The 144,179-nt window shown below is 41.3% G+C and overlaps 1 protein-coding gene across 1 annotated transcript; it reads left to right on the top strand.

Annotated features, from left to right (window-relative positions):
• The first annotated feature begins 50,110 nt into the window (after positions 1 to 50,110).
• Positions 50,111 to 108,111, top strand: MMP20 (matrix metallopeptidase 20). The gene is made up of 10 exons (XM_027562126.1): positions 50,111 to 50,236; positions 58,218 to 58,465; positions 62,508 to 62,656; positions 65,000 to 65,125; positions 65,909 to 66,070; positions 68,799 to 68,940; positions 87,933 to 88,069; positions 89,026 to 89,182; positions 106,231 to 106,334; positions 107,358 to 108,111. The coding sequence occupies exons 1-10, from the start codon at positions 50,111 to 50,113 to the stop codon at positions 107,456 to 107,458; spliced, it is 1,452 nt and encodes a 483-aa protein (XP_027417927.1). The 3' UTR covers positions 107,459 to 108,111.
• The last annotated feature ends 36,068 nt before the right edge of the window (positions 108,112 to 144,179 follow it).

The following is a 144,179-nucleotide window of genomic DNA, read 5'->3' as shown; positions in this document are numbered from 1 at the left end:
AAACATAATCTTGTGCCTAAAGCAACTAGAGAAAGAAGAACAAACAAAACCCAAAGTTAGTAGAAGGAAAGAAATCATAAAGCCCAGAGCAGAAATAAATGAAATAGTGACTAAACTATAATAGAAAAGACCAATGAAACTAAGACCTGGTTTTCCAATAAAAGAAAGATAAAAATTGGTAACATTTATCCAGACACAAGAAATGAAGATAAGATCCTCTTGGAATCAAAATTAGCAATGAAAAGGAAGAAATTACAACCAACACCACAGAAATAAGAAGAATCACAAACAATTACTAAGAATAACCATATGCCAATAAAATGGACAAACTAGAAGAAATGGACAAATTCCTAGCAATGTATAATATCCCAAGATTGAACCAGGAAGAAATGGAAAATATAAACAGACCAGTTGCTGCTGCTAAGTCGCTTCAGTCATGTCTGACTCTGTGCTACCCCATAGACGGCAGCCCCCCAGGCTCCCCCTATCCCTGGGATTCTCCAGGTAAGAACACTGGAGTGGATTGCCATTGCCTTCTCCAATGCATGAAAGTGAAGAGTGAAAGTGAAGTCGCTCAGTCATGTCCGACTCTTAGCGACCCCATGGACTGCAGCTTACCAGGCTCCTGCATCCATGGGATTTTCCAGGCAAGAGTACTGGAGTGGGGTGCCATTGCCTTCTCCAGGAAATCTTCCCAACCCAAGGATTGAACCCAGGTCTCCCATACTGTAGGCAGACACTTTACTGTCTGAGCCACCAGGGAAGTCTTGGTTCTTGGTAGGACACAAAGGGGAATATATACCCAATGCAAGAAAATTTATTGAAAATAAGAAAGAACAGAAAGAACACCTCAAGATAGAGGTTGGTCAGGCCAAGTGATGTAATGGCCCAGGAGGGCTGAGGTACAGAGTTTTTAAGGCAAAGTCATTTGCATAATCCAGGGGTTGTTGAATGGCAATCTTCATTGACAGTTGCAGATTATATAAGAAGGTGGTCTACCATGCATATCCTTCCCATAATTCAGTCTGTTATAATTCGATGCATGTATTCATGGAATATTTATAAACAGTTAATGAGCCCAATGGGCTTCCCTTGTGCCTCAGCTGGTAAAGAATCCACCTGCACTGCGGGAGACCTGGGTTTGATCCCTGAGTTAGAAAGATCCCCTGGAGAAGGGAAAGGCTATCCACTCCAGTATTCTGGCCTGGAGTATTAAAAAGAAGAGAGATTACTTTGCCAACAAAGGTCCGTCTAATCAAAGCCGTGGTTTTTTTGAGTAGTTATGTATGGATGTGAGAGTTGGACCATAAAGAAAGCTGAGCGCTGAAGAACTGATGCTTTTGAACTGTGGTGTTGGAGAAGAGTCCCTTGGACTACAAGGAGATCAAACCAGTCCATCCTAAAGGAGATCAGTCCTGAATATTCATTGGAAGGACTGATGCTGAAGCTGAAATTCCAATGCTTTGGCCACCTGATGCAAAGAACTGACTCACTGGAAAAGACCCTGATGCTGGGAAAGATTGAGAGCAGGAGGAGAAGGGGGCGACAGAGGATGAGATGGTTAGATGGCATCACTGACTCAATGGGCATGAGTTTGAGCAAGCTCCAGGAGTTGTTGATGGACAGGGAGGCTGAAGTCCATGGGATCTCAGAGTCGACATGACTGAGCAACTGAACTGAACTGAATGCGTCCGGTGGCACCAAAGGTTATCTGAGTGCCTGATAATGTGAGATGCACGCATGTTCTAGAGTAGGGAAGTCCCACCAGTGGGCCAATGGGGAATGTTTCTAGCCCCCTGACTATTTTGGAGTACTGAGGGGCATATTTGGAGTGGGCCTGGTGAATTGCTTGGTGGGATTAGGCAACCATTGGATGTTTAGCTGAAGGGGCTGCCTCTCATTGCTTTTGGCTGCCTTCCTGTCTAACAAGACCACAGTGATATATCACTGCATCTATTAGGACAGCTAAAATGAAAAACAGTGACAATACCAAATGTTGGCAATATGGAGAAAATGACCTCTTATATATTGCTAGTGGGAATGAAAAATGTACACTTGGGAAATTAATATGGCAGTATTTTTAAACAAAACGTATATTTATACAATGCAGCCATTTCACTTCCAAGCATTTGTATCAGAGAATAAAAACCTAGATTCACATGAAACCAATAAACAATTGTTATAGCACTTTTAAGTATTTTTTAATTGAAGTATAATTGACATAGTTTCAGGCATATAATATAATGATTTGGTATTTGCATATACCGCAAAATGATCACCACAATAAGTCTGATAAAAACCTGTCACTATAGATGGTTACAATTTTCTTATTGTGATGAGAACTTTTAAGATTTACTCTCTTAGCAACTGTAAAATATGTACTACTATAGTATTATTATCTAGAGTTACCATCTGTGCATTATACCCCTAGGACTTACTTATTTTACACCTGGGAGTTTGTACATTTTGACCCTCTTCATTCATTTCATTCACGCCCTACTCCCTTGAGTCTGGTAACTATCCAACTGTTCTCTGTTAGTCAGCTGTATCTATGAGCTCAGTTTTTTTGTTGTTGTTTTAGATTCTACATGAGTACTACAGCAGCTTTATTTGTAATAGGCAGAAACAGAAACAAACAAAATGTATCCTCAATAGGTGAATGGCTAAACAAATTGTAGTACACCTATTTTAGGGGAAGCACACTGACTGAAACCGCCCACCCTGGCCAGGCACCATAGTAACCATTTGCATGAGTTGTTTTACGATAGGGGGTCCTGGTAAGGAACACGGAACTAATAAGCCACCACCAACAGTGAGAGTTCAGGAAAGTCCAAAAAGTGACACCACGTGTCCAACCACCTCCCAGAATCCTCGCTGGCATCCACCTTGTCTGAACAAGGTGTGCATCACCAGGAAGGACTCTGAGTAAGAATGATTGGCTAAAAACAACCCAGAAACTAATCCCATCACCATAAAACCACAGTGCCAGAGCAGTTCTCCTGGGTTCCCTTACCCTACTGCTCTCCATCTGGGCGCCCCTTCCCAATAAAAGCTCTTGCTTTGCCAGCACCTGTGTCTTCTTGAACAATTCATTTCCAAGTGTTAGACAGGAGCCCACTTTCGGGCCCTGGAAGGGGTCCCCCTTCCTGCAGTACGTATATTGTGAAAATAAGAATTAATTAACTCAGCAATTCTGCTTTATTGACTATGCCAAAGCCTTTGACTGTGTGGATCACAATAAACTGTGGAAAATTCTGAAAGAGAAGGGAATACCAGACCACCTGACCTGCCTCTTGAGAAACCTGTATGCAGGTCAGGAAGCAACAGTTAGAACCGGACATGGAACAACAGACTGGTTCCAAATTGGAAAAGGAGTACGTCAAGGCTGTATATTATCACCCTGCTTATTTAACTTCTATGCAGAGTACATCATGAGAAACACTGGACTGGAAGAAACACAAGCTGGAATCAAGATTGCCTGGAGAAATATCAATAACCTCAGATATGCAGATGACACCACTCTTATGGCAGAAAGTGAGGAGGAACTAAAAAGCCTCTTGATGAAAGTGAAAGTGGAGAGTGAAAAAGTTGGCTTAAAGCTCAACATTCAGAAAACGAAGATCATGGCATCCAGTCCCATCACTTCATGGGAAATAGATGGGGAAACAGTGGAAACAGTGTCAGACTTTATTTTTTTGGGCTCCAAAATCGCTGCAGATGGTGACTGCAGCCATGAAATTAAAAGACGCTTATTCCTTGGCAGGAAAGTTATGACCAACCTAGATAGCATATTGAAAAGCAGAGACATTACTTTGCCAACAAAGGTTCGTCTAGTCAAGGCTATGGTTTTTCCTGTGGTCATGTATGGATGTGAGAGTTGGACTGTGAAGAAGGCTGAGCACTGAAGAATTGATGCTTTTGAACTGTGGTGTTGGCGAAGAGTCTTGAGATTCCCTTGGACTGCAAGGAGATCCAACCAGTCCATTCTGAAGGAGATCAGCCCTGGGATTTCTTTGGAAGGAATGATGCTAAAGCTGAAACTCCAGTACTTTGGCCACCTCATGCAAAGAGTTGACTCATTGGAAAAGACTCTGATGCTGGGAGGGATTGGGGGCAGGAGGAGAAGGGGACGACAGAGGATGAGATGGCTGGATGACATCACTGACTCGATGAACGAGAGTCTGAGTGAACTCCGGGAGTTGGTGATGGACAGGGAAGCCTGGCGTGCTGCGATTCATGGGGTCGCAAAGAGTCGGACACGACTGAGCGACTAAACTGAACTGAACTACTACACACAAGAATTTGGATAGATTCAGAAGGACTTTATGCTAACTGAATTCTTCCCTTCATATATACCTCCGCTATACTGGGACAATTCTGTTTCCTTGTTTACTTTGCTTCTTGAATTCCCCCAGCTCCTCAACAATCACTGTGGCAAGTGGCAGCATCTGATGGATTGAAGTTTTCAGTTCAGTCGCTCAGTCGTGTCCGATTCTTTGCGACCCCATGAATCGCAGCACGCCAGGCCTCCCTGGCCGTCACCAACTCCCGGAGTTCACTCAGACTCATGTCCATGGAGTCAGTGATGCCATCCAGCCATCTCATCCTCTGTCGTCCCCTTCTCCTCCTGCCCCCAATCACTCCCAGCATCAGAGACTTTTCCAATGAGTCAACTCTTTGCATGAGGTGGCCAAAGTACTGGAGTTTCAGCTTTAGCATCATTCCTTCCAAAGAAATCCCAGGGCTGATCTCCTTCAGAATGGACTGGTTGGATCTCCTTGCAGTCCAAGGGAATCTCAAGACTCTTCGCCAACACCACAGTTCAAAAGCATTAATTCTTTGGCGCTCAGCCTTCTTCACAGTCCAACTCTCACATCCATACATGACCACAGGAAAAACCATAGCCTTGACTAGACGAACCTTTGTTGGCAAAGTAATGTCTCTGCTTTTCAATATGCTATCTAGGTTGGTCATAACTTTCCTTCCAAGGAGTAAGCGTCTTTTAATTTCATGGCTGCAGTCACCATCTGTAGTGATTTTGGAGCCCCAAAAAATAAAGTCTGACACTGTTTCCACTGTTTCCCCATCTGTTTCCCATGAAGTGATGGGACTGGATGCCATGATCTTCGTTTTCTGAATGTTGAACTTTAAGCCAACTTTTTCACTCTCCACTTTCACTTTCATCAAGAGGCTTTTTAGTTCCTCCTCACTTTCTGCCATAAGATTGGTGTCATCTGCATATCTGAGGTTATTGATATTTCTCCCAGCAATCTTGATTCCAGCTTGTGTTTCTTCCAGTCCAGCGTTTCTCATGATGTACTCTGCATAGAAGTTAAATAAGCAGGGTGATAATATACAGCCTTGACGTACTCCTTTTCCAATTTGGAACCAGTCTGTTGTTCCATGTCCGGTTCTAACTGTTGCTTCCTGACCTACATATAGATTTCTCAGAAGGAAGCCCTCATTCACACCTGGAGAACAAAAATCACTGATGGCTGTGCCATTTCTTACTAATATGGCAGGACATATTTTCATTTCACATTTTAAAATGCCTTTAGCCCCATCAGATATATAATAACACATCTCTTAAAACACTTCTAAATTACTCAGTGATCAACAACCCAAATGCCTAATGGGCCAGGCAGGTAAGATGTTTATTAGGCCATGCGTGGTATTTAGGAAACGGCTGAGACTGTGACAAACTGGAAAGAACTCCAAGACAAAGCACTCAAATGCAGATGTTTATATGACTCAGCCTGGGCCAGACAAAAAACAGCAATGTCCTGCCAGCAGTCACAAGCAACCCATCCTCGTCTGCCTGCTGTGGCATCCTGTTTCACTGCAGACGAGTCTGATTACTAGAAACATCTTTATGCTGAGCTGATATTTATCTGTGGCGATTTCTCCCTATGACCTCTAGTTCTGAGCATTTCCTTCACATGAGAAGTGTGGACCTGATTTCAGAGTACATTAACTGGACTTGTTGGCACGCAGTTAAGAACTAGTTCCTTTATTAAGTGCCCAGAGCTGCCTACATGCAGGCAGTGTTTGTCCTCACACAAACCAGGGTAAATTCAAACTCTGTCATTTAACAGATCTAAGACATTGAAAATGTGATTTAATCTTTAGATATCTTCCTATTCAAAATGAGGATAATAATAATAATGGCCAATCTGCAGAGTTACTGTGAGGATCAAAGATGCAAACATTAAAATGCCAATTAGATGTCAAGGAAAATGCTTTTGTCAGAAAATGATTGTGACAGAGGACACGCTGGGGCTTATTGTTCAACTTTCTTGGATTTTGTGAGTGGAAAATATGCCAATTTTCAGAATAATTTCATAGCCAAGGATCCAAGGTTGAGCTTCCTTTGTTCCCAATCTACCAGGCTCGTTTCCTCATTTTGCCACTAGATGGCAACTGCTCCCCAGAGCATTTGAGCTCCAAGGATGTAAAATCTCCAAAGTTTCTCAGAGGCTTTCTTTGATGTTACAAATCAGGCCTAGAGCTGCACCAAGTAACAGGGAGGCCTTGTAAAGAGAATTTGTTTTACTCAATAATTAAGAAATCCAGGGCCCTTTCCTGAAATTGAACCAGGGAAGGGGTGATGGTCCAGAAGAGCCACCTGTGACTCCCTCACTCCCTCAGCCAGCCTGGGTTTGCTCCTGCCACACACAAGGCCTTTGCACCTGCCGGCCCACCCTCCTGGACCCTCTCTCCGCTGCATTTGGACAGCATGCTCCGTTATCCCTTTACTTACTAGCTCGCAGGCCCCTTACCGTAAGTCCCAGGACTGCTGGGGCTGTGTCCTGTTCCCTAGACCATCCCCAACCTCAATAGATGTGCCCACTACATAATAATAAACATTCGCTCAATAAATATTTGTCAAACGAGAGTTAAAGAGTACCCAAGTTCTCAAACGTTGCTCTTCCACTAGCTGAAACAACACTGTTTCTCTTTTCCTTACAAAAGCAAATCCAGGTGCCAGAGAATGAGAGAGACACTGCAAACAGCCCGGAACTGGGTGTGGCAATGGTCCCCACTCCCCACCGATGGAAATCACATCTCATCTCCGACGTATACCTTGAGTCTCCAGTGACGACAGTAAGGCTAATAAACTAACCTGAGATACTGGAGGAAAGTCGGGAATGATGCATTTCTTTCCTTATCAGTAAACATGGCTCCTAATATAATAGTCATTGTGGAGAAAAAGCTGTTGCCAAAATCCCAGATTCCTTTGTTTGGTACATGCGTCAAACTCAAATTAATTCATCCTCTCCTTCCACAGTCTGTCTCTGACGATGGCGTCACGGCTGCAGGACTTCGGTCATTGCTCTCCTTGGAACCCACAGGTGGTCATCACCTTCTAATGATCCTGCCTAAACCTAGGCAAAATGGCTGTCTGGGGAGGCCTTACAAATAGCTGTGAAAAGAAGAGAAGCAAAAAGCAAAGGAGAAAAGGAAAGATACAAACATCTGAATGCAGAGTTCCAAAGAATAGCAAGAAGAGATAAGAAAGCCTTCTTCAGCGATCAATGTAAAGAAATAGAGGAGAACAACAGAATGGGAAAGACTAGAGATCTCTTCAAGAAAATCAGAGATACCAAAGGAACATTTCATGCAAAGATGGGCTCGATGAAGGACAGAAATGGTATGGACCTAACAGAAGCAGAAGATATTAAGAAGAGATGACAAGAATACACAGAATTGTACAAAAAAGATCTTCACGACCCAGATAATCACGATGGTGTGACCACTGACCTAGAGCCAGGCATCCTGGAATGTGAGGTCAAGTGGGCCTTAGAAAGCATCACTACGAACAAAGCTAGTGAATGTGATGGAATTCCAGTTGAGCTATTCCAAATCCTGAAAGATGATGCTGTGAAAGTGCTGCACTCAATATTATGCCAGCAAATTTGGAAAACTCAGCAGTGGCCACAGGACTGGAAAAGGTCAGTTTTCATTCCAATCCCAAAGAAAGGCAATGCCAAAGAATGCTCAAAACTACTGCACAATTGCACTCATCTCACATGCCAGTAAAGTAATACTCAAAATTCTCCAAGCCAGGCTTCAGCAATATGTGAACCGTGAACTTCCTGATGTTCAAGCTGGTTTTAGAAAAGGCAGAGGAACCAGAGATCAAATTGCCAACATCCTCTGGATCATGGAAAAAGCAAGAGAGTTCCAGAAAAGCATCTATTTCTGCTTTATTGACTATGCCAAAGCCTTTGACTGTGTGGATCACAATAAACTGTGGAAAATTCTGAAAGAGATGGGAATACCAGACCACCTGATCTGCCTCTTGAGAAATCTGTATGCAGGTCAGGAAGCAACAGTTAGAACCGGACATGGAACAACAGACTGGTTCCAAATAGGAAAAGGAGTTCGTCAAGGCTGTATATTGTCACCCTGTTTATTTAATTTACTCTGTAAATATGCATAGTCCATCATGAGAAACGCTGGACTGGAAGAAACACAAGCTGGAATCAAGATTGCTGGGAGAAATATCAATAACCTCAGATATGCAGATGACACTACCCTTATGGCAGAAAGTGAGGAGGAACTAAAAAGCCTCTTGATGAAAGTGAAAGTGGAGAGTGAAAAAGTTGGCTTAAAGCTCAACATTCAGGAAATGAAGATCATGGCATCTGGTCGCATCACTTCATGGGAAATAGATGGGGAAACAGTGGAAACACTGTCAGACTTTATTTTTGGGGGCTCCAAAATCACTGCAGATGGTGACTGCAGCCATGAAATTAAAAGACACTCCTTGGAAGAAAAGTTATGACCAACCTAGATAGCATATTGAAAAGCAGAGACATTACTTTGCCAACAAGGGTCCGTCTAGTCAAGGCTATGGCTTTTCCAGTGGTCATGTATGGATGTGAGAGTTGGACTGTGAAGAAGGCTGAGCACTGAAGAATTGATGCTTTTGAACTGTGGTGTTGCAGAAGACTCTTGAGAGTCCCTTGGACTGCAAGGAGATCCAACCAGTCCTTTCTGAAGGAGATCAGCCCTGGGATTTCTTTGGAAGGAATGATGCTAAAGCTGAAACTCCAGTACTTTGGCCACCTCATGCGAAGAGTTGACTCATTGGAAAAGACTCTGATGCTGGGAGGGATTGGGGGCAGAAGGAGAAGGGGACGACAGAGGATGAGATGGCTGGATGGCATCACTGACTCGATGGACACGGGTTCAGGTGGACTCCGGGAGTTGGTGATGGACAGGGAGGCCTGGCGTGCTGCAATTCGTGGGGTCGCAAAGAGTCAGACACGACTGAGCGACTGAACTGAACTGAACTGAACTCTTTCTAAACCCTTTCAGTCAGCTGCATACCACTTATGAGACTTTTGGCATATGTGAACTATTGTTTGCTAAGTATTCTTTGATTTGGCTCTTTTTCCTATGAATAGAGTGTAAATGTAAACTTCACTTTCACAAATGAGATTGATGTGTTCACCAGTCATCCTAATTCACATTAAAATAAATACTAAATTATTAAATGTTTATCCATCTTTCACTGAAAAATATAAAATATTTCACACTCCTTGGCCAGCACAGTACTGGGCCATGCTGCTTACCCTGTTGGATCTGTATGCCTTTTAGTGTTTGCTTTGGCAGCACATATACTAAAACTGGAACAATATTTGAGTTTTACAAGAATGAAGTAGTTGATCTTCTGTATTACAATGTGCACATATTTAACAATACTTAAATGTTTACACTTAAATGTTTAAGAAGGCAGATTTCATATTGTGAGTTTTTTGCCACAAGTATGAGTGAGAAAGCAAAAAAAAAAAAATTATGAATAAAAATAAAAGAGAGAGAGCCAGAAATGCATAGTTAAAGTAATACAGGACCTCAATTCTAGACTTCAGTCTACTGCTTGATTAGCTTTGATATGTTTGGCAATTCACTCAATAGTTACTTTCTCTTATCTCTTACATACAGATAATGCCACATGCTACAGATCTTTAAGATACTATAGTAAAAATTAAATTAGCAACTTTTGGGGTAATATTGTGAGAAATGTAAAGTACCCCATAAATCAATATTTTAATTATTGTATTAAATAATAACTTTTATTCATACCAGAATCAAATAATAATAATACAGGACCATAATGATAGGCTCTTGTCAATAATTCAGTAGAAATTGTTATTAGATTTCAAACCAATCAAACCTTTCAAGGGAAACTGTGCTTCTCATAAAAATAGAATTTTCTAGACTAAGTTTCTCCAGGAGGCAAAGTTTTCTCTTTATTTTGGGCATATAAATACAGTGAAGATGCAGTTCAAAATTTTTTATTCTGGCAACAAAAGATTGAAAATGACTTGTGTTCAGACCAGAGAAACTGAAAAGTTCAGCATCCACTTGCCAAATACAAAGTCCTATATGCTGAAAATTTTGAACATGTTCTCAAGTCTCATCTTGGTCCTGCACACAAGATGAGACACAAATTAACCTGGATTTTACACACAATCAATGCACTTTCTATACACAAATACAAACAGCTCAATACTGCAGGTGATATTTTCCCATAAATTTAAGTATTTATTTGCATCCATGGAGTCCCTTAGCTAGAGGAAGTTCTGGTGCCATTTTTACTTTACTGCATGTTGCTTTTCACTTTGCTTAACAAACATAATCCAGGGAAGTTCGTAATACACTTAACACACAAATACTGTTGGTTTTACAATTTCTGTCAACATAGGTGAAAAGCACATCAGAATTTTATTTTATTAAAAAAGAATTACTTCTAAATAAAAAAGATCTTGAGGCTATTTATTCTTGGTAGGAGTAAACTTGAATTTATATGCCAATTTTGAGGAACTGGCAATGGCTATCTGGAATGCTGTGTTGTACACGAAGAGAAAACACGCCATAACACTGTCTTAACTGCCAAGGGCCCAGGTGGCCGGGGTGAGGCGACTGGTCACCTACTTGCCATTTTTCATCTAGTTCAATCTTAAACTCTCCAGACATTATTCCCCATCAGTTCTCTTTCTCCCACCACCATTCCCTTATTGAATAAGCAGTAGAGCCAAGTTTTCCCAGAGACAGTAGTAAGTAAGGGAGGAAGGAAAAGTCTGGCAACTCTCCTGACCCCAGAGTGATGATGATGCCTTAGGGGACCCCGAGCCACCAGGAAGGAGCTGAAAGGCTGAGAGATGATGTGCTAGATGGGGTGTTTCAGCAAGGAAGGCAAAGAAAGAAACTCAAGGCACGGAACCAGCCAGACACAAGAGGATCCTGGCAGGTAAACACTGTTTAATGTGATGACTGTGTATTAAACCTGAAATCAGCATGTAGCCCCTGTCAGTGAGCCAGCAGGATGCCTCTAAGTGCTTACTCTGGCTCTTGCATGTGTATATTTTCCTGCTCTAACACATACTTAAGGCAGATGCTGGGTTGTGGTGAGGGATCTCATTTATGGTTATTTACTTGAGCCAAGCTGTGATGCTCGTGTGGACAAGTCTCTACTTATTTTGTCCCTTTTGAAGGATTTAAAAAAAAAATCCTCCTACTGATTCTCCTGCTATAATTCTTCCTGGTTTTTTTTTTTTTTTTTCTGGTTCTTAGGAAAGAAGGAAAGTTTGCAGAGGGGTGATGCTTACTCCAAAACCCTCAAAAGAAAAGCCAGAGGTCCTTCCTTTGCTAGCAAGACTAGAACTCTTTTTCAGAAAATGTTAAAGGACCACTGTGCCTTAGAATTAATTAGCAGGCCTGAGGTGCTGTCCTTAGAAAGCTCCACTTGCAGGGTTGGCCTTTGGATGGCTTTCAGAAACATGATTTGGAAGGGTTCCCACCATTAACAGATTGAGTGGCTTACTGTGCCTAAACTGCTTGTGCAAACAATGTGGTTTATGCGGAACACCTGCTTTCCTTGTGGAAGTCTGGAATTTGGATTCATGCCTGGCAGAGGCTAGAAGCGGGGCCATGTCAACTGCACCCAATAAAAGCCCTGGGCAGTGAGTCTCTAGTGAGCTTCCCTCATTGAAACAACTCACACATCTCGTCACAACTCATTGCTAGGAGATTTAAGAATGTCCCATGTGATTCCATGGGGAAGGAACACTTGCAAACTTGCACCTGGCTTCCCCTAGACTTGGTCCTTCTGCTTTTGCCTTTGTTGACTTTTCTCTGTACCCTTTCACTACAGTAAATCATAGCCATGAATATGACTGTATGCTGAGTCCTGTCCATTCTCCTACAAACTATGCCACAGATTTTATTTTCTTGGGCTCCAAAATCACTTCAGATGGTGACTGCAGTCCTGAAATTAAAAGGCGCCTTCTCCTTGAGAGAAAAGGTATGGCAAACCTAGACAGCATATTAAAAAGCAGAGACATCCCTTTGCCAACAAAGGTCTGTCTAGTCAAAGCTATGGTTTTTCCAGTAGTCATGTATGGATGTGAGAGTTGGACTATAAAGAAGGCTGAGCACTGAAGAATTGACGCTTTTGAACTGTGGTGTTGGAGAAGACTCTTGAGAGTCCCTTGAACAGCAAGGAGATCAAGCCAGTTGATCCTAAAGGAAATCAACCCTGAATATTCATTGGAAGGACAGATGCTGAAGGTGAAGCTCCAATACTTTGACCACCTGATGGGCAGAGCTGATTCATTGGAAAAGATCTTTATGGTGGAAAAGATTGAAGGTGGGAGAAGGGGACGACAGAGGATGAGATGGTTGGATAGCATCACCAACTCAATGGACATGAGTTTTGAGCAAACTCCAAGGAAACAGAGAAGGACAAGGAAATGTGGTGTGCTTCAGTCCATGGGGTCGCAAGGAGTCAGACACAACTTAGCCACTGAACAACAAGGATGAACGTGGGGAATCCTTCAATACAACCATTTTTGCTTTACCATACTCTAGGGATATAAGAAGTGGGATCTGAAACTTAAATATAAGGTGTGAACTCCATAATCATCAACTAGAGAATCAATCTATGTCTTGGACATGTGGGGAAACATGATGAACTTTCTGTGGCAATTGCAGAAAGGATATTTTTCCCTTGAAAAGTATCATTTAATTTGTAACCTGATCCTGTATGGAAGAAAAGAAAGTTGCTGTGTAAGTAAAAGCTAGTTAACAGGAATGATCTTCCTTGCAGTAGATCTCAAAACTAGAAATCTAAGATTCCTCCTTACATTTTTTTAGGCCCTGCCCACTTTTTTAGAGGTATTTAGGAGTTGGTGATAGACAGGGAGGCCTGGCACACTGCAGTCCATGGGGTCGCAGAGTCGGACACGACTGAGCGACTAAACTGAACTGAACTGAGAAGACCTTAAATGTAAGGACCTCAGAGCTCATCACCCCTTCTTCTACGAGAACAGAAATCCTCTTTAGAACATTCCTCTCAGTTACTGCTTGAGCATTTCCCTTACACTTAATGGCTTCTCTAGTCTTTCCTCCAAAGTGCCCTAAGGAAATTCTTTTTGGCAAAGAAGTAGTTACAGATGTAGTGCAAATCAAATTCACATATATACATATCTCTAAGCATGCTTGTTTTCATTTAAAACATCATCTGAATTTTGCTTTCTATTTCATTGTGTGCCTGTGTTTGCTTAACATAAAAATAGTATGGATTTAGGCATAACCTGGCACATGCATGTTTCTACAGAGATTTTATCACCTTTCTAAAAGACACAGTCTGAAATAAAATATATTTTATGTAATATTTTCCTAATTTAAACAATACATAAATGCACAAAGGAAAAAAGACAACAGTCATATATAAACTCCTTCTGGCTTCCCTGGTGGCTCAGAGGTTAAAGCGTCTGCCTGCAATGCGGGAGACCTGGGTTCCATCCCTGGGTCGGGAAGATCCCTGGAGAAGGAAATGGCAACCCACTCCAGTATTCTTGCCTGGAGAATCCCATGGATGGAGGAGCCTGGTGGGCTACAGTCCACGGGGTCGCAAAGAGTCGGACACGACTGAGCGACTTCATTTCACTTCTGTTCTCAAGATAACTACTAATATTTAAGTGCATGTGTCAGAAAGAAACTTTTTTTCAAGGAAAAAACAAGCAACTATAATATATTGTGATAGATTCTACTTACATAAAGTAATAAGAAAGAAAGAAAAAAGAAATTGGGTATTAAAATTTCAATAGAAGGTAGTGACTACAAATCTAATTTTGACTAGAAGATCTAGTAGTGAGAGAGACAGAAAATTAGATATAATAACCGTGTTTCCATTTTAAAACATACCTTTCCAGCAAGGATCTAAATTCTTTAGATCCAATATGGCAAAGACAGAGGCCAGAAACTTGAAGAAAGGCTGTGTACACATTTATTTACCTTGATTCTTTGCTAATGTAAGGTTAGGCATCTGTATACCCTTTAGTTAGATTCACTCAGGTGCTGTCAGCAGAATCATTGCACAGGTTCAGAGCAGTGTTGAGAATGTACTTTCCAGTTATATAGACACATCTTTCTAAGAGGTCGAGATCTTGGTCTCCTAAGAAAAGTGACTGTGTTTGCAAGACAACTCTGTGTTTGGCCAAATAACCTAGCAAGGTTTCAAGGGCCTAAAACAAGTGAATGCTTCATATGTGTGCACATGTATATGCACACACACACTTGCACACACATATGCACACCGGGGAAGACAGAGGGAGAAGTATAGGGAGGGGCAACACTTCTATTGAACAATAGCAACATTCCTTCAGGCATCTGGCTAAAAAGACTGGATTTGCTCCAGTGTTTGGAAACTTGATGTAGCTACAGTGTTTGAAAGAAACTGAGAACTTGCCCTGTAAAAACGTGTCCAACTTCTGGTTCTGCTATTTACCAGTTGGTGGTATGGTGTGTGTGTACCGTCTCTTCAGTTGTGTCCTACTCTTTGCAACCCCATGGACTATAGCCCACCAGGCTCCCACCGTCCATGGAATTTCCCAGGCAAGAATACTGGAGTGAGTTGCCATGCCTTCCTCCAGAGGATCTTCTCAACCCAGGGATCGAACCTGGGTCTCTTACGTCTCCTGCATTGGCAGGCAGTTTCTTTACCACTGAGTCACCTGGGAAGCCAATTGGTGGGTATTGGTGATACAGTAGTGAGCACAACTGCCTTTCAGTTGGGCTCCTGCAAGCCATTTCTCATCTCTGAGCCTGTTTTCCCATCAATAAAATGAGAATCACAATATCCACCTAGAAGGATTCAAAGTTAGTATAGACTGTCTATAATAAACACTTAATACATGAGAGCTCAGATGGTAGTTATTGCTGATAAAATAAAACAATTTACATGAAAGCACTTTGTAATCTATACTGCTATTGAGAGTAAGAGGAAGCCAAACCTTACTGGAATGCTAATATTTAGAACTATGGATTACAATTATTAAGGGCCTCATTGACTAAGGAAAGCAAATAGCTTTCACCTGGAGGGACAGCTCTACTCAAGTATCTGTGGAAAGAAGTGCTGCCTTGTGGAAAAAAAAAAAAAATCCAGAAGCCATATCCAGACTCAGAGTTTTTGAGAAATTAGTTATGTCTTCCATGAATACAGGAAGGAGAACGAATGTCAACACACATGCCTGGCATTGCAGTCTTAGGTCATGGAAAGAACTCTGACTTCAAGCTCACCTCCAGCACTTATGGAAAAGCTCCTGCTTGCATCCTGTCTTCAATCTGCAGCTGCTCCCTTAAGATAAAGATTTCATGAACAGAAAACATCAGTCGTAAACTTCAGACTCGTATGGTGTACACATGGGTGAGACCCACAAATCCCAAACTTTGCAAGTTCATCCAAATACATAATCTCAAATTACTGAGTAACAGCAAAAAAGACCAGGAAATCTTCCCAACCACAATCCAAAGACAAAATTGGACATTGGTTTCCACCAACATGAAGTAGTTATAGTGCTACTTTTCAGGTTTTATGAGGAATAAATTAGATGAATATGTTAAATGCCCAGAATAGGATCTAGAACATGACAATCCTTCAATATTATTTAGCTGTTATGATGATGAACATGATTTATTATCTGTTGTTTCAACAATTTATGGTGATTTGATTTAGGTCATACCTAGATGGTCTGGGGGCTTCCCTGGTGGCTCAGAGGGTAAAGCGTCTGCCTACAGTGTGGGAGACCCAGGTTCGATCCCTGGGTCAGGAAGATCCCCTGGAGAAGGAAATGGCAACCCACTCCAGTACTCTTGCCTGGAAAATCCCATGGACTGAGGAGCCTGGTAGGCTACAGCCCATGGGGTCACAAAGAGTCAGACACGACTGAACGACTTCACATTCACTTTCACTTTAGATGGTCTAATGTTTTCCCCTACTTTCTTCAATTTAAGCCTTAATTTTGCAATAAGGAGTTCATAATCTGAGCCACAGTCAGCTCCTGGTCTTGTTTTTGCTGACCATATAAAGCTTCTCCATCTTTGGCTGCAAAGAATATAATCAATCTGATTTCGGTATTGACCATCTGGTGATGTCCATGTGTAGAATTGTCTCTTGTGTTGTTGGAAGAGGGTGTTTGATCAGTGTGTTGTCTTTGAAAAACTCTGTTAGCCTTTGCTCTGCTTCATTATGTAGTCCAAGGCCAAACTTGCCTGTTAATCCAGGTATCTCTCTTTTCTTAATTTTTTAAAAATGTATTTGTTTTTTAATTGAAGGATAAATGCTTTGCAGAATTGTTTTGGTTTCTGCCAAACATCAATGTGAATCAACCACAGGTAAACATATGTTCCCTCCCTCTTGAACCTCCCTCCCTCCAGGTATTGCTTGACTTCCTATTTTTGCATTCCAATCCCTTATGATAATGTAAAAGGTATCTTAATTGGTGTTAGTTCTAGAAGGTCTTGTAGGTCTTCACAGAACAATTCAACTTCAGCTTCTTCGGCATTAGTGGCTAGGGCATAGACTTGATTTACTGTGATGTTGAATGGTTTGCCTTGGAAACAAACCAAGATCATTCTGTCATTTTTGAGACTGTGCCCAAGTACTGCATTTCAGACTCTTATTTTGACAAATAGATTCAAGGGATTATTTTTGGTAGACAGAGTTCCTGAAGAACTATGAATGGAGGTTCACAACATTGTATAGGAGGTAGTGACCAAAACTATCCCAAAGAAAAAGAAATGCAAGAAGGAAAAATGGTTGCCTGAGGGGGCCTTAAAAATAACTGAGAAAAGAAGAGAAGCAGAAAGCCAAGGAGAAAAGGAAAGATATACCCAACTGAATGCAGAGTTTCAAAGAAAAGCAAGGAGGTATAAGAAAGCCTTCTTAAGTGAACAATGCAAAGAAATAGAGGAAAACAATAGAATGGGAAAGACTAGAGATCTCTTCAAGAAAATTAGAGATACCAGGGGAATATTTCATGCAAAGATGGGCACAATTAAAGGACAGAAATGGTATGGACCTAACAGAAGAAAAAGATACTAAGAAGAGGTAGCAAAAATACACAGAAGACCTGTACAAAAAGGTCTTAATGACCCAGATAACCACAATGGTGTGGTCACTCACCTAGAACCAGACATCCTGGAGTGCAAGTGGGCCTTAGGAAGCATCACTGTGAACAAAGCTAATGGAGGTGATGAAATCCCAGCTGAGCTATTTCAAATCCTAAAAGATGATGCTGTTAAAGTGTTGCACTCAATATGCCAGCAAATCTGGAAAACTCAGCAGTGGCCACAGGACTGGAAAAGGTCAGTTTCCATTCCAGTCCCAAAGAAAGGCAATGACAAAGAATGTTCAGACTACTGCACAATCCCACTTATTTCACATGCTAGCAAGGTAATGCCTAAAATCCTTAAAGCTAGACTTCAGCAGTATATGAAGCAAGAACTTACAGATGTACAAGCTGGATTTGGAAAAGGCAGAGGAACCAGAAATCAAATTGCCAACATCTGTTGGATCATAGAAAAAGCAAGGGAATTGCAGAAAAGCATCTACTTCTGCTTCACTGACTACACTAAAACCTTTGACTATGTGGATCACAATATACTGTGGAAAATTCTTAAAGAGATGGGAATACGAGACCACCTGACCTGCCTCCTCTGTTCAGGTCATAGAAACCTGTAAGCAGGTCAAGAAGCAACAGTTAGAACTGGACATGGAACAACGGACTGGTTGAAAATTGGGAAACATCAAGGTTGTATATTGTCACCCTGCTTATTTAACTTATATACAGAGTACATCATGCAAAATGCCAGGCTGAATGACTCACAAGCTGGAATCAAGATTGCCAGGAGAAATATAAACAACCTCAGCTATGCAGATGATCCCATTCTAATGGCAGAAAGTGAAGAGGAATTAACGAGCCTCTTGATGAGGGTGAACGAGGAGAGAGAAAAAGCTGACTTGAAACTCAACATTTCAGAAAACTAGGATCATGGCATTCAGTTCCATCTCTCTCTCTCTCTTTAGCCAATAAGTCGTGTCTGACTCTTGCGACCCTGGGGACTGCAGCCTGCCAGTCTCCTCTGTCCATGGGATTCTCCAGGCAAGAATACTGGAGTGGGTTGCCATTTCCTTCTGCAGGGGATCTTCCCAACCCAGGAATCAAACCTGGGTCTCCTGCTTGCAGGCAAATTCTTTACCAACTGAGCTATGAGGGAAGCCCAGTGGCAAATAGATGGGGGGAAAGTGAAAGCAGTGACGATTTTTTCTCTTCTTGGGCTCCAAAATCACTGCACATGGTAACAGCAGCCATGAAATTAGACGATGCTTGCTTCTTGGAAGAAAAGCTATGACAAACCTAAACAATGTATTAAAAACCAGAGACATCACTTTGTCAACAAAGGTCCATATAGTCAAAGCTATGGTTTTTCCAGTAGCCATGTACAGATGTTAGAGTTGGACCATAAAGAAGACTGAGAGCTTAAGAATCAATGCTTTTGAACTGTGGTGTTGGAGAACTCTTGAGAGTTCCTTGGACCACAAGGACATCAAACCAGTCAGTCCTAAAGGAAATCAACCCTGAATATTTTTTGGAATGACTGTTGCTTAAGCTGAACCTCCAATATTGTGGCCACCTGATGCCAAGAGCCAACTCATTGGATGAGATCCTGATGCTGAGTAAGATTGAAGGCAAAAAGAGAAGAGGGTGGCAGAGGATGAGTAGGTTAGATACCATCACCAGCTCAGTAGGCATGAATCTGAGCAAACTCTGGGATATAGTGAAGGACAAAGGAGCCTGGCATACTACAGTCCATGGGCACGCAAAGAGTCAGACGTGACTTAGCAACTGAAGAACAACAACAAGAACAACAAATGGAGTTTTACACGAAATGTGTTCATTATAAATTATGGGCTATATTCAGCAGGCCTACAACCAGAACTAATTTAGAGAAATAAAGAAACTGCTGCAGATCTTGCCTGTGATAAGCATGAAACAGGGACTCCATAGAAAGTGAGGTCACTCAGTCGTGTCCGACTCTTTGCAACCCCGTGGACTGTAGCCTGCTAGGCTCCTCTGTCCGTGGGATTCTCCAGGCAAGAACACTGGAGTGGGTTGCCATTTCCTTTTCCAGGGGATAATCCCAACACAGGGATCGAACCCGGGTCTCAGACACTGCAGGCAGATTCTTTACCATCTGAGCCGCCATGGGCTCTCTGGTACTCCACGTTGGTTCTCAAATTGAAGCAGATTTAGAGTCAGGCCTGAGTTCACATCCTGAAGCTACTTAGTGGCTGTGGCAAGTTGCTTAATTTCTCATTTGTTTGCCTGTGTGTAAAATGGGCAACAGTAATGCCTCTCTTTTACAGTTGTTGTGAAGGTGAACCTAAGTGAGACTGTGAACTTTTAATCTGAATACCTACATATATACAGCCCACTAATATCAGTGTACAAATGTTTTAAACCCAGGATTTCAGGAGAACCTCAGCCCCTCCCTCAAAATTCTTGTGAAATTTTTTTCTTTCTGGTTTTCTCAACTCTTGGATTTCCCCTTTCCCCTTTGTAATTAAAAAGTATTTCATTTAAAAAGTACTTTGAGACCATCCAAATATCTCATCATTAAACTATTTTTAATTTACATGTTAATGAATTAACTGAGAACTATTCTATTCAATTATATTATACTTCTATAATTATTTATTTTGATACTCAAAGTGCTCCAGATTTGGTCAACAGGACCCCTTAAAGCTAGTTATTCCATCTTTTTGTCAGTCTCTGTTATTCTTTAAACAATTTCTTACTTTTTAGCCAAACAAGGTATTTCCAGCTTATTTTGTACTTTTCCTTCCCCGCACCAGAAATCAATCATTTCTCCAAGAAGCCCTGGTCGCTTTGAGGAGAGATTGGTGTTTAGAAACCAAGATCTGGGTGCTAGTTGTGTGTAATACTATGGGGGTGCCACAGCTCCAGGACTCCTTCACTGGATAAAGCTAAATGTGATGTATATACAATCAAATGCATGGATATATCAGCCCACATATGTGTATGTATATACACAACTAACCTATTTCTCTATCTATATACATTGAAAACCATAAGTTCACACTAATGTCTCCAATCCCAATCTAACATCTAGCTTTTCATGTTTCCTTATAATGCTATCTTCTGACGTTGAAAAACCTAGCTCCCGTTATCCTTACAATATTTATTGAATTAACTGATCCTCCTGTATGTAACAAACCTCCTTGTATATAAGAGACAAACCTAGACCTCAGGCATATGCCCTTTCACACCTCTCAGGCCCCAACACCCCTCATGGGGTTGCCATCACCCACACACCTGCATGGACATCCTTCTCATCTCCTCACGCTCAGGTATGTTGTGCTGGGCTCCCCCACTGACAGACACCTCCTCATCCCATTTGGGCTTCACATCCTGTTCTGGACCATCATTATTTCCTTAATTTCACCCAATGGCTTCTGGATTAAATTGTTTGAAAAGGAAACTGTGGAAAATTCTTCAAGAGATGGGAATACCAGACCACCTGATCTGCCTCTTGAGAAATTTGTATGCAGGTCAGGAAGCAACAGTTAGAACTGGACGTGGAACAACAGACTGGTTCCAAATAGGAAAAGGAGTTCATCAAGGCTGTATATTGTCACCCTGTTTATTTAACTTATATGCAGAGTACATCATGAGAAACGCTGGACTGGAAGAAACACAAGGTGGAATCAAGATTGCCTGGAGAAATATCAATAACCTCAGATATGCAGATGACACCACCCTTAGGGCAGAAAGTGAAGAGGAACTAAAAAGCCTCTTGATGAAACTGGAAGTGGAGAGTGAAAAAGTTGGCTTAAAGCTCAACATTCAGAAAACGAAGATCATGGCATCCAGTCCCACCACTTCATAGGAAATGGATGGGGAAACAGTGGAAACAGTGTCAGACTGTATTTTTCTGGGCTCCAAAATCACTACAGATGGTGACTGCAGCCATGAAATTAAAAGACGCTTACTCCTTGGAAGAAAAGTTATGACCAACCTAGATAGCATATTCAAAAGCAGAGACATTACTTTGCCAACAAAAGTTCGTCTAGTCAAGGCTATGGTTTTTCCTGTGGTCATATATGGATGTGAGAGTTGGACTGTGAAGAAGGCTGAGTGCTGAAGAATTGATGCTTTTGAACTGTGGTGTTGGAGAAGACTCTTGAGAGTCCCTTGGACTGCAAGGAGATCCAACCAGTCCATTCTGAAGGAGATCAGCCCTGGGATTTCTTTGGAAGGAATGATGCTAAAGCTGAAACTCCAGTACTTTGGCCACCTCATGTGAAGAGTTGACTCACTGGAAAAGACTCTGATGCTGGGAGGGATTGGGGGCAGGAGGAGAAGGGGACGACAGAGGATGAGATGGCTGGATGGCATCACTGACTCGATGGACGTGAGTCTGAGTAAACTCCAGGAGTTGGTGATGGACAGGGATGCCTGGCGTGCTGCGATTCATGGGGTCACAAAGAGTCGGACATGACTGAGCGACTGATCTGATCTGAAAGAGGAAAAATGAGGAATTTAATCTTGGTGATTGTTTTTTGATAAGAAACATAAGCAAGTAGATACTAAAAAATCAAAATTTTTGCTAAAAGGTGGACAAGATGTTTAGATATTACGTCTCCCAACTGCCAGTGAGGTGGCCTATATAAGTGGTTGTTGTTACTGTTTAGTCACTAAGTTGTGTCCAACTCTTTGTGGCCCCATGAACTGTACCAGGCTCCTTTGTCCATGGGATTCCCCAGCAGGAATACTGGAGTGGGTTGCCATTTCCTTCTCCAATGGATCTTCCCAACCCAGGAATCAAACTCACATCTCCTGCATTGGCAGGAAAGATTCTTTACCACTGAGCCACCAGGGAAGCCGTAGATAAGTGGACTGTAACATAAATTTTTTTATGAGCCCACTCTCAACCATCCCCCTGCTTTCTCCATCATGATTACCCTCACTCCTATACCCACGGTCACTTTCAGTGCTTCTGGCAAAGAAGGATACAAATAGGAAACTTAGGACTTAAGTACAGACAAAATCATGACTGATTTTCAGTGAATCCTCATTCTAAGATAGGCTTATAAAGATCCACCCAAAAAAAAAGGATGTGGTGACAACTCAGGCACTAATACAGGAAGTGTCGTTGGCATTCATCACATATTTATTACTCACTTGCTATGCTTAGTGTAAGTGGCAAGGTATCTCCTACTCTGCTCTGTGCAAGGCCTGTCAGCGGAAGGAAGAAGAGAAGTATTTTCAAAACTAAGTGACTCGGATCTGGAAGGTACTTTTGAGGTCACAGCCTGGTCTGCTGAATATTCACACTGGGAGCGAGCACACTGTCTCCACTTTTCAGTCAACTCCAAAATTTGGATGTCAGGGTGAGAGTCTATTCTCTACCTTCTGGGAACTCCTGTCTTTCCGTAGACCCCAGATCACCCCTCTGAGGTCACACAGAACAAGTTTAAGAACCCTATAGGTATTCAAAGAGAGCTGTTGTGTGCCTCCTGTCTTTAATATGTTTGCTTTCTTGACCTATTCCTTATATGATGTGTTTGAGGGCCTCTTATCTTTTGATTCCTCTCTGTAGAGGTTCCAGTTAGGACCACTTTCAAATGCAGGCTTTAGAACCTATACAGTGATGCAGGTGTGTTCCGATCAGGGCTGAGATCAGTGAACCATCTCAGCCAGCACATCATTCCCGGCATCCAGTCCTGAAATACATGCATGACAGCAATCTGATGCCTGTAAGGTCGGTCACTCTACTTCGAGACAGTGCTATTGAAGCAAGCTGTCATCAAAGAAAACCAGGGAACTCCTGTTCCTCAGTGCCTTGTTTCAAGAGCTTACTATAGCCCCTGCTGAGTCACTTCAGTCGTGTCCGACTCTGTGCGACCCCATAGACGGCAGCCCACCAGGCTCCCCCGTCCCTGGGATTCTCCAGGCAAGAACACTGGAGTGGGTTGCCATTTCCTTCTCCAACTATAGCTCCTAATCCCATGGATTACAGTTAAATCTTGTGTAATTTTAATGGCAAATATGATAGGAGTGGCAGGGTGTTTCATCTCATTTTCCAATTTTACCATATTTATATTTTTCAAATTCATCTAATTTTTCCCTCCTCAGTTGTAGCCTCCATCCTGTCTCTATTGCTATGTCCAGCTATTGGGATCAAATGGCCTCCAATTTTACATACCAAGGCCAGAGTAAGCCCTCTGAAATTACTAATATCATCTTCTTTCTTAAGACCCTTAAGTGGTTTTCCATCACTCTTAGCTTTCTTAACATGACTCACAAGGCCTGGCATGACAGAAGGCTCTACCACGCTTTATTATCACCTGTTACCCACCCAGCCTTGTGTCTAATGCTAAAGCCATGCTGAACTTGCATGTGTTTGCTTAAACATGGCCATGTTCTTTTTCACCTTCAGGCCTTTTTACCTGCTGTTTTATTTTCCTGGAACTCTCTCCCACTACTATTCCATCCTCTTCACCTGGCCCTCTCCTTCTCAGGCTTTAGGACACCAGATAAAGTTTCCCTCTCATGGAGACTCTTCCCTGATAGCCAGTGGTTTCCCTCCCATGCTATTCCCTTAGCACACTGCATGGGGTGTCTATCATCACATTTATCAGAAGTCTTTCTCAAGACAGCAGGCCAGGAAGCCCACAACTTAATGATCAGAGTCGGTACAATCTATGTGTGTTGAACTGATCAAAGAAAAATAGCCAGAAAAGCAGCATATACACTATTTGAATCCTTAGAATCCTTTGGCCCTGAAGAGTAGGAAAAAAGTAACAACTTTACTAAATCTAGAACAAAATGAGTAGAGTAGAAAACCCAGAAGTCTGATGGAAAACAAATGAAGATTTAAAAATAATAGTGCTAAAATATAGTTTGACTTGCAAATGGTGGTATTTGGCGAATCCCAGGAACTGAGTCATCAGCACTTTCAACCACCCATGAATGCTACAATCTGGAGTGGTCTGGCCTTTTTTAGAAACTGTAATCAGCTCTGGGTCTAAACCTAGATGATGGGTGTTGACCGGAGCAGAGCACCAAAAAAAGAGGAAACAAAGTTGTAATATCTTTCTGGAAAGGAAGCACTGTGTTGAAAGAATGATGGGATGGAGTCATTTATTTAGAAGAAGAGTACATGAAAATGTAACGAGATGAAAAATCTCAGTCACCAAAATCTCTGATAGAAATCTCTCTCGTCTTGTAGCAACTGTCTCAATTAACCATTACTAGAAGTTAGCATCCGGAGAAGGCAATGGCGCCCCACTCCAGTACTCTTGCCTGGAAAATCCCATGGACGGAGGAGCCTGGTAGGCTGCAGTCCATGGGGTCGCTAAGAGGCTAAGAGTCGGACACGACTGAGCGACTTCGCTTTCACTTTTCACTTTCATGCATCGGAGAAGGAAATGGCAGCCCACTCCAGTGTTCTTGCCTGGAGAATCCCAGGGACGGGGGAGCCTGGTGGGCTGCCGTCTATGGGGTCGCACAGAGTCGGACACGACTGAAGCAACTTAGCAGCAGCAGCAGCAGCAGAAGTTAGCATCACCTACAGGGTGTAGATGCATGCTCAAGAAACAGAAATTGCTTGCTAAATTTCTCTGTACAGCAGGTAAGTGAGGGATTTAAAATTCTGTTTGAAAAGAGGAGAAAGAGATCAGAGAAAGGAAAATCCCAGAAGTGGCAAGAAAAGGAAGAACTGAGAACCAATGTATTAGATGTAACAGATGTATTAGATTAACCAAAAAGGCTTGAGTAAAACATTATTTATTCAAACAAATCTTTGGGCCTCTGGGTCCTTCTTTTCCTGGTTATTTTAAAAGAAAACTATAGGGTAAGTATATGTTTGCAGAAGTTTAAACTCGCATTTCTTTAAAAGACAGAGACTAAAGACCTTTTGAGCCCTCCGTCCTGTGATTCCATGACATTTCACAGAATCAAGAGCATGATTAAACCTGAAGAACTATAATAAAAACAATCCTTAGGTGTAATTATAATATCCAAAAGTGCCTGCTTCGTCTCTTTTGCTGCTGCTTCTTGTATTTTCAACAGTTTCAAACTGCAAATTAGCATTTTAAAAAAGATCCTGGTTTCTCAGGGAGAAAAAGGTAAATACTTCTGAATTTGGACCATGATTCTGGTTCCAAGTCAATATCTTTGTTGCTGCTATAGTTTATTTTGTACAGTGTATACTTTCTAAACTGCTCTCTGCCATTTATATTAGATAGGAAGTCAAAGATGCGTGAAATACTGATTTTGGCTTTTAGAGACCTCCTAATATTACATAATGTGGGAATCAGAATACAGTAAATAGCATAAATAAAAGGAGATAAGTACAGAAATGGAGTTCTATGAAAATGCTATCTAATAAAACTTAAGACACTAAAATGCAGCTGCTGCAAATCTTAAGCATTGTTCTTTGTCGTGCTAGCATATCTCATTATCCTGAGGGAAACACGACAATGGCCACTATATCAAAGCCTGATAGAGACGAAAAGCAAAACTACAGCAGGGACAATAATGCCAAATAAAGCCAAGGAGGCTCTGAACCCAAAGTTACAGCATAAGCCTCACAAGGGCTGCCAGCCTGGTGGTCAGATGATTGTGCATAGAAGCCAAAGTGTGGCCTCACTGTTCAAGAAATCAGAGTTGGAAGACACAGAATACCCCAGGAAGAGCCAGCCTGTAGGAAGTAGGCTCATCACCACCACCGCCGTTTCATGCGGATGGAATCAGGGTAAGGTGAACGTCAAGGAGAGGGAAAGAGGACAGCTTGCCACTTTCTCAGGCTGGTGTACAGAAGTACAGACTGACTTCGACTTGATGATGATGGTCTTGGGGAACAATAAATGCAAATTCATCAGGTCATTTTAGTCCTACTGCTAAGTCACGGTGTCATGCCCACCACTGCCAGCTTGACCTCTAGTCCTGGATGCCACAAGGTGGCCACTCTTACCTGCCACTGCCTGTCAATGATTCTAACCTCTGCTCCTCTCACCGAAAGACTCTAAAACCAAATAATCATTTGCAGATGAAGAAATTACACCCCTTGATTTAAAATCAGTGGTTAACATTTGAAAGGCTTTCTGAGAAAAAAACTAATGTTACTCAGTGGTGTAAAGAACTCACCTGCCGATGCAGGAGGTGTAAGAGACGCAGATTCAGTCCCTGGGTCAGGTAGATCTCCTGGAGGAGGGCATGGCAACCCTCTTCAGTTCATGCCTGGAGAATCCCATGGACAGAAGGCCTGGGAGCCTGGCGGACTACAGTCCTTATGGTCTCAAAGTCAGACATGACTGAAGCAACTTAGCAGGAACGAAATAATATGAAAACACAGCTGAGTTTGCTTTCCTGATTAAAACCATGCATTATAGTTAATGTGTGAAACAACATTATTGGTACCTTTCTTGTTCATTTCACTTTTTACTTACTCCTCTTTAATAAAAATTGGGAGTTGGGGAGGGGACATAGTTAATTTCAAATGACATGTATTAGAATTTTTAAAGATTCAATGCTCCAGGAAAAAAAAGAAACAGATGAAATGATTAATTACAGACAAATCCTGTACACCTAAATATATGACAATGGAGCAATAAGTTTTGAGGAAAACAGAGCCAACTGCAATGACAAAATGAAAAACAGAAGCATTAACTAATATTAAATTTCCCTTGAATTTGATCTTCAAGAAGAATGAAAGGAAAGAATCATTTGAATGAGTGATGAATGTTTATGACTTCAGCTAAAGTCCAAGCCATCACTGATTTTGCAGTGGCTGTTAAAAAGAAGACCTACCTTACAATAAGCACACTTATTTTGAGTAACTGTTTTTCTCATTATAATAATAGAATAATCAGACTTAAAAGTCAGAAATTTTCTTTTGAAACAGCAACTGGGAAATGAGACGTGAGAATAAAATCTAGACACTTCTCACTTGAGCAGGGAAAAAAAAAAAAAATGACATAGTTCAAAAAAGAAAAAATACAGCCTGATGACCCAAAAGAAATCAGTGCCTGCCTTGGGAGAAACCAGGAGCATGCTATAGACTCAGCCCAGTGGCAGGTGATGATAAGAATGTGCCAGAAGCTTCTTTTTGTTGCCCTGGGACTCCAACTTCTCAAGAATGCACATTTTCAGCCAGAGCCACAATTCTGTTCTTGATGCTAGGATCAATAGAAGAAGGTACACAGAAAACCTCAGGAAAAAGCAGGAAGTTAAAACCGCAAGTACAGGCAGGGTTAAAATCTCACTTGCACCAGGTAAATTCCAAGTCTGTGACTGGGCCCCAGCTTCTTCTGCCTTGAATCTTGGGACTCTGCACAAACCAGGACATCTCAGACATCCCACTTTCTAAAGGGACACCTGTTTTTCTCTTTTCGCCTAGTTCACTGTTGCCTATACCACCACGCCCAGGAAGCTTTCCCTGACCTCTGCAAGAACCCCATAAAAATGACAACCTGTATCTGCCCTTGGCCCTGTTTTACAATTGCTCTTTTAAATGCCTGTGTCTTAAACCAGCTAGTGAGCTCCCCGAGGGTAGAGCTGGGTCACGTTTACTACAATACCACTCGTGGCAGGGCTGTGGCCATATGTTTTGTGAATGAGTCACTGGGATAGTCGTAAATCTTAATCAGCTCTTCTTTCAAACTTTGTTGGCAAAAACTTCCTAAGCAGTGTTCTAGGGGCTTTGTGGGGGCGACCGGCATGGAAGGGGTGGAGGTGGGGAGGAAGGGCACAGTGAGCCCTGGGTCCTTGACAAAGAGGTACTTTTTACTTTTTAATTGTGGAGTAGTTGGGCAGGGGTAGGGTAGATAGGTTTAGGATATGTTTAGAAGATTGGGAAAAAGAAAAGTATGAGAGAAAAGAAAACCAGAGGCTACTTATAACCATTTATTAAGCTGCACACATTTGCACAGCTGTTCTAAGCATGCTTGAAGGGATTCAGGTCAAAAGGGAGTGATATTAAGAGGCTTTGAAGATAAATTATATCTTAGGATTATAATAATTATGTTAAATTATAATTGGATTATATATATGACATAATATATAATAATAGCAAACATTTATTCATCACTTTCTACATTTCAGGTATTATACGAAGCCTTTATACACACTGTCACATCTAATTCACATAACTCAGTGAAGTAAGTTTTAAAATCCTCATTCCTTAATTGAAGAAACTAAACCTTAGAAAGAACTTCCCTGGTGGCTCAGATGGTAAGGAGTCTGCTTGCAATGTGGGAGACCTGGGTTCGATTCCTGTGTCGGGAAGATCCCCTGGAGAAGGAAATGGCAACCCACTCAGTATTCTTGCCTCGAAAATCCCTTGGACGGAGGAGCCTGGCAGGCTGCAGTCCATGGGGTCACACACAACTGAGCTTTATCATCTTCAAACCTTAGACTTACTTCATCTTCAAACCTTAGAAAGTAAACTACCTCGCGGAAGATCAGACAACTGTAAGTGCCTACTTATCTTGCATATATGTAAGTTATTAAAGAAATCAGTAACAATTCATTACAATTTAGCATCATTTGCATAAACAGACTTGTCCAAATGATTTGTTGTTGTTTAGTGGCTAAGTCATGTCCGACTCTTTTGCGATCCCATGGACTGTAGCCCTCCAGGCTCCTCTGTCCATAGGATTTCAAAGGCCAGAACATTGCAGTGAGTTGCTAGTTCCTTCTCTCGGGGATCTTCCTGACCCAGGGATTGAACTGCGACTCTGCTTGACAGGCGGATTCTTTACCACTGAGCCACTTGGAAAGCAAAGTTTCAGGACTGTTGCTACCAAAACATCACCTATGTCTCAAGTGGACCAATAATTTCTTTCCAAAATGGAATGTTGTCCTTGTTTACATTCTGATTAATAATTAGTGTATTGTGTCCTTTGGATTTGCCCCAGATTATTAGAGGAAGATTTATAAACCAAAATTAAGGTTTTATTTAACCATCATTCTGGTCTTGAGAAAACATTTATTGACATAAATACTTCAGGATTATAGGATGGAGGGATCAGTATTTCTGCCTTCATAGACATTAAAATAAAATTCCTTGAGAAGTTTGATATATGCAATATACATTTTTAATTACTGGGAACACTGAACAGGAAACTGTGGTTGTTTTATTGTGTGCTCATGAATTACTGTGATTACGTGGTTTAAGACAACTAGCCTCTATTTATATACACTTCCTTTAAATCACTGCTACCCACATTGCACTTTATTCACAATTTTTCCTTATCTAAAAATGTAAATCTTTATGTTTAGGTGACTTCCTTATTCTAGAATCCTCACTGAAGATTTTGAAATTAACACATTTTCAGAATTTCAGTATGTAAAATCTGTTTTTCTTCTTAGACAGAAACATTAAACCTAATAAAAGACTAAAATCAAATGATTTTAAGTCATTATTATCAAATTTATTTTATTTTATTTTTTTATTTTATTTTATTTTTAAACTTTACATAATTGTATTAGTTTTGCCAAATATCAAAATGAATCCACCACAGGTGTACATGTGTTCCCCATCCTGAACCCTCCTCCCTCCTCCCTCCCCATACCATCCCTCTGGGTCGTCCCAGTGCTCTAGCCCCAAGCATCCAATATCGTGCATCGAACCTGGACTGGCATCTCGTTTCATACATGATATTTTACATGGTTCAATGCCATTCTCCCAAATCTTCCCACCCTCACCCTCTCCCACAGAGTCTATAAGACTGTTCTATACATCAGTGTCTCTTTTGCTGTCTCGTACACAGGGTTATTGTTACCATCTTTCTAAATTCCATATATATGCGTTAGTATACTGTATTGGTGTTTTTCCTTCTGGCTTACTTCACTCTGTATAATAGGCTCCAGTTTCATCCACCTCATTAGAACTGATTCAAATGTATTCTTTTTAATGGCTGAGTAATACTCCATTGTGTATATGTACCACGGCTTTCTTATCCATTCATCTGCTGATGGACATCTAGGTTGCTTCCATGTCCTGGCTATTATAAACAGTGCTGCGATGAACATTGGGGTACACGTGTCTCTTTCCCTTCTGCTTTCCTCAGTGTGTATGCCCAGCAGTGGGATTGCTGGATCATAAGGCAGTTCTATTTCCAGTTTTTTAAGGAATCTCCACACTGTTCTCACAGTGTAAGTTTTATTGAGCTCTGTTTTCCCTCACAGAAATCATGGCCAGTGGTTCTAGAGCCCTGGAAGAAACACACCTCCCTAACCCCACCTCCGTCCACACACAATTACACTCAGGTCAATGGAATCCAAGCCATCTCGAGCGTCGTGTTTGTGGATGTACCGGGTGCTGTGCAGCATGTCAAGATCCTCCTCTGGACTAAAAGGATCCCCCCAGCTCTTGGCAGCACTGCAGCAGACAGCCCTCAGTTCTTAGCCCTTTTCTGCATTGCTTCAACTGGAGGGATCTTGCCTCTTCCAAGACAGCGCTCAGTCACTCAGTTATGTCCGACTCTTTGCGACCCTATGGACCATAGCTCGCCAAGCTCCTCTACCCATGGGATTTTCCAGGCAAGAATACTGGAGTGGGTTGCCATTTCCTCCTCCCTTCCAAGGCAGACCACATCCTTATTACATGTATGGGTTATAAGGCAAGTCAATCACAGTTCAACTCAGGACAACTCTGAAGGACCCTGTCAGCTCCTGACACCATTCGGGATGCTGACACCATCCTGAAACTATATCACAGCTGAGATTCTCCATCTGCTTAATCCTGCTTCCTCCTTTCCCCTCCCCTCCCCTCTCCTTCCCTCCCCTTCTCTTCCCTCCCCTTCCCCTTCTCTCTTCTCCCCTCCCCTTCTCTCCCTTACCCTTCCCTTCCTTTTCCTTCCCTTCCCATTCTTTCAGTTCCTTTCCCATCCTTTCCACAACTGGCAGTGCTGAGACCACTTCCCAATAACTTCCTACACTCTTGTGTCCACTGCAGAGTGTGCCACCAGGAGAACCCAATCTTTGTTATATGTATCACAAAAATGTATGTGTTACATATGTCAATTACATATGATTATTTTTAAACTTTTCCTGAAGTCTAAAGAAAATACTATGTAGTACTATTCTAGAACATCCAAAGTTCATTCTAATCCCATTTTTATCAAGTAATTTTGTTAATTCATTCAAGAAAATCTTAATTTGTTCAACAAATATAGTTTGTTAATTTTTTCAACATCTTATATCCAATAACCATATTTACTGGATATCAAGTTTCTTTCCTTAAGGAGCTCAAAGCATAATTAAAGGAGAGACATACACTCGCTCAACAGCATGAGAAATGATAAATGATAAATAGATGATCTTTGAGCTGAGTCTAAAGGGACAGGCAATTCGGCATTCACACCCTCTGAGGCAAGGGAGAGGGAAACACACGCAAAGAGAACAGAGCCAGCTCTGGGTTGTGCTCCAGCAACTTGGAATCAGGCCCTCCCCTCAGTAGGGTGAGAGCAGCCACTAAGCAGAGGGGGACGTCCCCATCCCACCCAGCTCCAGCTCTAGCCACATCCCCTACCAAGGGGTCAGCTGCCAGCACAGCCTGAGGAAAGACGTGATTTGTCTCCAAGGCAAACCCAACTCTCCCACCCAAGGCACTGGGCACACAGTCTGCACAGGGATGTTCCCACGAAGATTACCCCTGTAAGACCACAATAGGTAACTGTTTCTTCTAGAGTAATAGGGGCAGAGAAAGTAAAGCAAAATGAAAGGAGAGAGAAACTGCTCTCAACTGAAAGAGCAAGAGAAGACCCCTGAAAAACCACATAATGAAAGAGAAATAAGCGATTTACCAGATAAAGAATTCAAAGCATCAATAATAAAAATGTTAACTGAACTAGGGAAAAGAACCGATGCACACACTTCAACAAGGACATAGAAAATGCAAAAAAAAAAAGAATCTGAAATGAAGACTTCCACATTGTACAGCAGAAACCAACACAACATTGTAAAACAAATATCCTCCAATTAAAAATAAATTTAAAAAAAGAAATGAAGAATTCAATAGCTGAAAATAAAAACACACTAGAAGGACTGAATAGCAGACTAAGTGATACAGAAAAATGCATAGGTAATCTGGATATTAGCTAACTTCCCTGGTAGCTCAGAGGTTAAAGTATTTGCCTGCAATGCGGGAGACCAGGGTTCGATCCCTGGGTTGGGAAGATCCTCTGGAGAAGGAAATGACAACTCACTCCAGTACTCTTGCCTGGAAAATTCCGTGGACGGAGGAGCCTGGTAGGCTACAGTCCATGGGGTCGCAAAGAGTCAGACACGACTGAGCGAGTTCACTTCACTTAATCTGGCTATAGTATAATGGGAATCACCCAATCAGAACAGCAAAAAGAAATACAATTTTATTAAATAAAAACAATTTAATAGATGTCTGGAATAACATTAAACATGTATACATTAATATTATAGGGGTCCCAGAAAAAGAGAGAGAAAAAGGCATCAAAAATGTATCTGATGGAATTATGGCTGAAAGCATCCAAAGTCTGAAGAAAAAAACATATCCATGTACAGGAAGCACGAGGGATCCTAAATAAGATGAACCCAAACAGACCCAACCAAGACAGATCATAAATAAGATGGCAAAGAATAAAAATAGAGAATCCTAAAGGCAGCAAGAGAAAAACAAAGAGTCACATACAAGGGAATCCCTATCAGCTGATTTATTTATAGAAAACTTGTAGGCCAGAAGGGACTGTCATGATATATTCAAAATGCCGAAAGGAAAAAGCCTGCAACCTAGGGTACCTCAGTCCATAATGAATCTGTCTACAATGCAGGAGATGCAAGTTTGATCCCTGGGTCAGGAAGGTCCCCTGGAGAAGGAAATGACAACGCACTCCAGTATTCTTGCCTGGGAAATCAAATGGACAAAGGGACCTGGCGGGCAATAGTCCGTGGGGTTGCAAAGAGTCAGACATGACTGAGCATAGTACTAACACCTTACCTTATTTTAGGATACTCTACCTAGTTCAATACTAAAGCTACCTTTTAAAGGAAATGTTCAAGGATCTTCTCTAAGTGGAAAAGAAGTAATAATCTTTTACTTATTAGAATGGGAAAATTCTACTAGGAAAGACAAATATATAGTTAAGGACTGAAAATCAACCTCTTAAATAAGCCAGTATATAGGTTAAAAGACAAAAAAAAAAGTAAAAGCAAATATAATTACAATAAAGAGTTAAGGGATAAGCATGAAGATGTAAATTATAACATCAAAACACAAAATGTGGAGGGAGTAAGAAATATAGATCTTTTAGAATGTGTTTGCACTTAAATGACTACCAGTTCAAAACACGTAGATACAGTTGTAGGTCAAGATAAATGAACCCCATGGTAACCACAAATTAAAAAAAGAAAAAAAACAAACCTAAAAGAGATACCAAAAAAAAACCCAAAAAGAAAGAAACACAGCATACTACTAAAGAAAATCCACAAACCATAAGAGAAGAAACAAACAAAAAAAGAACAGAGAAGATATACAAAAACAACCAGAAAACAAGTAATAAAATGACAACAAATGCAAATCTGCCAGTAATTACTTTAAATAACAGTTTGATAAATGCTCCCAAAAAAGGACATAGAGTGGCTGATTAGATTTTAAAAAAGAAAAAACACAAGAGCCACCCATATTCTATCTATAAGAGACTCAATTCAGAGCTAAAGACACAGACTGAAAGTGAAAGGATTGAAAAAGGCATTTCATACAAACGGAAACTATCAGCAAGGTGAAAAGACAGCCTTCAGAATGGGAGAAAATAATAGCAAATGAAGCAACTGACAAACAACTAATCTCAAAAATATACAAGCAACTCCTCCAGCTCAATTCCAGAAAAATAAATGACCCAATCAAAAAATAGGCCAAAGAACTAAATAGACATTTCTCCAAAGAAGACATACAGATGGCTAACAAACACATGAAAAGATGCTCAACATCACTCATTATCAGAGAAATGCAAATCAAGACCACTATGAGGTACCATTTCACACCAGTCAGAATGGCTGCGATCCAAAAGTCTACAAATAATAAATGTTGGAGAGGGTGTGGAGGAAAGGGAACCCTCTTACACTGTTGGTGGGAATGCAAACTAGTACAGCCACTATGGAGAACAGTGTGGAGATTCCTTAAAAAACTGGAAATAGAACTGCCTTATGATCCAGCAATCCCACTGCTGGGCATACACACTGAGGAAACCAGAAGGGAAAGAGACACGTGTACCCCAATGTTCATCGCAGCACTGTTTATAATAGCCAGGACATGGAAGCAACCTAGATGTCCATCAGCAGATGAATGGATAAGAAAGCCGTGGTACATATACACAATGGAGTATTACTCAGCCATTAAAAAGAATACATTTGAATCAGTTCTAATGAGGTGGATGAAACTGGAGCCTATTATACAGAGTGAAGTAAGCCAGAAGGAAAAACACCAATACAGTATACTAACGCATATATATGGAATTTAGAAAGATGGTAACAATAACCCTGTGTACAAGACAGCAAAAGAGACATTGATGTATAGAACAGTCTTATGGACTCTGTGGGAGAGGGAGAGGGTGGGGAGATTTGGGAGAATGGCATTGAAACATGTAAAATATCATGTATGAAACGAGATGCCAGTCCAGGCTCAATGCACAATACTGGATGCTTGGGGGTAGTGCACTGGGACGACCCAGAGGTATGGTATGGGGAGGGAGGAGGGAGGAGGGTTCAGGATGGGGAGCACATGTATACCTGTGATGGATTCATTTTGATATTTGGCAAAACTAATACAATTATGTAAAGTTTAAAAATAAAATAAAATTAAAAAAAAAAAGAAATTGCAAGAAAGCAGGGGTAGCTATACTCATATCAAGTAAAATAGATTTTAAAAGAAAGGCTATATAACAAAACAGCAATATAATGGGATCAATATAAGAAGATATGCTTGTTAACATATATGCACCCAATAATAATAATAATAATGCTAATTATTAGAGAAATGCAAATGAAAACAACAATGAAATACCACCTCACACCTGTCAGAATGGCTATCATCAAAATGTCTACAAATAATAAATGCCAGTGAGGATGTAGAGAAAAGGAAATCTTTGTACATTGTTGATGGGAATGTACATTCAGTTCAGTTCAGTTCAGTGGCTCAGTCGTGTCCAACTCTTTGTGACCCCATGAATCGCAAGACGCCAGGCCTCCCTGTCCATCACCAACTCCCGGAGTTCACGCAAACTCACGTCCATTGAGTCGGTGATGCCATCCAGCCATCTCATCCTCTGTCGTCCCCTTCTCCTCCTGCCCCCAATCCCTCCCAGCATCAGAGTCTTTTCCAATGAGTCAACTCTTCGCATGAGGTGGCCAAAGTACTGGAGTTTCAGCTTTGGCATCAGTCCTTCCAAAGAACACCCAGGACTGATCTCCTTTAGAATGGACTGGTTGGATCTCCTTGCAGTCCAAGGGACTCTCAAGAGTCTTCTCCAACACCACAGCTCAAAAGCATCAATTCTTCAGCGCTCAGCTTTCTTCACGGTCCGACTTTCACATCCATACATGACGCCTTGACTAGACGGACCTTTGTTGGCAAAGCAATTTCTCTGCTTTTGAATATGCTATCTAGGTTGGTCATAACCTTCCTTCCAAGGAGTAAGTGTCTTTTAATTTCATGGCTGCAATCACCATCTGCAGTGATACTGATGCAGCCACTATGGAAAACCATATGGAGATTCCTCAAAAAACCAAAAATAGAACTACCACGTGACCCAGCATTTCCACTTCTGGGTATATATCCAGAATAAATGAAAACACTAATTTGAAAAGATCCAGGAGCCCAAATGTTCACAGTGACACTATTTACAACACCCCAAATATGAAAGCAATCCATATGTCCATTTATTTAAAGGCCTAGATAAGGAAAAGAAGGGCTTCCCTGCTGGATGGGAGGGTAAAGAGTCTGCCTGCAATGCAGGAGACCAGGGTTCGATCTCCAGGTTGGGAAGATCCCCTAGAGAATGAAATGGCAACCCACACCAATATTCTTGCCTGGAAAATCCCATGGACAGAGGAGCCAGGCAGATTACAGTCCATGGAGTTGTAAGGAATTGGACAAGACTGAGCGATTAACACACTTGAAGGAAAAGAAAGTAAACTAAGGAGATGAGAGAGGAGCCCAAGGACATGGGTATAAGCTGGTATAATGTGGCTAAGAGGTTAGGGTTGGGGTACATGAACTGAGTTTGATAATGCTAAATCTCTCTATTCAAATATTCATAACTTTTTTATTTTGATTACCTAGCTTGACAAAATTTTTTAGATATTGATGAATTCAGAGAACAAATAAATTTATAAATTTATTATTTAATGTTCCTAATTTAGGATGACTTGTTCCATGTATATTTAAATTTTATCGCATTTCTGACCATTGTAATTATTTTCTGGGAATTTAAGAGGTCATATTACTCTCCTTCCTTAATCAAGACTAGACCAAAGCTAAAGCCTAATATTCAGCCTGATAATTTGGCACCTTTCAAATCTATAATCTTAGAAGACTTATTCAATGCTTAGTTAAAAAAGATGAGGGAAAAAATCTTTTCTGGTAACAAAGTTCATGTGTGTGTTAGTCACTCAGTTGTGTTCAACTCTTTGCGACTCCATGGACTGTAGCTCGACAGGCTCTTCTGTCCATGGATTTTCTGGGCAAGAATACTGGAGTGGGTTGCATTCCCTTCTCCAAACAAAGATCATATCTTCTGTATATAAAATGAGATTTATCACAGGCACTTAATGGATCATAAACTTTTAACTTATTTGGATTTATCTTTTATTTCAATTTTTCCCTTAAATATTTAGGCAAAGCTAATGAGTTATTTTGTGTGGGTATGGTTTTACAGATTGTTTATAATAATTTTTTTCTGGCTTGAGTGTTCTCAAGATCGCTAGCATTTACTCTTCTCCTCATGAATATGTGCATGAAAATTATTGCCTGCCGTATAGTAAACAAGGGATGTTGCAGCTATCAAGGCATCACATCATAACCATCCCGAGGGATCTCAGGGTGGAGGCAGGATGCCCCATCTAGCAGTCCGCTGCTGCAGCTACCCCTCACCCCCAACCCTACCCCCCGCCCCCGGGTTGCATCCTGAGGAGACACAGGGTGAGAAGCACAGGATGCTGGTCCTAGATCGCTGAGGCGCATATCAAAGGGATTATTTCCATAAACTCAGATTATGTATACACAGAAGCACTAAATTCCTTAACTTGAGATATCTGGGTTTCCTTAATTAGGAATAATCTTGGGACTTCCCTGGTGGTCCAGTGGTTAAGAATCTGCCTGCCAATGCAGGGGACACGGGTTTGAACTCTGGTCTGGGAACTAAGATCCCACATGCCGAGAGGCAACCAAGCCACAACTACTAAGCTCAAGTACCGCAACTACTGAAGCCTGCACGCTCTAGAGCCTGTGCGCGAGCCACAGCTACCGAGCCCAAGTGCTCGAGAGCCCATGCTCCAAAACAAGAGAAGCCAGCACCGTGAGAAGCCTGCACATCGCAACCAGAGAGAACACACACACCACTCACCCCAGCCAGGGAGAGCCCCCACTCACCCCAGCCAGGGAGAGCCCCACTCCCCACAGCCAGGGAGAGCCCCACTCCCCACAGCCAGGGAGAGCCCCACTCCCCACAGCCAGGGAGAGCCCCACTCCCCACAGCCAGGGAGAGCCCCACTCCCCACAGCCAGAGACAGCCACTGCTTAGCGACAAAGTCTGGGGCACTGCAGAGAAGACCCAGCCCAGCCAAAACAAACAAAGAAACAAACAAAAAGCAATAACCTTCTGATGCTCTGCCTGCATGGTTTCTGTTGTAAAAACCTCTGTATATCTGGAGGCCCCTGCATTGCTGCCTCTTGTAGCAGTCTCCCCGAGTTACATATCTGAGATGCTGTGTCCCAGGCTTAAGTCGTTAGTGTCGTCCACCAGATAAAATGTTACTCTCAACCATTAAGCTGTGCATTTTTTTCAGTCGACAGATACAGCAATTGAAATTCGCTTTCACACTCTTTCACTAGCTCCTCGGAAAAACACTTCGAAGGAGTTCCTACTACATGGGCCTGAGTCCTATTTTTCTGCATCTAAGCCTGAATGATTTAAATGATCATTTTTTAAATGTTTATTTAAATTTTTCTTTTCCATTTTGAAGCAGCTTTAAGCTTACAGAAAAGTCGCAAGAAGAGTATCAAGGACGCTCACCCAGAGACGTCATCCGAGACCTGCTTTATGCTGGACACATCCTTTGCAGCAGAGGATCCCAAAGGCACCTGGTCATCGCTCTAGGTTCCTTCCACCTGGAACAGCTCCTCAGGCTCTCCTTGCCTGTTGTCAACTGCAAAGAAAATCACGTGACACATCCAACCCAGAACTCTTGAGTTCCCTTGCTCCCAAATTCACCCCCCTAGTCTTTATCTCATTAAAAGAAAAAAAAAAAAAAGATGTCCGCTGAGTGCTAACGTGTGCTAAGATGTCTGACACAGTTCCGATAGCATTAAATGTCCTAACATTTAATCCTCAGAGCATTTCTAGCAGGGATGTATAATTACCACCATTTCTACTTTCCAGATGAGAAAAGTGAGGCACGGGGTCTGAGCACAAGCTGCAGACCCCGTCAGTAACCTTCTCCCAGCCCCTTAGCTAAGGTCAGAGGCTGAGTGCTGTATGCGGTAGTGTCCGACTCTTTGCGACTCCATGGACGGTAGCCCGCCAGGCTCCTCTGTCCATGGGATTCTCCAGGCAAGAACACTGGAGTGGGTTGCCATTTCCTTCTCCAGGAGATCTTCCCGACCCAGGGATCAAATGCGGGTGTCCCGCATTGTAGGCAGACGCTTTACCATCTGAGCCACCAGGGAAGTGTCAGAGCTTATCTACAGCCAATTCCTATCTCTTTATGGGGACATTTACTGTCTGGATGCTCCTGAAAAGGAATGTCCCAAGAGTAACTTCAACCAGTGAAGACAGGAGTTACTAGATAAATATCCCAGTTTCCTCCCACTTCCTGGGGAGTTCTGAAGTATGCTCCACATAGGATCTCAGGGGTCCTCGGTGGGGCTGAACCTTCTGTGGGTACACAGTGGTAACTTTCCTGTTATTATACCCTTTATTGGCTTCCTTCCCATCCCTGGGAAATGACACAGGATGCCCCTCTTGGCACTTCTGAGGATCACTGCACCTAAGTCATTCTTTCAGTGTCTACTTCTGCAGGAGACCTTAATTCCCCAAAGTCACACAGATACTTAGTGATGGAGTTAGGATTGAAACCCAGACAGACTGTCTCAAACTAATGTTCAAAATTGCCATGCCTCACTGCATTCCCTCACCACTTGCTCAGATGTAACAAGATTCATTCTGGATTCTTGTCTGATCCATACCGGATCCATGCCATCAGCAAGCCCCAGAAGCTCTCTCTGGGTATATCCCAGATCTGACATGTTCTTCCCACCAGTGCCCCGGACAGGAAGCATATATCAGAGTCTCCTAGCAGGCCGGTTAGAATACCGCTTGCTGGACCCCTAGCCCAGAGTTTCTGATTCAGTAGGCCTTGAGGGGGCCAGAAATTTTAAAACCCCGCAGTGATGCTGATATGGCTGGTCCAGGGACCAACTTGGAGAACCCTTCTCTAACCACCACCACTTTTTGCCTGGACACCAGGCAAAGTCCCTGCTCGGACTCACATGTCTCCAGAGCGGTCAGTCACCTCTATAGATGCGCTGGCTGCACGGCGAGGCATCTGCTCAACCCATCCTCCAGGCCTCCCCTTCCCGTGGAGAGCCAGATGTGGGACCCAAGTTTGCCGCGCTTGCCCCGCAGCCACCCTGCCCCTTCTGCCACACAGCCCTCACCCGCTCTGCTCTGGCCTCCGACTCTTCCTGGCTCTACCTGAGCCGACCGTTCCCTCTACCTGAAATGTTCCTCCCCCTCCACGCAGAAGAGACTCACTCCGTCCTTACATTTAAATCTCTACTTAAATGTCTCCTTCTCACTTCTGCATTCCCTGCATCCAGAACAGTATCTGAGACAAGTAGAGGATACTCAAAGAAACATTTTTGAACACATATTGAAGAGGGGGGCTTCCCTGGTGGCTGAGAGGGTAAAGCGTCTGCCTGCAATGCGGGAGATTCAGGTTTGATCCCTGGGTTGGGAAGATCCCCTGGAGAAGGAAATGGCAACCCACTCCAGTATTCTTGCCTGGAAAATCCCATGGGTGGAGGAGCCTGGTGGGCTACAGTCCACAGGATTGCAAAGAGTCTGACATGACTGAGCGACTTCCCTTCCTTCCTCCCTTCCTCCCTTCCTTCCTCCCTTCCTCCCTTCCTTTCTTCCCTTCCTTCTTTCTTTCTTTCAGAGGGGATGGTGGGAGATATGTGTGGTAGATCCCTCAAAGTGATTGAATTTATTTTGCATGCAGATAAAACTCTAAAGGAAAACGAAAATGGAGATTTCAAAAGAAACTTCTGGGCCAGCTATCGACTTCCAGAAATTGCTGATTCCTCCACTGAAATAGATCTGTAATTTAGAGAACTGACTGCTAAAATGATTGGGCACATGGTATGTGGTCTCATGGAACTTTTGACATCCCACCCCTCACACAGGCCACAGTAAACACACTGAATATCCGACCTCAAACGCTGATATTAGTGGTCCTTGCATTACAGGCCCGGGATTTTACAGAATAAACAGAACGCTAACCATACTGACATGCGTGTCTCCACCGTACTTGATCTAAGATAAACACAGCTGCTGGCACTCTGCCCGGGCTTCCTACAACCCGCCCCTCAGTGACCCCTTCCTGCCGTCCTCAGTCCCCTCCAGTTTGCGCCGTGCGCTTCAGAACAGTCTTTTCTGGAAATGCAAACCCCGTCATGTCATTCCCGGGGCAGAAATGCTCCCGTGGCTTCCCATCACAAACCCTTAATGTCTAGATGCCTTAGCCTGGCACACAGGGCTCCATGACGTTGCCCAGTCCACCCCTCTCTGCCCTTTAAATAAACCGAGCAAGCTCTCCAAAGCTGTCCAAAGATCCAAAGCTCTCCAGGCTCTGCTGTAGCGGCCCCAGGTGGTGCTGGGCATTCTGTTCACCTTCTGCCTTCTGGGTTTTGTCCACACGTGGCAGATCTGTGCCTGCACAGATCAGTCCTGCCTTCGGACCTCAGCGTGGGGCAGAGCTCGCTCTCCGGGCTTGCTTCGTGGCTCCCCCGGCAAACGGCCCCTGGCCTGCCTGGCTGATGCAGTCATCGGAACTGCGGGTCAGAGGCATCCTCCAGCAGACAGGTCTCTGCTACCTTTTCCGCTGCGTCTCCTGATGCTGCCCCCAGACAGACTCGGTCACAGAAATGCCTCCAGTCTCCTGAAGGAAACATGCCTTTTAATAGCTCCTCGCCCCCAATTCCTTCCCCTCAGAATTTCCCCTTCCCGCTTCCCTGGCTCAGTCCTCACCTCACCTGTCTTGCGGGTGGACTCAGCTGAAGCTCCACTCTGCAGGGAGCCCACTCTGACCCCCTCCTCCCGTCCCACCTCCATTCTCAGGAGTGCTCTTCCACCCTCATCCGGACGCCAGATACCTCTATTTCCAATTAATTATGCTGCAGGACTCTCTGAGTTTACCTCTGATTCGCTCCCTGGAGACCCAGAGACCCTTGTGGGTAGGAACAGGTTTTATTTACCTTTTGTACCTCAGCCCTAAGCCTAGTACCAGCACATAGATAAGATGCAAGAGCTTTAGAGTGGGGAAACAAATGAAGAATGGGCAAATAAATGAATAAGTAAATATGCCATTGAGTTCATCATATAGGTTTTCTCAAATACAAACGGAAGAAGTACATGGATGTAGTCTTAGATGGTTCACTGGTTCTTTTTTTGTGGCATCCAAATGTTATACTTGTTTCAAGCATAGTTGATGTTTGTTATAAGTATAGACATACAATACAATGATTCACAATTTGTAAATGTTTAGTTAATATAATACACTGGCTACATTCCCTGCGATGGACACTACTTCCTTGTCGCTTATTTTTTCTGTGTAGATTTATGTGCTTCTGCTCTTTGGCTGTTGTGGGTCTTTGGCTGCACGCGGGCTTTCTCTAGCTGCGGTGCGCAGCCCTCCCACTGCAGCGGGGCACGGGCTCCAGCTGTGCCGGGGTCCTTGGTGTTCAGTAGCTGTGGCCTTCAGGGTCAGTTGCTCTGGTCATGTGGGATCTTCCCAGACCAGGGATCAAACAGTGTTCCTTGCACTGCAAGGCCATTTTTCTTATTTTTTTTTCACTCATTTATTTTAATTGGAGGCTAATTACTTTACAATATTGTGCTGATTTTTGCCAAACATCAACATGAATCAGCCACAGGTGTACATGTGTCCCCCATCCCGAACCTCCCCCGCCGCCTCCCTCCCCATCCCATCCCTCTGGGTCATCCCAGTTGCACCAGCCCTGAGCGCCCTGTTTCATGCATCAAACCTGGACTGGCGATCTATTTCACATATGATAATATGCATGTTTCAATGCCATTCTCTCAGATCACCCCACCCTCGCCTTCTCCCACAGAGTCCAAAAGACTTCTATATATCTGTGTCTCTTTTGCTGTCTCGCATATAGGGTCCTTGTTACCATTTTTCTAAATTCCATATATATGCATTAGTATACTGTATTGGTGTTTTTCTTTCTGACTTACTTCACTCTGTGTAATAGGCATTTTTCTTTAACCACTGGACCACCAGGGAAGCCCCCCTTGTAGCTTATTTTATACCTAATGGCTTGTACTTCTTAGTCTTCTCCCGCAAACGGCCCCTCCCCCTCCTCTCTCCTCACTGATAACCATTAGCTTGCTCTGTATATCTGAAATTTTCACTATGGTCAAATTAGAAGAAGATTTACAAACACAGTTATGTATAAGACCTTCCACCTTAACACTACTGCTGCCATTTCTCCAGATATTCTCTTTTGCCTTTATGTATATATATATATTTCGGGAGAAGGCAGTGGCAACCCACTCCAGTACTCTTGCCTGGAAAATCCCATGGACAGAGGAGCCTGGTAGGCTGCAATCCATGGGGTCTCGAAGAGTCGGACATGACTGAGAGACTTCACTTTCACTTTTCACGTTCATGCATTGGAGAAGGAAATGGCAACCCACTCCAGTGTTCTTGCCTGGAGAATCCCAGGGACGGGGGAGCTGCTGGGCTGCCGTCTATGGGGTCACACAGAGTCAGACACGACTGAAGAGACTTAGCAGCAGCATATATATATATTTTAGCAGACTGAAACAAATTTGCCCAATTTTGTGATTTCCTTTTTTGGTTGAAATTGTTCCTTTAATATTTTATGCATTGCTCTTTCCTTTCTAATGACTAAATTATACAATCTTGAGTTGCTATCACTTACATAACCACTTCCCTATTTTTAGACATTTAGGTTGTTTCCAAGTTTTTGCTGTTATCACTAAGACTAAAATAAACACTTTGGATTTTATTCTTTTAAATTATATTCTCAGTGAGAATTCTGAGGATTACACAAAATGTTCAAAAAAGTATGAACCCTTATATGGTTCTTGATACATAGTGATTTTAGGATTATATCAGTTTGCACCATTTTTACAAGTCAGACATTCAAAGTGGAGTATGTTTGTTTGAGAAGTATGAAAGAAAGGCTATGGTAATGCTGGTGGCTGATTTGCTAGGAGCCTGTCTCCTAGCAAGGCATTCTCCCAAACTGCACCTAAACCCCTCAGAAGTCCAGAGATCCAATCATTTGCCAGAGCCGAATTCACTAGAGATTGAGATGCAGAAACCAGAAATGTAGAAACCACACCTGAAAGTGCTCGGGAGCTGCTGGCAGCTGGAGTCAGCCAGGTGGTCCTCTCCTCGCTCGAGCCCAGCATCCCGAGGACACTGCCTGGCCCACGCACCCATGTGTGCATGCTTCCTGTAACCTACAGGAGCACAGGTATTGAGCTCTGACAAATTTGGATTAAAATCATGGAGCCATCAGTTAGCATCTACGGATACTCCAACTAACTATTCACCCTCCCTAACTAAGCCTGAAGTGTCTTCATCGGAAAAATGGAGTGTTCTACACTTTTGGGGGAAGTGTACATAGGGTGCTTGGCTCAAAGTGTGGTGTCTAACAAGGGTTTAAGAATACCTTGGGGTAATGCTACACACGTTGGTTTGATTCACCATATGGGTTAAGTAAAATTTATCCCTCTGAGGACAATCATTTTTCTTATTCCTAGCTTTAATCATTCAATCATTCATTCATGCATGCAATCATTTATTCAACTATTTACTGAATACCTATTTTGTGCCAGACACTGTTTTATGTACTAGAGATATTGTTGCAGAGAAAATATAGAGTCATTATTCTTATGGAGCTTACATTCTAGTAGTGAGTGTCAGACAAAACACACTTAAACAACATAGAGCATATCAATATGTACATTTAATGATGTGATGCTTTGTTTTTTTCCCATAATTGTTATTTTAATCAATGGTCAATTCAATAACCAATGGTATCTTAGAAGTTAGAAAACGCCATATGTTCATTTGTTTATTAATTAATCACAGTATTTCTGGGGAATTTTTGCAAATCATAGCAAAAAGCAATTCTGAAACCTCCTATTTCAGAATTGGACTGAATCCTAAGCTTCCATAAGCTATTTTAATCCTCTCAACATCCATCTGAGATAGATATTACCCCGCTCCCTGATTTTACAATGCAGGAGATAGTTTAGGAGGGTTCACAGATTGTAATAGACATTTTCTGGGTTTGGTTATGTTTTGTTCTTTGCCCAGCACCAATTTTCTCTCCAGGGGATATTGCCATTATATGCATAATATATATATATAATCAGTGATCTCTATGGAAGGTGTCCTGCCTCTTAATGTGGAGACATGCTCGTTGACCCTGAACGTCAAGGTAAAGACACTGACCCAACCTAAGCAACAGAATCTCTCATTAAAGACTCTGAATGCTGTGGGAGAGAGAAAAAGACAATCAGAAACCAGAGCCCCGCAGCATGGCCTTGACTGTCAGCTGGGCCTGTGCCCGGCTGTAAGGTGCCCGGGTCCCAGCCACAGAGCACTCCTTGGCTTTCGTTTCTGCTGCCCTTATTTCTGCTGGATCTCCCAGCCTGATGTGCCAGCCTTCCTGGCAGTCCTCTCAGATGCCTGATATCCTTTCAAAACTGAATTATCCAAACAGATTTTCATAGCTTGAAACTTAATAACACTAACTAATAATACATTTAGAAAGTGACCAAGTCAATATTTAATTTTAGGTCTGTCTAAAAACAGAACCCCTTAAGTAAGTCAACTGGGCAAGCAGTAATTTATTCAACAATTATTCATCATATGCACAGCAGGCACCATCTCAGCAACCTAAATGCTGAGGATTTACTAAAACCCCTATGGAATCAAGGGCTTCCCAGGTGGTGCTAATGGTAAAGAACCTGCCTGCCAATACAGGAGAGTTAAGTGATGTGGGTTAGATCCCTGGGTTGGAAAGATCCCTTAGCATAGGAAATTACAACCCACTCCAGTATTCTTGCCTGGAGAGAGAAGGCAAGAATCCCATGGACAGAGAAACCTGGTGGGCTATAGTTCATGGGGTCACAAAGAGTCAGACGTGAGTGATCACACCATGGAATTGAATTCAGTGAGAGTCTAAAAAAGAGCAATTATTTGCAGTGAACTTTATTCTATAATTTGAAATACTTAGCCCCTTATATTAGTGGTATATGGAAACCTAAGTTCTGTATAAACTTTCTACAACGTCTGCAGGATCCCCAAAAATCAACCCAAACATCAGTAAACATGAAACAGATTATCAGCCTCCAATCTGCATATTATTTTTATCACCCAATTTTTCTACAGATACTGTGCTTTCCACATTTCTCTGTGATATGGTCTCTCATTTCATTACCTTTTAGTCCTTGACTTGCTTTGATATGAACTTTTTAGGTTGGAATGATTTGGATTTAACTTAGACTTGACACAAAAACGGTAGAAAGCAAATTTTTTCTCCTCTGTGAAGAGAGAAAATACCTAGAAATTATCAGCTTTTGTTCTTAACAATCAAAGGGTCGTACTTGAGAGTATTGAGATTTATTAAGCTCATGCAAATGAAAACTGGATGCTGGAATCTTCTAGAAATATCTAGATCATACCTTGTATTAGTTGATCAGTTGTGTCTGACTCTTTGTGACCCTAGGGGCTTTGGCCCACCAGGCTCCTCTGTCCATGGAATTCTCCAGGCAAAAATACTGGAGTGGATAGCCATTCCCTTCTCCAGGGCATCTTCCCAACCCAGGAATCGAACCCAGGTTTCCTGCATTGCAGGCAGATTCTTTACCATCTGAGCCACCAGGGACGCCCAGATCATACCTTATAAGCAGTTATTTTCCTCAATTTGTATCCAAAAATGGAATTTTGTAAACTCTTTGGAGTTCTGGAAATGAGAGCATTTTCTCTCAATTGGTCCAGAATTTCCTGCTGCCATCCCTCCACTTCCTGTCTGCACTGGACCATCATGATAAACTGGAACAGTAGTGTGGGGAGAAAACAGGGGAATGAGATGATCAAACGGAGGGAAGTTTCAAGGACTCATTCATTCTTTGTTCTTCAATTGTGGCAGCTGTTATGAAGTTATAGTATTAAGTAGTACTGTAGAAGATAGGAGAACATATAGATGGAAATTTTGAATGATTATTGTAATGTCTTTCCCTTTCCTCAGACCAAAAAGTGGCAATGAGTATATGTGTGTGTGTTCATTTATTCATTTGTAAAACAACCTTAAGTGAGACTTGTATCATTCATTCTTCAAGGAACAATATAATTTAGTTAGTTGAACTAGCCTACTGGATCTGTGATTTTCTTTTTTCTTCTGAGGATCATGTTTTGTGTATCTCACAGCATATGACAGAGATAATGTTCATATGTATAACACATTCTCATTGAGCACCCGGGATTATTCACCAAACCCCCATACACGGCTTGTAACTCCACTATTTTCTCTTCATGTAGGAAAATATATCACCATGCAACAGAGCAAGAGAGAGAGAGAGAGATCACCTAGGAATAACCTTGAATCTAATCATACTTATTCTGAAATCTAAGTAAGACATTCACATATTTTTATCTATCACCTAACAAATATTAGTGTTAAGTTATTTGCAACAGACTTCACAAATGACTTTAAATACAAGAAATGCCACACTGCTGCAGATGGCAAGGGTGATACTGTATACTGTCTGTGACCAGGATGTTTTGGCATTTTGTATATATTGTTCACTTCATCCCATATTTCATAATCCTGTTTGCTCAATTACTCCAATGGTTTTCCAAGCATGCATCAGAATAACCTGCACAGCTTGTTAAAACGTATCTCCTACATGTGTACCCCAGTGTTCATCACAGCACTGTGTATAATAGCCAGGACATGGAAGCAACCTAGATGTCCATCAGCAGATGAATGGATAAGAAAGCTGTGGTACATATACACAATGGAGTATTACTCAGCCATTAAAAAGAATACATTTGAATCAGTTCTAATGAGGTGGGATGAAACTGGAGCTTATTATACAGAGTGAAGTAAGCCAGAAAGAAAAACACCAATACAGTATACTAATGCATATATATGGAATTTAAAAAGATGGTAATGACAACCCTGTATGCGAGACAGCAAAAGAGACACAGATGTATAGAACAGTCTTTTGGACTCTGTGGGAGAGGGAGTGGGAGGAAGATTTGGGAGAATGGCATTGAAACATGTATAATATCATATAAGAAATGAATCGCCAGTCCAGGTTCCATGCAGGATACAGGAAGCTTGGGGCTGGTGCACTGGGATGACCCAGAGGGATGGTATGGGGAGGAAGGTGGGAGGGGGATTCAGGATTGGGAACATGTGTACACCCATGGCAGATGCATGTTGATGTATGGCAAAACTAATACAATATTGCAAAGTAAAAAATAATAATAATAAATAAATAATTTAAAAAAAATTTTTTTAATAAAACATATCTCCTGGGCCCCCGTCCCAGAGTTTCTGATTCAGTAATTCTGGGTGGGGCCTGAGAATTTACATTTCCAACAAGTTTCCTAGTAATAGTTATGCTACTGGTCTAGGAACTACATTTTGAGATTCATTGATTGAGTCATTCATATATCCATCAGTCAAACCAGGCTATCCTAAAGGAAATCCACCCTGAATAGTCACTGGGAGGACTCATGCTGAAGTTGAAGCTCCAATACTGTGGCCACCTGATGTGAAGAGCTGACTCCTTGGAGAAGACCCTGATGCTAGGAAGGACTGAAGGCAGGAGGAGAAGGGAGTGGCAGAGGATGAGATGGTTGGACGCCATCATTGACTCAATGGATATGAGTATGAGCAAGCTCCAGGAGATGGTGAAGGACAGGGGACCTGGCATGCTGCTGTCCAGGGCATCACAAAGAGTCAGATACAACTGGGCACATATATTCAAAAAACATTAATTAAAAGCCTACCTGGTGCCTGGTATCAAAGTAAAAAGATGAACATTATTTTGTAAGAGCTGATGTCTACTGAGCATTCTGTTTTGTTAAGACCTGATTTACTCCTTTATAACAATTCTTCAAAGTAGGCACATTTTCCCCCGTTTTCTCAGGAAAAATTACATAGCTGAAAAAGATTAAGTAACCTGCTCAAAGTCATATGGACAAGTGTCAGAACTAGCATTTGAACCCAGATCTACTGGATGCAAGTGGTGCCCACAGACATCATGCTGCCTGCTCTGCTACCTCTGTAATGTGACAAGCTTGCACACAGCATTAGTTAGTCTTTTGCAGATTAAAACAAACTGATGTTCAGAGGTTACATAACTTGTCCAAAATCACACAGCTAGAAATTTAATCTCTATTTGATGCCAAAGTGATTTTGCACCATTTCTGCATGCTATCTTTAAGTCACGATCCATTTAAATCAGAGCCAGGAACAAGAGGATGACTCTAGTTAACCAGAATGCACAGAGAATGCAGAATTTAATATTTCAGTTAACAAAGAACATCTCTCTTGCGCTAACTTATTCAAAAGCTTTCTAACAATTACCAGTGTACCTTGCAACCTAAGTCAGCACAGAATAATGTACTGTTTCCTTGATGACTCAGGATCTTACGTGTCCCAGCAGCATCGTTATAAGCGGCATTCGTTTCTGAGAAATGTCCAAGTGAACGCAGAAGAAGGTGATAGGGGTGAGCGTGTGGGGAGCCCAGAATTACTGAGGACAAATTAAAGTATATTCTATTCCTTTACCTTTCCTGCAAGTAGAATGGACAAGGCCCCAAATTGAGACTTATCAAAGGTTTCACTTGAGATGGGTTCAGATTAATCATGTCTACTCCAATTCGTGGAATTATTAATAGCTGACAAAATGCATTAAAAGTGATTGTTTTTCCTCCTTTTGCCACTTGATAAATGGCAAAGAATGAAGCTTTCCCTGACTCCTGTGTCCTACTGTGTTACCCCATCATCAGGGGAGAAAGGAGCTGTATAATTACCTTTTGAGACATGAATCATCCTTACTCTGAGGGCCCAGACCTGTTTGACTCTATAAAAGCAGCTCAAGGTTGAAGTGCAAACATGCACTGTCTCGCGTCCCCCAGGGTTACTATAATTACCGATCCACCAAGAGGAGATGAAGATGCTCCCTGCATCTGGCCTTGCTGTCCTCCTCGTCACCGCTCTGAAGTTTTCCACCGCAGCCCCCTCCCTACCTGCAGCCTCCCCCAGGACCTCAAGGAACAACTACCGCCTTGCACAGGTTGGTGAATCTTTGCACAATTCCCTCTTCCCCCTCCTGCCCCAGAAAATCTAAAGAGGATAATAATAAGAAAATCAGGAATATCTGTTGTGGTTTTGAAATCATCTTCTAAGTCCACTGAAGCCTGATGGATACGATTCCCTGTTCAGCTAAGACTGGTGTCTAGTACACGCTGAGTGTCTGTGTTGCAAGATTGCATAAATAAAGGAATGAATATCTATCCAGATATTTTGCTGCACACAGAATTTGAGGGGGCTTGCAAAAATACAGGCATTACAGAAAGACAAAAGAAGTGTTTGAGGAACAACGTAGAAGGAAAACTATAAGAAAAATAAAAAACAAAGTGTAAGATTTGCACAGTAGCTGCTGCTGCTGCTGCTAAGTGGCTGCAGTCGTGTCTGACTCTGTGCGACCCCATAGATGGCAGCCCACCAGGCTCCCCCGTCCCTGGGATTCTCCAGGCAAGAACACTGGAGTGGGTTGCCATTTCCTTCTCCAATGCATGAAAGTGAAAAGTGAAAGTGAACTCGCTCAGTCGTGTCCGACTCTTAGCGACCCCATGGACTGCAGCCCACCAGGCTCCTCCATCCATGGGATTTTCCAGGCAAGAGTACTGGAGTGGGGTGCCATCGCCTTCTCCACTGCACAGTAGAGGTGGGTTGCAAATTTAGTGCTAAGATTCCTAACAGTCACAACAGAAAGATTTCCTGTGTTCATTTTTCAGAAAAATGGCTTTTATACTCAGGGCAAATTTGATCAAAATTTGAAACGAACCGGCCAACCCACTTCTCATGCCAAGGTCTTTCCTCTCCAAAGCATATTCCCAAAGTCCCTTATTTACTTACACTTTCTGTATCTTTCTCTTTCAAAATCTCTCCCAACTGACTGTTGGCAAGGATTGAATACAAATAATTCATTCAGCATACCAGAATTCCTTCAAAGACTAAGAGTGATTCAAAGTGATTCAATGTATATTTGCTTCCAAGCGTTTTTTGGGTGTTTTTTTTGGGGGGGTGGGGGTGGTGGGAGGGATTTTTTTGCTTTTGTTTTTTTTTACATTTAAAATAAAGATGTCAAATTTTAGCCTAAAGAAATAAACCTTCAATGGAGGAATTTCCAACGTTCGTGAAAGGTGTGTGGTGAGACGTTTTTGCACCAAGGCCTCTGTTTTGTGTATCTGTCACAAAGACAGCATACTTGTGATTGCAGCCCTGCTGGGGATTGCTTTCCTACCTGCCAGGCTACACTCGTGGGCTGCTTCTTCTGTACACACCGCGTGGCCCTACTGATGGCTCATGCCACTCTTGCTTTCTAACTGATCAGTCCCCCTGCCACACCGGTCGTTCAATGTTTTGAATATCAGCTCTCCGTATAAACAGCACAGTGGGTGCCGAGTACAGAGCAGTCGAGTTGAACGTTCTTTGATTTGAAACCACTTTCAGACGAACTAAATTCTAAATAACATATCTCAGAATATTACCTGGGTCTATTTCCAATCGTATTTTGCCACCAGCCTTTGCCTCCCTTCTCCTGACATGTGATTGTCGCTTACCCAGTTTCATGCCACTGGACCTCCAGAAGGAGTGTCATACTGAGGTTAGAACTGATCTGGTGGCTGAAAAACCATGGTTTTGTCCAGGTTCAGATAAGCTATGGTCGTCGGGCCCAAACCGGCCACCCTTGTTTGTTTACAAATCATCTTCTGCATTTGTACCGCAATGGTGGAAATCACGTGATGAAACAGAAAATATTAATTATCGGACCTTTCAGAAAACAGTTAACTGACCCCATAGTGGTCTATGCAGGAATAAGGCCAGCCAGCCTTGAAAGAAATCTGTCCTTGCTAAGAGTATTAGGAAAGAATTAGGTGTTCTTGGAATGTTAGGGGTCTCTAGTGACCCCCTGGGGCTTCTCTGGTGACTCAGATGGTAAAGAATCTGCCTGCAGTGTGGAAGACCTGGGTTTGATCCCTGGGTGGGGAAGATTCCCCAGAGAAGGGAATGGCCTGGGAAATCCCGTGAACAGAGGAACCTGGAGGGCTACAATCCATGGGGTTGCAGAGTCAGACACGACTGAGTAACTTTCACAGTGACCCCTTACCCTTTCTCTCCAAAGCAAGTCAGCCCCCTTCAGTTTCTCTTACGACATACTTTGAAAGACCTTCTACCGAGGATCAAGGAAACTTGTTGACACCTGGCAAACAGGCCTTCTCCTGCCTGCAGGGGCCCTAGGCGTCAGCTAGGAAGGAAGGAAAGGGTATCACTCTTCAGCAGGCTGGTATGATCTAGGCAAACCTCCTACGTGCATCCCAATGACTAGAAAGAATTACTGTCCCACCTTATAGTTTAAAGAAATAGCTAACAACTCAGGCAACAATACAACAAATGAAATGACATGAAAATAGACTTATTTCATAAAACAGCTTAAGTTTATTCATTTACCAATTATTTATTGAATGGCTTCCCTGATAGCTCAGTTGGTAAAAGAATCCGCCTGCAATGCAGGAGACCCCGGTTCGATTCCTCAGTCGGGAAGATCCGCTGGAGAAGAGATAGGCTACCCATTCTGGTTTTCTTGGGCTTTCCTGGTGGCTCAGCTGGTAAAGAATGCCCCTACAGTGCAGGAGACCTGAATTTATCCCTGGGTCAGGAAGATCCCCTGGAGGAGGGAAATGCTACCCACTCCAGTATTCTGGCCTGGAGAATTCCATGGACTGTATAGTCCATGGGTCGCAAAGAGTCGGATACGACTGAGCAACTTTCACTTTCACCCTTTCACTTACTATGCTATGTGCCAGGGTTTGTCCTAAGCAGTGGAGAAACATCAGTGAACAAAACAAGTAAAGTTCCTATTCTTCCAGCACTGACATGGGCATGACGGAGGAGTGGGAAGAGCTGGGAGGAGACAAGCCAGGCAATCAATAAGTGTCCATGTGATATTAAAAAATAAATTTACCAGGATGATAGAGAGTTACTAGGGCCCTGGAGGGGGAGAGGGGCATTCTCACCTGAGTAGTCCAGGAAGGCTTCTCTGAGGAGGGGATATTTGCAATGAACCTGAACTCTGTAAAGAACTATGTGGACCTGAACTTCTTGGTCGTGTGAAGATCTGGAGACAGAGCTGTCAAAGCAGAGGAAAGAGTATGAATGCAGCAGCCGGGGCAGCAGGCCAGATTGCAGGAGGACACCGCTGAGTCCAGAGTCAGGCCAGCACATACCGGGGCCTGGGCCTCCACCCTGCTCGCTTCTCTCTCGATCGCTCACCAAGAGCGGGCAAACGGTTCCCTGTGCCTGGGAACTCCAGGCAGGAAATGTTTCCAAGTGCTAGTCACTTCTTCCTCCAGGAACACAATAGTCTATTCTTGAAAAGATAAACAGGTTTGTAATTGATTTATTTCATGCCCACTTGTATCTTTTCAATTCTTATTGGCTATTTATCACAAAGGCTTAGAAAATGATGAAATAATTAGTCTCATCATCCAGAGTTTTAGCCTATTGTTTGTTTGTTTTTAAATAGTAATATCAATATGACATTTAATACAGGCTGTTAATTTGTCCTTAAAATAATAGAAGCTTTTATTATCACATTATTATGAACTTATGGAGAAGGCAATGGCAACCCACACCAGTATTCTTGCCTAGAGAATCCATGGACAGAGGAGCCTGGTGGGCTGCTGTCCATGGGGTCGCACAGTCGGACACGACTGAAGCGACTTAGCAGCAGCAGCAGCAAGCAGCATTATGAACTTAAAAGTTGAAGAAACTAAAAAAACTTCCAAATACAGATTGTTAAATTCAGGTGCCTTTACTACCCTTTTACTTTCTGTGCATAAAGATATTTTAAAATTACCATTATACTCAAATTTTGGTTCCTTCTTTTTTGTATTATTAAATCATAATAAAATTTTAATGTTTATATATCCATAAACATCATGTTTAAAAGTGACAAATATTTCAGAAAATAAGTGAGCTATAATTTGTTCCATTTATATAGTTGGATACATGGAATATTTCCATGTGAATAAGATTTCTGTGAACATCTTTGTACATCAGCTTAATTTAAAGGATTATTTTTTCAGGATAGATTTCCAGAAGTGGAATTAATGAGTAAAAGGATATGAACATGTTAAAGTCTTTCGATATATTTCAAAGCATTTTCACACTGAGCATCTCATTGGATCCTCACCTTGGTGTGGGAAGGCTAGACACTGAACCCATCTCATAGATGAGAAAACTGACACCAAAAGAAATTACAGGAATTGCCCACACTTTTTAGAACCTAGGATTTATCACACAGATGAAAATTCACACAGTTGCATTTCTGTGACTTTGCCAAAACAGAAAGAAATGTTGAAGACATCATATCTTGATGTCTTCATCAAGAAGAACTTGATGAACTTGAACTTCACCTTCTCTTGAGGAGCACTTAAATCTGAGCTTTAAGCTCCTTCCTCCTGGGAGGGACACTCGGAAGGCACACTCAGTAAGAGCTGGGCGGGATGAGAGCTTCTGGGCCTGTTCTCCAGGCCTCTGCTATTCTAATTTCTGGAAAGAGGATCACCCAAACACCAGCAGCAGGCTCCTGTGGTTTTACCAGTGGGGATGAGGAGGTGGAGGCATGTAGGACAGTTCTGGGGAAGCCTCAAATCCTTGGCCCAGATGATCCCACAACCAAGAGCTGAGCCAACAGCACGCAAGTGTTAGAACAGAACACACAAATCTAAGTGTGCACCTTTGTGCCTAACTGAACATTTTGACTCTGGAGAGCATGCTAAAACCTCGTCAGTAACCTCATCGGTAACCTCGTCGGTAATTTTAGCAATAAAGTGCACAGAAAACATTGGCCTCTCTGTACCTCGGAACACCTGATAATTCTTCAAAGAAGCATATTTGCTATATTTTGCCTAAAGGATAGGACCTCAAATTGTAACTGAACATCCACCCTGTGTCTGGAACTGGGTCAGGCCACAGCCGTAGCTGTGAAGGCATCATCATGCCCAGCAGGGAGGACCGTGAGGCCCCCGGGTGGGAGTGATGAGAAGGCCGTGGACTGTGTGCACAGCGGCCGGTGCTTCCTCGTGTAGGAGCCGCGTCCTGCGGGAGCACCCAGCGGGGAGCAACTCACCCGCTCACTTCAGCAACCAGTCCTCGTGCTCTAAGGAGAAATCGTTTCTGATTCTACCTTTACTTCATTGAAGATGGTTTGCATCCTGTTTACTATCACTGGCCTTAAACTTCTTGAGCTGCAGGCCTAGCCTCTTGTGCGCATTTTTAAGAAGAACCATTTTATTGTAAAAATTTTATTGCTATACGTTCATAGCAAACATATATATATATAACATATATGATTTTAAAAGTATTATTCTTAATTCCATCACCAACATATCAGAACTGTTAATCCCTTAGTCTGTATTTTTCAAAATACTTTCTATGACTCAGGGCTGGGACTAGGACAAAGGACTGCTGAAGGTTAGATCCTATCTTTATTTAAAATTTTAATATTTTTTCCACCATGAATTTTTTTGTCTTTTTAAGTTTTTTCCCAAAAATATTGCATTTGATATTATTTTTCTGGATCACTGTTTTTGGCAGCTCCCACCCACTTCCTCACCTCATCCTAGTTTATCACTGTATGTCTGTGTGTATTCATATGCACATATTTCTATTTACAAACTTGGCTTGTACTATAATAATAATAGTGATAAATCCCTTTTCACTTAATGCATAGTAAGCATCTTCTTCAGTTCAGTTTAGTCGCTCAGTCATGTCTGACTCTCTGCAATCGCATGGGCTGCAGCACGCCAGGCCTCCCTGTCCATCACCACCTCCCATAGTCTACTCAAACGCATGTCCAGTGAGCTGGTGATGCCATCCAACCATCTCATCCTCTGTCGTCCCCTTCTGCTTTCAATCTTTCCCAGCATCAAGGTCTTTTCAAATGAATCAGTTCTTCGCAGCTGGTGGCCAAAGCATCTTCTTATGGGACTATATTTTGTGAAATGAAAGTCAGAGTTTAGAATGTAACTGTAACACATACTCTAACAGGAAACAAAATATTTGAAATTTAAACAGCCTCAGAATATATGGAGCACAGAGCTCCACACAGAGGTCACCTCTAAAGAGTGTAATTCAGACTCACCACGAGCCTTGTATGACTACAGCATCTGCTTGAGCAAACAGAATAGCTCAGAGAATCAAAGTCATCTTGCCAAAAGAATTAGAAAAAAAAGAAACATAAATGTGCATATCGGATAGCTTAATGAGACACGGAAATGAAAGCAAATAGTCACACCTCTGTTCAGGGCACCTCTCCTGGGTTCCAGGGCTCCCTCACCCTTTTTCTCCTCTTGGGTTCTCATCTCACTAAGATTTTACCAAGAACAACCACCAGGGAAGTGAGGTCTGCTCACAAGCAGGCCAAGGACTAAGGGCTGTTTGAGCCCACAGGAAGGACACAGAGCACCTTGTCTAAACAAGTGAGTCTTACTCCTTTTCACTTTTTGCTTAACAATTACAGCTTATGTTGACACAAGAAATCTTTGGGATATAGGAAAGGATAAAGACAAATTGTCACCCATAATTTTATAACTCAGAGAGAAGCAAGATTAATATTCAGACATATTTCCTTCCATTATTTATGTTACTTATGTTCACTGTATTAAATTATATGTGCTAATTACCAATGCATTGATTAGTGTGTTAACTTTAAATGTTAATATACATGCTAACATTATTATTGATATATTAACATACAGATGTAATAAACATGAACGAAATACATATACGTTATATGATTTGGTTTATGTATGAAATTGTGATTATAATCTGTATAAAGATTTCACTTCTGCTCTTCTCAGTGTATTGCCATTATATTGAATCATTATACATGCCACTAAATATTTTCCAAAAACGTGATATTAGCAGAGGCCTAGTATTATTTCATATCAATATATAATAATGTATCTAACACATTCCCTATTGTTAGATATTAAGATTACTTCCAATATTTTATTATTTATACATAAATATATTTAACGAAAATGAATAATACACATAGTTTATATAGAACATAATAAAACACAGTTTCTGAATATAGTTCATATGATATACAAATAATATTATTTATATACAACAAACACCTTATAACATATAAACATTTATGTTTAATAAAATACAGATATAAATCTTTAGCTGCTTTCTGTTTTCCTGAAACAAGTTGGGTGGATGAAATTCCTAGGACAACAGAACACATTAAACCTGCATTTGCATGACTACGTTATTCACTTCACCTAAGAACTCATACAGAGTGTTTTGAGTGATATATTAGGGGTTTTAAGCCTTTAAACGCAAATGAAAACATTATATTTATGACTAATTTTCTAATATTTGCTTCAAGGGACAAAGAGTCAGTCCTAGAAAACCTGCCCCTTGAAAAACACCCCATATATCCCACACACCTGAATTATTTAAAAGTCTCAGCCAGGAAACAGATTGACACCTACTGCTTCACATAAAAGGAGAGACGGCACTATGAGGCCTCACAGAGCTAAGAACTCACTGATCTTACATAGGGTACAATGAAAAGGCAACACTGATAGTTGCTTACAGAGAAATAGGATAGTCTTTATTTTGCAAATTGGTAAAGACTTCAATACAAATAAATGGGCTGTGGGGAAAATGTTCACATTATTTTCTTTCTAATTTTTTTTCCCTCTTAAAATAGCAGGTCATTGTAGAAAAAGCACAAAATGCATGCAAATAAAAAAATCTAAAATCCCACCTCCCAAAGATAATTGTTGTTAATAACTTGGACTTATCTATCTAAGCTTTATCTATGCAAATACATCTAATTTTTTTTTTCCAAAAGTGGCAAATGCTGTGCAGACTGTCTTTAGCATAACAAGAATACTGTCCTGTCTTACCTGAGCATGAGTGTTGCTCAGAGCTTGTGCTGTAGACGTCAGCCTGCCTCTCCGTTTCAGGCGTACCTTGACAAGTATTACACAAAGAAAGGAGGGCCCCAGATTGGGGAGATGGTTGCAAGAGGAGGCAATTCCACGGTTAAAAAGATTAAGGAGCTGCAGGAGTTCTTCGGCCTCCGAGTCACCGGGAAGTTAGACCGAGCTACCATGGACGTGATCAAGAGGCCTCGCTGTGGAGTTCCCGACGTGGCCAACTATCGCCTCTTCCCAGGTGAACCCAAATGGAAAAAAAATACTTTGACATACAGGTAATGAGATCGAGTCTTTCCAAATTCAGAAAGAAATAGCCTCCCTCTCCTTCTTTTCTTTTAAAAGTATCTTCCTTCTGATGTGTATAAAAATCATGACTCGTCCCAATCATAAGAGAGAATGAGAACTTTTTGGTCTACTCCTTAGACACGAGAATTCACGAGAAAACATGACTTCGAGATTGTCATAATGAGTGGCCACTTTAGGTATAACAATTTTACCAGTTTAGAGACAACACGTTTTTCCATATAGAAAATGAATCTTGCCTAACATTTAAAACCTGATGGTACCAACCAGCTTTCTTAAAATAATCTTCTAAATTAGAAGTAAAGCTCACCTAATAAATTAATTTTTATTAATTCCAAAAATAATTTATTGGCAATTTGTTAAATGTCTGCCATAGGCATTCAGTTCTGGAGGTAAAAGGTAAGTACATCACTTTCCCTCGCCTTTTGGGGAGAAATACATGCAAATAGCCGCAGCTCCGCGTGAGAGATGTAAAATCACAAGTCTAAGCAGAGAGCTGTGACAGCATGTGGAGGAGCTACAAGGTCACCCAGGGATGGCCCGTGACATCCGCGCCTGACCCAGCACCTGCACCCCCCCCACCCCGGCCATCCTCCCGTTTCTTCCTGCCGGAGGGGGAACAAGGATTCTGCATCAGCCAAGGGGACTCATCCAGCCAGAACCGACCCCGCACTGTGCTTGGGAGTCTCAGGCCTGAACTCCAACCCCGCAGCCCGCATCCATTTGCGGGGCCAATGCTGGCTTCCTTCCCACTCAGTCCACCTCAGATAGACCGACCGTGGCTCTTCCTAATTATTACAGTGCATTTTACTGTTATCGATGTTCTGTTGGGGAGGTGAGTTACAGGTCTTATCTGTGTGATGGAAATGACCTGCTGCGGCTCATCTAGTCCCAACATCTAGTCCTACCAGGTTCGCTGGTGGCAGGCTGGTAGCTGAAGTTAGCCGTAGTGAAGAGTGTTTCTAACACGGTGATCAGCAAACCCAGCGCGGGGAGGGGGCTGGCTACAGAGCCAGCTGTTACACTGCCCCAGCAGTCTGGTGACTCCTTGTGACCGCTGAGGGCCCAACCCAAGCAGAGATCAGATGATTCCTCTGTTAGTTGCTATGAGCCTCTGAGTCCATAAGGTGGCACTCTGAATACAGCTATTAGTTTCTGCCTCAGTTTAAGAATGCCTCAAAGATCTTTCTTGGCGGGGGGGGGAACACCTAAAAGAAACAGAGCACCCACGAGATTACGAGGTAAGAAAGGAAATTTTTATATAAACTCATGAAATCTTTCCCATCATCTCCTAAACTGTGTCATAGGAAGTTTTCCTAAACTGTGTAAACTTTCCTAAACATTTCCTAAACTGTAAACATTTCCTAGCACATCGTCTATGATTACGTTTGTGCTAAATCACTTCAGTCGTGTCCGACTCCTTGCAACCCCATGGACTATAACCCACCAGGTTCCTCTAGCCATGGGATTGTCTAGGCAAGAATAGCGGTTTCCACGCCCTTCTCCGGGGGATCTTCTCGGCGCAGGGATCAAACCCACTTCTCTTTTGTCTCCTGCATTGGCTGGCGGGTTCTTTACCACTAGCGCCACCTGGGAAGCCATAGTCTGTGATTACGCACAGCAAAGACAAGCTAACTTGGGATTTGAAGTATAGTATTCTTGTGGTAATATTCTCTGGGCAGTCCCCAAAACCCCTCAACACACCCACACTGACCATCCACTTCCTCCTGAACAACTCGCCTTCTCCTCCCCTCCCCTTCTCCAAAAAAAAAAAAGAAACCAGAGACTACCTTAGCTCTGTGAAGCTACTGGATCTCAGAATAACTTCTTTCAACATAGCCCAGAGGACTGAAAGGATTTCCCTGTAGCTCAAACGGTAAAGAATGTGCCTGCGATGCAGGAGACCAGGGTTCGATCCCTGGGTCAGGAAGAGCCTTTGGAGGAAGGGAACGGCAATCCACTCCAGTATTCTTGCCTGGAGATTTCCATGGACAGAGAAGCCTGCTGGGCTATAGTTCGTCAGGTCACAGAGACTTGGACAGGACTGAGCGACTGACATACACACAGAGGACTGAAAGGGCTCCCCAGGTGGTGGCAGTGGTAAAGAGCCCTCCTGCCAAAGCAGGTAGACGTAAGAGATGGGGGCTCAGTCCCTAAGTTGAGAAGATCCTCGGGAGGAGGGCATGGCAACCCACCCCAGTCTTCTTGCCTGGAGAATCCCATGGACAGAGGAGCCTGGTGGGCTACAGTCCATAGGGTCCCACAGAGTAGGACAGACTGAAGCAACTTAGCATGCAGAGGACTGAAAAAGATGAAATATAGCCTAGTGCTTATGTGCATAAACTTTGGAGCCATGAAGAACTGGGCTCAGTTCCTGACTACGCATGAAACATAGAGTGATACTATTACCTCTGAAGGTAGCTGTGAGGGTTACTGGGCATTCCACATTGAAAAGTGCCTGGAACCGGTCCAGCCCTTAGCGTGTGTTCCCAGAACGTTGGCTGTCATCACTGCTGCTGTATCGATCTCTAGACCCTCTTGGCAAGGACCTCTGTCCACGTGCTCTTCCTTTCTGGTCCACCCCTTCTCCATGCCTGTTTTCTCCAGCCCAGCACTCACAGGCCACTATGTGGGGATGGATAACTTATCTACAATATGAGAGAATTTGGGGATGCTAACTATACAAAGCCATGACAAATCACAGATTCATATTATGCTGTGGGAGTGGCAAATTCGGAAAACACTAACTGGTCCCTTTAAGAGTCCTGGTTCCCCCTCTGGACACTCTAGCTGCCTCCTCTTGGACCCAGTTACTGGAGTGAGAGATCTTATTCCTTCCCTCTCAGTTGCTGGGTTTGGCTATTTCCCCTCCTCTCTGTGGGACATGGTCCCCTCCTTTGGAGCCTCTGGGACAACTACTGTTGATTTCTGTCTGAGACTGCACCACCTGCATCAGAATAGCCTGGGACACTTGTTAAAATGCAAATTTCTTGATACACTTGTGTGTTTAACAAGCTTTCTGAGTTGTTATCACAGGTCCTAAACTTTGAGAACAACTGAGTAGGCCCTAAAAAACACTAGCTTTTATTCATTAGTTCATCCATTTAGCAAGTGTTTGCTAAGCACCTATTATGTGCAAGGGCCAGGGCTAGGACCTGGAGAAGGTAGAGTATGTGTCTGGCTCTCAATGTGGGCATTTACGGAATTCACTTCTAAATTTATTCACTTCTAACTCACCCCCACTATTCAACCTGAGCCCAAGTTCCCCCAGGTTTCAATTCCTTACTTCCACCCTTCCTTTATGGCAGCTTAGAATCCCCAGCCCTTGGGTTCCAGAGTGGCACATCCTAGAAAAACACCAACTGTCTCTACCCACTGTATCCAAAAAGCTCTATACTTTTATGCCTTCCAATGTCATTGTCAGAGCAGGACTTGATGAAAGAAAGACTTGAGCCTTTTTCAGCCCAAGTGAGCATCCTTGTGACAAGCTAGCACTTCCTCTTTTAAGATGTACATTATTTTAAGAAAAAACATTCCCCCATGGCCCTGGGGAAAACCTGCTTGTCTTTGAGTAAGAATTTGCAAAACCTCAAAACTCTTTGTCTTTATTTTTTACAATTGAAAAATTTTGGTCTCTTTAGGGGAAAAAGATTCCTTCTCAATTAAAACCGCTTTAGAAAAAATGGACTTCTAGCTACTCATAAAGTTACACAGGTATTATTCTTTCCAATTAGTGATGTATAATAACAACAAAAGTCAAACTGTTTCAGCATCAGAAATCTCAAATTTTTCATTTCACCCCCTTCATTTTTCTTAAGTTAGCATGTTTCAGTAATGTAATAAAGATGAAAGCAAAATAAGAATTATTAATTTGGAGAAAAACCTATAAATTGTAGATTTATGGTCACTATTTTTATCACTATTTTTATTTTCAATATGAACTAGACATAACTTTCACTTTCCTCACTTAGGACCACTTGTTAAAAGGAAAACGTGTTGCTTCTGTATTGACAGAATATCCAAATACACCCCTTCCATGACCCCTGCGGAAGTGGACAGAGCCATGGAGATGGCCCTGCGGGCCTGGAGCAGCGCCGTCCCTCTGAACTTTGTCAGAATCAATGCGGGCGAAGCAGACATTATGATCTCTTTTGAAACCGGAGGTACTGTGGTGCTTCCTGGATTTTGTCTATTACTCCAGAGGAAAAATATTTCAGTACTTTTCCTCATACAATGTTTAATCCATGTGACCAGCACGCTCCTTCTCAGAACTGTGAAGGGCAGAGGCCAAGATAACGGCAAAGTCATGACCTTTATTTAGTCAGAAAACAGAGCCAGGGGAGTTCTCCACATGCTGAGCTACAGAATGGACTTGGCATAGCCCATTTTCGCTGTGGCATTGCCCCGTCAGGGACGAGTTCTGTCAGGTTTAGCTCCTCTATGGCTGGGAGGCCCTCTGACCTCACCCCAGCCCCATGATGGTGTCCATCACTCCCCTTCATATTAGCCAAGGATCTGCCCCTCTGAATCCTCTCTAAGGGTCAGTCCCACAGAGCTCCTGCAGCTTTCCTGGGCAGTGGAGGTTAGGAGGGCGGCTGCCGCTGCTGTCTGGCCCACACTTCAGACGCCTGTTGGTGGAGTTGCCAGGCCTGCCACCAGCCTGCAACACTCCGTCCCTCACTTGCCCCTGTTTCAGAGAAACGGGTCTAGAAGTAAATGAAGGAAAGGCCGTTTAAGTCCTTTCCCTCTCAGCTTTCTCAGAGTCAAGGTGAGTATCCCCACCTCTTTCCCTCCACAGATAACCTTTCTAAGTGTCCTCTTTAAAGTCTTTATCCTGATTTTAATCTGATGTCACTGGGGAGAGACATGCATAGAAGCTGGGAGAGAGGACCAAGCAAGTCCTGAGCCGGAGCCCTTCAGAGGTGGCCCTGGGGTGACTGGCCCATGGTAGGTCTCGACCCTCCCACAGGGTCAAGGCCACCCCCAGGGAAGCAGCAGGGTGGTGTGGCTTGGGGCAGATTTGGGGGTGACAGAGTTAACATCTGGCTCTCTCTTGATCTTTCAAGCTGGCTCTGTTCCCTAAAACAAGTGGACTGGGCACTCTGCTGCCATTTAACCAGGACCTCAGGGCATGTACTGATTAAACAACACTGCCCTGAAACTTGCGGAGAAGGCAATGGCACCCCACTCCAGTACTCTTGCCTGGAAAATCCCATGGGCGGAGGAGCCTGGTAGGCTGCAGTCCATGGGGTCGCTAAGAGTCGGACATGACTGAGCGAATTCCCTTTCACTTTTCACTTTTATGCATTGGAGAAGGAAATGGCAACCCACTCCAGTGTTCTTGCCTGGAGAATCCCAGGGACGGGGGAGCCTGGTGGGCTGCCGTCTATGGGGTCACACAGAGTCGGACACGACTGAAGTGACTTAGCAGCAGTAGCAGCCCTGAAACTTGGGGAATGGCACACCAGAACTTTGTTTTGTTGGTTTTAAATAAAACAAGGTATTCTCACAAAAATCCTGAAAATCTGTGAAATGTATTCTATAATATCCTTCATTTTATTCTTCCTCCTTTCCTATTATTTTGTAATGAACTTTTAAGTAAATATAGATACTAAAACAAAAGCCTATTAAGCTTTAAAAGCTGCAATTTTATAAATACTTCTGTTGCTTTCAGGAGTTTTATGCATGAAAGTATAGTAAAATTACAGAGAAATTTTCTTTCTTCTTTTGACATGTCCTTAAAATATATTGGGCTATACAAACAGAAAGCACACGCTTGTCCAATTTACTATCATCGTCTTAGCCAGATCGTATTTTTGTTTTGTTTTTTTGTTAGCAATTTTTTTTACATATACATGATATACAATGTTGTGTTAGTTTTAGTTGTACAGCAAAGTAATTCATATATATATATATATATATGTTCTTTTTCAGATTTTTCCCCCTTATAGGTTATTATACTATACTCAAAAATGTTGAGTATAGTTCCCTGTGTGATATAGTAGTTCATTGTCAGTTACCTATTTTATACATAGAAATGTGTATATGTTAATCCCAAACTCCTAATTTGTCCCTCCCTCACTGCCACCCCCTAAATAATACATTGAAATCACTCTGCCAACATGTGTTCACAGTCCAGTGAGTGGATAAGATGGTGGCTGAATAACCATCTGCCTCTCTCCTTTTGTAATCTGCAGCATGGTCATAGTCTATAGTAGGCCATGTGCCAATTAATAGTGCAACAAATACAATAACGAAAGAACATTTTTTTTTAATTTTTAATGCTTACTATCTTTAAAATACAAAATATTGCTTTTATTATTTTAATAGATCACTCACTGGTATGTGAGATTCCTCTTATAAAAAATGAATATTGAAAAGTAAATCTATTTGTATGAGAAATACCAATGCTATTCAAAAAGTTATCCATTCCCTGTGATATTATGTACCCCTCAAAATTTGCTAGAAGGACTAAATCCTGTTGGCATTTTGCCCCATATGTCTAGATCACGGGGATTCCTATCCATTTGATGGGCCTCGAGGGACTCTAGCCCATGCATTTGCACCTGGAGAAGGCCTGGGAGGAGATACACATTTCGACAATGCTGAGAAGTGGACTATGGGAACGAATGGTATATATGCACAATTCACCATAACCTGGAAAATATTGTACCTTCTTCTGGGCCTCCATCATGAAACCTTGAGGTTCAACGTCCCAAGCCACCCTTTAACTAGGGGGGCTGGCTAGGAAAAACAAGTAAGCCAAAAATCCAAAAGGGAACACCATAAGGGAAAAGAACCACCCTCAATTGTGCTGTAGATTTGTCTGATCTCTAGTTCACAGGGTATAATCGCGAGAAACAGCAATACCCTACGCAACACACAGCAGTATTTTTCTTCAACTGCATAGTATTTTTTGTTTCTTACCTGTACTTGGAAATAGGCTACGTTCAGAAATGACCTAAGAAGAATTAGTACTTTACTGAGAAGTACAATGGGGATGGGTTAACATTTCTAGAATATCTGCATGTCATCTAGAAATCTCCAGTGTGAAACATGGGTGGATAAAAGAGAGCAGACAGGGAGCCAGTAAAGCATGCATGGACTAAATCTAGGTATTACAGCCACTGTTAGTGCTAAAGCCCTTCTTTACGGAGCACCATTGACCATGAACAAAATAAATCGATTTACATTTCCATCATCCCCTACCCCAATCCCCTCCTTGCCAAGGAGGGAAGAACTAGGCTAAAGTCAGCAAAGCTAAGGGCCAGAACACCCTACCAACATTATAATAACCCAGGTCTGAAAAGAAAATGAATGAACTATGATTTGGCATAAATTCTCCTGTGAAGACAGGAAATAGTGAAAATAAAACTCTGTGTTGATGCTGTCTTTTCCTCTCTCATATCATCCAGGTTTCAATTTATTCACCGTTGCTGCTCATGAGTTTGGTCATGCACTGGGCCTGGCCCATTCCACAGACCCGTCAGCACTGATGTACCCAACTTATAAGTATCAGAATCCCTATGGGTTCCGTCTCCCCAAGGACGATGTGAAGGGGATCCAGGCACTGTACGGTACAACCGCTACACTTTTTTGACTACAGACTCTGAAAGTGACAGGCATTTGGTTTCATGGCAAAGTGTATCCTGCCAGCCATTAACCTGCATAGGTGAAGATTAAGCTAGAAACCGCAGCCCCAACTATCCCCTCTTAGGAAGAACTTATTTACCATATATGAGTATTGCTTTCTTTTGTAAGATGAATATTTAAATTTTACGTCTTTCCTCCAGAACATATTGTTCCCTCGATGGCCATAGAAAATACAATCATTTGTGTGTATTTTGAGTGTTGATCAGGGGTTAGATATTGGAAAAGGGTGGATTTTTTTATAGTTCATATATATAGTGTTTATCCATTTGCAAATAAGTGACCTTATCTCGGGGCTTCCCTGGTGGCTCAGACAGTAAAGAATCTGCCTGCAGTGCAGGAAATCCAGGTTTGATCCCTGTATCAGAAAGATCCTCTGGAGAAGGGAATGGACCTTATCTTCCTAAAAATAGTAATGATGATGGTAATAACTGTACCATTTAGTCATATAGCCAGTCTGCAGTTTCCAAATCATGGTCATCAGTATGTGATGACCTCATCACTAGCCTGAGGGATGTAAAATGTTTTCTGCATTTTATAGTTGAGAAAGCTGAGGCTCAAAGACAGTAACTATCCCAAATTATCAAAATTATCTGAAATGTTAGTATTCTTTTAAAGATGATAAAGGATTATTAGGAACTCTATATCCCATTTTCCTAAACAGAAAGACAAGTCCATTCATCCATGAGAAGAAATCTTGAAACATCACTAGACCTTGACATTTTGTCTGTTTGATGGGTAAAATGCTGGAGAATCTAGGAAGCTGCCTTTCCCGTAAGCCTCAGAACCTGCTCATTCAGCATTTACTTGCAAGTACACCTGCTCTTCCACTCAGCCTAGAGAAGGGCCTGTAGAACCCAGCTCCTCCTGCCTTCCCGCATCTGGCCAGTTCATCTGTTGTTTAGACTTAGGTACACACAGCTGCAGTCAGATTTCACCTGAGGCACAAAAAAGACAAATTTCATCCCAAGAAGTGTTCAGCCAGCTGTTTCCCTTCAGAGTGGGGTCTATGCCAGTTCTGCTTCTCTCTTGAGTGACAGGAAAAAAAAAAAAACAAAACTGTGAATCTCTCCATATAACAAGCTAGGGCTCCAGTGTAAAACCCTTCCTGTGGTTATCAGGGAATGCTTGCTCAGTCACTAAGTCATGTCCGACTCTTTGTGACCCCATGGACTGCGGCTTCTGTCCACAGAATTCTCCAGATGAGAATACCGGAGTGGGTAGTCATGCCATTCTCCTGTGGCCCCCAAGAGGAACCCACTCCAGATCTGTGCCTACCCTTTATGGGTCTTTTTGCCCTGGAGCATCACCACCACTCTGACAGCCACTGTTCCTCAGCCAGGAGAGGAAGTTTATATTTTGACAAGGCTGTTTTTCCACAAGTGGACAAAATACAGAAACATGGTTTTATATCGCCGAGAGGCACAAGCCTCACCTACTGCTGACCACCTTACCACCCTGAGCTTCAGCAGAGTGCTTGGAGGATTAAGAAGTGTTCAAAAACTGGCAGCGTGTTTCTGATCCGACCAGTTTCCACTTTCTGATCTTTTCCCAAAGCCTCACCCCAACCTCTGATCTTCATCCTATTGCTGACCCTTCTCCACCCAGGTCTTATCCACGTCACCCCCTGGCCTCACTCCTTCCCTGATCCCCAGCTATGGTACCAAGACTCGATACAGCACAGGGACCTGCCGGGAGCAGTGGCTTAGGCAGCCCCAGCTCACTCCTCAGTAGCTGGCAGACAGTCCTCAGGAACAGAACAGGAGATGAAAACTCAACAGCATTTCCCCCAAGGCCCGGGTACTATGTTCCAAGAGGATCTACCAGAAGATGCCTTTAAATGGTAAACACCTCTATGGTACCTCAGGGCCCCAAGAATTTGCTCAGCCTCTCCTAGACACCTAAGAAAAAGCTTATGCACAGGGCAGGACACCCAGAAGCTGTTCAAAAATAAGAAAACACACAAGAAAGATATAATCTTATTGAGAGCAAGAGTACTTAATAACCAAAAAAAAAAAGAAAACCACAGAGGAAATTTTCAAAATAGATTCCTAATTCGAAACACCCATAGCTATCAAAGAAATTTGCATAATAATAAAATAATAGCTGCCATTTGGGGGGAACTTTTATTATGTGTTAAGCACTCCACTAAAAGTGTTTTTCAGGCATTATTTAATTCTCACAGAAACCTTCTGAGGTAGGTACCTTTATTGCCTTCCCCCATTTTACTATGAGGAAATGGAGGCTTAGAGAGATTGAATTATTCATCTGAATCACACGAGTCTTCCCTCGTAGCTCAGTTGGTAAAGAATCTGCCTGTAATGCAGGTGACCTCGGTTCGATTCCTGGGTTGGGAAGGTCCCCTGGAGAAGGAAATGGCAACCTACTCCAGTATTCTTGCCTGGAAAATCCCATGGACCAAGGAGCCTAGTGGGCTACAGTCCATGGGGTCACCATAGTCAGACACGACTTAGCGACTGAACCACCATCAAAGGAGTCAGAAACTAATGAAGCCAGGATTCAAACCCAGGTCCTCATGTCATCGACAGCCACGCTGTTTGTGATCTTGTAATATGCACTGAAGTGAGTCCCTGGAGCAGAAGTGTACAGACTGCATTCCTGGTACCATTTTGACCGAGTCACTTTGAATCCTAGGACCTCGGAGAGCATTCTCAGGGAAGCCCACTGCACCCCACGGCCCCCCTCATAATCCATCCATCCCTGACCTCTGTGACTCCAACTTATCCTTCGATGCTGTGACGATGCTGGGGAAGGAGCTCCTGCTCTTCAGGGACCGGTAAGCCTGACATGTGCCCCCAGCTCTCACCAGGCCTCAGCCGCGCGCCCAGGTACATGTTGTCAGAGACGACCTTGTCGCTGCCGTGGGTGATGATCGTGCAGAAGTGCTGTCCTGTTTGATAATCGGATGGGAGGCAGGAGTCTTTGGGGAGACCCAGAATTGCCAAAGCTACTGTTTGGGGGGTACCTACAATGCTCTTGCCACTGGGCTGTTTTCTATATAAGTCCAGTATTTCTTCTAATCCTTTTCACTGTGAAGCAGAGTTAGAATCCAAAATTTACAGATGAAGACAGAAGCTCAAGAGAACACAAAACTTTACAAGGTAACACAGTTGTATTAAGTGACTGAGTTATGACATCAGCCCAGATTTCTCTGATTTCTACTTTATTCACTTCTGTATCCCTACTGGGAGTCCATAGTATATTCTCAATAAATATTTGTTAAAGAGGGTTGGGTAGATGGAAAGATGGACAGATAGGTTGTGCATGGATGGATGGATTCACAGATGAATAATCAGGTGCATAGGTAGATGGGTGGAGAGTTCTAAACTTAGTATTCTTCCTAAACCCCTGTTTCTCAAGGCCTCTTTTCAACTGTCAGTTGTCAAAAAGTGCAGAAAGAGAGGGAATATTGGTGACTTCTTGTTATACCACAGCTATAGCTACTAAAAGAATACCCTGATATTTGAGTTTCATTATTGTCGTTTTAGGAATGTTTCTTTTGGGCTTATTAATAGAAGTTTCAGTAGTTCTGTGATTTATAAAAACAATGAGATGGCATTGGTATTTGACTTTTATGGCATAGGAGACTGAGTAATTTATGATACTGGAGATGCTGGATTTTTAGTGAAGATACTATAGGAATAGCTGCAGATATAGCTATGATGAGTGGTGGTTGGTGGTTGATCTTTATTTTTTAGTAATTTTGTTGTTATGGAGATTACTCATGGAAATTAAGTAGACATAAGTTTAACATTAGTGTAATAAGGGAAAGGGAGAGAATTAAAACTTTTTGTTTATTTGAAGATAGGAAGTAGGCTTTGGTAATACATTTTTATAGCCAAATTAAGTGTAATAATACTTTTGGCTTGCTGAAAGGTGGATGGATGGTGACAGCCAGTGAGTGACAACTGGAAAAATCTGAAGAGGTTGAAAAATTCATCCAGGTGCTTCCCTGGGGACTCAATCAGTAAAGAAACCTACAGTGCAGTAGATCTGGATTTGATCCCTGGGTCGGGAAGATCCCCTGGAGAAGGGACCGGCAACCCACTCCAGTATTCTTGCCTGGAGAAAACCATGGACAGAGAAGCCTGGTAGCTACTGTCTGAGGGGTCCCAAAGAGTCATATACCAGTAAGCAACTAACACACAAAGGGGAATTAAATTTTAGGTTTTGTGTTATAAAGTTAAATTCAAGTACTAGAATAAAACCTGAGAGAGTTAGAGCAAAGCTGCTCATTTTAGGTGGTAGGGCAGAGTTATATGTCAATAGTTATTGGAGTAATCTTGTTGGAAGTAAAAATTCTAGTGAAAATGCTTCTGATTCAAAGACGTTTAATAGAATCATTTAGGAGAGGATTATTTTCATTTATTAAAATTAGAGTCAAAAAACAAGATTCTTCTAGACACATGAAGAAAAATCATTTGAATACTTTGGGCAGCTGCTAAGAAAGTGGCAGTGAGTCTTATTAATCAGGTGCAGGCATTAGTATACAATGTGTTAGCAATTTTGATAATTCAATCTTTGGAGAAAAATCCTTTAAGGGAAGGCCTGTCTACGAGCTGTAGGCTTCTGATAGTAAGTGAGGCTGAAATAAAGAGTAAAGCTTTAAATAAGCTGCCCGTTTGAAAGGTGACCTGAAATAATATGCATTTTTAAAATGCAGGTGTGCAGACATGAATGAATGCTAAGTGCGGTTGACTAATACCAATAGTAACTATTACTAGGCCTAAATGGCTTGATAGAGAAGAGACCAATCTGCTTCATGAGAATAGTTGGTGTGGGTAGTAACACCTGGACAGATGTCAGTGTTTTGGATAGTTTTATTATTTTCTATCACTGATAAAAACAAAGTAATAAAGCTCCAACCATTGTGCTTGAGTGAGGCTGGGGGAAGTGGTGGGCAAGGCCGAGATGGAGGGACTCGCCAGCCACAGCTGGGAGCCCCGTTGGTACGAGTAGACAGTGACCAAGGTTAAGCATGAAGACTTGTTGGAAAGCTCATGAATTAAAGTTGCATTGTTCCTCTTTCCCTCCTACTGTGCTGTCTCTGGGAACATGGCTACCAGTTACTCTGTAATTACTTCTCTCCTTGGACAAAAAGAAACCTCCCAACTCTCACTTCCACTCCTCCATTTACTGGGGACAGAATTCAACCACATCAGAATAGGCAGAGGTAGCTTAGGCATAAGCATGTGTGACATTACTTGTTCTTTTTCTTCATTGGAAAAGAGTGTGTGTTGAACTCATGTAGGGTGCTAACCCCATCACAGTACCTGGGCCTGTAAAGACAGATCAACAGTCCCCTGGCCTTTGCACACCTCAAGGTTAGATGAGGGAAAGAAACACCCAAACAGCACTGCCATCTGTGTGCTGTGGGTGTATTTAGACAGACAGAGAAAAGCTCTGGTGTCTCTTTCTATAAAAGCACACTAATTCCATCAGCCCCGCCCTCATGACCTTATCAAGCCCTAATCACCTCCCACTGGTCCCATTACACTGGGGGTTACGATGAACGATGTGAAGACACAGACGTTCAGCCCATAACACAGAGTAATCATATTGTTAAACATGTTATTGAATATCCTTCCAGACTTTTTCTCTGGGTAGAGCTTTATCATAAATATGGGAGGGAGATAGGGATATCCACAAAAGTAAGACTTTGTAATGTGCTAGATGTGCTGATTTGCAAACTTTTTCACTCAATTATCTCTCATTTTTTCCATGTCAATGAACTTTAATTTTCATCTTTATTTAATATATGTGTATATCATCCCAGTGTATAGATCTATCCTTACTTATTTAACCAGTCCCAAACAAATGAACATCTGGATTGTTTCCAATTTTTAAAAAGTTAGAAACAGCTGAACTAAATCTTCAACAATAGATGGGCATCTACTTTTCAAAGCAAGTGAGAGGAAAACCCAGAAATCTAGGCTTTAGCCTTAGGCTAAGTTGGTTTGAATTCTGGTCATGCTTCCTACTGATCAGGTGACACTGGGTAAGTCATGTGCCAAACTTGTGAGCACTCAATAAAAGGCAGTTACAATATTTAGGAGGGGGAATCAAAAATATGTACAATGGATTAAGGCTTGGAAACAATCAGAGGTATTTTTAATTGTTACCTGTTTTGATTGATTCTTTTTTCTTAAGACTTGCTGATTATTTACTGTGTTTTTATTATTACCAAAAAGTAAACCAAAGTGGAATCAGTAGGCATTGACCCAGGAGCGATAGGCAAGGTGCAGAGCAGGAAAGCCCCAGACACCGTGCAAGGTGACGTCGGCTCCACCTGACTCCGTGCTGTCCTGATGAGGGGTGTAGCGCCTGTGCCCCGGCGCAGCGAGTAGCTGCTTCTTTTGGTATTATCAACAGTTGTGATAGAGGCAAAGGAGACGGTGAAGTCAAAGACAGCCCTTTCACACAATTATATTTTCTTTAAAAACTAAAGGAAACACGTTTTAAACCTCTATTTATCAAACTATGAGCATTCAACAATTGCTGACAACTAATTGGAGATAATGTATCCTTTTATGAAATACCAAATGTAAATGAAATGTAAATACTGAGGGTGGTAAGAGAATAGAAAGAGAAGTATAGATATAAGGGACATTTATAAAGGGGTAAGCAGGGAAGAAATTAGGGGAAGAAAGGTAGCTCATTAACATATATCTGCTCAGCCATCACCTTCTCATCTTCTTCCACTTAGGATCTGAGGAGCTATTGTGGTAAGGGCAGGTAATTCCAAAGAACTAGGAAGAGCTAAAAAGAGAACGAGGAAAAATAAATAAATAAATAAATAAAAAGAGGAGGAGGATGCTACCCCTTCAGCACTGGAGCTGCCACTAACCTGCCATGGGACCTTGAACCTCTCTTCCTCCTTTGCAAAAGCAGATGTTGCCTGATATTTGTTGTGACTTCAATGTGTTCAGTACTTGGTGCTGAGCATTTTGTTATCAACTCCTTACAGCAGCCCTGTAAAGTATGAATTATTATTACTCCCTTTTTATTAGACATAGAAAAGATGAACAACTTGTTCGTGCTCACAAGGCTAGTCATGTTTGAAGCTGGGGCCCACACCCACAGTCCTGTGCCGGAGGCTGTGCTCCTAACTGCCCTGCCCTGCTGCCTCGTGGGTGCCATGCAGAGCTGGACTCGCATGGCGCTGATCCCCTACTGGCCATCACCAGAAGTCCCCAAGGGCTTGCTAAGCCTGGACAAAGAACAAAGAACTCTTTCAGCCACAGCCAGCATGGCAACCTGGGGGTTATACGAAAGCATTCCCAACCTGTTCTCTCCCTCCCGCCAGCCTGGAATTCCCCATCACTAACAATAATCTGTTGATGAGACATTTCAGGCTGTGCATGTAATAACCGCAGTTTGTTTCCAAAGCATGATGGAATGCAGTGCCTTTTAAAGTCACTGTGAGACTGCTGCATATTCTCCACAGTGTATAAATGAATTTGGGTCCATTCAAATGTTCTGTTTGAAGAGAAACTTCAGCTATACACACACACACACACACACACACACACACACACACACATTTAATTCACATAGATTTACTCTTTATAATAAATGACAAAATATTATCTCAGATTTCCTTGAAATGACTGGAACAGCAGTCATACCCAAATGATATTTGTATGCCTTCTATTATTCTGGGTTTTATATGATACAATTTTAATGATAAGATCAAGAATATGTCTATCAGCTTCAGATTTCAGAAGAATAATAGCATTTCACATGTAGAATAGCCATAAAGGTTGATCATGTCCAAATCCTTCATTTTGGAGACAAGAAAGTCAGGCCCTGGACTCTCAGCCCAGAAGACCCTGCTCTGAAACCCAGGCCTGCTGACGCCCAGCACAGAGTCTATCACTCACATAGAAAGCTTCATAGCTGTGCAGTGGAACTGTGAAGAGAATGTTGAATTTTGACTTGAATTCATGAATGAATGCCTTCTGACTGGAATGCATCTGCGTGAGTAAGAAAAGCTGCTATGTTCCTGGGCCCTGGGCCTGCAGGTAGGGTGAAGAGCCACAAGGAGAAGGAGGTTCTTGAGTAGCCAGGTCCCCAGAAATGTCTGCTAGGCTTCTCCACATGCTGTTTTGTTCTCAAAATAGGGTTCTTTATTTTAAAACATCTGTAAATCCCTGACTGATCGACTAATTGTCACATTCTTAAAGATGTTATGTATCGTATATAGTAATGGAAAGAAAAATAGGTTTCAGGGTCATGCATGTAGGGATTGAAGAGAAGGACAAATGTAAGAGGTATCTTGATTTGATGAGAACAATGGAAAAAGAGAGTCGATGGTAGCAGCATCTCTCACTTAGATAAGAAAATCAAAAAGATTTAGACACATCAAGAAAAATTCAATTTTAGATAAACTCATAATATTATTAATTATAAAATCTGACATTTTATGATCCTTTACCATGTGCTATGTTATCCTAAGCATTTTATAGACATCTGCTCCTTCAATCCATGCTCTTTGTCCCAGCTAGAGTTTTAACCTAGGTTTACTTGACATCAGAGACAGAATCATTACAATGGAACCCCAGATAAGTCAGGGGAAAGAAGATTGTCTTTTTTTTTTTTTTTTAATGATCAGTAGTGTACAATGCTGTTGAGGTCACCAGGTTGAAAACTGAAGAACAGGACTGACTGTCTGGGATGATGAAGGAATATAGTTTTAGCAGCACAGCTGGGGCTTCCCTGGTGGCTCAGTGGTAAAGAACCCACCTGCTAATGCAGGAGATGCGGGTTCAATCTCTGCCTGGGAAGGATCCCGTGGAGATGGAAATGGCAATCCACTCCATTATTTTGGCCTGAGGAAATCCCATGGACAGAGAAACCTGGAAGGCTACAGTCCATAGGGTTGAAAAGAGTCAGACACGACCTAGCGACTAAACAACAAGGAGGAATGAACCCAGATCCTGCAGAATGAAAAGGCCAAGGGTAATGGTGGGCTTCCTAGGTGGCACTAGTGATGAAGAATCCCCCCTGCCAGTGCAAGAGGCAGAAGGGATGAGGGTTTGATCCCTGGGTCACGAAGACCCCCTGGAGGAGGGCCTGGCAACCCACTCCAGTATTCTTGCCTGGAAAATCCCATGGTCAGAGGAGCCTGGAGGGCTACAGTCCCTAGGGTCACAAAGAGTTGGACACAACTGAAGCGACAGCATACATGCGCAGAGAGTGATGGTATAGATCATTCATTTTCAAATCATTCATTTGAAAATCTTGTTAATAACAAGGAGTTAAGTCAATAACTGGAAGAGGCAGCAGAGTCCAATGAGGATTTTTCAGTCTGAGAAATACCTGGGAATATTTGAAGGCATAAAAAGGAGCCATTGAGGAGAAAGAAATGCAAAGCTCTATCAGAAGGAGAGACAATATAATCAGTACCCTCTCCTATTATTAATAGATGAGTCCATTGGAACCTAGCGTTTTCCAGATTTTCATGGGCTCGAGGAAAGCGTGCACAACAACTAAAGAGGAAGTCTTCCTCCTTCAGTCTCCCTAAGGATATTTCTTTTCTGGCTATAAGGTTGCATCACTGAAAGTCAACACATGGCATTGTATTTACTTAGATTGATTCTCTGTTATGTATTATGAATTCAAAGAGGCAGAAGGTGTACAAAGATTGCTGATTCACTGTCGTTTCTTCTGAAACCCCTCCTTCTGACTAAGGACGAGGTTCTTTACATCTTCATAGGTTGTGGCTTAAAATATAGATCTCCATAGGCTCCACAGATGGATATATACACTTAATTTAAGGACACTATGAATAGTTTTCACTGTTTTAACCACTGTCTACATGTAGGATTTTAATTTTATAAGCTCTGTTTTTCTTGGTTTCAGGGAGATGTTTAATGCATGTCTGATTCTTGGCCTCTTAACCCTCCTGATATAAACAGCCCTGGTTAGCAAGCTCCCCACAAATGAATGCCTTCTTGACCAATGATGTGATTGTTTGTATTTCAAAGTTTCCACAGACAAAATTTTATATTAATGAGAAAAATTTAGAAGAAAATTTAGTTCTATTCATAAACTCATTAAGTATTACATAATTAATAAATTTGTAGGGTGAAAACATCTTTTTAAAGTATTTACAAATAATTGTAAGATTATTTATGCACTTTCATATGCATTGTCTCAATTGATCCTTTGAAATGTTAGCAGTTATTATTATATTTTTCATTCTTATTTGACAAGAAGAAATTTAGCCTCAGAAAAATTAAGTGACTCATACAAGGTCTGCTGCTACTGCTGCTGCTGCTGCTAAGTCGCTTCAGTTGTGTCCGACTCTGTGTGACCTCCTAGATGGCAGCCCAGCAGGTTCCCCCATCCCTGGGATTCTCCAGGCAAGAACACTGGAGTGGGTTGCCATTTCCTTCTCCAATGCGTGAAAGTGAAAAGTGAAAGTGAAGTCGCTCAGTTGTGTCCGACTCTTCGCAACCCCATGGACTGTAGCCTACCAGGCTCCTCCATCCATGGGATTTTCCAGGCAAGAGTACTGGAGTGGGGTGCCATTGCCTTCTCCATACAAGGTCACACATCCAATAATAAAATCAGGTCTCAAGCACCCATTGCTTCTTTCACTGCGCCACAGTGCCCATTCTCAGGGAAGAGAAGCATCAATTCAACCCAGCATCAAAAGACTGAAAGAAAAAAGACATCCCCTCCTCCTGAAACTAGGGCACAGAGTGACAGAGAATAGAAGAGTCAAGGAAAGTCAGGGGTGAAAATGAAAGGGCCCATCAACTCTTGCTGGATTACAGCCAGCAAAGAGGTGACCGTGTCTCCTAAAAAGGAAAGAGCGAGAGGATCAGTCAAGCAGGTGGGGAATGAAGACAGAAGGGTCCAACAACAACAGAAAAAGGATAAAAAGCTTAACAGACTTGAATCAAGCCCCAGATGTGCCAGGACTTGCTGATCCCGAGAATACATAGATGAATAATACACGACCCTGCCGCAAGGAGCTCACAGGACTGGCAGCAAGCACCAGGAATGTTACCAGTGACTTCTGCTCAAACCTGATGACTTAGATGCTGTTCTTTAGTAAAGAAAATATGAAAACTGATGATTAAATAAGTTCTACACAACCGTGACATCTATCTATCTAGTCAACAAATATTTATTGAGCCTAACTATGTTCCAGATACAGCTTTGGTTCCTGGCTAAACAATGCAGTTAAATATCTATCAGCAAGTCTTTAATATCAATAAACTCCATTGTTTTACCCTCCTTACCTAAGATCAGATTACAGACTATTAATATCTGTTTATTTCACTACATTTTAAAAATATCCTGCAATTGTTCTTTTTTATTTTAATTGAAGTATAGTGGGTTTCCCTAGTGGCTCAGTAGGAAAGAATCTACCTGAAATACAGGAGAAGCAGGAGACATAGGTTCTTTCCCTTAATTGAGAAGATACCCTGGACCAGGAAATGGCAACGCAGTACTCTTGCCAGGAAAATCGCATAGACAGAGGAGCCTGGTGGGCTGCAGTCCATAGTGTTGCAAAGAGTCAGGCACAAGTGAACACACATGGTTGGTTTACAGTTGAGTTAGTTCAAGGAATACAGCAGCGTGATTCAGTTATACATGCATATATTTTTTCAGATTCTTTTCTCTTATAGATTATTATAAAATATTGAGTATAGTTCCCTGCACTATGTAGTAGGTCCTTGTTGGTTATCTATTTTATATGGAGTAGTGTGTATATGTTAATCAAAAACTCTTATTTTATCCTTCTCTCCCTTTCCCCTTGGTAACCATAAATTTGTTTGCTATATCGATGAGTCTAATTCTTTTTGTATGTAAGTTCACTTGTATCAGTCTTTTAAGATTCCACATATAAGCTTATTATATGATATTTGTCTTTGTCTGGCTTACTTCACTTAGTATGATAATCTCTAGGTTCATCCATGTAGCTACAAATGGCATTATTTCATTTGTTTTATGGATGAGTAATATTCCATTATATACATATATATGTATGTATATATATGTATATATATATATTCCATCTTTCATACCCATTCATCTGTTGATGGATACTTATGTTGCTTCCATGTCTTGGCTTTTGTAAATAGTGCCACAGTGAATATCAAAGTGCATGTATTATTTCAAATTGGTTTTCCCCAGATATACACCCAGGAGTGGAATTGCAGGATTATATATAGCTCTATTTTAGTTTTTTAAGGAACCTCCTTATTGTTCTCCATAGGGACTATACCAGTATACATTCCCAGCAACAGTATAGGATGGTTCCCTTTTTCCCATACCCTCTCTATTGTTTAGACTTTTTGATGCTGACCATTCTGACTGGTGTGAAGTGATACCTCACTGTAGTTTTGATTTACATTTCTCTAATACCATTAATGATGGTGAGCATTTTTGTTTGCCTTTTGGCCATCTGTACATCTTCTTTGGAGAAATGTCTGCTTAGATCCTTTGCTCATTTTTTGGTTGGATTGTTTGCCTTTGCAAATACTTTCTCACATTCTGTAGGTTGTCTTTTTATTTTTTTTTATGATTTTATTTGATGTGCAAAAGGTTTTATGTTTAATTAGATCCTGTATGTTTACTTTTTTATTTCTATGACTATGGGAGATGGATTCAAAAAGGTATTGCTGTAATTTATGTCAAAGAGTACTCTAGCTATGTTTTCCTCTACAAATTTTATAGTATCTGGTCCTACAGTTAGGCCTTTAATCCATTTTTAGCTTATTTTTGTGTGTGATATTAGAGAATATTCTAATTTCATTCTTTTACATGTTGTTGTCCAGTTTTACCAGCACCACTTATTGAAGAAACTGTGTTTTCTCCACTGTATATTCTTGCCACCTTTGTCATAGATTAATTGACCATAGGTGCATGGGTTTATTTCTGTTTTTTTGTGTGTGTGGTATCTTTTTCTGATTTTGGTATCAAGATGATGGTTGCCTCATAAAATGAATTTGGGAATGTTCTTTCCTCTGAAATTTTTTGGAGGAGTTTCAGAAGATAGGTGTTAACTCTTTCTCTAAATGTGCAGTAGAATTTGCCTGTGAAGTCATTTGGTGCTGGGCTTTTGTTTGTTGGGAGCTTTTAAATCACAGATTCAATTTCAGTATTTGTAATTCATCTATTCATTTTTTAAAAATTTCTTCCTGGTTTAGCTTTATGAGATTTCTAAGCTTTATAAGATTTCTTTCTAAGAATTTGTCCATTTCTTCTAGGTTGTCCATTTTATCAGCATATAATTGCTTGTAGTAGTCTTTTATGGTCTTTAATATTTCCATGGTATGGGTTGTAACTTCTCCTTTTTCATATCTAAGTTTATTAATTTGGGCCCTCTTCCTTTTTCTCATGATGAGTCTGGATAAAAATTTATAAATTGTGTTTATTTTGTCAAAGAACTAGCTTTTAGTTTTATTGATCTTTTCTATGTTTTCTTTGTCTCCATTTCATTTATTCAATATTTCTGCTCTGATCTTTATGATTTCTCCTCTAGTACAAACTTTGGGTTTTGTTTGTTCTTCTTTCTCTAGTTGCTTTAGGTATAAGGTTAAGTTGTTTATTTGAGATTTTTCTTGTTTCCTGAGGTAAGCTTTTGTCACTATAAACTCCTCTCTTAGAATTGCTTTTGCTGCAACCCCCAGGGTTTGGATCATTGCGTTTTCACTTCCTTTTGTCTCTAGGTATTTTGTTTTATTTCCTCTTTGGTTTCTTCAGTGACCCATTGGTTGTTTATTGTGGCATATTGTTTAGCCTTGATGTGTTTGTGCTTTTTTGCACAAATCTTGTAGTTGATTTCTAATCTCATAGTATTGTGAATGGAAAAAGTGCTTTGTATCAGTGGTCCCCAACCTTTTTGGCCCCAGGGACTGGTTTTGTGGAAGACAGTTTTTCCATGGACAGGGCAGGTAGGGGGGTGGGCATGGTTCAGGTGGTAACGTGAATGATGGAAAGCAATGGGGAATGGCAGATGAAGCTTCACTCACTTGTCTGCCACTCACTTCCTGCTGTGTGGTCCACTTTCTAACAGGCCACAGACCAGTACTGGTCCTCAGCCTGGGGGTTGGGGACCCCTGCTTTATATGATTCAATCTTTGTAAGTTTACTGAAGCTTGCTTTGTGGCCTAGCATGTGATCTATTCTTGAGAATGCTCCATGTGCACTTAAAAGAATGAATATTCCACTGCTTTCAGATGGAATGTTCTATAAATATCAATTAAGTTAATCTGGTTTAATTCATCATTTAAGCCTTGCATTTCCATATTGATTTCTGCCTGGATGATCTGTCCATTTATGTAAGTAGGGTGTTGAAGTCCCCCGCTATTATTGTGTTACTGTCAATATCTCCTTGTATGTCTCCTTGTATATCTGTTAACAGGTGCTCCTGTGTTGTTTTGGTTGTTCTTTAGTCACTAAGTCATGTCCAACTCTTTTGTGGCCCCCTGTAGCCTGTAGCCCACCAGGCTCCTCTCTCCATGGGATTTACCAGGCAAGAACACTGGAGAAGATTAACATTTCCCTCTCCAGGGGTTCTTCCTGACCCAGGAATTGACCTGCATCTCCTGCTTGGCAGGTGGATTCTTTGCTCTGAGCCCCCTGGGAAGTGTATGTTGGGTGCATGTGTGCATGTGTCCTAAGTCGCTTCAGTCAAGTCTGATTCTTTGCAACCCTATGTACTGTAACCCACCAGGCTCTTCTTTCCATGTGTTCTCCAGGGAATAATACTGGAGTGGGTTGCCACACCCTCCTCCAGGGTCTCTTCCCAACCCAGGGATCAAACCCACATCTCTTAAATCTCTTGCATTGGCAAGTGAGTTCTTTACCACTAGTGCGCTACATCTGCAATTGCTGTATCTTCTTCTTGGATTGATCCCTTGATCATTATGTAGTGTCTTCTTTGTCTCCTGTAACAATCTATCATTTTTTAATTAATTTTTATTGGAGTATAGTTGCTTTACGATATTGTATTGGTTTCTACCACACAGCAAAGTGAATCAGTTATACATATACATATATCCCCTCTTTTTTGAGTTTCCCTCCCATTTAGGTCACCACAGAGCACACGAGCTGTACTATAGGTTCTCATTAGTTATCTATTTTATACATAGTAGTGTATATATGTCAATCCCAATCTCCCAATTTATCCGACCTCTCTTTCCTCCCTTAGTATCCATACATTTGTTCTCTACATCTGTGTTTCTATTTCCACTATGCAAATAAGATTATATATACCATTTTTATTGATTCCACATATATGCATTAATATACTATATTTGTTTTTTTCTTTCTAATTTATTTCACTCTGTATGACAGCCTCTAGATTCATCCACATTTCTACAAATGACCCAATTTCATTCCTTTTCATGATTAAGTAATATTCTATTGTATATATGTACCACATCTTCTTTATCCACTCCTCTGTTGATGGACATATAGGTTGTGTCCATGTCCTGGCTATTACAAGTAGTGCTACAGTGAACATTGAGGTGCATGTGTCTTTTTGAAACTTGACTTTTTCAGGGTTTATTCCCAATAGTGGGATTCCTGGCTCGTATGGTAGTTCTATTTTTAGTTATTTAAGGAGCCTCCATACTGTTCTCCATAGTTGCTTTATCAATTTATATTCTGACCATCAGTGCAAGAGGGTTCCAAGAGCCTTTATCCTAGTCTATTTTGTCTTGGGTTTCCTTGGTGACTCAGTGGTAAAGACTCTGCCTGCCAATGCAGGAGACATGCGTTTGATCCCTTGGTCAGCGCTATCCCCTGAAGAAGGAAATGGAAACCCATTCCAGTATTCTTGCCTGGAAAATCCACTGGAAAGAGGAACCTGGAAGGTTACAGTGCTTGGGGTTGTAAGAGTTGGACTTGACTTAGTGACTAAACAACAACAACAACATTTTGTCTTATATGAATACTACTACTCCAGCTTTCTTCTGATTTCCATTTGCATGGAATATCTTTTTCCACCCCCCTCAGTTCTTCTTTTCTAACAGTTTTATAGACTTGCTTTTTTTGCCTTATACTTTAAATCTATTTACAGGTATATTAGGAGGTTAATTGTTATACCTTTTTTGGTCAATTTTAATTATTATTGTAATCTATAGCTCTAAGTTTGTAAATCCTCTGGATATGTGTCTTATCACTTTATTACCCACAAGATATAATTTTTCTTCATTAATATGAAATTTTTCATGAGTACAGATTCTTTTGGAATTTGTGATACTTTACATAAGTATCACATATAGGTAGTGTTTATTACTACCTCATGTATACATTCTAATATGTCACAACAGTGTTTAAGCCAACGTTTCTTGACTTTGGCACTACTGATATTTTAAGCCAGACAAGTCTATGTCATGCTGGACTATCCTGTGCATTGTAAAAGGTAAACTAAAATGATATCCCTGGTTTTCACTAGACTCCAAAAGCAGTACCCACTCCTAGTTGTGACAACCACAATTGTCACCACTCATTAAAAAATGTCTTCCATGGCACAAAAGTATTCTTGGTTTAGAATGACTACTTCACATCAATTTAATCCTCCCAGTACCCACAATATCCTAAGTTAAGTAAGGAATATAAGATTCTACCGCCTGTGAACAGTTCCAAAAGTACATTTTTGGTTTGCCTAAACTCTTAACCATTGCACTTTACTGCCTCTCACATTGAGTCATCTGGGACATCAGTAACATGTAACTTCACATAAAAGATTCGGTTTAATTTGTCTAAAGCCACTTGATTTTTAAATGAGAATTTAAAAACTCCCACATGATTTTTAAATGAGAAATGAAAGAAAATACAGCCCAGCTCTAGAGTACCCAAAAAGAGAAAGCAGCTGGAAGTTAACCTTATCAGTGATGTAATTCAAAAACAGCCTGATTATTAGACTATATGTCTGCTCCTCCTCCTTCCCACTTTCTTCATCCTCATTATTTTAATTGCTTGAAAGGCACACTTTGTACCTTAGAGAGAATCTAGCACAGTGATGAGCAGAGTCAGCATTTTGGAATTACATATTGAGTTGAATTAATTGGAAAATGCTTTTTGGGTTCTTCATGGGTTCCCAGTGAATCCATTGTTTGGCCTCCTTATCAAAGATGAAATTATGAGCTTTTGACTTAATCTGTTTTTCTATATTTATTACCTGATTCTTCTGGATACCCAAACAAGTGTTCACTTTGTGATGGTGAAGAGAAGGAAGTGGGGAAAAGCAGTCCTTCTGGCCTCCAGAAAAGGCCAGATCTCATTGGATAAGCGGTCAAGTTATAAACAGAGGAAAACCAGAGGTCACAAGCCTGAGAAGGAGCAAGTAGAGAAATTAGGGGGTATGATGAAAATCAAGGCAGCTGGAGTTTAATTGACTCTGTCTGGCCTTAGCCGCTCACTGACATTAGAGCCTCCCAGCCTTTCTGGGTCTCACTCAGTTTTCTATCTTTTACTTCATACAATGTAAATATATAATTTCCTTGAAAGATAAAGATTGGTATAAAATAGACTAATTCAGACAACCTGAGAATATACTGAGCTACACGTAATGGAATGATGGTGGTGGTTTAGTTGCTAAGTCGTGTTGAACTCTTGAGACCTGATGGACTTTAGGCTGCTAGGTTCCTCTGTCCATAGGATTTCCCAGGCAATAATACTGGAGTGGAGTGAGTTGCCATTTGCTTCTCCTGGGGATCTTCCTGATCCAGGTATTGAACCCATGTTTCCTGCATTGCAGGTAGATTCTTTACCTCTGAACCACCAGGGGCTTCCCACACCTAACAAGTTTTTGGCCTAATTCTTACGTATAATTTTAATAATACTGCTAGCTATGTTACTTGCACTTTGCCTATTTTATGAGATTGTTGTTTCCTGCATTACCAAATGTGTGACTGAACCTCCAACAAAATAATAATAACTAGGCGACTTGGAAAAGTTGATCAAATACATAGTTCTGGATGCAATCAGTAATTGTAATTACTCTAGATATGGAAGGATACAAACAAGAGGAAATTTTTCCTGGACTGTAAGAGACTGGGTAAGACAGGTTGGTCCAGCCTTTTGGTTACTGTTGATAGTAACAGTACGCTAGTAACAGCAAAATCTTCACCAGACCTAAGAATGAGTTCCTTGCTCCATGGGATGAAATGGTCATGAAATGCCTCCCAAAGTATGGTCGAATTTGTAACCATGAAGGGGCTCTGTCAACTACAAATTGCCACCTACCTCTACAAGAATTAAATCGTGAGCTGGGGCAACTGCTGATTTTCAGCATCCCCCGGAAAATGTTCAAGGTGGAGAGCAAAAATGAGGCACTCTGTGCTCAGGGAAAAGCTGGCAGAATGGGTTTTCAGATAGATATTTTTAGGAGCTGATTTTATGAGCTTAATTTTTGTACCTCTTCATATGTAGAAAAGCACTAAAATCCTTCACAGTGACAACTGTTACTTGTGACTAGCAGAAAGCTTCACCAGACTAGCAGAAACCTTCTGGAAAAATATGTGCTTGATTATATATATTCCTTCTTCACCAAAACCAAATATATATACTGACCTCCCCCGACCCTGCATCTTTGGAGCAATTTCTCAGAGCCATCTGAGGGGCCATCTCCCAGCCTACGGTCCTCATTTTGCCCCCAATAAAACTTAACTAACACAACAACAACCACAAAAATACCTACAGTCTAGATAAGGCTGTGATGTATAGGGCTTGGGGAGAGGAAGTGTACCCTCAATAGACTCCTGCCACACTGAGTTTTATCTATGGTAGGTGCCCAAGTAATTATTTTTAAAATGGACAATATCCAGCCAAGTGGCACTTTACAGTTTATGATGCACTTTCAGACGCTTTATCTCAGTTGATCCTCTTAATGATCTCATGAGATAGGCCAGGTATTATTATTTTCATTTAAGAGATTATGAAACAAGCTTGGAAATAATGGCAGCATTGGAGGTGCAAAGACAGCTTGCTGCTGCTAAGTCATTTCAGTCGTGTCTGACTCTGTGTGACCCCATAGACAGCAGCCCACCAGGCTCCCCTGTCCCTGGGATTCTCCAGGCAAGAACACTGGAGTGGGTTGCCATTTCCTTCTCCAATGCATGAAAGTGAAAAGTGAAAGTGAAGTCGCTCAGTCATGTCCGACTCTTACGACCCCATGGACTGCAGCCCACCAGGCTCCTCCATCCATGGGATTTTCCAGGCAAGAGTACTGGAGTGGGGTGCCATTGCCTTCTCCAGCAAAGACAGCTTACAGTTTTCTAAAACACAGTATACTTTCTCTTCTGAATCATGATGCTGCTTGCTGCTGCCACTGCTGCTAAGTTGCTTCAGTCATGTCCGACTCTGTGCAACCCCATAGACGGAAGCCCACCAGGCTCCCCTGTCCCTGGGATTCTCCAGGCAAGAACACTGGAGTGGGTTGCCATTTCCTTCTCCAACGCATGAAAGTGAAAAGTGAAAGGGAAGTCGCTCAGTCGTGTCTGACTCTTAGCGACCCCATGGACTACAGCCTACCAAGCTCCTCCATCCATGGGATTTTCCAGGCAAGAGTACTGGAGTGGGGTGCCATTGCCTTCTCCGATGATGCTGCTTAGGAACATGAAAAAAATATTCCTCTCTCTCAATAGAGTTGTCCTTTGGATTTCATTATCAGCTCACCCAGATAGCTTCAGCAGACCCCTGTATGCAGCATCCCTCTTACGGGGTACATACTATGCTCCAGAACATCATGAACTTAACTCTTCATTGCACAAATTGCCCTGAATTATAATGTCTAATTGGGCTTCCCTGGTGGCTCAGATGGTAAAGAATCTGCCTACAATGCAGAAGACCTGGGTTCGATCCCTGGGTTGGGAAGATCCCCTGGAGGAGGGCATGGCAACCCACTCCAGTATTCTTGCCTGGAGAATCCCATGGACAGAGGAACCTGGCGGGGCTACAGTCTATGGGGTCTCAAAGAGTCAGACACGAGTGAAGCAACTAAGCATGCACAGTGTCTAACTACTTATCTGCCTCTGCTACTAGATGATAGCTTCTTGAGGGCAGAGCCTGAATCTTGTTCAGTGTTTCATCCCAAGGTCTTACTCAGTGCCTGCTGATAGGTTCTTATAAATATTTGTTAAATTAACTAAAGCTCAACAGAATGTTTGAGGAGTACCTAAATTTACCACATGGAAATTTAAAAACCAAAACTTTCCCTTAAGTTCCCTGTCCACAAATACTTTTATGTATTGATTCTAGCTTCTACTGAGTCAGTAAACTATTCATATTTTATAAGAATGATTTTAAACTCCAAAATTCAAAATAGACCACATTTACATTGAAATTTTCAGACCAGTACCCTCATGTATACTCCCACAATTTTATGTAAATAATATTGGGAAAATGGATGGTTAAGCTGCTAAATCTTAAGTTAATGTATTTTTGTGAACTAGCCATTCAGTTCAGTTCAGTTCAGTTCAGTCGCTCAGTCGTGTCCGACTCTTTGCAACCCCATGAATCACAGCACGCCAGGCCTCCCTGTCCATCACCAGCTCCCAGAGTTCACTCAAACTCACATCCATGGAGTGAGTGATGCCATCCAGCCATCTCATCCTCTGTCATCCCCTTCTCCTCCTGCCTTCAATCCCTCTCAGCATCAGAGTCTTTTCCAATGAGTCAACTCTTCACATGAGGTGGCAAAAGTACTGGAGTTTCAGCTTTAACATCAGTCCTTTCAATGAACACCCAGGACTGATCTCCTTTAGAATGGACTGGTTGAATCTCCTTGCAGTCCAAGGGACTCTCAAGAGTCTTCTCCAACATCACAGTTCAAAAGCATCAATTCGGCGCTCAGCTTTCTTCACAGACCAACTCTCACATCCATACATGACCACTGGAAAAACCATAGCCTTGACTAGACAGACCTTTGTTGGCAAAGTAATGTCTCTGCTTTTGAATGTGCTATCTAGATTGGTCATAACTTTCCTCCAAGGAGTAAGCGTCTTTTAATTTCATGGCTGCAGTCATCATCTGCAGTGATTTTGGAATCCCCAAAAATAAAGTCTGACACTGTTTCCACTGTTTCCCCATCTATTTCCCATTAAGTGATGGGACCAGATGCAGCCATTATGTCCTAAGATATAAACACTTTCAATAGATAAGTAAATAGGCAACATAATTTATAATTGTTAATGTTTTTGCTGTTTTTACTGGAAGTAATTAGCATCTCCAAACCACAAAAATTTGGCTCATTTATGTAATACTTATAAAATACACCTGAATGGCTAACTTTATGAGATTTTAATTTTCAAAAGATCTGATTCATGTTGATGTTTGGTAGAAACCAACAAAATTCTGTAAAGCAGTTATCCTTCAATTAAAAAATAAATTAAAAAAAATTTTAAGGCACAAACACACACACAATAAAAAAAAAATCAGAAGAGGAAAGGGAAACTTGTAGCAAATGATACTTGGAATAGGAAGATGCACAGCTTAAGTGTACACATCATTGATGTCAATCCCTGCTATTTCCTTCCATGCTTTGAACATCCTTAAATAAATGAAGGAAAAAGAATTACAGAGTGCTAAAAGAATAAAAGAATGAAAAGGAAAAAGAAACAGATTACGAAAACCAATATATATATATATATATATATATTTTCTACTTAAAAACAAGACATGGACAAGAGGCATTTAGAAATGGCCTCTAAAGTATGGCTTGCCGTATATTTCAGTCCAAGTTCAATTGAAGATCTAAGTCAACCCTGATCTTATTCCTTTTCTGTTGCCAAATAGGATTTTCTGGCGTCGGCAGGTTCACTTGATGTCAGGGATCCGGCCCAGCACCATCACCAGCTCCTTCCCCCAGCTTATGTCCAATGTGGATGCAGCTTATGAAGTGGCTGAGAGGGGCACAGCCTACTTCTTTAAAGGTAAGCTGAAGATCCCGCGAAGAAAGAAGTGGCCGGGTACAGGACACGGTGTGTCTGGAGCACCCAGAACTATCAGTGTTTACTAGTGATCACAGAGCAGTTCCAGCCATTCCTGCTCCTCAGATTGGGGTGAAACATCCCTCTACTCTATCGTGACAGTGACAGCAGTGACGGTACCCTTCCCAGAGCCAAAGGTGCAGTCTGGTGAGGCTCGGTGATAGGCGAGTGTCCGGGAAGGCGGAAACCTGCTCCCTGCCCCGCCGCCCCCCCGCCCCCACCCGCCAGACCTCTGCTCTGAGTGACATGGTATTCTCTACTGAGAGCCTCTCATTCACAGAAGTCAGCGTGGAAACCTCAGGATAGCAATACAAGCATCTGGGAGCAGACAGACGCCTGGACTCTTGTCTCCAGCCCTTTAGTGCCTTAGGGAAGTTATCTAATTGCTCTGCATCTTCGTTTCTTCCTGTGCAAAATAGTCACAGTAATAACAACCTTGAAGATGTGACCGTGGCTAGCCAATGGAAATTGTCCAGCAAACGTTAACTATCAGTTTAGATTGTATTTTCTTGATGCCGGGGGCTGAGAATAGATTAGTGCCAGTTTAAGCAAGAACCAGCATTTGTGCTTCACTTGCCCCTTCTCTCTCACACATATCTAAGACTGAAATGAGATTATACAGATGAAAAGTATCTTGAAAAAAAATGAATGTGTTGCATTTGAGACACAGTTGTATCAGTATTATTGCCTTCATAAGGCATGACTAGGGATTTCTGCCTCCAGGGCAAGTTTTAAGTCTTTTACTGAACTGAATAGAGACTTGTATCTCCTCCTGGGTTTTATCCATGGCAAATATCCCATAAACTAGCCCCATTGGTAATCCTGCCTAGAAATCCTAATGAGTGAAGGGCTCCACTAAATAGTACAGAGTTTTTGTAAGCTTTAATTTCTGGTTGCAGGACCTCACTATTGGATAACAAGAGGATTCCAAATGCAAGGTCCTCCTCGGACTATTTATGACTTTGGGTTCCCAAGATATGTGCAGCGAATAGACGCCGCAGTCTATCTCAAGGATGCACAGAAGACCCTTTTCTTTGTGGGAGATGAATACTACAGGTATGGCTTTTCTCTTTGTGATTTCCAGCTGTATTCAACGAGAAGGAAAATCCTTTTGCTAGAAAGAATGCAAGGCAAATTTACAAAAGGCCCGTTGACTCTTCCCAGTCACTAGAGTGTCATTTGCTGATGGTTGACACTGTCTTCAAGATACAGAACCATCCACATAATGGATGAATAATAATGGATGAAACATTCATTCAATTATCCCATTGTTTGGTGTCTAACACATGAAACATCCTAGTCTTTCAAAGCACTCATTAACTGGATGCCCAGTGGCCCAAAAGAGTGGAGTTCCCATTCCCAATACATCCCACTGGGAATGCCTTGAAAGAAGAACTGATTCCCTCTTATGTGAGTATATCTTATTGATACATGAATATCACTGCATTCCAGAATGCTCTGTGATTTTGTACAAAATGAATGTGGTGACGACAGTGGGGCTCTTTGAGGGAAATTTTTGCTGAAAGGAAAAGGCCTTATGTTCTTTAACCTGGAGCATGAAAATTCTTCTTATCCAAAGATCGTGTGTAATTTCCAGGCCTGTCTTACTACTATGAGCAGATTCGATCACTGTGCACAGGCTCACACCTCGTCTCTCCGGCCTCATCTCACTGCCTTAACTGGCTCACGTTGAAGAACTTGGTACAACTTTGCCAAGCTCTGCTGCTACACCTTCTCCAGTCACAGTTCTCACTTTAGCGTTCCTTGACTTTTTGAACGTTAAGGGAGAAGCAAAAGCTTACACTTTCCTTCAAGGGAGGAAGCGTCTTTTAATTTCATGGCTGCAATCACCATCTGCAGTGATTTTGGAGCCTAAAAAATAAAGTCTGACACTATTTCCACTGTTTCCCCATCTATTTCCCATGAAGTGATGGGACCAGATTCCATGATCTTTGTTTTTTGAATGCTGAGCTTTAAGCCAGCTTTTTCACTCTCTTCTTTCACTTTCATCAAGAGGCTTTTAGTTCCTCTTCACTTTCTGCCATAAGAGTGGTGTCATCTGCATATCTGAGGTTATTGATATTTCTCCCAGCAATCTTGATTCCAGCTTGTGCTTCCTCCAGCCCAGAGTCTCTCATGATGTACTCTGCATATAAATTCAATAAGCAGGGCGACAATATGCAGCTTTGACATACGCCCTTCTCAATTTGGAACCAGTCTGTTTTTCCATGTCCGGTTCTAACTACTGCTTCTTGACCTGCATACTGGTTTCTCAGGAGACAGGTCAGGTGGTCTGGTATTCCTATCTCCTTCAGAATTTTCCACAGATTATTGTGACCCACACCATCAAAGGCTTTAGCATAGTCAATGAAGCAGAAGTAGATGTTTTTCTGGAAGTCTCTTGCTTTTTTGATGATCCAACAGATGTTAGCAATTTGATCTCTGATTCCTCTGCCTTTTCTAAATCCAGCTTGAATATCTGGAAATTCTTGGTTCATGAACTATTGAAGCCTGGCTTGGAGAATTTTGAGTATTATTTTGCTAGCCTGTGAGATGAGTGCAATTGTGTGGTAGTTTGAATATTTTTGGCATTGTCTTTCTTTGGGATTGGAATGAAAACTGACTTTTTCCAGTCCTGGAAATTTCCAAATTTGCTGGCATATTGAGTGCAGCACTTTAACAGCATCATCTTTTAGGATATGAAATAGCTCATTTGGAATTCCATCACCTCCACTAGCTTTGTTAGTAGTGCTGCTTCCTAAGGCCCACTTGACTTCACATTCCAGGATGTCTGGCCCTAGGTGAGTAATCACACCATCATGGTTATCTGGGTCATTAAGATCTTTTTTGTACAGTTCTTCTGTGTATTCTTGCCACTTCTTAATATCTTCTGCTTCTATTAGGTACATACGGTTTCTGTCCTTTTTTGTGTGCCCATCTTTGCCTGAAATATTCCCTTAGTATCTCTAATCTTCCTGAATAGATCTCTAGTCTTTCCCATTCTATTGTGTTCCTCTATTTCTTTGCAATGATCACTGAGGAAGGCTTTCTTATCTCTCCTTGCTATTCTTTGGAACTCCATTCAGATGGATATATCTTTCCTTTTCTCCTTTGCCTTCAGCTCCTTTTCTCAGCTATTTGTAAGGCCTCCTCAGACAACCATTTTGCCTTTTTGCATTTCTTTTTCTTGGGGTTGGCCTTGATCACTGCCTCCTGTACAATGTCACAAACCTCCATCCATCATCCTTCAAGCACTCTGTCTATCAGATCTAATCCCTTGAATCTATTTGTCATTTCCACTGTATAACTGTAAGTGATTTGATTTAGGTCATACCTGAATGGTCTAATGGTTTTCCCTTCTTTCTTCAATTTCAGTCTGAATTTGGCAATAAGGAGTTCATGATCTGAACCACAGTCAGCTCCCGGTCCTGTTTTTGCTGACTCTGTAGAGGTTCTCCATCTTCAGCTGCAAAGAATATAATCAATCTGATTTTGGTATTGACCATCTGGTGATGTCCTTGTGTAGAGTCGTCTCTTGTGTTGTTGGAAAGGGTGTTTGCTATGGCCAGTGTGTTCTCTTGGCAGAACTCTGTTAGCTTTTGCCGTGCCTCATTTTAGACTGGAAGGCCAAACTTGCCTGCTACTCCAGGTATCTCTTGACTTGATACTTTTGCATTCCAGTCCCCTGTGATGAAAAGGACATCTTTTTTCAGTTCTAGAAGGTCTTCATAAAACCATTCAACTTCAGCTTCTTCAACATTAGTGGTTGGGGCATAGACTTGGATTACTGTGATATTGAATGGTTTGTCTTGGAAACACACAGAGATCATTCTGTCGTTTTTGAGATTGCATCCAAGCACTGCATTTCAGATTCTTTTGTTGACTATGAGGGCTACTACATTTCTTCTAAGGGTCTTGCCCACAGTAGATATAACGGTCACCTGAATTAAATTCCCCCATTCCAGTCCATTTTAGTTCACTGATTCCTAAAATGTTGATGTTCATTCTTGCCATCTCCTGTTTGAGCTTATATGGTAATTAACAAATAATTTTTTAAAATGTTGTGATAATTAACAAGTGATTGCTTAAACCTAAATATTCTTATAAATAGCAATCCAGTCAAAGAGTTCATCAAAGGGAATTTTGTTTTTAAACACTCAAATGCCTTGACATTGCACAGAAATCTCTGCTTCTGTCAAGGCAGATACAGTACTTTCAGCAATTAGAGTCTTCTATTTTACACTCTCTAACACACACACTGTTTTTCACAATAAGGAATATGACAAATAACCTCGACCTCCAGCTCAGAAGTTCAGGAAAAGCTAAAGTATGATTTTTATTAATAACTGCCCCCTGTGTTGGACACATTTTCCTCAATAGGGCCTCATGTGTATGACATCTTACAGTCTATAAAGCCCTATATCAGATAGAAATTATGTTCAGCTGCTAGAAAGAGAGACCCAGTAATAACTGTGGCTTAAACACCACAAGGGGTTTTTTTCTCATATATGTGAGATGTTTGAGGTTTTATGGATTTAGAGCTGGTAAGATGGGTCCATGGCCATTAGGGTCCCAAGTTCCTTCTGACATTTTGCCCAAGTATTAACAGGTAGCTTCCACTCTTATGATTGCCACAGGATTCCAGATGGCCAGTTGTGCCTCAGTCATTACATCCTATGCTAAATAGGAAGAAGTTGGACTGGAAAGAAAGAGAAAGGGGGCAATGAAGTTCTATAGGTAAAGCACTAAAAATACCAAAGCCTCCAGTTACACACCAATAATTTTACTATACTGATACCCCTGGACAGTGTGTTAGGGTTTACTCTCCATGGTCGCCCCTCAGGTTCTTCTTTGGTCCTCATACTAGTTCAGTCTGCGGTACAAATACTGTGCTAATGGAAGAAAAGGCTCTAGATATGCTTGTTGTCAGGGAAATTCTCCATGAACCCCTAGGGCTGGGACCCGTTTTAGTGAATGAAGTGCCATTAAAAAACTACTGAATGGCTTCCTGCACTGAGGATTGAGTGTTGGGTTGGGCCAAGTTGATTCAGGCTCTAAGAGTAAGGGGACTTCACTGGTGGCTAAGGGTAAAGAATCTGCCTGAAATGCATGAGAATACCTGTAATGCAGGAGACTGCCTGCAGTGTGGAAGACTGGGGTTCAGTCCCTGGGTTGGGAAGATCCGCTGGAGAAGGAAATGGCAACCCATTCTAGTATTCTCGCCTGGAGAATCCCATGGGCAGAGGAGCCTTGTGGGCTACAAATCTTGAAGTTGCGAGAGTGGGACACAACTTAGTGACTAAACCACCACCACCACCTAAGAGTGAGAACCCACATATCAGTGTAATAGTAATTTACAGAGGAACAGACCATAGAACTACAAAGTGAAACCTAAATGGGGCTCTGCCAGGCTGATGCCAGCACATGCTGCCCCACCAAATGACACATCGTGTAAACTTTACTAACAAGGGCTACTTCCCCATTCGTCTGTTTGCTTTTATTCCTTCCTTTCCTATTTCTGCTGCTACTGCTGCTGCTGCTAAGTCGCTTCAGTCGTGTCTGACTCTGTGCGATCACATAGACAGCAGTCCACCAGGCTCCCCCGTCCCTGGGATTTTCCAAGCAAGAGTACTGGAGTGGGTTGCCATTGCCTCCTCCATTTCTATTTCTAGACAGCCTCAATTATCCATTCAGTTTCTTTCTTTACATTACTTCTACCGCCTCTGGATAACTTCTCCCTGTAAGTATTCTCCCTTGCTTACTAGCACCAGAGCAGTGATTACACCAAGGAGCTCCTGAGGACTCTGGGAGAAGGGGGGTGCCATCAACTCCACCATGCTCTGAGATGGTCAGTTCAGTTCAGTCATTCAGTCGTGTCCAATTCTACGTGACCCCATAAACCGCAGCACGCCAGGCCTCCCTGTCCATCACCAACTCCCGGAGTTTACCAAACCCATGTCCATTGAGTCAATGATGCCATCAAACCATCTCATCCTCTGTCATCCCCTTCTCTTCCTGCCCTCAATCTTTCCGAGCATCACCGTCTTTTCAAATGAGTCAGCTCTTCCCATCAGGTGGCCAAAGTATTGGAGTTTCAGCTTCAACATCAGTCCTTCCTTCCAATGAACACCCAGGACTGGTCTCCTTTAGGATGGACTAGTTGGATCTCCTTACAGTCCAAGGGACTCTCAAGAGTCTTCTCCAACACCACAGTTCAAAAGTATCAATTCTTTGGTGCTCAGCTTTCTTTATATTACAACTCTCACATCCATACATGACTACTGGAAAAACCATAGCCTTGACTAGATGGACGTTTGTTGACAAAGTAATGTCTCTGCTTTTGAATATGCTATCTAGGTTGGTCATAACTTTCCTTCCAAGGAGTAAGCGTCTTTTAATTTCATGGCTGCAGTCACCATCTGCAGTGCTTTTGAAGCCCCCCAAAAATAAAGTCTGACACTGTTTCCACTGTTTCCCATCTATTTCCCATGAAGTGATGGGACCAGATGCCATGATCTTCGTTTTCTGAATGTTGAGCTTTAAGCCAACTTTTTCACTCTCCTCTTTCACTTTCATCAAGAGGCTTTTTAGTTCCTCTTCACTTTCTGCCATAAGGGTGGTGTCATCTGCATATCTGAGGTTATTGATATTTCTCCCAGCAATCTTGATTCCAGCTTGTGCTTCTTCCAGCCCAACGTTTCTCATGACGTACTCTTCATATAAGTTAAATAAGCAGGGTGACAATATAAAGCTTTGACGTACTCCTTTTCCTATTTGGAACCAGTCTGTTGTTCCATGTTCAGTTCTAACTGTTGCTTCCTGACCTGCATACAGGTTTCTCAGGAGGCAGGTCAGGTGGTCTGGTGTTCCCATCTCCTTCAGAATTTTCCACAGTCTATTGTGATCCACACAGTCAAAGGCTTTGGCATAGTCAATAAAGCAGAAATAGATGTTTTTTTGGAACTCTCTTGCTTTTTCGATGATCCAGCAGATGTTGGCAATTTGATCTCTGGTTCCTCTGCCTTTTCTAAAACCAGCTTGAACATCTGGAAGTTCACATTTCATGTATTGCTGAAGCCTGGCTTGGAGAACTGTGAGCATTACTTTACTAGCATGTGAGATGAGTGCAATTGTGCAGTAATTTGAGCATTCTTTGGCATTGCCTTTCTTTGGGATTGGAATGAAAACTGACCTTTTCCAGTCCTGTGGCCACTGCTGAGTTTTCCAAATGTGCTGGCATATTGAGTGCAGCACTTTCTCAGCATCATCTTTTAGGACTTGAAATAGCTCAACTGGAATTCCATCACCTCCACTAGCTTTGTTCATAGTGATGCTTCCTAAGGCCCACTTGACTTCACATTCCAGGAGGTCTGACTCTAGGTAAGTGTGAGTGATCACACCATCATGATTATCTGGGTCATGAAGAACTTTTTTGTACAGTTCTTCTGTGTGTTCTTGCCACCTCTTAATATCTTCTGCTTCTGTCAGTGGTTTCTAAAATTTGTGTAAAATGACTTACAAATGTTTAGGTACAAGCCCTTTTCCACTCCTAAATCATTCTTTCTAACAGGTAGACTAGAGGCATGATTGACATTCAGTCATGTCTGACTCTTTGCGACCGCTTGGACTATACAGTCCATGGAATTCTCTGGGCCAGAATACTGGAGTGGGTAGCCTTTCCCTTCTCCAGGGAATCTTCCCAACCCAGGAATCAAACCCAGGCAGATTCTTTACCAGCTGAGCCACAAGGGAACCCCAGGAATACTGGCATGTGTAGCCTGTCCCTTCTCCAGAGGATCTTCCTGACCCAGGAATCCAACCAGGGTCTCCTGCATTGCAGGTGGATTCTTTATCAACTGAGCTATCAGGGAAGCACAAAGTAGGATACAGTCTTCCAGATTCTTTCCTTCCTGGATCCCTCAAGAATGCTGAAACTGGATCTGTTTATTTAAAGATTTTATAGTTAATTAAAATAGGGAAATAAATAATAGTAACAAAAATAAGAAAGATGGGTAGATTTCAAAATCTTGTTTTTTAATCTTTTTTTTTTTTAATGCATTACCAAACTACTGCATTCATGCCCGTATTGGTCATGATTACATGTCAAGCTGTGTACTAAGACCTTGACACTCATGACAAGGCACAAAGTTTGCTGTTTAAGAGTGTAGACAGGAATAAGACAGTGTTCATCTCAGCTCTGGCATGTTGGATCATCTTTCTGCTGGATCATTTTTGGATGCAGAAATAGTATCTACTTCACTGAGTTGTGGAAATCAATGAGAAAAATGTGAAATTCCTGTTGTATAGTAAGGACTCAATTCATATTGGGTGTTATCAATGCCCTCAGCAAGTTGTACAGTTGAAAGTAAATGTATAGATAACTAATTAAAAGCAACCCAGATGCCACAAGTGGCCTCATGGAAGACTGCACGGGGTTCAGTGGAGCAAAACTAAAAGGAAATGGCCAATTCTAGCAAAATTGTCAAGAAAGAGTTTTTAGAGGAAGCAATGACTGAGCTTCATTTTGAGAGTTGAGTAGGAGTTTCCCAGACAGGATGGGCAGGGTATCTTCCAGGCAGAGAGAGCAGTTGAAGCAAAGGCACCGATGCATGAAAACAGACTGTGTATAGGAGGAAAACCTCAAGTAGTTCAGTATGATCAGAACATGGGCTGGGATGAGAGATGTGGCCCAAGGGTGGAGATCAGGATGGGCCCGTGCCATTCTAGGAGATCAGTGCTAGAGAAAATAGGGATATCTGTAAAGGTCTTAAACAGGGAAGTAAGTCATTAAGGTTTTTGTTAAATCACTCTGGAAGCAGTGCAGCTGTATTAGAGCGGGAACAAGACTGAAAAGCAGTCAAACCAGTTAAGCCAGAAAGTACTGGGAAACATCTTCAGAGTGCTTAAGGGAAAAATGCTCAACCAAGAATCCTATATTCTGCAAAGCTATCTTTAAAAGATGAAGGCAAAATGAAGACATTCCCAAATAAACAAAAACAGAGAATTTATCACTATCATCTTCCTTACAAAAAGTAGTAAAGAAAATTCTTCAAGCAAGTAAACCCAGACAGTAATTTGAAAATTTGAAAACACATTAAAAAAAAGAACACCAGTAAGTGCAATTATGAAATTATAATAGATAGTATAAATGTATGTTTGCTCTAATTTTTAAATTAACTGTATAAAATCATATATATATATATATATATATGTATGTATAATTATATTGTTGGGCCTATAACATATAGAAAGATTTGTTTCTTTCTGAAGAAAGCAGAGCATGGTAAGTTAAAATATGTACATGGTATGCTTTATAGCAACTACTAAGAAAATAACTCTATTAAGTGAAGTGAAAAAATAACAAAAGAAATTTAAATGGTGCATTAGAAATTTGTAACTAATGCAAAAGAAAGCATAAGGAGGGAAAAAGAACTAAAAAAGATGTGGGGTATGTAGAAAACAGAAGTATATAAATCCAGTTATATTAGTAATATTAAATGTGAATAGATTAAGCAATTTAATCAAATTACAAGGGCTGTCATACTGGATTAAAAAGCAAGATGCCACTGTGTACTCAAAGATACAAATGGACTGAAAGTTAAAAGGATGGGGAAAAAAACAAAAACCATGGCCATAAGAAAGCCAAGGTAGCTATGATATCAGGCAACAAGAAGTATCAAAACAATACTTTTAAAATAAAAGTATTACTAGGAATAGACAGGGACAATTTATAGTGAAAGAAAGATTACTCTACCAAAAATATAAGAACCTAACAGTAGGGCCTCAAAATGCATGAAGCAAAGAAACTGACAAAAATGAAGAGAGAAAACAACATGTGAAATGATCATAGTTGGAGACTTCAATTCTTCACTTTCAATAATGGACAGAACAACTGGAAAACAAAATCAATTAGGAAAGGAAGATTTGAACAGCACTATAATAAGCCACCTAGACCTAATAGGTATCTATGGAACACTTCATTCAGTCAAAGAAGACTACAGATTCTACCTAAGTACATGTGGAACATTGTCCAGGATAGATAAAAAGTTAGGCCAGAAGAGAAGCCTCAATAAATTTAAAATCATTGAAATCATACAAAATATCTCTTCTGATTACAATGGAATTGAGCTAGAAACAAATACCTGGAAGAAAACTGGAAAATTTACAAATAAATAGAAATGATATATCACACTCTTCAACAACCAATGGGATGAAGAAGATATCACAAGAGAAATTAGAAAAGACTTTAAGATGAATGAATATTAAAGCACAACCTATGTTGATGCAGTTAAAGCAGTGCTCAAAGGGAAACTTCTAGCTGTAAGTATCCATATGAAAACAAAGAAAAAATTCAAATCAATAACCTTTCCACTTAAGACACTGGAAAAAAGAGCAAATTAATTCTAACAAGCAAGAAAAAGGAAATAATAAAGATAACAGTGAAAATGAAGTAGAGAATAAACAATTTGAGAAAATCAGCAAAGCTAAATGTGTTTCTTTGAAAAGGTAAAAAAAATTTATAAACTTCTCACTAAATTAACCTTGTACAAAAGAGAAAACCAAAATTACTAAAATCAGAAATGAAAGAGTGAACACAACCTTACAGAAATAAAATGGACTATAAAAGAATGAACAATTGTGTGCCAATAAATTAGAAAGTTTAGATGAAATAGACAAATTCCTAGAAAAATACAAAGTGATAAAAAAAAAAGTGAGTCACTAAGAAATAGACATTCTGAATAGACCTATAACAAATGAGGAGGTTTAATTCATAGTATAAAAATTATCCACAAAGAAAAACCCAGGCCTACATGTTTCCTGGTGTATTCTATCAAAACATTTAGAGAAGAATTATTGCCAATTTTTAACAAACTCCTCCAGAAAGTAGAAGAGAAAGTAATACTTCCCAACTCATTGTATGAGGACATTATTGCCCTTATATGAAAACCAGATGAAGGCATCATAGAATAAAACTTCAGACCAATATCTATTATGAATATGGATGCAAAAATCCTCCAAAAATACTACCAAACCAAATCCAGAAACATATAAAAAAGAATTATACACCATGACCAGCTGGGAATTTTTCCCCAAGAATGCAAGATTGGTTTAACATCTGTTCATCTATAATAACATCTATAATTGATTAATTATATCAATTAATATAATACACTATATCAATAGAGTTAAAAATTAAAAACCATAAGATCACCTCAATAGATGTAGAAAAAGCATTTGACAAAATCACACACTGTTGCATTATAAAAAAAACATTCAACAAACAAGGAATAGAAACTTTTTCACTCTGATAGAAGGCGTCTATGAATACCCACAGCTGATATCATTCTCAGTGTTGAAAGATCGGATGCTTTCCCTCTAAAATCAGGAACAAGACAAAAATTTTTATTCTTACCACTTCTATTTGACATTTTACTGGAGGCTGTAGTCAGGGCAATTAAGCAAGAATGAATGATATTTAAAAAAGAATGATAACAGAAGATGGGAAAGAAAGTAAAACTATTTGTATTTGTATGTCATATAATCTTTTACATAGAAAAGCCTAAGGAATCTCAAAAGAAAAAAACCTGTTAGAACTAATAAATGAGTCCACAAATTTGTAGATACGTTCAATATGAAAAAATCTAATGTATTTCTAGATACTTCAATGAACAATGCAAAAATGAATTAAGAAAGCAATTCCATAGCATCAAGAAGAAAAATACACTTAGGAATAAATTTTAACAGAATAAATGGGAAACTTGTAATCTGAAAACTGCAAAACACTGTCAGAAGAAATTAAACAAGATCTAAATGAAAAGATACCTTATGTTCATGGCTCAGAGCCCTAATGGCAGTGCTCCCCCAACAGATCTATAGACTCTACACAGTCCCTACCAGAATACCACTGGTTTCTTCTTGGAAATTGAGAAGCTGATCTTAAAATCTATTTGGAAAATCAAAAAACTCAGAATAGCCAAAATACTTTGAAAAAGAGAGACAAAGCTGGATAATTCAGACTTCCTAATCTCAAAATTTATCAGAAAGCAGAATTAATCAAGACAATGTGATACTAATAATGAAAACAGACATATAGACAAATGGAATAAAATTGACAGTCCATATATCTATGTTCAGTTGCTTTTTGACAAGGATGCTAAGGCCATTCAATAGGGAAAGAATAAAATTAAGAAGTAAAGCAAAATTAAAAGAATGAACAGAAATTCCAGTTTGTACTTATGTAGTTTGACATGCTGGTAAGATCAAAGAATGGAAATGTCTGGAAGGGAGTTGGACATACAGGTCTTGAATTTAGAGAATTCAGGCTGGATATAAATTTGCATTTCATCAATCAGGTAGTAATTGAGATCATCGGTACTTTTCAACATTATTACTAATTCTTTGTTCCAGAATTTTCTCATAGCCACTTTCCTCATGGGGGTGCACATCATCTAGGATGGTGCATAGCCGGTTCTTACTCTTCTCCCTTCTCTTCATTCCTGACCATTTACCCCCCTCCCTCTCTAGTTTAGACCACAAAGATCCCTTCCTCCATGAGAACCATGTGATTCCTGGCTAGAAGTGGCTTAACTTCAAAGGGGATTCCACTAGAAATTCCATTAGATTTCACTAGAAAGGTCTCCTTGAAGAAACTTCCTGAAACATGTACCATAAATACATGTGTGCATGCTAAGTTGCTTCAGTCGTGTCCAACTCTTTGCAACCCTATGGACTGTAGCCCACCAGGCTCCTCTGTCTGTGAAATTCTCCAGGCAAGAATACTGGAGTGGGTTGCCATGCCCTCCTCCAGGGGATCTTCCCAATCCAGGGATGGAACCCAAGTCTCTTATGTCTCCTGCATTGTTAGGTGAGTTCTTTACCATTAGCCCCACCTGGGAAGACAGTATCTTACATACTTAACAGTAAATTCCTGCGTCTGCCATCCTTTCTCACATTTTCTTTAAGCATTGTTTAGCATACTGAACTCCCGATCCAGTAGTTCAAAGAAGACAGAATGCTGTTAAATTTTGCATTGACACAAGTTAGAAATCATCACAATGAAAACGCTAGAAATTTCTAACAAATCTAAGTTCTCGGTCAAAAGTTAAACAATTCGCAGGTACTTTACCAAAATACTCCCTAAATCCTTAGATTACAAACGTGGAGAGTAAGATAATATATATGAAAAAGCATATCAGATATCTACAGCCCTACAATATTGCAGTTAAACAATATTGCTAGTAAAGTTTAAGTTTCAGTAATGATTTGTTTAATTTCTATACTCATTGATCAGTGTTAAATGATGAAACAAATACTCTCAAAGGAAATAAACATAGTTACTGGTCAATCGTTTTTAGCTGGTATTTGGATTTCACAAACAAGACCTTAGTGGTGAGAAAATGTGTGCAATGCTTTTACCTGGTATCTAGTATGCAGGTGGTGCTAGTGGTAAAGAATCCACCTGCCAAAGCAGGCAGATGTAAAAGACGTGGAATCAATCCCTGGATTGCGAAGATTCCCTGGAGGAGGAAACGGCAGCCCACTCCAGTATTGTTGCCTGGAGAATCCCATGGACAGAGGAGCCTGGCAGGCTACAGTCTATAGGGTCGCACAGAGGTGGACACAACTGAAGCAGCTTAGCACATACACAGTATATAGTATATTTACAACAAATACTTCCTTAGTATTCAAATATTGATGGTTTACTATGTGTTAGAACTCAAACTATTTTCTTTTTTTCCTCTCATTTTCCCATCTGCCTCCTCAACCATCTTGAGAAGTAGATATTGTTATCTTCATTTCACAGTTAAAAACATTGCATCTAATAGATCAAGTGATTAAGTCAAGGCCACACAGTTAAAAGTAGTCCATCCAAGGCTACATTTTATGCTCTCTGAGTCCAGATCCAGAAGTCCTTTCCATCTACCATGTGTAGTAACTTTTCATTCTCTTCACCATCCATTTATTTACTGTCAATAACCATGCCCATAATTCTCATCCGTCATATAATTTTACTTTCTTTAATCCTCAGTAAAATCCTCAGTATACTATTAACAGTAGACCTTCTAACCTCATTTTTGCTGAGGTCTCTGGACTACCTCCAATATTTTCAAGTCCTCCTTTCTTCTTTTTTTCTCAACTTTGCCTACTACTGCAAAATGTTATCCCAATGAAGTGTGTTTAAAAAATTAGGTAAACACTAAACTCTTTGATGACTCAGGATCCCAGACAAAATCACACATTCACTCAATTTCATACTAGCCAACCAGTTAATGGCTCCTGGGACCAAGTGAAGTGAAAGTCACTTAGTCGTGTCCAACTCTTTGTGACTCCATGGATTATACAGTCCATGAAATTCTCCAGGCCAGAATACTGGAGTGGATAGCCTTTCCCTTCTCCAGGGGATCTTCCCAACCCAGGGATCGAACCCAGGTCTCCCACATTGCAGGCAGATTCTTTACTGGCTGAGCCACAGGGGAAGCCCTCTTAGGGCCAAAATAAACATCAAATAATTTGGGCCAGCCCTTGATTTCTACACATGCCAGGCACGTTTCTGTGTGCATAGGTGCCTGTGTGGTGTCTGTGTGTGTGTGTGTGATTTCTCTCATCCTCATGGCCACTATATTCCAGATAAAGAAACCAGGGCTCAGAACACTTTCTCCTGATCGCAGAGCCAGCACAGAACAGTCAGAACTCAAACCCTGATGTGCCATCGACTGTGCTCTCTGCTCTATAACAGAAACCCTCAAAGTGAAAATGAAAGTCACTCAGTCATGTCTGACTCTTTGCAACCCCTATACGGTCCATGGAATTCTCCAGGCCAGAATACTGGAGTGGGTAGCTGTTCCCTCCTCCAGGGGATCTTCCCAACCCAGGTATCAAACCCAGGTCTCCTGCATTGCAGGCAGATTCTTTACCACTTGAGCCACAAGGGAAGCCCAAGAACACTGGAGTGGGTAGCCTATCCTTTCTCCAGGGAATCTTCCCAACCCAGGAATCCAACTGGGGTCTCCTGCATTGCAGGTGGATTCCTTACCAACTGAGCTACCAGGGAAGTGAAATCCTCAAACACCTGTCCAAAAACCAAGGCATAGATCATCACAAAGTTTTCATTAGTCCACAGAAAAATTAAAATAGCACAATAAAGACATAGGAGGATGTAATCTGGGTCAGTATTATTGGCAAGAACCATCTTTTCTTCTGAGGTTATGTTCTTTCTGCCTTTTTTAGTATTAAAGTTTCTTTTTTTATGAAATGATGATGAAAATAGGTGATAATTATTATTTTGATGGTTAATGGTAATGTTCTTATTTGGTAAAATAAGAAGTAGTTTAACCCTATGTTAACTGCATAAGGCCATCTACACAGTGTCTATGTAAGAGGTCCAAATGAAATATATATGTTATCAGCTAATCTTAAAATGTGGGCTTCCCTAATCGCTCTGGCCCTGGATAGTAAAGAATCCACCTGCATTTCAGGGTTCAGTCCTTGAGTCAGGAAGATCCCCTGGAGAAGGAAATGGTTACCCACTCCAACATCCAAGGACCACATGATTTATGTGTCAGACTGATACTTTGACATAGATTTTATTGATACTCTTTAAAAAGATACTCTTTGAAAAGCAGTTCTAGAGTAAGGGGCAAGAGGGCAGAGACACAGTTGGCAGAAAGGGAGAGAAACTATTAAATACCTAAGCAGTAGAAGGGATAAAAAAAAGAAAAATGATTTCATAGGTTTGCCAAAATTTTTGCCTATGTTTTTATAAATGTAATTGAAAATTAAAATTCTCAGCTGGATATTGCTTATCCAAAATTTCTGCTGAAATTATATTTACATATAACATTATTAACTCCATTATCTTCTGAACAGATAGATATATAAGATTTTAGATGTCACCTCTGCCCTTAGCAAACTAAGCACACACATTAAAAGAAAGAAAAATCACTTTTTCAAATCTACTGGATTTTTCTATTTTTTTGTTGTTGAATTAATAGTCATCATTTTCTTGAAAACTTATTCCATATTATTTAAATGGTTTTTCTATTCTCAAGAAAAGATCTTCACTCTCTCCTTTCATACTTTCCAGATGTCTCAGTATGAGCAGATATCAATTTGTAATAGATTTCCCTACAGATATTCTTTGGCCAGTCATTTGTTTGGAACTGAGAACACATTTTGCTGTAAAATGATGTAAATGGTGATGAAGTTCTTAAAATCCCTCATAAATGTTTAATGCACACAAAGGTAAGGCATAGCTCTAATTATAATAGCTCACCCCCTAATCTTTTATTCAGGACAGATGAAAGAGGAGGAGGATATGAAAGGCATTTCACTGTTTTTCCCTGAGCTTAGGGATCGACATTAAACAAAGAATTCAAAATGTCACATTACCTGGTATCCCCCACCACAACTCTCTGTATGTCTACAGACATGCCAACACCTTTTGGTCACTTTGTTCTTCCTGTTTCATCCCTCGCCCCAAATATTTTAAGCATTAGAATTACCCTCCTCATTACCTCCAGTCATAGCATCCGTTTCCTCAATTCAACTGTTTCAGGGAAGTGAGAGAAGGGAACCTAGTAAGCACTGGTTAATATGTAAACAACCACACTCCCAATTTAAACCAGGGACTCTAGATTTCAAACACTGGAACAAAGCGAACAAGAGAAATCCAAGCCCTGGCGAGGCAACATGCCCAGCTGTCCTTTTCCTCCACTCGTTCCCTCACTACAGTCCTGACACCTTGCAGCTCTTCTGATAGCGTAGACATGCCCTGTCCCCACTCCCTACTAGCATTTCTGATGACAAACCGTGGCAATGGTTTCCATCTTTATTTGTATAACTCACATAGCTCGGGTTTCCCCTCGGCCCGCTGGAAGGTTCTAATGACTGTCCTGGAAAGGGAGTTTGGACTTCCAGGAGTTAACTTCCACTTCTCTCCTCAACACCCAGCAAAGCATCTCAACCACAAGTCAGTTTCAACCTGAATACTTCCTTCCCAGGGTTTGATCCGCTCAGTATCAGGAGCACTGTCCCCTGCCTGTGTAGTCATAGCCATGTGAGAGGCACATTTCAGGAGAAGGCGGTTATTTTTCTGCTGCTGCAGGAAACTCCCAGTGGCCCAGGCACCGGGAGAAACTGTTTGACCTTCTGGTGGGAAATGAGTAGGGTGTCCACCTAGGGAATGTCCCCACTGGGAGCTCCATGCTAATGAAGAAGGGACTTTTCTCACACTTTAAATGAAGTCTTCTTGAAGGGAAGAGAGCCTGCTCTGCCTACATGAGCTCATCCAAGTCATACTGGTTCATATGAGTCACAATCTCTTTACAAGGGATAATTTAGAGTTACTAAAGAGATGTATTAATCAGTCTTCAGAGTTATCATTGCATGGTAGTTGTGAATTCAGAAAAATAAACCTAATCTACTTTTTGATTAGTTGTATAATCTTTCTAGGAAACAATTAGAATGTTTTAAAAGCAGAATATCTGTTATTCCAGACTTTCTCACTTCTTGTCTTTATCTACTGATCATTCACACATTTGTTTCTTTATTTATTCATTCATCGTGCGTCATTTGTTCAATCCCTTCTCTACGGAGCACAAAGCTCCTTACTGGCACTTCTGATGACAAACCATGGCAATGGTTAATGAAAGCCTCTGTGAAGGGCTTTCAACTGTTTGGTGAGCCAGGAAATTCATACATGGAGGGTAAGAGAGAAATTACAATAGTAAAAAAAGCACTAAAAATAAGTGTAGATTTTCCATTGAAAAGCAGTAATTTTTTATTATAGAAATATGATCTTATAATTCCAAACAATATAACTAAGTCTAACCAACATATCTGGCAATTTGCTAAAGAAAATGTTTAGAGCAAATGACTCCCAAACTAGTGGCCACAGAATCTCTGCAACCTGGGAAAGTAATGGCAGAATGAGTGTGAGAGAGAGAGAAATAGAGAGAGAGAGAGACACAGCAAACAGAGAAGCAGAGGAGATCTGAAGTAAATCATAAGTCAACCCTGGCTAAATACACCCGACTAGCATGATGTCCTCTACATTCAATGAATACCTCATGTTTATATTATTTATGAAATAATATTCCTTACAGTTACGATGAAAGAAAAAGGAAAATGGAAAAAGACTATCCAAAGAGTACTGAAGAAGAATTTTCAGGAGTCAATGGCCAAATAGATGCAGCCGTAGAATTAAATGGTGAGTGTTTCCATGGAACACTTTCTTTGTAGAAATTGTAACAATTTCTGGGCTTTGCTTTAACATAACTGAAAATGGATTTCCGAATGGGAGTCCTTGGTTCTTATTTTTTGGGGCCCTGAGTCCCTTATAAATTTAACCAGATTAACCACCAGAAAAAGTATAAAAAGTCTGCCATTATGGGTCTCTGTTTACAAATGGAAAATTTTTAAAGTGTAGCTTCAGTCCATTAGCCAGTTACATCATAAAGGCCATCCAGTCAAAATTACCTTTTTCATCTTTAAAATGTACATATTCTCAACCCTCCCATTGAGAATAAATGCCTTTCCCCATTCTATCACCCAACTTCTGAAATTTGACACATAGCTGTGAAAGTTGAATTGAACTGGGTTGAAGTTTAACTGAATCTTTGAATCAGTCAGTCAACACATTCTTCTTGAATGTTTAGCACAGAGCTGGACACTGTTGAGAAATGCAAAGGCAACTTCAGATATGGTCTCTGCCCTCATGGAATGGTTACTCTCTTTGGGAAATGCCCCTCCATCCAATGCAGATGAAATTACTAGAAATCAAGTATAATTTAGTACTGAATTGTTGTGGTCATCTTCCCAATAATTGCAAGAGGTGATCTGAGAAAGAAAAGATCTTTTGATCTTTTGATGCCTGTTTTCAGGCATCAGTTGGTATAGATTTCGTGATGGGACTTTGGCTGGGTTTTAAAGAACAGCTAGATTTTTGACTCGGGAAAGAAAAAGTCGGGGGTGGTTTTCCCGGATGGGAGCAGCCTGAGAAGCATAGAGCGCCCCTGGCGTGGCAGAGAGAATGATGAGAGATGACTAGCAAGTTAAGGGTATCGGATTCCTGGGCTCAGAGAGAGCTGTGCTGAGGGTTAGCCAACTGCCCCTGGCACATTTCCTGTTTCTCTTTGGTGCCCCCTCAAGAAAGTTACAACTGCAAGGCCATCCCATTTATAAATTTTCAAGCCCTTTTCAGTGACCATAATTTCATCTTTGTCTCTTTTAGGCTACATTTACTTCTTTTCGGGACCCAAAGCATACAAATATGATACAGAGAAGGAAGATGTGGTTAGTGTGCTGAAATCTAGTTCCTGGATTGGTTGCTAAATAGCAAAGTCTAGTCTTTCCTAAAGAATGAAGATGACTGAGAGCTGGATCTGAGGACTGGATCTTAAGGACTAAATCGGAACTCAGGTTACATATTCTTCCCATGGCCTTCACTTCTAAGGGTAATTTCGAATTCATTGAAAATAATTATGCTTCTAAATAGTTTCTCAGTTTTGGATTCAGAATTTTAAACCAAATGGGAAATTATTATACGGTCAGCTTCACACAAAATCAGAATCAACATAGTGCAACTCTTCAATTGGATACCCATCATTTTTTTTCCTCACTGATACACTGAGGCAAATTGATCAGTTTGTGGATTTTCTGACGTGTATTATTATTCTTTTAATAGGAAATAGCATTACCACACAAATTACATTAATTCTATGCAAGCCTTTTTGGTCTTAACATTTGTTATGATGAATATAAATGTATCCGTCTTTAACCATATCACAGACTACACACTGTATAAGTTTTGTTTCTCATTGTGTGTTTGTTTGTTTGTTTAACTCTATGTGTGCTCACTGGTCTTTGAAGTAGGTTATAATGGGCAAATCTACTCACATGGATTCTCATACTAGGTAAGAGATGGGCGTTTTGCAACAACAAGAAAATTTTTAACAAAAGCCAATAAAATTGTTGTATAAGATCAATCCAGTATTTCTCTTTAGTTAATGGTTACTAGCTTCTATCACACTTTGATAGCAAATTCTGTGTACTTTATAGAAAACTCAAACCTTGAGATAGTATCGTGAATATTCAGACTCAGAAGAAATAATAGTAATTCACTCTTTTTCCTCCTTCCTGAAGATAAAATGCCCTCAATGAAACTGTCTTTAACCCTTCTAAGAGGGCCTCTTCTGACTAGCTTTTCATTTGGGGAAGTTTGTCTTTTGCTTTAGTTTTTCTTATTTCAAGCTAACATTTTTTTCTACCTAGTCATTAGTACAGATAAAATAAATACAGCTGTCATTCTTATTTTTTTATCTTACATTTTAGTAGTTCTACTTTGAAACATTGATAAATTAAATTGAAGATGATTCAAAGAAATGGAAAGATATCCCATATTCTTAAATTGGAAGGATTAATATTATTAAAATGGCCTTACTACCCAACACAGACTATAGATTTAATGCAATCCCTGTCAAATTACCCATGACATTTTTCACAAAACTAGAACAAATAATCTTAAAATTTATACAGAACCACGAAAGACCCAGAATTGCCAAAGCAATCCTGAGGAAAAAGAATAAAGCTAGAGGCATAACCCTCCTAGACTTCAGAAAATACTACAAAGCCACAGTAATCAAAACAGCAGGGTACTGGCACAAAGACAGAAGTATGAATCAATGGAACAGAATAGAAAGTCTAGATATAAACCCACGTACCTACAGTCAATTAGTCTTTGTGGAGATAAGAATATACAATGGAGAAAAGGAAGTCTCTTCAGCAAGTAGTGTTGGGAAAGCTGGACAACTACATATAAATCAATGATGTTAGAACACTTCCTCACACCCTACAGGATTCCCTAACAGCTCAGTTGGTAAAGAATCCGCCTGCAATGCGGGAGACCCCAGTTGGATTCCTGGGTTGGGAAGATCCCCTGGAGAAGGGATAGGCTACCTACTCCAGTATTCTTGGGCTTCCCTTGTGGCTCAGCTGGTAAAGAATCCACCTGCAATGTGGGAGACCTGGGTTCAATCCCTGGGTTGGGAAGATCCCCTGGAGAAGGGAAAGGCTACCCACTCCAGTGTTTTGGCCTGGAGAGTTCCAAGGGGGTCACAAAGAGTCGGACATGACTGAGCAACTTTCACTTTCACTTTCACACCCTACACAAAAGTAAACTCAAAATGGCTTAAAGACTTAATTAAATATAAGATATGACACCATAAAACTTCTAGAAGAGAAAACATAGGCAAAATATTCTCTTACATAATTCATAGCAACATTTTCTTAGTTCAGTCTCTCAAAGAAATAGAAGTAAAAGCAAAAATAAACAAATGGGACCTAATCAAACTGTAAGCTTTTGCACAGCAAAGGAAGCCGTAACAAACAAAAGGACAACTGGCAGACTGAGAGAAAATACACAATGAGACCTGACAAGGGCTTAATTTGCAAAATATACAAACAGCTCATACGACTCAATAACAAAGAAACAGAACCAAATCAAAAAATGAACAGACGACTTAAATAGACATGTCTCCAAAGAAGACATACAGATTGCCAATAAAATTGCTCAACTTCTCTAATTAACAGAGAAATGCAGATCAAAACTACAATAAGCTATCACTTCACGCAGGTCAGAATGACCATCGTTAAAAGGCTATAAACAATAAATGCTGAAGAAAGTGTGGAGAAAAGAGAGCATTCCTACATTGTTGGTGGGAATGTAAGTTGGTGCAGCCACTAGGAAAAACAGCATAGAGGTTCCTCAAAAAACTAAAAATAGAGTTGCCATGTGATCTAGCAATCCCACTCCTGGGCATATATCTGGAGAAAACTCTAATTTAAAAAGACATATGCAATCCAACGTTTATGGTAGCACTATTCACAATAGCCAACACATGGAAGCAGCCTAAATGTCCACCAGCAGATGAATGGATAATGGAGATATAAACATACAATGGAATACCACTCGGCTATAAACGAATTAAATATCGCCATTTGCAGCAACGTGGATGGACCTAGAGATTATTTCACTAAGTGAAATAAGTCAGAAGGAGAAAGACAAATACCGCATGATATCACTTATATGTGGAATCTGAAATATGATACAAATGAATTTATTTACAAAACAGAAACAGACTCACAGACGCAGAAAACAAGCTTATGGTTACCAACGGCGAAAGGCAGGGGAAGGATAAATTAGGAGTTTGGGATTAGCAGCTACGAACAAATATTTATAAAATAGATAAACAGCAAGGCTGTACTATATAGTATAGGGAATTATATTCAATATCCTGTAATAAGCCATAATGAAAACAGATATGAAAAATAATATGTAATACGTACATGTATAAAACTGAACCACTTTGTTATACATCAGAATTTAATACAACATTGTAAATCAACCATACTTCATTTTTTTTTTAATGTGACTCAGGGAACTCAAACAGGGGCTCTGTAACAGGCTGAAGGGTGGGATGGGGAGGGAGGTGGGAGGGAGGTTCCGGAGGGAGGGGACATGGGTGTACCTATGCTGATTCTTGTTGATGTGTGGCAGAGAACTGCAAAATTCTGTGAAGCAATTATCCTTCAATTAAAAAAATGTTTTTAAAAAGTAGTTCTAAAATTAGATGATAAAATATAGTTAGCATATTTCATAGACTGCCAGGAACAGCTACAGTATTCAATAGATACTAGTTATAATTTTACTATTATTTATTAAATTTGTTTCATATGCTCACTAAAAAGACTTAACAGTAAGACGGGATGGGACAGTTACTCAACGGTACTCTAAAATTTCCATTTGGTTTCCATTACTGAAAGTGGCTATTTACAGCCAACCAGACTGTTGACGACAAAATCTGGTAACCCTGATTTCCAATGTCAACTGACTCTACAGAGTAAAAAAAAGTCACTTTTGCAAAAATGGTCGGCTGAGGAAAACTTAATACGCAAGAAGGGAAAACAGTCTGGCATCTCCTCAAAACACAGAACACAGAGATACCACATAACCCAGCAATTGCACTCCTAGGTGGTGGTGGTGTTTGGCTGCTAAGTTGTGTCTGACTCTTTTGCAACCCCATGGACTGAAGACCACCAGGCTCCAAGTAGGTATATACCTATGAGAAGTGAAAATATATGTCCACACAAAAATGTGCACATAAAGATTCACAGCAGCATTATTCATAATAGCCAAAAAGTGGAAATGCAGGCATCAAATGATGAATGGACTTTTTAAATCTGGAAAATTCACATATTGGAGTATTATTTGACAATTAAAAAAACACTAATACGTATTACAATATGAATGAAATTTGAAAACATTACACTAAGTGAAAAAGTCACACATTTTCACTTTGAGGGTTTCTGTTATAGAGCAGAGAGCACAGTCGATGGCACATCAGGGTTTGAGTTCTGACTGTTCTGTGCTGGCTCTGCGATCAGGAGAAAGTGAAAATGAAAGTCACTCAGTCATGTCTGACTCTTTGCAACCCCTATACGGTCCATGGAATTCTCCAGGCCAGAATACTGGAGTGGGTAGCTGTTCCCTCCTCCAGGGGATCTTCCCAACCCAGGGATTGAACCCTCCCACATGGATTGTATGGTATACATGTGTTCCCCATCCTGAACCCTCCTCCCTCCTCGTTCCATATATGATATTATACGTATTTCAATGCTATTCTCCCAAATCATCCCACCCTCTCCCTCTCCCACAGAGTCCAAAAGACCCTCTATTTCTTTGCATTGATCGCTGAGGAAGGCTTTCTTATCTCTTCTTGCTATTCTTTGGAACTCTGCATTCAGATGTTTATATCGTTTCTTTTCTCCTTTGCTTTTCACTTCTCTTCTTTTCACAGCTATTTGTAAGGCCTCCTCAGATAGCCATTTTGCTTTTTTGCATTTCTTTTCCATGGGGATGGTCTTGATCCCTGTCTCCTGTACAATGTCACGAACCTCCATCCATAGTTCATCAGGCACTCTGTCTATCAGATCTAGTCCTTTAGTAAAGTAATGCTCACAATTCTCCAAGCCAGGCTTCAGCAATACGTGAACCATGAACTTCCGGATGTTCAAGCTGGTTTTAGAAAAGGCAGAGGAACCAGATATCAAATTGCCAACATCCGCTGGATCATCGAAAAAGCAAGAGAGTTCCAGAAAAACATCTATTTCTGCTTTATTCACTATGCCAAAGCCTTTGACTGTATGGATCACAATAAACTGTGGAAAATTCTGAAACAGATGGGAATCCCAGACCACCTGACCTGCCTCTTGAGAAACCTGTATGCAGGTCAGGAAGCAACAGTTAGAACTGAACATGGAACAACAGACTGGTTCCAAATAGGAAAAGGAGTACCTCAAGGCTTTATATTGTCACCCTGCTTATTTAACTTGTATACAGAGTACATCATGAGAAATGCTGGGCTGGAGGAAGCACAAGCTGGAATCAAGATTGCTGGGAGAAATATCAATAACCTCAGATATGCAGATGACACCACTCTTATGGCAGAAAGTGAAGAGGAACTAAAATGCCTCTTGATGAAAGTGAAAGAGGAGAGTGAAAAAGCTGGCTTAAAGCTCAACATTCAGAAAACTTAGATCATGGCATCTGGTCCCATCACTTCACGGGAAATGGATGGGGAAACAGTGGAAACAGTGTCAGACTTTATTTTTGGGGCTCCAAAATCACTGCAGATGGTGACTGCAGCCATGAAATTAAAAGACGCTTAGTCCTTGGAAGGAAAGTTATAACCAACCTAGACAGTATATTCAAAAGCAGAGACATTACTTTGCCAACAAAGGTCCATCTAGTCAAGGCTATGGTTTTTCCAGTGGTCATGTATGGATGTGAGAGTTGGACTGTGAAGAAAGCTGAGTGCCGAAGAATTGATGCTTTTGAACTGTGGTGTTCAAGGAGACTCTTGAGAGTCCTTTGGGCTACAAGGAGATCCAACCAGTCCATCCTAAAGGAGATCAGTCCTGGGTGTTCATTGGAAGGACTGATGCTGAAACTGAAACTCCAATGCTTTGACCACCTCATGCGAAGAGTTGACTCACTGGAAAAGACCCTGATGCTGGGAAGGATTGGGGGCAGGAGGAGAAGGAGACGACAGAGGATGAGATGGTTGGATGGCATTACCGACTCGATGGACATGAGTTTGAGTGAACTCAAGGAGTTGGTGATGGACAGGGAGACCTGGCGTGCTGTGATTCATGGAGTCACAAAGAGTTGGACATGATTGAGCGACTGAACTGAACTGAACTGAACTGAATACTTCCCTGGTGGCTCAGACAGTAAAGAATCTGCCTGAAATGGGGGAAACTGGGTTGGATCCCTGGGTTGGGAAGATCTCCTGGAGGAGAACACTGCAACTCATTCCAGTACTCTTGCTTGGAGAATCCCATGGACAGAGGAGCCTGGCTGGCTACAGTCCATGGGGTGGCAGAGGGTCAGACATGACTGAGCACACAGCAGCAATACTCTAAAGTGGTTAAGCTTAACTATCAGGATCCCTACTTTCCTTGAATACAACCCCATAACCAATCTCTCTCTCAGTACCTCCCCACAGTATCTCTGTCTCTTTTCCCAGGTTCCAGATCAAATTTAGTTTGAAAGCCTGAAACCTAGATACATTATGTGCATGTGAATGGAAGTTTAACTACAGTAGAAGCAGGCTTCAAACTACTACAGAAAGTAAAGGCTTTTCCGGAAAGCCCATCACATGAAAAACTCTAGCTATGTGATTCTAGAGTCTTGCAATACTTCTCTCTGTCCTCAGCACATCACCCCAAGGCTCTGTCTTTATTACTATGGAAAAAGGGTGGGGAATGATATATGAATCACTTTTTTCATTAACTCAGGGTATTTATTTATTCACTTATAAGAAAAAGAGACACCCTTCTATAAATCACTGCAGTATTTATACCTGAACAAACATTTCAAGCAGCAAAATACAAAGAAACTACAATGGACTAAAAATAACTGTGTGCATGCCCACTTGGGGCAAGTTATGAACAGTAAGATTCAAAAAGGCCAAACCCTAACTGCCATTTCTGAGGTGCTGAGAGCAAAAGTGAAGTACTGAAGCATGATCCCTGCACACAGCAGCACCAAGGGGGTGGCCAGACCACCTAAGCCTCCCCTCTGGCCCGACCGTGGATCTGCCCTTACCCTCACCCCACTAGAGGGACCAGCTTGCCCCACTCAGAGATGGAGCAAGGGAACCTGTTACTTGTTTTCACTCCTGCATGCTGAGTCCTAATAAATCCTTGTCTGAATTTCTCATCAATTTCTATTGACTACAGAGTCCAAGAAGCCAAGTCAGTAACACCATGTATATCATGAATTATTGGTCTCAGATGAGTTCACCTAGCAATCCCTGGAGATATCTCCTATTACTACCAACATGGATGGCAAAGCCAGCACACCTTTATTTCCCTTTCCAGACCCCATGGGTCACTCATGCCTGGACTCCATTCCATCCAAAACAGAGCTCCTGATGGGAAAGCCACTGCCAGCTTCCCTGATTTCTCCCAGCAGTGTTTCGTAGTTGTCAGTGTTCTGGTGTTGCATGTATTCTATTAAGTTTATATATAAATATTTCATCCTGATGCAAATGGCATTCTTTTTTATTCCAGTTTCAAATTATTCTTTGTGAGTATACAGAAATACAGCTGATTTGGGGGTATGAATTTCGGATTTTGTGACACTGCTAAATTTATTTATTACAATTTTCAAGAGGTCTACGCTGCTGCACATTGTGAGAAAAAGAAGACATAAGAATGGGAAGACTATTACTGCCTTTTAAATATATTATGCATTTATTTTTTAATAATTATATAAGTGCTTATTTACCTCTGAAAAAATCACAACAGTCCTTCTTTAAGACATTATAATCTAATTTATTAATACTCTGCCATAGCAATACCTTCCAGAAGTTGGAAAACATTTTCCATTTTCACAGTTATAGGATAGAACCTGTTTCAGTTACAGACACTAACACAGAGAGATGCATAAGCACATAGAGAGCTTCTGGCTTCAGTCTCACACTTCAGCTGAGTCGAGAATAAAACAGAAAAAAAAAAAATCTAACTCATCTAGATCTTACAGCATTATCCTCCTTCCCAATGGCCTCAAAATTCTGAATAAATGTGAGCTCACAAATAGATAAACAGAAAAACAAACAAAAAAGACCAGTTTCTCTGCTGTTTCTCACCAAACTGAGAATTCATATCCATTATCTAGAAAGATTATCAAATGGTTGTGCTATAAAAGCAAATTTCCCAAAACCAAAATTGATGCAACCAACTGACAATATGCTCTTCAGTTCAGTTCAGTCCCTCAGTCACGTCCGACTCTTTGTGACCCCATGGACTGCAGCACAGCAGCCTTCCCTGTCCATCACCAAATACCGGAGCCTGATCAAACTCATGTCCATCGAATTGGTGATGCCATCCAACCATCTCATCTCATCCTCTGTCATCCCCTTCTCCTCCCACCTTCAATCTTTCCCAGCATCAGAGACTTTTCCAATGAGCCCATTCTTCACATCGGGTGGCCAAAGTATTGGGGTTTCAGCTTCAACATCAATCCTTCCAATGAATACGCAGGACTGATTTCCTTTAGGATTCACTGGTTTGATCTTCTTGCAATCCAAGGAACTCCCAAGAGTCTTCTCCAACACCATAGTTCAAAAGCATCAATTCTTTGGTGCTCAGCTTTCTTTATGGTCCAACTCTTACATCCATACGTGACTACTGGAAAACCTATAGCTTTGAATAGATGGACCTTTGTTGGCAAAGTAATGTCTCTGCTTATGCTGTCTAGGTTGGTCACAGCTTTTCTTCTAAGGAGCAGGCATCTCTTAATTTCATGGCTGCAGTCACCATGTGCAGTGATTTGTTTCCCCATCTATTTGCCATGAAGTGATGAGACCAGATGCCATGATCGTAGTTTTCTGAATGCTGACTTTTAAGCCAGCTTTTTCACTCTCCTCTCTCACTTTCATCAAGAGGCTCTTTAGTTCCTCTTTGCTTTCTGCCATAACGGTGGTGTCATCTGTATATCTGAGATTATTAATATTTCTCCTGGAAATCTTGATTCCAGCTTGTGCTTCATCCAGCCCAGCATTTCTCATGATGTCCTCTGCATATAAATTAAATAAGCAGGGTGACAATATAAAGCCTTAATGGAATCCTTTTCCAGTTTGGAATCAGTCTGTTGTTCCATGTCCAGTTCTAATTGTTGTTTCTTGACCTGCATACAGATTTCTCAGGAGGCAGGTAAGGGAGTCTGGTATTTCCATCTCTTTAAGAATTTTCCATAGTTTGTTGTGATCCACACAGCCAAAGGCTTTAGCATGGTCAATTCTTTCCAGAATTCTCTTGCTTTTTCTATGATTCAATGGATGTTGACAATTTGATCTCTGGTTCCTCTGCCTTTTCTAAATCCAGCTTGAATGTCTAGAAGTTCTTGGTTCATGTACTGTTGAAGCCTGGCTTGGAGAATTTTGAGTATTACTTTGCTAGTGTGTGAAATGAGTGCAATTGTGTGGTAGTTTGAATATTCTTTGGCATTGACTTTCTTTGAGATTGAAACGAAAAGTGACCTTTTCCAGTCCTGTGGCCACTGCTGAGCTTTCCAAATTTGCTGGCATATTGAATGTGGCACTTTTACAGCATCAGCTTTTAGGATGTGAAATAGCTCAGTTGGAATTCCATCACCTCCACTAGCTTTGTTCATAGTGCTGCTTCCTAAGGTCCACTTGACTTTGGACTTCAGGATATCTGGCTCTTGGCAAGTAATCACACCAAGGTGGTTATCTGGGTCATTAAGATCCTTTTTGTACAGTTCTTCTATGTATACTTGCCACCTCTTCTTAATATCTTCTGCTTCTGCTGGCCCCATACCATTTCTGCCCTTTATTGTGCCCATCTCTGCATGAAATGTTCCCTCAGTATCTCTAATTTTCTTGAAGAGATCTCTAATCTTTATCATTCTGTTGTTTTCCTCTATTACTTTGCACTGATCACTTAGGAAGGCTTTCTCATCTCTCTTTGCTATTCTTTGGAACTCTGCATTCATATGGATATATCTTTCCTTTTCTCCTTTGCCTCTCACTTCTCTTCTTTTTTTCAGCTACTTGTAAGGCCTCCTAGGACAACCATTTTGCCTTTTTGCATTTCTTTTTCTTGGGGATGAATTTGATCACCACCTCCTATACAGTGTCACAAACCTCTGTCCATAGCTCTTCAGGCACTCTGTCTATCTGATCTAATCCCTTGAATCTATTTGTCACTTCCACTGTATTTTAAGGGATTTGATTTAGGTCATACCTGAATGGTCTAGTGGTTTTCCCTACTTTCTTCAATTTTAGTCTGAATTTGGCAATAAGGAGTTCATGATCTGAGTCACAGTCAGCTACCAGTCTTGTTTTTGCTGACTGTATAGAGCTTCTCCCATTTTAGCGCAGGCGGCTGCGACCAGCGCATTTAGCATGGGCAGAATGATGCTAAAGTTGAAACTCCAGTACTTTGGCCACCTCATGCGAAGAGTTGACTCATTGGAAAAGACTCTGATGCTGGGAGGGATTGGTGGCAGGAGGAGAAGGGGACGACAGAGGATAAGATGGCTGGATGGCACCACTGACTCAATGGACGTGAGTCTGAGTGAACTCCAGGAATTGGTGATGGACAGGGAGGCCTGGCGTGCTGCGATTCATGGGGTCGCAAAGAGTCGGACACAACTGAGTGACTGAACTGAACTGAACTGATAGAGCTTCTCCATCTTCAGCTGCAAAGAGTATGAAGTGAAGCGAAGTCACTCAGTCGTGTCCAACTCTGTGACCCCATGGACGGTAGCCTACCAGGCTCTGCGATCCATGGGATTTTTCCAGGCAAGAATACTGGAGTGGGCTGCCATTTCCTTCCCCAGGGCATCTTCCCAACCCAGGGATTGAACCTGGGTCTCCTGTGTTGCAGACAGACGCTTTACTGTCTGAGCCACTAGGCAAGTGTATAATCAATCTGATTTTGGTATTGACCATCTGGTGATGTCAATGTATAGGGTTGACTCTTGTGTTGTTGGAAAAGGGTGTTTGCTATGACCAGTGTGTTTTCTTGGCAAAACTCTATCAGCCTTTGCCCTGCTTCATTTGTACTCCAAGGCCAAATTTGCCTGTTACTCCAGGTTTCTCTTGACTTCCTACTTTTGCATTACAGTCCCCTATGATGAAAAGGACATCCTTTTTTGGTGTTAGTTCTAGAAGGTCTTGTAGGTCTTCATAGAACCGTTCAACTTCAGCTTCTTCAGTATTAGTGGTTGGGGCATAGACTTGGGTTACTGTGATATTGAATGGTTTGCCTTGGAAATGCACAGAGACCATTCTGTCGTTTTTGAGATTACATCCAAGTACTGCATTTTGGACTCTTTTGTTGACTATGGTGGCTATTCCATTTCTTCTAAGGGATTCCTGCTCACAGCAGTAGATCTAACGGTCATCTGAATTAAATTCACTCATTCTGGTCCATTTTAGTTCACTGATTCTAAAATGTCAACGTTCACTCTTGCCATCTCCTGTTTGACCACTTCCAATTTGCCTTGATTCATGGACCTAACACTCCAGGTTCCTATGCAATATTGTTCTTTACAGCCTAGGACTTTACTTCCATCTCTGGACAAATCCACAACTGGGAGTTGTTTTGCTTTTTCTCAGCCTCTTCATTCTTTTGTGCACTATTTCCCCAGTCCTCTCCAGTAGCATATTGGACACCTACCAACTTGGGGAGTTTATCTTGCAGTGTCCTATCATTTTGCCTTTTCATACTGTCCATGGAGTTCTAAAGGCAAGAATACTGAAGGGTTTGTCATTCTCTTCTGCAATGGACCACATTTGTCAGAACTCTCCACCATGACCGGTGTGTCTTGGGTGGCCATACATGGCATAGCTCATAGTTTCATTGATTTAGATAAGGCTATGATCCATGTCATTAGTTTGATTAGTTTTCTGTGATTGTGGTTTTTAATTCCATCTACCCTCTGATGATAAGGATAAGAGGCTGTGGAAGCTTCCTGATGAGAAGGACTGGCTGTGGGGGAATCTGGGTCTTGCTCTGATTGTCAGGGCCATGCTCAGAAAATCTTTAATCCAATTTTCCGTTGATGGGTGAGGCTGTGTTCCCTCCCAGTAGTTTGGCCTGAGGCCAAATTCCTTCAAAAGGACTCATGCCAGAACACCATGCAGCTCCCAGGACTGTTGTATTCAGTGCCCCTGACCCCACTGCAGGCTGCTGTCAAACCAGGCTTCCATGGGAAACTTCTGGACACTAACAGGCAAGTCTGGCTCAGTCTCTTGTGGGGTCATTGCTCTTTTCTCCTTGGTCCTGGTGCGCACAAGCCACCAGGATACCAGTCAATGTGTTATTGACTATGAGCAAATCAGAAAGGAAAATAAAACAAAAAAATCAGTCGAGAGAGAAGAAAAACTACAGAAACAGAGTAACTAGAGCTTAAGTTCTACTGTTACTGAAATTCACCCTGGATTCCAGGAAGAGATGTATTCAGGTTAAATAACCATTAGTGAACATTTCCAGAAGTGCGGTTTACTAGATACTAATACTTTGCTGACTAATACTTGATACTAATACTTTACTGACACAATGTGGTCCACTGGAAAAGGGAATGGCAAACCACTTCAGTATTCTTGTCTTGAGAACCCCATGAACAGCATGAAAAGGCAAAATGATAGGATACTGAAAGAGGAACTCCCCAGGTCAGTAGGTGCCCAATATGCTACTGGAGATCAGTGGAGAAATAACTCCAGAAAGAATGAAAGGATGGAGCCAAAGCAAAAACAACACCCAGTTGCGGATGTGACTGATAGTGATAGAAGCAAAGTCCAATGCTGTAAAGAGCAATATTGCATGGAATATTGGGATGGACCTGGACCATGGACCTGGAATGTCAGGTCCATGAATCAAGGCAAATTGGAAGTGGTCAAACAGGAGATGGCAAGAGTGAACATAGACATTCCAGGAATCAGCAAACTAAAATGGACTGGAATGGGTGAATTTAAATCAGATGACCATTATATGTACTACTGCGGGCAGGAATCCCTCAGAAGAAATGGAGTAGCCATCATGGTCAACAAAAGAATCTGAAATGCAGTACTTGGATGCAATCTCAAAAACAACAGAATGATCTCTGTTCGTTTCCAAGGCAAACCATTCAATATCACAGTAATCCAAGTCTATGCCCCAAGCAGTAACGCTGAAGAAGCTGAAGTTGAACAGTTCTATGAAGACCTACAAGACCTTTTAGAACTAACACCCAAAAAAGATGTGCTTTTCATTATAGGGGACTGGAATGCAAAAGTAGGGAGTCAAGAAACACCTGGAGTAACAGGCAAATTTGGCCTTGGAATACAGAATGAAGTAGGGAAAAGATTAATAGAGTTTTGCCAAGAGAATGCACTGGTCATAGCAAACACCCTCTTCCAAAACACAAGAGAAGACTCTACACATGGACATCACCAGATGGTCAACACCAAAATCAGATTGATTATATTCTTTAAAGCCAAAGATGGAGAAGCTCTATACAGTCAGCAAAAACAAGACAGGGAGCTGACTGTGGCTCAGATCATGAACTCCTAGTTGCCAAATTCAGACTTAAATTGAAGAAAGTAGGGAAAACCACTAGACCATTCAGGTATGACCTAAATCAAATCCCTTACGACTATACAGTGGAAGTGAGAAATAGATTTAAGGGACTAGATCTGATAGAGTCCCTGATGAACTATGGAATGAGGTTCGTGACATTGTACAGGAGACAGGGATCAAGACCATCCCCATGGAAAAGAAATGCAAAAAAGCAAACTGGCTGTCTGAGGAGGCCTTACAAATAGCTGTGAAAAGAAGAGAAGTGAAAAGCAAAGAAGAAAAGGAAAGATAGAAACATCTGAATGCAGAGTTCCAAACAATAGCAAGGAGAGTTAGAAAGCCTTCCTCAGTGATCAATGCAAAGAAATTGAGGAAAACAACACAATGGGAAAGACTAGAGATCTCTACAAGAAAATTAGAGATACCAAGGGAATATTTCATGCAAAGATGGGCTCTATAAAGGATAGAAATGGTAGGGACCTAACAGAAGCAGAAGATATTAAGAGGTGGCAAGAATACACAGAAGAACTGTACGAAAAAGATCTTCATGACCCAGATAATCACGATGGTGTGATCACTCACCTAGAGCCAGACATCCTGGAATGTGAAGTCAAGTGGGCCTTAGAAAGCATCACTACAAAGCTAGTGGAGGTGATGGAATTCCATTGGAGCTATTTCAAAACCTGAAAGATGATGCTGTGAAAGTGCTGCACTCAATATGCCAGCAAATTTGGAAAACTCAGCAGTGGCCACAGGACTGGAAAAGGTCAGTTTTCATTCATATCCCAAAGAAAGGCAATGCCAAAGAATGCTCAAACTATCACACAATTGCACTCATCTCACACACTAGTAAAGTAATGCTCACAATTCGCCAAGCCAGGCTTCAGCAATACGTGAACCATGAACTTCCAGATGTTCAAGCTGGTTTTAGAAAAGGCAGAGGAACCAGAGATCAAATTGCCAACATCCGCTGGATCATTGAAAAAGCAAGAGAGTTCCAGAAAAACATCTATTTCTGCTTTATTCACTATGCCAAAGCCCTTGCTGTGTGGATCACAATAAACTGTGGAAAATTCTGAAACAGATGGGAATCCCAGATCATCTGACCTGCCTCTTGAGAAACCTGTATGCAGGTCAGGAAGCAACAGTTAGAACTGGACGTGGAACAGCAGACTGGCTCCAAATAGGAAAAGGAGTACCTCAAGGCTTTATATTGTCACCCTGCTTATTTAACTTGTATGCAGAGTACATCATGAGAAATGCTGGGCTGGAGGAAGCACAAGCTGGAATCAAGATTGCCAGGAGAAATGTCAATAACCTCAGATATGCAGATGACACCACCCTTATGGCAGAAAGTGAAGAGGATCTAAAAAGCCTCTTGATGAAAGTGAAAGTGGAGAGTGAAAAAGTTGGCTTAAAGCTCAACATTCAGGAAATGAAGATCATGGCATCTGGTCGCATCCCTTCATGGGAAATAGATGGGGAAACAGTGGAAACAGTGTCAGACTTTATTTTTGGGGGGGCTCCAAAATCACTGCAGATGATGACTGCAGCCATGAAATTAAAAGATGCTTACTCCTTTGAAGAAAAGTTGTGACCAACCTAGATAGCATATTGAAAAGCAGAGACATTACTTTGCCAACAAAGGTCCGTCTAGTCAAGGCTATGGTTTTTCCAGTGGTCATGTATGGATGTGCGAGTTGGACTGTGAAGAAAGCTGAGCACCTAAGAATTAATGTTTTTGAACTGTGGTGTTGGAGAAGACTCTAGAGAGTCCCTTGGACTGCAAGGAGATCCAACCAGTCCATTCTGAAGGATATCAGCCCTAGTATTTCTTTGGAAGGAATGGGGCTAAAGCTGAAACTCCAGTACTTTGGCCACCTCATGCGAAGAATTGACTCATTGGAAAAGACTGATGCTGGGAGGGATTGGGGGCAGGAGGAGAAGGGGACGACAGAGGATGAGATGGCTGGATGGCATCACTGACTCAAAGGACATGAGTTTTAGTGAATTCCGGGAGTTGGTGATGGACAGGGAGGCCTGGCGTGCTACGATTCACGGAGTCGCAAAGAGTCGGACACGACTGAGCAACTGAACTGAACTGAATACTTTGCCAAGAGAGCCCATTCAGGTTTCTCAGTGGAAATTCCAAAAATGCTAAGCTATAATTTTCTAAAATCATGACTCTCAAACATAAACATATATCAAAGAATTTGTTTATTCAATTAATTAATGGGTGTATGAGTCAGAGATTCTGGAGAATATATATGTGCAATTAGGTACACTCAACTATTTTTGCTAATAAATGCAAAACTGATTAAAATTCTATAGGTCAATAAGATATAAATTTTACATTTCAAAGTTTTATCTCTATGAGACAATATGCCATTGACATTTTCATATATTATGAATTGATCACCATGATAAGTCTAGTTATCATCTGTTACCATTCTTCTTCTTCTTGTTGTTGAGTTGCTAAGTCATATCAGACTCTTTTGCCATCCCGGGGACTGTAGCCTGCCAGGCTTTTCTGTCCATGGGATCTCCTAGGCTAGAATAATGGAGTGTATTGCCATTTCCTTCTCCAGGAGGTCTTCCTGACCCAGGGATCAAACCTGAGTCTCCTGAGTCAGCCAGCAGATACTTTATCACTGAACCACCAGGGAGGCCTTGTCACCATACAAAGTTATTAAAATATTATCAGATATTACACTGTACGTTATATCCCCATGACACTTATTGTGTGTGCGTGTGTGCACCTGCATGCTGTTTTATCCAACGCTTTGCAAACCTAGGGACTATAGCTCACCAGGCTCCTCTGTGTAGCAAATTTTCCAAGCAAGAATACTGGAGTGGGTTTCCATTTCCTACTCCAGGTGATCCTTCTGACCCAGGGATCAAAACTGCGTCTCTTGCATCTCCTGCATTAGCAGGCACCACTGGGAAGCCCAGTTATTTTATAACTGGAAGATTTGTACCTGTTAATCCCCTTCACCTATTTGGTTCAACCCCTACTCCACCGGTTTGTTCTCTGTTTCTATGAGACTGTTTTTGTTTTGTTTGTTCATTTGTTTTTAGAGTGTTTGCATCTCTATGGGTGAGATTGTTTGCATTACTGTGGACTAGAAAAACTTAGATTGCTATCAGTTTTCTACAACTTAGTTTCTATCTCTCAGAATTATAGAATATACTTGTCGATCAGACAAGACAGTGAAATAGTAAAATATAATCAAATAATCCCTGGATGATCAGCTAGACAACACTCATGACCACTCTGCTGAAAGAATACTCAATGCTTTCTTTTTTCTCCATTTCTAAGTCTCATAATTTTTCTTGAAATTTGCAATAAATAACCAAAATTAGTTTCCAACATCAGTTTATTCATTGCTATATAATTAATTCTTTGTTCAGTTTTCATGCACTTTTTGAGTCTGCTTTCATATACCATCTGGACAAGAAAGACTGCACAGGTACATTGTAAACATTCAATTAGGGTTAGCTATAATTTGAAAGTTAATTCTAATATTAGTTCTTAATACGGTGTAATTCTGAGCTTACTTTTTTCTTTTTGAATTTTTGTAAATAAAGTCAATATAAATAAAGTTAAAACTAAATAAAAGATACTCATCTAAGTCAGAACACTGCTCTCTCCTTCCATTTTGCTAGATACTATTCTTCAGAAAGTTGGTTACTGGGTAGAGCTACTGAGAGATGGAACATTTGAGAAAAGACACTTCCTGGAGCGGGACTTTTGAAGACATGTGATGTGGCCTCTGGAAGTTCACTGAGCACCCCGAGGAGTGTTTGGCATCTGCTCCTTCAGAGCTGGGAAAATGCAAGCGGGTTCAGAGCCTTTAGGCAAGAACTAGCAGTTATTCCCTTGTCTGTATTTACCCAAAAGCCACCTTCCAAGCCACACCTGACAGGTAATTGGTGATATGTCTATTACTGAAGCAGCACGATGTCAAAATAATTGGCTGAGTAAGAATTTTTCCATCCGGTATTTTGGGGCACAACCAACTTTATCAAAAGCATAAGAAGCCCTTGAGTTTTTACCCTCAAAGTTTCAGGTTTTTGCAAACAGAATGTCTGAGGAAATGGGTTAATTATTTTGCTAAAGGACAATCTGGTTGCAGTTCCCTGGTCTGGATGCTGTACATGAGAGAAGCATTTGAGCAGTAGACCCTGCAGCCACTGGGGTCACTTACCATCAATATCTTCACCAGCGTCAAGGTTCTACTGGGTTTTTTAACTTCTTATCATACTTTCTAAACTCCAGGGAGCAGGAAAATACAAACAACACATAACAACATTTTCCTTACCATCAGAGAACATTTATTTTCATTAGATCAATAAGGTGGGGTTAATATGATGGCCAACATCATCTCAACAACACCTGAGATAACATGGCTAGAAGCTAAAGTTCTCTAAGGAAATCCTGAAAAGTCAAGGGGCCTGTGAGTACTTATGGAGAAGCAAGGTTTTTGAATCCCATCCTGAAAAAAATAATGAATTGGGGCAGATGGGAAAGGAAGGGAGGAGATTCTAGAAAAGGGGCAAGTTAGGATAGGAAGATCGTACCTGTTAAATGAACTAATTTAGAATGTGTACAGTATTGAGGGGAGAAAAAACATGCCTTTGATGGCAGAATTAGATTGAGTAAAAAGCAAAATTTATCATAAGAGAAAAGAGGAAAATAGCGTGGAGAGACTTCATATTATGCCAGACATGTTTACATCATTATCCCACATAATTTAAAAAAATAAAAATCTTTATGAGGCTTCCCTGGTGGTACAGTGGTTAAGAATTGCCAGCCAACGCAGGGGACACGGGTTCAATCCCTGGCTCAGGAAGATTCCGCATGCCCCAGAGCAGCTAAGCCCGCGACTGCACCCACTGGAGCCTGTGCACGTAGAGCCGGTGCTCTGCAACAACAGAACCGCCATGAGGAGCAGCCACCACAGCGAGAAGCCTGAGCGCCAAAACAAGGAGCAGCCCCCATCTCTGCGACCAGAGAAAACCGGAGGGAGTGGGGGGAGGGGGGTGGGCAGCCGCAAAGACTCGGTGCCGCTAGATACAAGTAAGTCAATCAGTCTGTTTTGAAAAAAATAAATCTTTATGAATAAAAGATCACTATTGGCCCCATTTTACAGATGACTATACAAATGAGACTCAAAGAGTAAAGTAACTTTCCCAGTTGGGATTCATACCGAAGTGTTCTGACTCTCAACTCTTCTGACAATAGTCAGTACTTTTTCTAATTACACCTCATGGGGAACGCAAGACTTGAGCTAGTCCCCAAAGCAGGTAAGTATTTGAAATACTAGTTATTAAACTACTGAGGGGCAGAAACCCATTGCCCAGCATCTGAAGTGAAAAAATAAAGTGAAAGTGTTAGTTGCTCAGTCATGATCATTCTTGCAGCCCCATGGACTGTAACCTACCAGGCTCCTCTGTCCACGGAGTTCTCCAGGCAACAATACTGGAGGGGGTAGCCATTCCCATCTCCAGGGGATCTTCATGACCCACAGATTGAACCCAGGTTTCCAGCATTGCAGGCAGATTCTTTATCATCTGAGCCACCAGGAAAGCCCAGCAAATATTCATTAGATGAGTGAATAAATTCATAAATATTTAAGCAGAGAAAACATTCTGGGAAAAGAAATGGTTTAAATGGATAATAAGAAGAAATTGTTTAACTTTTATAAGAATTATGAGAAATTCAGCTGTTATACTGGGCTTATGTTAAGATCCTAAAGGTCAAGCTGAAGAACTATATTTTATTTAATAAAAAATGCAAGTTGCAAAACTGAATTTTTTTAATGGAGCTACTCCTCCTTAGTATAGTGGTGAATTCCCTGCTTGTCACACAGGAGACCAGGGTTTGATTCCCTGACGGGGAGCAGTACTGAGCACTTGGGCTTTCCAGGTGGAGCTAATGGTTAAGACCCCACTTTCCAATGCAGAAGCCGCAGGAAATGCAGGTTCCATCCCTGGGTTGGGAAGATCCCCTGGAGGAGGGCCTTGCAACCCACTCCCATATTCTTGCCTGGAGAATCCCATGGACCGAGGAGCCTGACAGGCTACAGTGCATAGAGTCCCAAAGAGTCAGACACAAATGAAGTGGCTCAGCAGCAGCAGAGAGAAAAGGGGGTATTTTTATTAATGGGTATTGGTTCACAACTTCAAGAGTTCCCTTGGATGAAATGTGAAACTGGCTCCCACATAAAGCAAGGAGAGGCTGGAGAAAGCAGATCACTCCAGATGGGTAGGTGGCAGGTATGCTAAGCAAGGGAGCGGACATACAAGGCTTGTCTTGGGCGACCTCAAGGGGAGTAAATCTCTGCACCTGCCCCCAGAGTCTTGTTTATACAGAGGTCTTAACCAGGTTCAGTCACCGTCACACATGATCTCAACAGCACACACTCTCTTAAGCTGTGCCCTGAAAATGACTCCTGCTGTGGGAAGGGTGGGCAAAACATGCCTTCCAGGGGCAGCAGGGAGGGAAAAGCCTCTGGTTGCCCAGGTCCAGCCAGGGGGTCATGGGGACAGAGCACACTGGCCAAAATGGACTGTTCAGACACTCTCGCCCCCATGTTTTGTAAATAATGACTGTGTAACAGCTGAGATCATTTTTTAAATTAATTAATTTATTTATTTTAAATAATTATTAATTTATTAAATAAATATTAATTTATTTAAATAAATGGGTGTACCTGTGTCCCCCATCCTGAACCCCCCTCCCCCCTCCCTCCCCATCCCATCCCTCAGGGTCATCCCAGTGCACCAGCCCCGAGCACCCTGTCTCATGCGTGGAACCTGGACTGGTGATCTGTTTTATATATGGTAATATACATGTTTCAATGCTATTCTCTCAAATCATCCCACCTTCACCTTCTCCCACAGAGTCCGAAAGACTGTTCTATACATCTATGTCTCTTTTGCCATCTCACATATAGGGTCATCATTACCGTCTTTCTAAATTCCATATATATGCGTTAATATACTGTATTGGTGTTTTTCTTTCTGACCTGCTTCACTCTGTATAATAGGCTCCAGTTTCCTCCACTTCATCAGAACTGATTCAAATGCATTCTTTTTAATGGCTGAGTGATAGTCCATTGTGTATATGTACCACAGCTTTCTTATCCATTCGTCTGCCGAGGGACATCTAGGTTGCTCGCATGTCTTGACTCTTGTAAACAGTACAACTGAGATCACTTACAGCACTGTGCATGCGCCTCACAAAGTGCGGGCATAGTCTCGGGTTGTGTGCGGTGCGCATATGTGAGCTCCACTCAGAAGGTGGTGGCAATTACTGCTGCGTCACGGCTGTGTCCGTGGGGTCAACCTGCAGAGGGGAGAATATAGCACGTGTGCTGCTACGGCCGCTGCGTCAGACAGACGAGAAGAAACGCATCTGCAGATCCGACCGCTGCCCGAGCTTGCTTCCAGCCTCTTAGCTTGCACCTTGCCTTACCCCGGGTTCAGCACAGTGCGGACAGTGTGAACAGCAAGACAGCTGGTGTCATGAACACGATCAGTGATACAGTTGGCATAGATGGCAGGATGCACAGCAATCCAAGGGTCAGCGGGCAGTCGTGTCCTCACAGGGCCTCCTCCAACAGTGGTTTAAACAAAGTTGCCATTACACTGACTGAGAGGAACAATTCTTTATGCACCTTATGTCAGTATCACAGACTTTTATGTCTATAGAAGAAGGACAAGGAGGAAAAGAAGAAAAAGGAGGAGGAGGAAGAGGAGAAAAAGGATGAGGGGAAAAGGAGGAGGGTGGGAGAAAAAGAGGAAGAGAAGCAGCAGCATGAGACGAGCCACTTGCTTCTCTTTGGAAGACTTTATTACAGACATACTAGACGGACATAAAATCACTCTGAGAAATTGCTTATAAAAATGTATAAATGCTTACTGTCAGGTTCTATAGAAGTTCTGCAGGTATGTCTTCACAGATTGGTAGCAAGCAGATCGTAGACGGACATTGCCCCGTGAACCACATTCTGAGTATCCCTGGTCCATGGGATGGAGCCATTCAAAATGATGCACCTTAAATTCAAATTTGTTATCATATCAACAGTGTTGTTCAGCGAGTTTTCAAATTCAAAGTCAACTGTAAAGTATTTCATATTAATATATATGTTTATATTTATGAGATATCTGAAAATAGATCACAGCAAGGATATAAAGGAAGAAGGGAGGGAAGTAAGAAGAGAGGAAGTAGAGTGAGCTGACGGTTTTATGATTGCATCAAAATGTATATCAATAAGGCTTTATTCATAAAATATTACAACCAAATGTGACAATCCTGCTGAGGAGTGAATAAGAGAGCTTTGAATGTAATTTCACCAAGTGAGCATTTGATGAGTGTTTAGTTCTTACACAAGTAATAATGTCCTCAACAGTGAAAATTGTCAAGCATTTCAATGTGACATTTGTCACACCCAGAAACCCTCCTAGTGGCTGGCCTAGCATCATGGGACTTACTCTTGTCTATTCAAGGATGTCAACCAATTCTGAGTCATTTCCAAGTCAGCCCAAGATGTAATTACTCCTCTAATACCAGAGCTCAAGTTCCAAAATATGACCATGTGACTAATTTAACCATGGAGTGCAAAGATCGTCAAGCCAATAAGGCTCAGGAATTTAAGTACCAAACGTCACCAAATTGAAGTCGCTCAGTCGTGTCCGACTCTTCGTGACCCCACGGACTGCAGCCCACCAGGCTCCTGCGTCCATGGGATTCTCCAGGCAAGAGTACTGGAGTGGGTTGCCATTGCACCAAACCACAACATTATGAATCAAATATAAAACAGTCCTCAAGTTATACTTGGGTTGAATTTCAAAACTTTGTTAGTTGGCTCTTTAGAGCTCAGAGCATATTTTCCATGATGGTGACCTTTTAAACTAACAAAAATTGTAACTTTGAATAGAATTGTTGAGATAATTGATGCATATGTTCAGCTTTGATATATAATATATGCAAAAAGTTGTCTTCAAGAGTGCATGCATCTTTGAAGGATTGTCCTAATATACATTTCAGTCAACAGTGTGTGCGTTCCAGTGAATGATCCTTTTTATTGAGCATTTACTATGTACCAGACACCATGTAAGTGCTTTACATGTGTTGTTTTATTTAATCTTCACAACTCAATGAGGTGGGTATTTCTGTTTCTCTATTTCTGGGTTAAGTGAACTTGCCCTAGTCCTAGAGGCAGAGGTACAACTGGAATCCATGTCCAATGCTTTGAGCCACTAAGCCTTCCCTGAGAAAGATTCAGTACACCCAGAGCAAGCACATCTGAAAAGTACCCCTCAGTGTAGTAAAGGAAGAGCTGCATTTGGTCCTGTGAGTCAGCCACCCATCAGCTCTGCATGGGGATACACGGAGAGCTGATAGGAATAGAAACAAGCCTCCCAGATGCAATTAGTGTAGGAAGATGATTTGGAGATTTGGAAGGAGGGGAAGGATGGCTTAGCAAGACTGGGAGATGGACAACACCCAAGTGAGGTCAAGAGCTCTGCCTGGGATCGCTCTGCCCTCTGCACTTGCAGCCTCCAGCATCTGTCACTTCCTGAGCAATGAGTCGTCTGACTTTCTGGAACTTTCTTAGAATAATAATACAGAATAATACAGACTCCAGGGCTCTGAATGAGTGATTTTCACACACATTTCACCTTTCCCAGGGAAGAAAATTTCTGTTATCTCTTCCTGGAACTCCACCCTTTGTTCTTGGTTCTGTTTGTTTTTTCTATTTCTTCCTCATTCCCCTGCTGCGGGCTTATCCTCCCACTCTGATGGGAATTCCTCTGAGAAAGCCGGCAGCCTCTTTGATGAGCTGAGCTCTAAAAACGTCAGGTAAACCCTGGGAAGGGTGCTCTGAGGTTCTGGCTGTCTGACCACCTTCCCACAACCCGCAAGTGGAGCATGTCTGCGCATAGATCATTGGTTTTCCCCTCTTGAAACTCTTGGATACCCTTCAGGGAGGGAAAAACCCTGGGAGACTCAGTCTGCTTCTTTGAGGGCCAAGTTGGCCTGGCCTTACCCTCTGAGTGGACACAATCCTGAGTCAGCCTACACTACTGATTTTAGCTCCAAATTTTCACCCTCAAGGTCACCCTTTCTGCACTGACTCTCAAGTTATCACCAAGCAGATCCTCTGAGACTTTCCATGCTAGGGGGATGCTTGCTTTCTCTCTCATCTCTTATTTGTCCCATTGTCTTTGCTCAAGCTCCTCCTCCTCATCACAGTCGCCTGTGCCTTGTCATCTCTCCTATGCCTTTTGTCCCCTTTATCATGGACACAGCCCCTCTTCCCCTTGTTCCAGGTCATCACAATCACAGGGCTATGAGGGGCAGATTAATCGCAGGTTTAAGGAGAAAATTAGAGCACAGGAGTCTCTCAACACTCTCTTAAAACATTTTCCAACTGTGTGTGTGTGTGTGTGTGTGTGTGTGTGTGTGTGTACATGTTAAGTCACGTCTGACTCTTTTTGCAACCCCTTAGACTGTAGCTGGGAAATTTTGAAAGCAGGAGAAGGGGATGACAGAGGATGAGATGGTTGGATGGCATCACTGACTCAATGGACATGAGTTTGAGCAAGCTCTGGGAGATTGTGAAGGACAGGGAAACCTGGGGTCCTGCAGTTCATGGGGTTGCAAAGAGTCAGACACAACAGAGCAACTGAACACCACGACTGTAGCCCACCAGTGCTTTCGCCATGGGATTTTCCAGGCAAGAATATTGGAGTGAGTTGCCATTTCCTTCTCCAGGGGATCTTCCTGATCCAGGGATTTAACCCATGTCTCCTCATTGGCAGGCAGATTCTTGACCACTGAGCCACCAGGGAAGCTCCTTCCCTTCCCAAACCATGTCAGCCCAATATCCTTTCCTGCCTCTTTCTCGCCCCAGGCCCTAATCCCCTCCATCTGCGGGGCTTTTCTCTCTCCCCTTGCCTGTACTTTCCTTTCCACTTCCCCAAATTCATAGGCCCCTGACACTTCCTTGGAAACACCAGGAAAAAATAGGAAATTCCTATTACTTTAATGTTGCTGTTGTTCTTTTTGTTCAGTCACTCAGTCATGTCCAACTCTTTGCGACCCCATGGACTGCAGCACGCCAGGCTTCCCTGTCCATCACCACCTCCTGGAGCTTGCTCAGACCAATGATTCCATCCAACCATTTCATCCTCTATCGTCCCCTTCTTCTCCCACCTTTAGTCTTTCCCAGCATCAGGGTCTTTTCCAATGAGTCAGCTCTTCACATCAGGTGGCCAAAGTATTGCAGCTTCAGGATCAGCATCAGTCCTTCCAGTGAATATTCAGGACTGATTTCCTTTAAGGATGGACTGGCTGGATCTCCTTGCAGTGCAAGGGACTCTCCAGAGTCTTCTCACCCCAGTTCAAAAGCATCAGTGCTCAGCCTTCTTTATGGTTCAACTCTCACATTCATACCTGACTATGGGAAAAAGCATAGCTTTGACTAGATGGACTTTTGTTGGCAAAGTAATGTCTCTGGCTTTCAATATGCTGTCTAGGTTGGTCATAGCTTATCTTCCAAGGAGCAAGCGTTTTTTAATTTCATGGCTGCAGTCACCATCTGCAGTGATTTTGGAGCCCAAGAAAATAAAGTCTCTCACTGTTTCCATTGTTTCCCCATCTATTTGCCATGAAGTGTTGGGACTGGATGCCATGATCTTAGTTTTTTGAATGTTGACTTTTAAGCCATCTTTTTCATTCTCCTTTTCACCTTCATCAAGAGGCTCTTTAGTTCTTCTTCACTTTCTGTCATAAGGGTGGTGTCATCTGCATATCTGAGGTTATTGATATTTCTCCCAGCAATCTTGATTCCAGCTTGTGCTTCATTCAGCCCAGCATTTGGCATGATGTACTCTGCATAGAAGTTAAATAAGCAGGGTGACAACAAACAGCCTTTACGTACTCCTTTCCCAATTCTGAACCAGTCCATTGTTCCAGCTCTGGTTCTGTTTCCTCTTGACCTGCATACAGGTTTCACAGGAGGCAGGTAAGTTGGTCTGGTATTTCCATCTCTTTAAGAGTTTTCCACAATTTGTTGTGATCCACACAGTCAAAGACTTTAGTGTAGTCAATGAAGCAGAAGTAGATGTTTTTCTGGAATTCTCCTATTTTTTCGATGATCCAACAGATGTTGGCAATTTGATCTCTGGTTCCTCTGCCTTTTCTAAATCCAGCTTTAATATCCGGAAGTTCTCGGTTCACACACTGTTGAACTGGCTTGGAGAATTTTGAGCATTACGTTATTGCACAGCTCACTTCAGCTCCTTTGCCTCCATTTCCCATTTCAGACTTTCATTAAGTGAGACGATCTACATAAAACACATATCACAATGTCTAGCTCATAACAAGCAATAAATTGATCAATAAATATATTGATATAAAATTAAATTAATAATTATTTTTACTTCCTTTTACAGTCCTGAGGATCTGTTTCATGTTGCAGTGCTACCCAACTTGTTACCAGATGCTAGGAAACAAGAAATCTGAGCTCCAGTCCTGGAGCTGTTAATGAAGCTTCTGTTAATGAAGTCTGTGTTCTTGGATAGCTTGCTTCATGTTTCCAGACTGACTAAATATCAGTCTCCTTTTTATTATCACCATATGCCAGCAGTTCTAACAAATAGTATTGAAATAAGCCCCCTCCAAAAATCTTGTGTCAATCTGTATTCTAAATAAATGCTGACATTACAGTTGAATTTTAATAATGTATATGCAGACTTCCAGTAAGCATGGTTTTATTATTTATCTTTAATAGACATTGTGTCCCACATAGAACTTAATTTGGAGAACTTATAGCTGAAGTTAGCCATGGACTAATGAGGACTCAGCTACACACATACCCTTAAAAGTAAATTCATAACTTTCATGATCACTATGGCCCAATTCTTTTCTCTAGTTTCTATAGGACTACTCATTCCTATGTTTGAAGAGTAGATTCAAGATAAAGAATAGAAATAAGGGATTATAAAAATAAGAGAACAGAATTTGAACTTCATCATTTCTGTCATCCCCTGTGACTATGTGGAGCTTTTTGGTATTTTAAATTTTTTGACTGTAGAGATATATGAAAGATGCTAAAGTCAGTTCCAAAGTAACAGATGTGAATAGCACTGTGATATCTGGAAACTGATGTGAAATGGGATTTTTTTATGACTGACAAATGTATCCCTAAGTTTAAGATTTTTCCTAACTATTTGTTTTTCGGTCACTTCATGTGAAAAAAAAACCTTTAAAATTAAATTAATAAAAGCTGTTCTTTTTGAAATAATGCCATTTGCAGCAACATGGGTGCAATTAGAGACTGTCATACTAACTGAAGTAAGTCAGAAACAGAAAGACGAATACCATATGATATCCTTTATCTAAAATACGGCACAAATGAACTGATCTGCAAAGCAGAAGCAGACTCACAGACATAGAGGACAAGCTTGTGAGTGCCAGTGGGGAGCGCGGAGAGAGGGACCGGGGGTCTGAAGCAGACTCACAGACATAGAGGACAAGCTTGTGAGTGCCAGTGGGGAGCGCGGAGAGAGGGACCGGGAGTCTGGGGTTAGCAGATGTAAACTGTTGCATACAGGACGGATAAGCAGCAAGGTGCTACCATACAGCACAGGGAACTAGATTCAGTACCCTGTGATAAACAGTAACAGCAAACAGTATTTTAAAAATAATGTCCCTCTATATGTGCATAAGTGACTCAGCTACACAGTAAAGACTGGCACAACACTGTAAATCAGCTATATGTCAATTTTAAAAGTTTAGTAAATAAAGTGCAAATCAAAAAAGTGTTCTTCGATGCACTGTGAGTCAAGATAGATTGACAAATTTTGACACAACTGTGCAAAATCGATTACAATGACGTTCAAGTCCAAAAACAAAAAGTGCAGCATTATTCAGTACAATCTTCGGTAACTGAAAATTTCACCTTCTGCATTTTCTTTCCAGTCAGTACTCTTATTCATTTCATTTCCTGATTATGATGGAAAATAATTTTGTCATACAGAGAAAGGAGGTGTTGAAAAATGACTCACTCCATGGGCCGTAAGATTTGCTCTGGGTCCTGTCAACCAGCGGTGAAGAGTTTGGGCTGGTTTCAGGGTTGGAAAGCATGATCCATGGGGAAAATCTAACCCAAAGGCACATGTTGTTTGACCTGCAGGGTGTTGGGCCACACAGTATGGTTGTTTGTTTGTTTACTTATTTATTTAAATTAGTTACATAAACATTCTTTTTAAATCAGGATTTTCTGGCTATATGCCCAGGAGTGGGATTGTAGGATCACACAGTAGCTGTATTTTTAGTTTTTTTAAGGAAACTCCATACTGCTCTCCATAGTGGCTGTACAAATAAAACCATAATTCAATAAGATATGTGTACCCCCATGTTCATTGCAGCACTATTTACATCAGCCAAGATATGGAAGCAACCTAAATGTCAACAGATGAATGGATAAAGAAGATGTGCTGTATACACACATACAGTGGCATACTGTGCTGTGTGCTGTGCTCAGTCACTCAGTCGTGTCTGACTCTGTAACCTCATGGACTGTAACTCACCAGGCTCCTCTGTCCATAGGATTCTCCAGGCAAGAATATTGGAGTGGGTTGCCATGCCCTCCTCCAGGGGATCTTCCCAACCCAGGGATCAAATCCAGGTCTCCTGCATTGCAGGCGGATTCTTTACCAGCTGAGCCACAAGGGAAGCCCAAGAATACTGGAGTGGGTAGCCTATCCCTTCTCCAGCGGATCTTCCCACCCCAGGAATCGAACTGGGGTCTCCTGTATTGCAGGCAGATTCTTTACCAACTGAGCTATCAGGGAAACCCAAGAATCTATTATCTGCTAAGTAATAGGCTTACAAAGATGAAAAAAACATTGCCTCTGCTCTTGAGGAGGTATATGTCTTGTTGTTCAATTGCTAAGTCCTGTCTGATTTCTTTGTGACCCCATGGGTTGCACCATGCCAGGCTCCTCTGTCCTACAATATCTCCTGGAGTCTGCTCAAACTCATGTCCATTGGGTTGGTGATGCTGTCCAACCATCTCATCCTCTGTCATCCCCTTCTCCTGCTGCCCTCAATCTTTCTCAGCATCAGGGTCTTTTCCAATGAGTCGGGTCTTTGCATCAGGTGGCCAAAGTATTAGAGGTTCAGCTTCAGCATCAGTCTTTCCAATGAATATTCAGGATTGATTTCCTTTGGGGTTCACATTCCCTGGGTTGGGAAGATTCCCTGGAGAATCATCCAAGAATCTTCCAAGATTCTCCAGGGAATCTTCCCAACCCAGGAATCAAACCAGAGTCTCCTGCATTGCAGACAGATTCTTTACCAGATAAGCTACCAGGGAAGCCCACAGTGGCATATTACTAAGCCATAAAAAAAGAAATAACACCATCTGCAGGAACTTTATCATACTAAGTGAAGTAAGTCAGATAGAGAAAGAAAAACACCACATAATTTAACTTATATGTGGAATCAAAAAAGAGGCAAATGAACTTATATACAAACCATAAATAGAGCCAGAGACATAGAAAACAAATTTATGGTTACCAAAGGGGAAAGGGGGAGAGGAATAAATTAGGATTTGGAGATTATCATATACACACTACAGTATATAAAATATTAGTAGATTACCAACAAGGACCTACTGCATAGCACAGGGAACTACACTCAATATTTTGTAATAACCTATAAGGAAAAAGAATGTGAAAAAATAGATACACGTGTATTTATAACTTACTTTTATATACACCTGAAACTAACACAACATTGTAAGCCAACTATACTTGAATAAAATTTAAAAGTAATAAATATAAATAGAATTTAGCAGATTGGGAAATGGTTAAAAAATTTTTTTCAATTTACCTTTTTGAATGCCCAGCTCTGTAAAACCTTTTAGAGGTCATTAGTGACATTATTAAAATAAACACAATGGAAAGTGATACAAAAAGATCAGAATTTCATGTATTAGGTATTAAATTTTTAATAATATTAAAAATTTCTGGGACTTCCCTGGCAGTCCTGTGGTAAATCAAGAGACAGCAGTTCAATCCCTGGTCTGGGAAGATTCCACGTGCCGTAGGGCAATTAAACCCATGTGCTACAACTACTGAATCCTGCGTGCCTGTGTTCCACGTCAAGAAGCCTCCGCAATGAGAAGCCTGAGCGCTGCAGCTAGAGAGGAGCACCAGCTCACGTGCCAGAGAAAGCCCACACACAGCAACCAAGACCCAGCACAGCCAAAATCAAAATACATAATCTTTTTTAATTTATGATATCTCTGGTATCAATATGGTATTGATCTGGTATATATCTATTATATAGATATATCTGGTATATATTGATCTGGTATTTATCTGGTAACAATATGCTGCCTCTTAACTGAAGTGTCAGAGACCTTAAGTAATTACCCTCACATTACTGAAACCAGCACATCAGATCTCCTGAGTTGAATTCCCAGGCTCTCCCCAGTGTACTGGGAATTTGATACAACCGGCCTATTGTGTGTGTATATAAAAGAAAGAGGTCACCGTGGCAGTGGTCACTGCAAGGATCAGGGGCCATCTAGAGAGGACTCTGTTTCAGCACACTGAGAGGAGTTTATTTGAAGAGGAATAATACCAAATCGAGTTCTGTGCCGTGTTCTCTGTCTCCCACCCCCACCGAGCACATGTCTGTCGCTGCACTTACTGAGCACCTGTGACGTTCCAGGCACTGGCCACTCATTATTACATCATCCCTCCAAAATCACTGCACTTGAATTCTCTCAACCCCATGGCTGCCAAACTTCACGCAGTGGGGCTCCTGGGATAGCTTAAATTTTCAGGGGAAATACAGCAATGCTCAGTGTTTCTTGGAAACTGAGCAAACTAGTAGTTCAAGGTAGTTCACAGTTTCAATATTAGATCACCCTACATTCCTTTGGATGGCATCAAACTTTGCAAAACTGGGTTCTGTGATAAAAAGCAAGTACTGTGTGAAAATCAGTGTGGATTGATCCTCCCCCAAAATCCAGAAGTTGTGTAGTGTCCACCAGGAGCCTGCACATTCCATTAGTAAGAAATTGTTATTATTTAAGGATGAAATAAAAAGATTATTTTTCTTTCAATGTCTGTTTTTTTCAAATAGCTTTTAAGTTGTTAGGACATAATTATTAAGTTGATTCAAACCTAACTACTTAATAAACAGGACTGTTGAACATTTACTTTGGCTAAGAAGCCCTGCAAAAAAAAAAAAAATTACCAAGAGCCAGGGGACCAGAAACAAGCGTTTTAGAACCCCATTGAAGAGGTAAGAAATCAGACTCAGAGAAGCTGAGTAACCTGTCCAAGGTGATGAAACTCGGATTTGAATCAATATGTATCTTATTCCAAAGTCCACATTCTTTCCATCACCCTGTAACTGCCTCCTGCCTGTGAGAAAACAAATCATCTCCATCAATAGAAACACAAGATCAGACTCAGTCACTGCCTTATCAAGGGGTTCACAAATGTAGCCAAGCCTGTTGTGGGGGCTACAGCAACCCTTTCAGCATCATGCGCACATGTGCTCAGTTGCTCAGTCATGTCCAACTCTGTGACTCCATGGACTGTAGCCAGCCAGGTTCCTCTGTGCATGGAATTCTCCAGCCAAGAATACTGGAGTGGGTTGCCATGCCCTCCTCCAGGGGATCTTCCTGATCCAGGGATCTAACCCATGTCTCTTGCGTCTCCTGCGTTGGCAAGCAGATTCTTTATCAGTGAGCCACCTGCGAAGCCCAGCATCATATCACCCACTCCAAATATTTATAATCTTCCAGTAACCTTCATTCTGCTTCCCCAGTTGATGATCTCTATCTGGCTCATAATATATACCAAATTCAAGTCCCTAAGGAAGAAGACTACCCTTCTACAAAATAACCTGACTTACAATACATAGAGACATGATGTCAATTCAGGCCAGTCTGTGATGAAGGCTAGACGTGGGATGTTGGAAATTCAGTAATGAAGAGAGTCCCATGAAAGAAGAGCTGATGGAGTTTCCTAATAACCAAGGGGAATCATTCTAACTGTACAAACACTTCAGGAAATTCTCAGACTAGAATGATCAGGATACAACATGATGTTAGAATTACTTCCAAGGGATATAGTAGATTATTAGAGAAGTCCTTCCTTTGCCACAAATGAATGCAGCTTCTTCAAAACAAAAAAGTACGCAAAAGAAACATTTTCCCTGATAGCAAAAATGTTGAATTTATTATCTCTTGCCACACACACACCCACAAAATAAAACAGTGATGTGATGAATAATTTAAACATGATTTACATCATGACAAAAAAAAAAAAGGCCAAAAATAATCAAATGCAAATGATAAAAAAACACCAGCTATTATACTTAAGGGAAAATTAGGGACTTTTCACATGATTGCTGTATCCCACAAGGCCTCTCCTCCATAAGTGCTTAATAATTGTGAGTGGGTTGAATTGAACCAAATTATTGGACACCAAGCTAAATACTGCAGTGAATTTGAAAATGCTACCATGAGCTAAAACAAAACTTTGTAACTAAGACTTTTTTTTCTCTAAACCAACCACCATTAGCAGGTGAATTGTATGGTATGTAAATGAAATCCCAATAAAGCTGCTTAAAAAAAAAAAACACTATTAATATCTATGCAAGCACTGTGCTCAGTCGTGTCTGACTCTTTGCGACCCTATGGATTGTAGCCTGCCAGGCTACCCTATTCGTGGGATTTTCCAGGCAAGAATACTGCAGTGGTTTGCCATTTCCTTCTCCAGGGGATCTTCCTGACCTAGGGATCAAACCTGTGTCTTCTGCTTTGGCAGACGGATTCTTTGCCGCTCTACCACCCGGGAAGCCCCATTAATATCTATGATACTCTTAAAAATTGCACAGGTGAAAGTTTAAAATTTCATCTTCATCTTGTAAAATTTTATTTTCCATTCACATTTCTTTTCACAGCTTTTAATTTCTCCAAGATACAGAAGTAACACATGTGTTCATAAGCATGCTTACAAAAAGTTCAATTATCCAAGAGAACTGAGAAGCAGTTTGACTAAATAATTAAGAGCCTAGGTTTTGGGGACAGGCTGGGTTTAATATTTGACTCTACCACTTACTAACAAGTTACTTAAAACTTTTGGGCCTCACTCTGTCTATAAAATGGAAATGATGATGACAATAATAATTTCATGAGTGCTTTATGTGTCAAGGCCTGTTCTAACAAGCTTCCATGTGTACCTCAGTTAACCCTCACAACAACTCTATTACTTCTGTTCACATTTTGCAGATGAGGAAACTGAAGCACAGAGTGTTTAGGTTCTTTGTTTTAAGCTCACAGTTGTACTGCTAGACTATAAGCTGAGATATGAACTCTTAAATGTCTATAGACTGGAAGAGTCTACACTCTCAACCACAAGTATCTTCCTCCTAGGGTTGTAATGAGTAAGTGAAACAAAAAAAAAGTAAAGCTTTAGGACAGGGTCTGCCACATACAAAAATGTTATCTTTTATTAACTGTTGTTATAAAATAAAAAGTGAAAACCTCCCTTTATCTGTGCTCCACTGTCCTCTCTCCTCAAAAGAAATCACTACTACACATATATTTTATACTTAAACATATATTTATGCAAATGGAATAATACTAGCCATTTTATTCAGCTAAATGCTTTTAACTTATCTATACATCTTTGGAGACTTGGAATCATTTATATGACAGTGCATGAGGGTCATTTAATTTAGGATGAAGTTCAGTTCAGTTCAGTCACTCAGTCGTGTCCAACTCTCTGCGACCCCCTGGACTGCAGCACACCGGGCCTCCCTGTCCAACACCAACTCCCAGAGCTTACTCAAACTCATGTCCACAGAGTCGGTGATGCCATCCAACCATCTCATCTTCTGTTGTTCCCTTCTCCTTCCACCTTCAATTTTTCCCAGCATCAGGGTCTTTTCAAATGAGTCAGTTCTTCGCATCAGGTGGCCAGAGTATTGGAGTTTCAGCTTCAGCATCAGTCCTTCCAATGAATATTCAGGATTGATTTCCTTTAAGATAGACTGGTTGGATCTCTTTTGTGTCCAAGGGAATAATACTAAATATTTTATTTAGCTAAATGTTTTTAACTTACCTATACATCTTTGGATACTTGGAATCATTTACATGACAGTGCACGAGGGTCATTTAATTTAGGGTAAAGTTCAGTTCAGTCACCTTTTAGGATAAAGGTGATGGTTTAATTCAGAGGAGAAGCTGAATGTGAGAAATGACAAGACAAGGAAATGGGATTTAAGTTTCTGGCACAGCAAACTGTGGGAAGGTAGATATATGGGGGAACTAATGGAAGATCTAGTGAGTAAACCTTGTTATATAGATTCCTCTAGGGCTGTCTCTGAGTTGATAGGAGGTCTGGTCCGTCCTGGTAAATAGAGAATGGGGATACTTTATAAATTTATGTCCTGCTTTTAGGAAAGTAGGGAGAGGGCATAGAGCTTTTCTTATCTCTGTTTCTTCTCATTTGCCTTTAGCTCCAAATAAGCCTTATGCCAAAGTGACATATTTGGGGTGGCATTTTCTGCTCCCCTTCACTAACTGATGACAGGGAAAACTCTCATGCCTGGCTCACTGTAGGCTGTTGCCGTACTTGAGCCTCCCGGGGGGGTGACTGTGAAAGGCAGTAACGAAGGGTGACGCTTCCAGCAAGCAGAGCATTGAACAGTGCATTTGCTGTTGATGTTGATGATGATAAGCAGCCACCAACTCAGTCTGGAGGGGGAAGTGATCACATAAAAATAAAAATATACATAAATTCCTGTAATCACAAGTCACTTGACTGGTTCATCAGGAATCTGGAAGGAACAAGATAGAAAGATTATAAAGATCAAATATAAAGAGGTCTGGGAAAGTAGCACCTGAATGAACCTAGGCAAGTAAGCACAAAACGTGTGGATCTTTACGTCTCACATCAGTGCCTGAAGGAGCACGTCTTCCTAGGAGGAAGCCCTGACCACCTCTGTGGATGGAATCGCGTGTCTAGTAGAGGTCAGCTTGTCTCTGCCCTCAGCTACCCACGAACATAGTGGACCTATGAACAAAATGCACAGTAATGGACATGGAAGCTATTCATGAGCTCAGCTACAGTTCATCTGGCTGTTGCCGCTGCTACTACAGATTTGACTTGTCAGTATTAAGAACCAAATCTGAGCCTTCAGTATGGTAGCGTTTCTCAAGGGGACCAGTCAGTTACTTGATTAACCAATCAGTTAATCGACATGTGATGAACTCAGATGTTGCAGGTATGAGTGAGTCTGCCTTCGTTGTCCTAAGTGCATCAGCCAACAACACCAGGCTGTGCTAAATATTCCTCCTCCCTATTCCTTCATATCTCAAGAAAACCTTATCATTGCACTGACCATATTGCATTCTAGTTTTCTGTGGCTATTTCAGTGAAGCTGGCAACTCCCTGATGGTAGTGTCTAAGTGTTAGTTTTCTTGAGTTCCCTAGCCCTCTCACAGGGCTATAGCACATACCATATGCTTTATAAATATTTGGTAAATAAATGAATATGTTTCAAAAAATAAAAAACCTCATGCAAACACTGAAAGGCAGGATGGTAAGAGCCATAACTAGTTTAGCAGCAGTGGGGCCAGGAACCTTTGCCACAGTGCAAGAACGTTTTTGGTATGATTGGCCCCACATCAGGCCCTGCATTCCCCAACCTGGGGAATCCAGCAAAAGGACTGGGAATCCCCAGGGAATCTGACTTTGAAGGTCAGCGGAACTTGATTACAGAACTTCCACAGGACCGGGGAAAACAAAGACTCTTGGAGGTCACCAACAAACCTTGTGCACCCAGGACCCAGAGGAAAGGAGCAGTGGCCCCACCAGAGACTGAGCAGACCTGCCTGTGAGTGTTTGGGGGTCTCCTGCGGAGGTGTGGGTCCACAGTGGCCCACCTCGGGGTTGGAGCACCGGCAACAGCAGTCCTGGGGGGTGCAGTGTGTTGGCATCAGTCCTCTTGGAGGAGGTCCCCATTAGCATCGCCATAGAGCCGCCAGGTGGGCAATCCACAAACGGGAGATCATACCAAGTTGGGGAAGGGCAGCGACAAAAATAAAAGCTGCCAAACAAACAAAAACTAACGTCTTGGCACTAAAATTATCTTCTAGCATTGATGTGATGATTAACAGCAAAATCACATGTAAAGTACTTACTAAACAGTAATAGGCAGTCAACAAACTGTGGCTTTTTTTAATAACAACGCTTTTAAGAGGAATGGAATTAAATGTAATTACCAGAATTACACATCCAATTTGAATTTTCTCCTTATTCAAATACAAAAAAACACACTTATTTTTAAATGTTGAACTTTGTGTGTCATACTGACCTACTTTAAAGCACAGAAATTTATACTGCTATCACTGAAAACTAAGGAGGAAAACCTGGTGGTTAAAAACTCTGAATATTTAGAGTTAGACTGTTGGATATCATTATCAGATTGGCCCCTATAGTCAGCTTTCCTCTCTTGCTTATTTGAAGATTTAAAAAACAGTAAAATTCCAAATGCAACTTGGTATATAGTATTGGACCCTGGAATAGAAAAAAATTATTGAAAAAACTGGTGAAATCTAAATAAAGTCTGTATGTTAGTTAAGTGATATTCCAATGTTAATTTCATTTTGATAAAGATCATGGTTGTGTAAGATATTAATATTAAAGGAAGCTGGGTAAGGGGTATTCAGGAACTCCTTATTTTATTTTTAAGAACGTTCTGAAAATCTAAAATTATTTTAAACTAAAAAGTTTTTAAGGTACATATGAAAAGAGAAAATAACTTGGAGGACACGCAAAGTGGAGCACACAGCAAAAAAAAAGGCAATTTCCTGCTCTCAAGGACCTTGTAGTCCCATTGAGTCAGGAAATAACCTTGAAGTAATTTATGAAACAAAATTTTACCCCATGATACAGGCAGTACTATACAGTGATGAATAGGATAGACTGCCTGTCTCTGCCACTTTAATAGCTGTGTGATACTGGATAAGTTGCTTCCCTGGTGGCTCAGCAGTAAGTGGTAAAGAATCCACCTTCGATGTAGGAGACACAGGTTCAATCCCTGGGTCAGGAAGATCCCCCGGAGGTGGAAATTGCATTCCACTCCATTATTCTTCTCTGGGAAATTTCATGAACAGAGGAGCCTGGTGAGCTACAGTCCATGGGGTCGCAAAGGGTCGGATACAACGGAGCATGCATGCACTGGGTAAGTTGCTTAAACTCTACACCTCAGTTTCTTCAACTGTAAAAAAGAATGAAAATAATAGTACCTACCACAGGTGTGTTTTGAGGACTTAACAATATGTTA

The sequence above is a fragment of the Bos indicus x Bos taurus genome, chromosome 15 (assembly GCF_003369695.1).
Source record: "Bos indicus x Bos taurus breed Angus x Brahman F1 hybrid chromosome 15, Bos_hybrid_MaternalHap_v2.0, whole genome shotgun sequence".
NCBI lineage: Eukaryota > Metazoa > Chordata > Mammalia > Artiodactyla > Bovidae > Bos > Bos indicus x Bos taurus.
This window is presented reverse-complemented; position numbering and strand designations above follow the sequence as displayed.

Excerpts from the sequence above, each read along its gene's own strand:
- MMP20 (XM_027562126.1), top strand. The coding sequence starts at position 50,111 with ATGAAGATGCTCCCTGCATCTGGCCTTGCTGTCCTCCTCGTCACCGCT. Across the intron at positions 50,237-58,217 it reads ACAACTACCGCCTTGCACAG|GCGTACCTTGACAAGTATTA; the intron begins GTTGGTGAATCT and ends TCTCCGTTTCAG. Across the intron at positions 89,183-106,230 it reads GTGGGAGATGAATACTACAG|TTACGATGAAAGAAAAAGGA; the intron begins GTATGGCTTTTC and ends TATTCCTTACAG.